At 42.7% G+C, this 139903-nt stretch overlaps 4 protein-coding genes across 6 annotated transcripts in view; 2 read left to right on the forward strand and 2 right to left on the reverse strand.

The window, feature by feature from the left end:
* thumpd1 (THUMP domain containing 1) overlaps positions 1-8961 on the reverse strand; it is a 15970-nt gene extending 7009 nt beyond the window's left edge. The window contains exons 1-3 of the mRNA XM_033040477.1: positions 8772-8961; positions 8434-8639; positions 2520-2685 (exon numbers count right to left, since the gene is read on the reverse strand). Of these exons, the coding sequence (XP_032896368.1) occupies positions 2520-2685; positions 8434-8637 (370 nt within the window). The 5' untranslated portion in view covers positions 8638-8639; positions 8772-8961. The remainder of the gene's footprint in view (positions 1-2519; positions 2686-8433; positions 8640-8771) is intronic.
* A 15595-nt stretch (positions 8962-24556) lies between these two features.
* acsm3 (acyl-CoA synthetase medium chain family member 3) lies at positions 24557-54875 on the forward strand. 2 transcript variants are annotated; one of them, XM_033040478.1, is made up of 13 exons: positions 24557-25043; positions 25647-25857; positions 27409-27616; positions 34819-34962; positions 37429-37585; positions 41494-41573; positions 44085-44208; positions 45078-45158; positions 47249-47350; positions 49128-49255; positions 50079-50178; positions 53657-53776; positions 54710-54875. In XM_033040478.1, the coding sequence occupies exons 1-13, from the start codon at positions 24786-24788 to the stop codon at positions 54806-54808; spliced, it is 1812 nt and encodes a 603-aa protein (XP_032896369.1). In that variant the 5' UTR covers positions 24557-24785; the 3' UTR covers positions 54809-54875. The 2 variants fall into 2 exon arrangements, with proteins under 2 accessions (XP_032896369.1, XP_032896370.1); XM_033040479.1 differs by lacking the exons at positions 50079-50178; positions 54710-54875 and having other exon boundaries at positions 53657-53770.
* Positions 54876-58531: 3656 nt separating this feature from the next.
* eri2 (ERI1 exoribonuclease family member 2) lies at positions 58532-73382 on the reverse strand. 2 transcript variants are annotated; one of them, XM_033040480.1, is made up of 10 exons: positions 73273-73382; positions 72969-73032; positions 69604-69668; positions 68870-68953; positions 68235-68362; positions 67183-67339; positions 64773-64873; positions 63213-63294; positions 61990-62078; positions 58532-60865 (listed from the first exon to the last, which is right to left on the reverse strand). In XM_033040480.1, exons 2-10 carry the CDS (start codon positions 72989-72991, stop codon positions 59489-59491), a joined length of 2106 nt encoding a protein of 701 aa, XP_032896371.1. In that variant the 5' UTR covers positions 72992-73032; positions 73273-73382; the 3' UTR covers positions 58532-59488. The 2 variants fall into 2 exon arrangements, with proteins under 2 accessions (XP_032896371.1, XP_032896372.1); XM_033040481.1 differs by lacking the exons at positions 64773-64873; positions 67183-67339.
* Positions 73383-73965: 583 nt separating this feature from the next.
* Positions 73966-120400, forward strand: rexo5 (RNA exonuclease 5). The gene is made up of 20 exons (XM_033040482.1): positions 73966-74018; positions 76616-76753; positions 77555-77667; positions 78336-78459; positions 79994-80108; positions 81645-81812; positions 83028-83116; positions 86941-87056; positions 90007-90145; positions 92141-92235; positions 95841-95943; positions 99939-100030; positions 103130-103250; positions 104480-104605; positions 109744-109881; positions 110886-110978; positions 113870-114086; positions 116036-116253; positions 117024-117133; positions 119794-120400. Exons 2-20 carry the CDS (start codon positions 76616-76618, stop codon positions 119828-119830), a joined length of 2352 nt encoding a protein of 783 aa, XP_032896373.1. The 5' UTR covers positions 73966-74018; the 3' UTR covers positions 119831-120400.
* Positions 120401-139903: the final 19503 nt, after the last annotated feature.

Genomic DNA, 139903 nt, shown 5'->3' on the forward strand with positions numbered 1-139903 from the left:
CAAATCAGAAGAGCAAAAGTGGCAACAAAGTACCAGAGAAGTTATGAGAATCAAACTTCAGAAGTAAGATTCAATGCTCACATCATTACATAATGTGTTCAGCTGACACAATAAATTACAGATCTCTAACCCATGCAATTTTTTATATCACTGAATTCACCCATTTCCATTTGCAAAGCTAAATACTCTCTGGGATCCTTCTTACCACAGTCCTGAACCCATCTCTCTGTTAAGTTTAAAACAAAGTGCTGGAGGAACTCAGTGGGTTAGACGGTATTGTGGAGGGAAATCGATAGATGACCTTCCAAAACAGTACTGATCACCAAATCCCAGTTCCACTCACCAATCGCATTCCCATGTACACGGGACTAGACTAGACACCAAATCGACTCTCTCTCCTTTACAGTATCCTGGACCCAGGCCCAGTCCTTATGCCCCTGTCCCACTTAGGAACCCTGAACGGAAACCTCTGGAGACTTTGCGCCCCACCCAAGGTTTCCGTGTGGTTCCTGGAGGTTTTTGTCAGTCTCCCTACCTGCTTCCACTACCTGCAACCTCCGGCAACCACCTGCAACCTCCGGGAACCGCACGGAAACCTTGGGTGGGGCACAAAGTCTCCAGAGGTTTCCGTTCAGGTTTCCTAAGTGGGACAGGGGTATTACTTCCCAATTTCCCTTGAGCACTTTTCAATGGTATGGCAAAGGAAAGTATGTAATGTTCATTCACTGGTATCAATTCCTCAGGCACTGCTAAACCTTGCTGCCTAGGCCCATAACGAAAACAACCCTTAGCTCCTCTGACCCCCCTCCAGAGCACCGATGAACTTCTAGTCCGCTGTATTTATACTCATATATTGCATAAGAAGTTTTTATGCTCCACATCAGCCTCTGGCCAATTACTATAATAAGTTCATAAGTTAATTTATTGTCAGACACCTTTTTTTGGTGTAGTGAAATTCACTGGCCAGGTCAGTCATACAATTTAAAAAGCACCAGACTCAAAAAAACACATTTTAACATAAGCATCCATCACAGTGACTCCTACACATTCCTCACTGTGATGGAAGGCGAAAAAAAAGTTCAAATCTCTTCCCTTCTTTGCTCCCCCGCGGTCGGGGGCCTCGAGCCCTCCATTGACGGGCCGATCTTGACTCCCGTAGCCGGCGGTGTTTTGGCCCTCCGCATCGGGGCGATCAGCTCCTGCATCGGGGGGATGTCAGCTCCCCCGCGTCGGGCGATCGAATCCCGCGTCGGGGCTGGTCAAGCCCCTGCATTGTTGGAGCTCCTGACTAGCGTCTCCCGAGACTGCGAGCTCTCGATGTAAAGTCCGCAGGCCGCAGGTGAAGCGATCCCAGGAAAGGGATCGACTCCGATGTTAAGTCCACGCCCCGCGGTGGGGCTCAAAGTCCCTCCGAGGAGGCCTCCAGCTCCATCGATGGTAGGCCGCAGAGCGACCGGAGATGCCACCCGGAAAACAATCCAGCAAGGTAAGAAACTGAAAAGGTTTCCCCGGACCCCCACATAAAACAAACCAGAGAATTTACACAGACATCAAATTCCAATCGCCATCCTGACTAAATAATCTTTCCACATTTCCCCTTTACTTCTTTGACTAATTGCTGTAAATCTATGCCCCATATTTATTGAACACTGTCAATAAGAGACTTGATTCGTAAGTTTGGAGATTACACTAAAATAGGTGGTTTCCTAGATAGTGAAGAGGCTTATCAAAAACTAGATCAGGATCTTGATCAGCTGGGCAAGTGGGTTGAAGATTAATGGAGTTCAATGCTGGCAAGTGTGAGGTGTTGCATTTTGTGAAGTCAAACCAAGACAGAACGATCGCAGCAAATGGTAGAGTCCTGGGAAGTGTTGTAAAACATAAGGATTTAGCAGTACAAGTGCACAGCACCCTGTAAATGCCACCACAGGTAGACAGGGTAGTAAAGAAAAGATTTACGAAGACGTTGCCAGAACTCGAGGACCTGAGCTATAGGGAGAGATTGGGAAACCCTGGACATTTTTCCTTGGCGTGGAGGAGGCTAAGGGGGTGATTTTATAGATGCGTATAAAATTATAAGGGGAATTGATAGAGTGAATGCACAGACTTTTACCCAGGGTAAGGGAATCAAGAACCAGAAGATTTAATGGGGACCTTAAAGTAACGTTTTCAAAGAGGGTGGTTGGTATATGGAAAGAGCTGACAGAGGAAGTAGTTGAGGCAGATAAGAACATTTTTTTACAGACACTTTGACAGATACATGAATAGGACAGGTTTTGAAGTATATGGACCATAGCAAGCAAATGGTAGTAGCTCAGATGGAGGATCGTGGTTCGTATGAACGAGTTGGGCCGAGTGGTCCGTTTCCGTAATGAACTACTTTGGCCATGACTCTGCTACGAGTTGTATTCCCCTTCAGGTTTATTTAGTAGGGAAGGGAAAAAAAGGGAAATTATTACAACATTCCTCTCACAGTTGGGACACAATTCAATCCAGAATTGAAAAGAAAATAACGTCACCGATGTTTTGAGTTCTGATGAAGACAACATTGTTGGCCCCACTGTCCAAAGCCTGGAATCGGCGGAGTTGCTTCTGTGTTGATGCACTGATCTGATTTACTTCCTTCTTCAGAGCAGCTTCGGCATCATCATCTTCCTCATCCTCACTGTTAGATTCCTCTACAAACTATGTAAAAACAAATGTAAAATCTGAATATTTTAAAAAGGTAAACCAAGATACTATGCTTCCTTTGCTACATAACACACTTATCCACAAACCCCCAAGTTCAGTACTCCATTACAGGAAAAAATGCTGTCCTATGCAAATTATATATTATCTGTTCACAACCAGGCCCACCATGAATACAAGTGTCTTACATTTGATAAGCTTTTGCTGTTTCCATTAATTACTTAGTCTACTACTCCCACATAAATAACTGACCAGCCCCTTGAAGAAGTTTTAAACAATAGTTTAAATGTTCCAGAAGGACCCCAAATTCATTGAATGAACATGGAAGTATCCACATGTCATATTGACTGGTTTCTTAACATATTTTTCAAATGAATGATTTCTGTTTTCCCTTCTGGACAGATATTAATTGCATTTTTAGATATTACCAGAATCAAGGGATGGGGGCAAAAGATCAATTGTGATCTTTTTGAATTGTGGAGCAGATATGAGGGACCATAGGTCTACTTTGCTTGCTTTCCATTTCTTGTTCTTAACAAACTTGGAATATAATTCCTATACATCACCAAACTACTTTGTGATAAATATGTTGCACAACGCATTTTAAAATGTATTAAAAGTTATGGGAAAGCATGGTTTATAAAATATTCAGCTCTGACCATCCCTTTTACAAAACATGGATCGCAAATAACCACCTTTGTTCACTCAGAAGTTGTTAAAATGACTGCACAATTGCTTCAATATTGCCAGCAACAAGAGCACCACGTAACACAACTTTTCACATTCAGATATTAGATAGCAGGACAATAGAAAACCAGATAGTCCGCAGTTATTGAAAATCCATTGGTTCGCCAATGGGAATGCATGACAGAGCCTTTTTAACATATTAAAGCCAAGACATACAGTAGGTACAAAATGTCTTAAATGATGTATTCACTGGAATTTGGAAGGATGAGAGGCAAAACATATAAAATTATTAAGGGATTGGACACACGAGATGAAGGAAACATGTTCCCGATATTGGGGGAGTCCAGAACCAGGGGCCACAGTTTAAGAATAGGGGGTAGGCCATTATGAACTGAGATGAGGGAAAACCTTTTCACACAGAGAGTTGTGAATTTGTGGAATTCTCTGCCACAGAAGGCAACGGAGGCAGATTCATTGGATGCATTTAAAAGAGAGTTAGGTAGAGCTCTTAGGGCTATTGGAATCAAGGGATATGGGGAGAAGACAAGAATGGGGTACTGATTGTGGATGATCAGCCATGATCACATTGAATGGTGGTGCTAGCTCGAAGGGCCGAACGGCCCACATTGGAAACCTATTGTCTATGTATCTATGTATTACAACATCAACCAACAGCATTGCTAACATCAAGTATTTAAAATCTAAACCAAGTGACAACATTTGCGATCAGTCGGCGCTTTAGAGTTCAGTTGAAACAATTATGGGAATCTAACAACCTAGTTTCTGTCTTGCTCCTCCCCACTCCATCAAAGCTGCGGTTATAAAGTCCAAACATATAAATATCAACCAATACTAACACAAAATCTCCAGACATATAATTCTTACATTTTCCAGTGCTGGAGTTACTGCTTTGAAAACTGCAACCAATGTGAAAGTATTTTTGGAAATATTTTGATTTTCTTCCAGACTGCTAATTCCAAATAGGAATGAAACAGAAAACAGTATAGGGAAGGTGGTGGTGATGTTATCTGATGGATAATACAGAGGCCTGGAGCCTGGATTTAGAGTTCAGAGACACCAGCTCAAAAGTAAGAATTGGAGAGGAAATCTAAAACGCAGTCAGTTAAATAAACCCAGCTAAAGACTGACCATTAGTTATGGTGAATCTTGAAATTACTGGATCATTGCATCTGGTTCACAAGAATCATAAAAAGTGTATAACACAGAAGCAGACACATTTGCCTCATCCTATAAATGTCAATAATTATAAAGCCTACCCAGCCTAATCTCACTTTCCAGAAATAAATCTTTAGACATCCAAGTACAAATACTGTTAAATGGGATGAGGTTTCCACCTCTTCCAGGCATTGAATTCGAAACTCTAACTATGCTGTAGACAAAAAAATAAGTCCAGTCAACTCTAATCCTTCTACTGATTACCATTGTAAACTCCTCTAGAAGAAATATGCCCTACTTGCTCTTTTAGGCCCTTCATACTTTTAGAAATCTTAATTAAAATTTCCTTTGGCCTTCCTTGTTCAGAAGGATAAAATTCTAGATTATCCAATCTTCCTCATGAATAAAGTTATCTATTCCTGACAATCTCCTTGTAAATCTCCTCTGCACCCCCTTGATGTAATTATATTTTCACTAATATAATGACTGGAACTATAAGCTGCAGCCTTACAAGTACTGTATTTAATTCTAACAAACTACCTCCTCCTGTGCTTCAGTGAAAGGAAAAGACACCATGAGTCTTTAATCATCTTTTGTAACTGTCCTGCCAACTTAGTGGGATACATGCTCCAAAGTTCCTCTGTTCTGCCATATACAGTGCAGTCAGAAAGTATTCAGACTCCTTCACTTTTTCTACATTTTGTTACGTTACAGCCTTATTTTAAAATGGATTAATTCTTTTTTTTAAATCATCAATCTACACACAATACCCCAGAATGAAGAAGCAAAACAGGCTTTTAGAAAATTTTGCAAATTAAAGAGAAATAACTGAAATATCATTTACAGGCCCTTTTGCTGTCCTATGACACTCAAAATTGAGCTTAGGTTCATCCTGTTTCCATTGATTATCCTTGAGATGTTTCTACAACTTGATTGGAGTCCACCAGTGGTAAATTAAATTGATTGGACATGATTTGGAAAGGCACATGCCTGTCTATAAAAGGTCCCACAGTTGACAGTGCATGTCAGAACAAAAACCAAGCCATGAAGACGAAGGAATTGCCCGTAGACCTCCGAGCCAGGATTGTGTCGAGACACAGATCTGGGGAAGGGTATAAAACAATTTCTGCAGCATTGCAGGTCCTGAAGAGCACAGTAGTCTCTGTCATTCTTAAATGGAAGAACTTTGGAACCACCAGGATTCTTCATAGAGCTGGCTGTCTGGCCAAACCGAGCAATCGGGGGGAGAAGGGCCTTGGTCAGGGAGGTCACTCTGACAGAGCTCCAGAGTTCCTCCCAGAGATGGGAGAACCTTCCAGAAACATAACTATATCTGCAGCACTCCACCAATCAGGCCTTTATAGTAGAGTGGCCAGACAGAAGCCACTCCTCAATAAAAGGCACATGAGAGCCTGCTTGAATTTGCCAAAAGGCACTTAAAGGACTCTCAGACCATGAAAAACAAGATTCTTTGGTCTGATAAAACCAAGATTGAACTCTTTGGCCAGAATGCCAAAGTCACGTCACGTCTGGAGGAAACCAGGCACCGCTCATCACCTGGTCAATACCATACCTACGGTGAAGCATGGTGGTGGCAGCGTCATACTGTGGGGATCTTTTTCAGCGGCAGGATTGAGGGAAAGATGAACGGAGCAAAGTACAGAGAGATCTTTGATGAAAACCAACTCCAGAGCGTTCTGGACCGCAGATTGGGGCGGAGGTTCACCTTCCAACAGGACAATGACCCTAAGCACAGAGCCAAGGCAATGCAGGAGTGGCTTTGTGACAAGTCTGTGAATGTCTTTGAATGGCCCAGCCAGAGCCTGAACTTGAACCTTATCGAACATCTCTGGAGGGACCTGAAAATAGCTGTGCATCGACACTCCCCATCCAACCTGACAGAGCTTGAGAGGATCTGCAGAGAAGAATGGAAAAAATTACCCAAATACAGGTGTGCCGAGCTTGGAGCATCATACCCAAGAAGACTTGAGGCTGTGGTCACTGCCAAACGCGCCTCAACAAAGTACTGAGTAAAGGGTCTGAATACTTATGTACATGTGATATTTCAATTATTTCTATTTAATTACTTAGCAAAATTTTCTAAACACCCGTTTTCGCTTTTTTTTATTATGGAGTATTGATGATAAAAAAAAGAATATATTCATTTTAGAATAAGGTTTTAGCGTAACAAAATGTGGAAAAATTCAAGGGGTCTGAATACTTTCTGAATCCGCTGTATCTCGGCATTACTCAATTACTATATATTCCCTTGCCTTGTGCATCCCCGCAAATGTATTAAATGCACTTCTCTCTATGTGCCTTTTATGGAAGGAAATTTGCCATCCAGACCTACTCTGTCCTGCATGTCATTTCACAGGGAGGGGGAGGGGGAGGGAAAACACATGCTGTCAACATTGACTCATCCCTAATTTCCCTTGAAGGGAGATTGGCATCAACTACACTGCCACAAATCACCGTGAGGAAGATATATCCTTCCTTTAAGTTTAATATTTTAGTAAAACAATAGTATAATTCAATGATTACCATTACTGACAATAATTATTCATTTGTTCTTTTTGTGTCTATCTTCAATTATTCATACCAAATATATATTTGATTCAAGTCATACAGCATCGACCCGGCAATTCCATGTGATTTCACCTTGCAAACCAGCCTACAATGAGGGTTCTTGTCAAAAAGGTCCATGTAGACAATGTTGACCACCCTGCCCACTTCAATGGAAACATCAAATCATTTAACTTAAATTGCCGGGTTGTTGTGCTTGGACTCAAACTGATACATCTCTATCATTATTCCAGCAATCTAACCAATCCAATAATTTAGAAACAAGGAATGGCAGATGCTGGTTAATACCCAAAAGGACACAAAGTTTTGGGTCCTGAAGAAGGGCGTCAACTCAAAACGTCACCTATCCATATTCTCCAGAGATGCTGCCTGACCTACTGTGTTACTCCAGCAGTTTGTGTCCTTTTGTACAATCCAATACCCTGTTGTGCTACCATTAGCAGCGACATTCACATACTGCATCTACAGTTCCTTATGTCTACATTTGCCTATATCACAGGCTTTACATGTATTGAATGTTGGGACAGCACATGCAGCATCATGTGTGCACATATCCACACTTTTTAGATGATGGGTGTGAGTAGGGTTGCCAACTTTCTCACTCCCAAATAAGGGACAAAAGGTCAAAATAAAGGACAAAATCCCAACGGCAATTCGTTGACTGACTCGGCCGTGGCTGGGTGAATGGCGAGTTAGCCCAGGTGTTGGACTGCACACAAAGCGCAGCCGACGGGCCAGCTGAAGAGTTTTGGCCCGGGCCGTGCGACATCGTATGCGAAGTCCGCCACCCCATCCAACTCATGAACCGATGATGAGCCATGAGAAGGAGGGGTGGTGGTGTCGGCGGTAAGCGAAGGTCCAACAGCTGGCCGGGCTGCCGACCGACGGGGCCACGGGCGAGGTGCTACTGCTGCACTCCATGGGCTGCACTACGTTGGGACAGGTGAGGCTGGACACGGCGCTCCGACCAGAGTCCCCTCAACCCAAGTAGTACCAGTCAAATACGGCACAAGGGCGGTCCCGTATGGGGCAAACCAATTTAGCCCAATATAGGGGGTGTCCGGCTAATACAGGACAGTTGGCAACCCTAGATGTGAGTGAGGCTTTATCTCAGTTTGCCCCATTTCAGCACCTTATGTATTGTGGCTGCCTCAGGACAATTTAAGGGACAATTAGGCAGAGGCAGTGACATTGTCAATGAATTAATGAACAAAGATAACGGAGTTGGATTTAGAGTTGCCTGTATGCCCACGGTGTCCCAACTCACAGCCACTACACATTCTGGCTGCATCGCACCTTTTCTGGGCCATATAGTTGGTCCGCATACTCATTCAACAAGCTGTACGCTTCTGCTGTGCATTTTCTCTCGTTCATGTTGCAGGTGATAAGCAGACCCTGCATCCCAGCTTCCAGCTCTCGACTCCCGCGGGACTTCTTGGCCGCATGGCGCAAGTATGAGCTCTTGGTTCTCTTCTTCGCTTTTGGATCGGCTGTGGTCATGGCTGTTTAAAACAGACAAAAAAAAAAGGCAGCTCTAATTTCAAGCAACTGCACAAACAAGATATTATAGTGCAAACTAGCTACAAATGCTTCCCTTAAATGCATTGCGCATAACATATGACATCTTATCTTACCGTTTACAATCTGAAGGGCTACTCTGCAGAACTCCTCCCTTTCGCATCATTAAACTGCGACACATCCAGACTAATACTGTACAGGGTCCTAATGCTGCCGGACCTATGGTCTCCTTTTGCCGCCTAGCAGCTACAATTTCGCAAATCACCGAGATTGGCATTTTCTGGATACAATTATAAAAACTGAAAGCAAAATAAAACCTGTCGTAAATGTTAGGTAGACAAAAATGCTGGAGAAACTCAGCGGGTGAGGCAGCATCCAGGGCGCGAAAGAATAGGCGACGTTTCCGGTCGAGACCCTTTTTCAGACTGTCTCCTTTCCCCACGTAAAATCAAGACATTCTGAAGAAGGGTCTCGACCCGAAACGTTACCCATTCCTTCTCTCCAGAGATGCTGCCTGTCCCGCGATACCTCACGACACGTGATAATAATAAACTTTAAACTAATGGAGAGTCTGCATTAAAAAAAATATGTGCATTCATATTCCTGCCTGAATTATGTAATCATTCAGTACATCTATGGTCACTTCAGAGACCATGGAGTCATTTTGGCCCGTCAAATATCTGCTAGTTTCCTTTACAGCAATCCCATTTGTCCTATTGCAAAAAACCCTGCTGGGGGAACTCAGTGGGTCAGGCAGCATCTGTGGAGGAGATGGACAGACAACGTTTTGGTGGAAGAAATGCGTTCACACTAGAGTGGAGGTGGGAGGTACACAAAATTGCTGGGGAAACTCAGCGGGTGCAGCAGCATCAATGGAGCGAAGGAAATAGGCGATGTTTCGGGCCGAAACCCTTCTTCAGACCCTTCTTCAGAGTGGAGGTGGGTACAGGTCCACCACCTATTTTCCGGCAACTGGTGGTCCGGCACCTCCTTTAAACTGGACAAAATTATGAGAGAGCACTTGAAATTCCCCCACCCTGCAGAAAATGTGGTGCCTGTGCCGGGTGAGGTGGCCAATCTCGACCTCATTTGGTCTTCTACGCCAATCAGCTGATCGGCAGATCTGTTCTCTTAGCCGACTTGATTGTGAGTTGATCCAGCTTTGTTCCATGCTAACCAGTCAGCGGTAAGACTGCATGATTATAATCATGATGGATTCTTGATCAGTACGGGTGTCAGAAGTTATGGGGAGAAGGCAGGAGAGTGGGGTTAGGAGGAAGAGATAGATCAGCCATGATTGAATGGGGAAGTTGAACTGGTGCTGAATGGCCTAATTCTGCTCCTATCACTGATGACCTTATGACTTCTGAGGCCGATCAGCAGGTCGAATTTGCCTTCTGCGTCCGGAGTTCTGGAACTCCGGCTCGGCCGGAGCTGGTGGATTCCATGGCCGATTTCCGAGACTGACTTTGCAGGCTGGTATGATGGCTCCTGGGTGGCCTAGGTGGACCATTCTGAGAGGGTTGCACTCCTCTTGGAGGTCGTGACCTCTGTTGGTTCGGCAAAATGGATAATCCCAAAAGGTTCTGGAACCAAGTGTGCCGGAAAATCGGTGGTGAGCCTACTTAACATTGAAGAATTCCATTCATTTCTCTCACATTTCTCCACCGCCCTAATCACTCTACTCCAGCCTCCCCCTCCGGATGTCCATCTCTCAAGTATGTCTCACATTTCCCTTTTATCCACCTCTTCCTGCCCCCTTCCACCCATGTTCCTTATTACATTTCACACCTCTTCTTTCCTTTTCTGACACCTTTTTGTCTCCAGCTCTAGCTTTTGTCACTTACTCCATCCATCAGTTTATCATCCCCCCCTCTCCCCTCTCCATCTATCACTTGCAAGGGTTTGGCCCAGGCCCTCCCCTTCTTTACAGCATTCTTCCCCATACTGCATCGGTTTGAAGAAGGTCCCGACCTACAACATCTTCTGCCTACTCCATCCACTGATCCTGCCTGACCCGCCGATCTCCTTCAACAGTTTATTTTGCTAAAAATTCCATTATCTGCAGCTTCCTGTGTTATAATTAGTCCTGCACCTCCCCCCCACCCCCACCCCATTATTGGAAGCCAAGTTGTTGTAACTGATTTTTGTCTTGCTAAATAGATGTTGCATTTATGATGTACTGTTAATGATCAACAATACTGGAATGGGAAATAGTTCACTCTCCTGGTATAGTTTAAGGGAGCTTTTCTTTAAACTTAACTTCAGTGTTCAAAGTACATAATTATCAGGTTGTACCAACTGTGAACGAACAGTGAAAAAAATGTTCCTCGTGCTTATCCTGATAATTAAATATATTATGGACTATACATCTAATTAAAACATAATGTGTAAAGTACATCCATGCACTTTTTCAACAATAACAACAATTTATTCTGAACTCTTTCATAAAGTGGGTAATTTTTGGTTCATTTTAATTAAAAGAATATTTAAATAAAAACAAGTATATATTTGTTCTATTAATTTCTTATAAATAGAAAATAAAATAAAATTGAACTCATCATATAGTTAAGAATGACAACATTCCAAATCCATGCATAAAAATGTAAACAAACTGGCCTAGATTTCACTGGTAAATAATTACGAATGAAATTGTCAGCAGATGCAAAAGCCAACAAATGTAGGGTTTCCACAGAAGTAGATGAGCATGGAAACTATAGACTTACTTGGTCATAGGTCATAGCTGGCCAGATGCTCTGAGCTGCACAACATAGAACAGCAGTACAGCACATGAACAGGCCTTTTGGCCCACAACATCAGTTCCAGTCATCATGTCAATTTAAAGTAATTCCATCTACTTGTATATGGTCTATTTCCTATCTGTTCATGTTCCTGTGTCCTACTGTAGCTGAACTTCCCAGGAAGTCCAGCCACCACTTTTAAACAAACTGATATCCCCAGAATTTATATATGAAAATCAGCGAGAAAATATGAGGTCCTAATTACAATGTTGGCAGGCCATTTGATTTGCATGCTCAATTATAATGTCTCAACACCTCAACACAAAGATTCTAACCTGAATTGTGTCACTGCAAAAGATTATCATGGATTATCAAGATCATACTCAAGAACATTTCCTAGGACGGCACAGTAGCGCAGCCATAGAGTCGCTGCCTAACAGAGCCCAGGTTCGATCCTGCCTTTGGGTATTATGGAGCTTGCACGTTCTCCCTGTGACAGTGTGGGTTTCTTCCAGGTTCTCCGGTTTCCTCCCACATTCCAAAAACGTGCGGGTTAGTCGGTTAATTATCTTCTGTAAATTGTCCCTAATTTGTAGGGTAGAACTAGTGTATGGGTGATTGTTGGTTGGTGTGGCCTTGGTGGGGGGCCTATTTTCACACTGTACCTCTAAACTATTCCATCTGTGCACCTCAGAACTGGAGCGGAAACACATCATCCAAATGAGAACAAAAACAAATTACTGAGGAAGTCAAAAGATCAAACAGGAGCTGTTGGGGTGGAAGAAGTGGAGTTGGGAGACAGAGTCAGTTGGATACAGGCAAAAAACAAAAAGGCAGATGGAGCCAGGTAAGGGGGATGGGAGGGTTAAGGTGGAGATAGCAGTAGATCGAAACAAGTACAGTGGCGCAGCGGTAGTGTAGGAGCAATTCATGCTTAGGCTAGTTACTGTTAGCATATTATGTTATTTTGTCTAGATATTTCTAGCAGTATTATTTTAAACACTTGGGGGTGGGCATTTGATACGTAGATGGGCGTGACATATATGATAGAGGGAGAGGGACTGACCAGATCAGACCAGTAACGGAATTGGAGAGAAAACAGCTCTTACCAGATAGTAAGAACGGAAAGCTACAATTTGTATAAGAATAAAGAGGATCTGGTATGTTCATTTTTTTGTTTGTAAAACTACTTCAATAAAGAACCACTGGAAATAACGACTGGAAGATCCGTTTTTTTTTTGTCTGCGTAAGATCCGTGTAGTAATGGCAACGGAAAGTTGGACATTGGAAAAGTTTGAAATTGCCATTACAGGTAGAGTTGCCAGACAGCGCCAGACACCAGTTAAAACTCGGTGGGCTCAAAACTAAAATGCCAGTAGGAATGCCAAAGAAAGGAATATGATGATTCCCATTAATAAAGATTAAACCAGATGGGGAGGGGATCTGATGGATGAAATATGTGGAGCCAGGAGAGGAGGGGATGGAAATGGGTGCTGGGGAGACCATGGAAGGGGTAATGGAAAGGTGACAAAAAAGGGAGGACTGGAAATGGATTGGAAGGAATGAGAGGGAAGAACATAGGAAGTAAGTGTTACCTGAAATTGGAAAATTCAATGTTCATACCATTACATGATAACCAGTTTGGTTTTAAAGCTAAACATGGCACTGACGTGCATATATGCCCTAAAGGAGATTGTAAACAAATATAGAGGCATAAACTCTTCAATTCTTATGTGCTTTATTGATGCTTCAAAAGCCTTTGATCGTGTTAATCACAGAAAGCCGTTTGTTAAAATGAGTCAAAGAGGGGTGCCTATATACATTGTGAGAATTTTGGCTTACTGGTATGCCCATCAGACTATGCAAATAAAATGGGGCAATAGGGTCTCAGCCCCATTTGGGCTTAGCAATGGTGTTAGACAAGGGGGAATTTTGGCCCCAGTCCTTTTATATTGATGATCTGTCCAAACAATTTGTAATACTGGGTGCACGATTGGTAATATTTTAGTGAACCATATGTATGCAGATGATCTTGTGGTCGTTAGTCCATCTAGCGCTGGTCTCCAGCGGCTTCTTACTATATGTTCTGTGTATGGTGTGGAACATGATATTAAATATAATGCTTGTAGGAGTGCTGATCTGATCTGTATTACCAATGAGGATAAATGTCTAAAATTTCCTGATTTTAAATTGTCTGACAATAATCTTAGTGTCTGTAATAAGGTAAAATACCTTGGACATTTTATTACAGAGCAAATGACAGATGATGAGGATATTTATAGGCAACGACGTATGCTGTATGTACAGATGAATATTCTCTTGCGTAAGTTTGGTGAGTGTGCAGATGTGGTGAAGCTGTCGCTGTTTAGAGCATATTGCACACCACTCTATACTGCGCACCTGTGGTCGAACTACGGAAAGACAAGTTTGCAGAGACTAAAGGTGGCCTATAATGATGCCATGAGAACACTGCTAAGGAAACCTAGATGGTGTAGTGCTAGTAACATGTTTGTGGCTGCAGGCGTCTGTACTTTAGAAGCTACCCTAAGAAATCATATTTATAAATTCATTTGCAGGATAAATGACTCTAAAAATGTAATTATCGTGGCTTTGTCAAACATAAGGTTTCACACTACACACTACCAGTCCCAGTTGTGGAGACACTGGTATCGCTGTCTCGTTATAGGACATTGGTCATTCTTTTTTATTCTGGATTTTAAATCATGTATTGTGCTTTTTTTTAAATATATAATTTATGATACAAAGATTGTATATGTATTTTATGATGTTTTTATATGCAATGTAATTTTATGTAATGTTGCCCCTTGTCAGGCCGTTGAGTCCGAAATAAAGATTCACCACTCTCTGTGTGAAAAATGTTTTCCTCATCTCGGTCCTAAAAGATTTCCCCCTTATCCTTAAACTGTGACCCCTTGTTCTGGACTTCCCCAACATCGGGAACAATCTTCCTGCATCTAGCCTGTCCAACCCCTTAAGAATTTTGTAAGTTTCTATAAGATCCCCCCTCAATCTTCTAAATTCTAGCGATTACAAGCCGAGTCTATCCAGTCTTTCTTCATATGAAAGTCCTGACATCCCAGGAATCAGTCTGGTGAACCTTCTCTGTACTCCCTCAATGGCAAGAATGTCTTTCCTCAGATTAGGAGACCAAAACTGTACGCAATACTCCAGGTGTGGTCTCACCAAGACCCTGTACAACTGCAGTAGAACCTCCCTGCTCCTATACTCAAATCCTTTTGCTATGAATCTTCTAGTTTGTTCTTCTAGTTTGCATTGGGCAATGGGATGGCTATTGCGGATTGAGTGCAGGTGCTTTGCAAAGCAGTCACTTGGTCTGCGCTTGGTCTTATCGATGCAGAGAACAAGCAAGATGGCGCCTGCCTTGCGGCGACTTTTGCTGAGCTCCGGAATATAAAAGGCTCAACTACAACTTCCAACAACTTACCTGGATCAGAAAAACGACAGAAATCGGTGCTGTTTCGGACAAGCTGCTTGAGCACCTCAAGGCTCTCGCAATTTCGCGATCTCCCGCAGCTGCGGGAACCCCGGACTTTACACTTTCCCACGCTGGCTGTGGAACTCCCGACCCGACTGAGGATCCCAGGTACGGTACCTGGAGACCCCAGGATGACCCCCAGAGCCCCCAGGCTGGATCTCCCAGGAACAACGGAGCTGGAGCTGCCGACTTTGAGGGAACCCCCGTTCGTTACGGAGCTGGAGCTGGAGCTGGAGCTGCCGTCTGTGAGGGAATCCCCGTTCCAGCGCAGGTCCGCAGAAACAGCAGGTACAGCAAGTACAGTACCTGGAAACAAAGGGGAAGCCTCCATTGTGTCCGGAAACGTGGCCGACGGGCAGGACTCCAGGTCAGAATGAAGCGCAGGGGACTTCTGCCCCCTCTCCCTACTATGCTACTGGCTAATGTAGTCCCTTGAAAATAAAGTGGAGGACTTAAGGGCAAGACTGCTTTATCAAAGGGAGCTGAGGGAATGCTCTGTGTTCTGTTTCACAGAGACATGGCTCACCCCCAGCTCCCCAGACTCAGCGGTCAAGCCTGAAGGGTTCTCCATCCAGTATGGACCGTACCCTGGCATCTGGGAAAGGGAGAGGAGGGGGCATCTGCCTCATGGTCAACTCTGCGTGGTGTTCCGACGTGGCAGTCCTGTCCAACTCCTGCTCTCCACACCTCGAACATCTGGCGGTGAAGTGCCGTCCCTTCTACCTCCCAAGAGAATTCACCTCCGTTATCCTGACCGCGGTCTACATCCCACCCCAGGCAGACGTCCGTCTGGCACTGGAGGAACTGCACGCCGTGGTCAACAAACACCAGACGTCTTACCCCAAGGCATTTACCACCATTGCTGGGGACTTCAATAAGGCGAACCTCAAGAAATCACTCCCCAACTTCCACCAACATATCTCCTGCTGCACCAGAGGACCTAACACCCTCGACCACTGCTACACCACCATCAAGAATGCCTATCGTTCTATCCCTCGCCCTCACTTCGGTAAGTCCGACTGTACCGCGGTGCTGCTTCTTCCTGCCTACAGGCAGCAATTGAAGAGCGCACCCCCAGAAGTGAGGACAGCACAGAGCTGGTCGGGGGGGGGCAGAAGAACAACTCCAGGACTGTTTGGAGTCTGTAGACTGGGCAATGTTCAAGGACTCGGCAACGGACTTGAACGAATACGCCACAGTCGTTACAGACTTCATAAAGAAATGTGTGGAGGACTGCATCCCTACAAAAACCTTCCGAGTGTTTCCCAATCAGAAACCTTGGATGAACTTTGAGATCCGCACTCTTCTAAAGTCCAGACACAGGGCATTCATGTCCGATGATACAGTGGCCTACATGAAGTCCAGATACGACCTTGGTAAGGCCATCAAAAAGGCCAAAAGGGACTTCTGCTCCAAACTGGAGGATGAGACAGATGTTCGGCAGCTGTGGCGGGGCCTGAATGCAATCACCTCCTACAAGGCGAAACCAGGAGGCAGCTCGAATGTCGGTGAAACATCACTCCCTGACGAGCTCAATGCGTTTTACGCACGCTTTGACAGGGAGAATACTGATGTGCCTTCCCGATCCCCCATTCGCTGTGATGGCATTTCAGTCTCAGTCACAGAGGCCGACGTCAGGAAATCCTTCAGAGGGGTGAACCCCCGAAAAGCACCTGGTCCTGATGGTATACCCGGTCGTGTTCTAAAAACCTGTGCGGACCAACTGGCGGGAGTTTTTACGGACATTTTCAACCTCTCACTTCTGAGGTCTGAGGTCCCCACCTGCTTTAAAAGGGCATCAATTATACCGGTGCCCAAGAAGAGTAAGGTGACGTGCCTCAATGACTATCGATCAGTGGCACTAACGCCGGTGGTGATGAAGTGCTTTGAGAGGCTGATCATGGAGCAAATCAACTCCTACCTCGACAAAAACCTGGACCCACTGCAGTTCGCTTACCGCCACAACAGATCAACGGTGGATGCGATCTCGCTGGCCCTCCACTCCGCACTGGACCACTTGGACAACAAAAACTCATATGTCAGGCTGTTATTCATCGATTACAGCTCGGCATTCAACACAATCATCCCCTCCAAACTGGTTACCAAACTCGCAGAACTGGGTCTCAGCGCATCCCTCTGCAACTGGATCCTCGACTTCCTCATCCACAGACCACAGTCTGTTCGTATTGGTGAAAATGTGTCAGCCTCGATAACAATCAGCACGGGAGCACCTCAAGGCTGCGTGCTCAGCCCCCTGCTGTACTCACTCTATACCCATGACTGCGTAGCCAACCACAGTGCGAACTCCATCATCAAGTTCGCTGACGACACCACTATTGTGGGGCGTATCACTGATGGGGATGAGTCAGAATATAGAAGGGAGATCGAGCAACTGTCCATATGGTGCCAGCGCAATAACCTGGCCCTCAACACCAGCAAGACCAAGGAACTGATTGTGGACTTTGGAAGGAGTAGGAGGGGGACCCACAGCCCCATTTATATCAACGGGTCGATGGTTGAAAGGGTCAAGAACTTCAAATTCCTGGGCGTGCACATCTCTGAAGATCTTTCCTGGTCCGAGAACACTAACGCAATTATCAAAAAAGCTCATCAGCGCCTCTACTTCCTGAGAAGATTACGGAGAGTCGGTTTGTCTCTCTAACTTCTACAGGTGCATAGTAGAGAGCATGCTGACCGGTTGCATCGTGGCTTGGTTCGGCAATTTGAGCGCCCTGGAGAGGAAAAGACTACAAAAAGTAGTAAACACTGCCCAGTCCATCATCGGCTCTGACCTTCCTTCCATCGAGGGGATTTATCGCAGTCGCTGCCTCAAAAAGGCTGGCAGTATCATCAAAGAACCACACCATCCTGGCCACACACTCATCTCCCTGCTACCTTCAGGTAGAAGGTACAGGGGCCTGAAGACTGCAACAACCAGGTTCAGGAATAGCTACTTCCCCACAGCCATCAGGCTATTAAACCTGGCTCGGACAAAACTCTGATTATTAATAACCACTTTCTGCTATTTGCACTTTATCAGTTTATTTATTCATGTGTGTATATATTTATATCATGGTATATGGACACATTTATCTGTTTTGTAGTAAATGCCTATTATTTTCTGTGTGCTTAAGCAAAGCAAGAATTTCATTGTCCTATACAGGGACACATGACAATAAACTCACTTGAACTTGAACTTGAACATCAGGAGCACCAAATGTAGTTGAAGAAAATGCATGTGAATCTTTGCCTTATTTAGAAGGGTTGTTTAGGTCCCTGAATTGTGGTCAGAGAGGAGCTGTAGGAATAATTGTTGCACCTCCTGCAGTTACAGGAAAAAGTGCCAGGGGTCAAAGCAGGCAGGATTGAGGGGTGGGGGAAAGTGGGTGGACCAGCAGTCACAATGAGATTGCTCCATGGATGCCTTGGGGAGGGAAAGATGTGGTGGGATCCCATTGCATTTGGTAGGTATGTTACAATACTTACCTTCAGCGGCGCTGCAATTCTGCCACTGACGGTGTGCGCGATTTTGGCGCGTTTGAGGGGGGGCGGGGTTAAAACGGGGTTTTTTCCCGACCTGATCCTGAATTTTATTTTGTTGGAGTGCAAGATGTTGCTAAAGAATCATTCCTACGGCCGTTCTGTGTGTTTTTAAAAAAAATTCACCCGACAAGTTAATCGCTGGAATGATTTTAAAATCAGCTTCTGAAGCCGTCAATGCCGACAACGGGGACGGATTTTATGGAGGACCAGGTAAAAGAAAGTAGTTTATTTTTATGTATAAAAGTATTTCTTAAGATGTATTTAATTCACATTTTAAGTTGCGAAACGGTGATTTTTCCCCCCGAAGAACCGGCAGTGTATTTGCTGCCGATATGGGGGACTAAATTCACCGCAACCTGAACGTTCCAAATGGTCCCGTTCCAGAAAATCCCACTCGCAAGCTGATTTAAATGGCCATTAATTTACAGGTATTAAACATTAAATTCCTTCCATTTGGCCTATAAACCCATGACAATGAGATTTAAAAATTATGTTATATTCTGAATTCTTGTGTGAATGTTATTTGGACACTTAGGCTATTTAAAAATGTTAATCTATTCTTAAGAAATGGATAGATGTTTAGATCTAGTAATTGAATTTTGTAATTAGCTACAATTAGGTAACTAACTAATTGTAGCTAATTACAAAATTAAAAACTAATTATATGCTTTAATTTCAAGTCATCTGAGTAAGATTGTTTCATATTTGTTTCAGAATGCTTCAATCTATAATAACTGAACATTTCTTTCAGTTCTCTTAAATTTTAAGAAAGTTATCGGCTTTTAAATGTTCTCGATCACAGCTTTTGTGTTAAGTCAATGAAAAAGCAATAGGGAACAAGATGCCAATTTCCGAGTATGAAAATGGCCATAACTTTTTTAATACTGAAGATATGAAAGTGAATTAGGTGTCAAATTAAACTTCTTGTTATGCTTTATCTGATGGGATAAATTAAAGACTTGATTTTTTAAATCTCATAATTTTGTAACATTGCTAGATCTAGTAATTGAATTTTGGAATTAGCTACAATTGGGTAATAACTAATTATATGCTTTAATTTCAGGTCATCCAAGTAAGATTGTTTAATATTTGTTTCAGAATGCTTCTATCTATAATAACTGAAAATGTATTTCAGTTCTCTTAATTTTTAATAAAGTTATGGCCATTTCACTGTCCTTGATCACAACTTTTGTGTTAAATCGATAGGGAACAAGATGCTAATTTCCGAGTATGAAAATGGCCATAACTTTTTTAATACTGAAGATGTGAAAGTGAATTGGGTGTCAAATTAAACTTATTATGCTTTATCTGATGGGATAAATTGCAGACTTGATTTTTTTAATCTCAAAATGTTGTAACATTGCTACATTTGGCTAAAATGTCAAAGGTTGGTGTGCTGGATGCAGAGGCTGAAAACTTAGTGACCTTTCGCGACAAAAAGAGACTGTACCCCTTTAGTGTTGAACGCGATTTTCCACCACGTTAAATAAAAGAAGCCTTCGAGTGCTTTGGTTATAAATGAAAACCACGGAGGGAGGGGGACTACCTGCGACCTTTGCTCCATTGCCATCGGGGATCGATCGTCCTGAGCTCGAGCAGCCGCGGAGGGGCGACGGTTGCGCTCACAGTGGGGTGAATATCGCACACAGTGGGAAGGCGATCGCGCGTGGGACATGGTCTGGCGGTGATCGCGCGTGGGACATGGTCTGGCGGTGATCGCGCACAGTAAGAGGGGCGGTTACGCGCGCGGGGGTCGCGTGGTGGCAGTTGCGCGCGGGAAAGGGGGTTGGTGGCGCGCGGGGATAGTGGTGCGCGGGAGCAGTTGCGCGCGGGGGTCGCGTGGTGGCAGTTGCGCGCGGGAAAGGGGGTTGGTGGCGCGCGGGGATAGTGGTGCGCAAAGATCTTTGGTGGTGCGCGGGAGGGTGGGGGTTGGTGGCGCGCGGGGGCGTGGCGCGCGGGGATAGTGGTGCGCGGGAGGGTGGGGGTCGGTGGCGCGCGGGGGCAGTTGCGCGCGGGAGGGGGGGAGGTGGCGGTTGAAACCTAAGTCTCAAGTTCATGAGGCTGCTAAAGATATTTAAATTGTTTAAAGAACATTCTTTCATATTTCATTCCTTGCCCATATCTCCACAAAAAATAGCTAGTCATTCACATGATTCATCTTTATTAAATGATCGTGTATAATGTAGATCAACCAGGGTGTCTAATTTTTATACTGTTTTATTTTTTACCAATGCAATGTTTTTGATGCAATTTGTTAGGCTCAGTTTTTTGGATGTAATGTTAAAGTGATTCTTCATCTGCTCTATAGGATTGGTAAAAGGTTTCCCTGAGCCCTATTTCAAAGAAGAGTAGGGACATTATCGTCATTGTCCTGACCAATTGCTAATTCAATATCACCAAAAAAAATCGTTTGATCATTGTGGTGTTGTATTTGGTGGGAGCTTGCATTTTTGGTAAGTATTAGATGATGGGGTAATGGATATGAAAATGGGAATATCCATGGAAGATTGAAGCCAGGATTTGTATGGGAATAAGTTGCTAATGGAACAATTTGAGCATGATGTTTTATAAATGTGTGGATGGGCTAATGCAGAGGACAAAAACCGAGTCAATATAGCAATTTTAGGTAGTTCAACTATAGACAGTTGGAGCATTCATTTCAGGTAGTTATGCTATAACATTTGTTTCCATTAATGAAATGGATATCATTTGAGTGATGAATTAGGGAACACTATTTGCAATACACGGGCCAAATTGGTTACAATGCAATTTCAATCAGGAACTAGAGAACCACTGAAAAGTTAATTTAGAAATTGACAAGCAGACAAAAAAGCTGTCTTAGACTTAAACAGGGGAAAAAAATCTCCATGCAATAATGAGAAACTATTGTCTTTTAAGAATACAGCTGCTTCTTTAACAGTGAGTGGACATTGAAATTGACAAGCGATAACTTTTATTAACACTTATGCAACAATAGCATGTTAAACACTAACAAAGAGCCTTTTGTAATTTAGGTTGCTTAACAAAAATAAACATTTGAAAAAAACCTTTATATCCTGCATGAAACACTTTTCTATTGCAAGTCTAAAATTCTAGCACCTAATCTCCTACGCACCATTGACACAATTGATTTTGTAATGTGCTTTCTATATCACAGGGTTTCTAGGATCACAACTATCGTGTTACAGCAGAACTACCTGTATTGAACTAGCAATATCCATAAAACTACAACATGCCATGAAAGAAGATGAGGTATTGTTCCTCGAGCTTGTGCTAGACCTCGCTCTACAAAGTACGGTGCATTGCGTGGTTGCCAGTCATTAGACTGGATATATTGCAGGGCAAAATAATTTTGTGAGTAATGTGAACACGGCGGAATAATACACTCCCCAAAGAATAACGTAATTAAATAACAGGAGGTACAATTAAAATGTTTACTCCGCTGTAGTGCTGTGAAACCTTTGGTCGATTCGAAATAAATTTGACGCAGAAAATCTCCATTGGTAAACCATTGATTTATTTGTAAAGACAAAGTTTCAATTTAGCAATTTTACTTCTATCTGATGGTAAGTCTTAACAAAAATTTAAATGGCAGAAGCTTTAATAGAAAATGGGCAACTGATTTTCAGTTCCAAGAGAAGATTTGATCTTAGATCAATTTCAAGTAACTCTTATTTACAAAAGCATTGAAGGTGTGCCTTTTATGAATCAATTAAATTATCTGCAGTAATTTATAGTGGATATATAAGTTCAAGTTTATCATAAACCTGAAAGGGTGAAAGCGGATGAGAAGTCATATCTGTTTAATGAAAATAAGAACGTGTAAGAATCAGAATTTACAGTAAACAAATGGAATAAAATATGGTACTTCCAATTATTTAACTCAAAGTTAATTTTAAGACTGACTGCACCAAAATCTGCCAGTGATGTCCGGATATTTGTGTGTTAATCTTTAACAGAGAAGATTTTTAAATTGTGTGTGTTGGTGTTAATATAAATCAGTTTTTGTATTCTGTTACTAGTAAATTTAACAGGGTTTCCACTGCATCTTTGGGGAAATTAACAGTGGTTTTCAAAAACAAAGATATTTGTGAAATTGGTGGAGGAAACTACATTTCTCACTAATATTGGGCAAGGAATTGTTATGGGGCATAACAGAGTGATGGGGGGGGGGGGGGGGTGAGATTGGTTTCTTAATGGAATGTTTGGGACATCATGTGTTTGGTAAGTGCAATAAGCTAGATTGGGGTTTCAATCAGGTGCATATTTTAAAGTTGGGAGTTGGTGAGGGTATGTAGTGAGGGTATGTAGGGATCATGACTGAGCTTGGGAGCTTGATGGAGATGGTCATTTTTAATTTGAAGCCAACTACTTGGGCTTCAGCTACAATCAGAGCATACTTCACGAATCGGACACCGTGAGCGTTGTGTTAATATCATAACAATCGCACAATTATCAGTCATATCTGTTTTGGTTACACTAGGGACTTAGGGTTGTTGTGTTTTTCACTAATATTGGGTCTTTTTATTTATTGAACATACTTTTTGTTTGTTTATTATGTTACCAATGGATAGTGTGTGTTTACAGACCTGTTATCCTGCTGCAAGAAAGAATTTCATTGTTCTTTTTAGGTACATACGACAATTGTCATATGACTCTTGGCTCTTGACATGGAAGGGGAGAATTAGTTAACCACGTCCATTTAAGAATCCTTCTGTTCATCTTGCAATTCCAAAAGGAGACGTACTTGTCATGGAGTACCCTCTATTTGATCTGTTGTAAGAGGTTTCCACCTGACCCCATCCCACCCCCTTCCCCATTCCCCCAAAATGCATGGACAAATAGCTGGAGAATAAAAAAGTTCCAAGTCCAGTTCTAAATTTGTGGCACAAGAGGTTGGAGATGCTGGGGTCATGCATGGAAAAGTTGGGCCGAAGAGCCTGCTTCCATCTTGTATGACTCTATAACATTTAGTTGCAGAATTTAGCTAATCATTGGAAGTGGAAACAGAGAGGCTTAGCTCACTAATCAGACATCATGAATGACGTGCTGATACCATAATAATAGCATAATTATCAGCCATATTAGGTGGAAGGGGAGAATTATGTACTTTAATAACATTTCCATTTAAGAATCTCGTTTCATCTCACCCTTCTAAAAGGGGACGCATTTGTTATGGAGTACTATCTCTTTAGTCCATTGTAATAGCTTGCCCCCAAAGAAATGCATGAACAAATTGCAGGACAATAAAAAGGATATAAGAAGATCCAAGTACCAGATCCAAATTTGAGATACAAGAGATTGCAGATGTAGGAGTCTGATGAAAAAAAACTGCTGGAGGGACTTCAATGGGTCAGGCAGCATATGTGAAGGGAAATGGACATTCACATGTCATGTCAAGACCCTTCTAAATTTATTGCCTTCATTGGTTTTATGAAAACATCAAAAGGTGGATGAAATCAGGAAGGGAATAGATAGGGTGAATGCACAGACTCTTACGCAGGGAAGGGGAATTAAGAACCAGAGGACATGGGTTTAAGGTAGGAGGCAGATTTAATAGGAACATTTAGGGGGAACATTTTCACTCAGGGTGCTGCCAGAGGAGGCAGTTGAAGCTTAAAACCCTCATTTAAGTGGTGGAAAATGTATTTTCACTCTTTATGAAAACATCCCAATTTAAGTGGTGGAAAATGTAATTCAGTAACTTTCTGTTATTGTGTAATTGATACAGCAGTTGTAAACTTCCTTTATTTATGTTGTGCAAGAAATACTGGAATATTTTTCTCATAACAAGGTGTGCCACCAATTGTAATGTTCTTATCAGACTGCCTTAATTGTTTGTTTTCAAAATGTGTATGTATTCATTTGAGTTCAGGTGCAGCAAACAATAATCTCATAATTGCAGTCTTGGTTGGGACAAAGCATAGCTTAGCAAATGTTGGTGATTTGATCCCATGGAACTTCACCCCAACTCCCATGCCTTACCAAGTACACGCTAAGCTTTGAACAGTCTCAAAACATCTATCAAATATGCATTTTTTGGTTATTACAGAGCATACACAAACAAGATGATTTGTACATGTCTTTTTGTGTCATGAAATCTCTGGGATTCCTTTTTTCCATTATTACACAAGTTTGAACCAGGGTACAAATGTCATGCAAGACAAGAATTTGAATTTAAATGTGTAGCACAGTAATGTAAATCATTAGCCCATTTTGATTTAATGGTTAAAGTATTTATAATCTTGTTCAAATTCTGTGTTCTCATTGCTGTATGTATGTCTTTCTAGCTTTAGCGTGTTCTTTCGCTTTCCTATGCCTGGTACAAAATGAATGTCCTAAATATTCCATTTCACTTGCTGAAGCTGCCAGTAAGGAGTGTCAATTCATCTTGCTTGTCAAATTACAATCGTGGAGCTTTTGGAATACTGAAGACACAAGTCAAACCATTCTTCTCAAATAGTAAGAATTGTAGCCCAAAAAACTTCACAGACTATGAATCAATGAAGCAGGAATACAAACTGGAAGTGCCAGAATACTTCAATTTTGCAAGTGATGTCCTTGATAAGTGGAGTGAAATTGAAAAGGTATAGTTCATTATTAGGTGCAAAATACATTGATGTTTGATCTAAAAATTGAATATTCTATGGATTAATCCGAGTTTAAATTTGATTAAATTATTGTTACTTTTTATACGCGTTCAAAGATTTGATGTTTGGTTAAAACATATGATGTGAGAACGAACAGAAAAGACAAAGGTAATTTTCCTGATACACAACAAATTACAAAAAGCACAAATTAATTTAAATTCAGTAAAAGATTATAGGCATTAGATACAAGACACTCTGCTACATTGAATTTGAAATACAATATCCAGAATTATTGCAGTATCAATAACTGGATAGTCTTATTTGCTATATTTAAGAGGGAGTTAGATGTGGCCCTTGTGGCTAAAGGGATCAGGGAGTATGGAGAGAAGGCTGGGATGGGATACTGAGTTGGATGATCAGCCATGATCATATCGAATGGCGGTGCAGGCTCGAAGTGCCGAATGGCCTACTCCTGCACCTATTTTCTATGTTTCTATGTCTTTAACGGATGTTTTTGATAAATTAAATTCATTCAGTTATGAGGTTTTTTGTGGGTAAGAATTGTGATTTTATCTTGTGCATTCTTATTTCTACTGATAGGCTGGAGGAAGAGGCTCAAACCCTGCATTGTGGTGGCTGAGTCGAAGAGGGCAAGAAGTGAAATGGAGCTTCCAGGACCTTGGACACCACTCCAGGAAGGTGGCTAACATCTTGTCTGATGCATGTAATCTGCAAGTATCTGATCGAGTTATTGTTATCCTGCCCGTCATACCAGAATGGTGGCTTCTGAATGTGGCATGCATGAGAACAGGTAAATGCATTCAACTGAACAGTGCAATGAGACAATTGTTAATTTTTTTGTCAATTTTGCTACATTAAAATATAGTCTGAGCATTCATCTGAGCATTTTATAATTATCAGTACATCCCTACTTCTGATCTTATAATGAAAAGAAGGTCATTGATGAAGCAGCTGAAGGCATCTAATTTGTGAACAAAAATAAAGTGTCAGTAAAAATTGCCACTTGAAGTGAGTATCCCCAGATCTGGGAGCAGTGCAAACATTTTTTTTCCATAACCTCACAAAATATGTAGTCTATTCCTCTGACCCTTAGGGCTTTAACTCCCAAGTGTAACAATCACACGTTTACAGTAGCAGCAGTCACGCAACCCACAGTTCAATCTATATATGAGATAGAGAGCGTATCGCACAGACAGTAGAGGTCCATGATTCCATGATTAGGAAGTTTAATTATGGTGCAAAAACTGGCGATGTGGTTGATATTAAGGATGAAAGTTGTAGACAGCAGGAAAGCAGCAATGGGCTGGTTTGGAAGGCATAAAATGGCAAATGTTGAGGGTGGGATGGAGTGACGGGTGATAGAAATAAAGACACAAAGTGCCGGAGTAACTCACAGGTCAGGCAGTATCACTGGTGAACATGGATAGGTGACATTTCGGGATGGGGTTCTTCTTCAGAGGGGTAAAGGTTGGGTTCAGACGGTGAAGAGGAAGAGTTTATCCCACCTCCAGTATGTTCTGATGACCAAACATATTTTCATCCTTTCTCCTTTCTGCTTTGCAAAGAATTGGGACATTATCGTCCTCTCTTCCACTATCTCTAACATTGTATTCCCTCTGCGTGGAACTTTCCCCATGGAAGTATAGGAGATAAAAATCCCTCCATTTTCTACTTCCTTCTTTCCAACTATCTAACGATTATTTACGACTTTCCAGGTCCAATACAAATCAACAATAATTCATAACCCCTGTTCCTATTTTATATTTAGGCATAAAAGAGGGTATTCATTTTGCTGTTGATTAAATTAGTCCAGCCTTGATAGCGGTAGAGTAGTACATTGTCACAGGCATTCCCCTTTATTCGTTTCTAAATCTGCATATGCTTGAAACCCGTCATGTTTATACGTTTTTCAAGTTCTGATAAAAATATAGACTTGAAACATTAAGTCTTCCTTTCTCCAGCAATATTAATATGTATTTCCAGCATTTTCTGTCAGTATTTCAGTTTTCTGACATCTGTAATATTTTGTCTCATGATTACACAATTATAAATCTGTTTCCATTAATCATTTCATATGTGAATGACCGATTTAGGTCCAATTAATTTTAGTTAGTAGCTACAACTATTTAGGCAGCAGAAACATGACACAAAGTGCTAGAGTAACTCAGTAGACGAGGCAGCATTCCTAGAGAACATGGATAAGTGACGTTTCGGGTTGGAACCCTTTTTCAGATTGATCCACTGATTACTCCACCACTTTGTGTCTTTTTTTGTAAACCAGCATTTGCAGTTCCTTGCTTCTGTATTTAGATAGCAATCTTCTTATTTGTTATTTTTCTAGGTGCTGTAGTGATCCCTGGAACAAGCCAGCTAACAGCCACAGATATTTTACACAGGCTACAGGCCTCAAAGGCAAAGTGCATCATAACAAATGAGATGCTGGCAGACTCAGTAGAGTCAGTGATATCCAAGTGCCCTTCTATCAAAGCAAAGGTGATCCTATCAAATAAATACAGAAAAGGATGGATGAATTTTCATGAACTTTACCGGTTAGTACTTGTATGGATCCATGAGTTACGCTGCATGACTTTAGAAGAAATGCATTTCAAATATATGTACAAATATAAATGTGTTAAGAAAGTTAGGTCAATTAGTTTGCAACACAGAATAGAAAACATTCCACTGGTTACACAATATTTGGTTAATGGTCAAGTTGTTCTAATGAATCAGAACAATGGCACAGCAGGTAGCGCTGCTGTCTCACAGCGCCAGAGACCAGAGTTCGATCCTGACTTCGGGTACTGTCTGCGTGGAGTTTGCAGGTTTCGAGGTTAAATGGCTTTGGCAAATTGCCCCAGTGTGTTGGGATTTGATGAGAAAGTGGGATAACATCTACGCAGTGGCGGTGGAAAGCATCTTGTCCGGGAACATTACCATCTGGTTTGGGAATTGCTCTGCCAAGGACAAAAAGGCTCTGCAGAGAGTAGTGCGTTCGGCCGAACGCACTATGGGAACTTCACTCACCCCCCTGCAGGAACTATACATCAGGAGGTGCAACTCCAGAGCCAACAATATCATGAGAGACCCCTTCCACCCCTACAATGGACTGTTCCAGCTGCTACGGTCAGGCAAACGCCTCCGTTGCCATGCGGTGAGAACGGAGAGGTTGAGAAGGAGTTTCTTCCCAGAGGCCATTCGGACTGTAAACGCCTTTCTCACCAGGGACTAACTCTACTGAACGTTTTTCCTTCCATTATTTATTATGTAAAAGAATATGTGTGTTATGATTGTGTTTATAGTTTGTTTGGTTGTTTGTCTTTTTGCACAAAAGTCCGCGAGCATTGCCACTTTCATTTCACATCTCGTATGTGTATGTGACAAATAAACTTGACTTGACTTGACTTGACATACAACTAGTATGAACGGGTAATCGATGGCCGGTGTAGACTCGGTGGGCCAAAGGGCCTGTTTGCATGCTGAACCTCTAAACATTAATATGCATCAATCTCTCTTAAGAGGAGAAAACCATTTGTGGTAAGGATAATATGGACCAATAATTTGCTTTATTTCGCAATACAAATATTTAGGAAGCTAAAAAAATATATTTAAAAATAAATAAAGAGAGGCAGCATGAGTGACTTTTTATCGGCCTAGAAATGCTGGGAACAGCTATAGTCCCCCATTACTGGAATTATGTTGCAAAAAATTGGTAAACATAACTATTACAAAATAATCATATCAAGATTTTTAATGCAAGCCATGTACATTATGTCAGCAAAACCTTTCAGAGCCGTGAAGTCAAAGATCGAGAGGGATATGGGTTGAATACAGGCAAATGGGATGAAAATAGGTGGGCATCTTGGTTTGCATGGCATGGCTAAAATGCCTGTTTTTGTACTGTATGGCTATGATTCTATAATTGTGAGAGTCTAATACTATCTATTCCCAGTGTTTGTGGTGGCTGTACCAATTTTCACAACATAGTCACGTGAGTCTGCAGTAGTTTGTCATGGGTACACAATTAAGAATTAGAAGTTGAAATAAACCATTCAATCCCTTAAGCCTGCGAGGTATAATCATCACAGCTCTTTTCACCGGAAATCCATTGAATATGGCTGGACTACTGAGCATGTATCACCAAGTTGATAGTTTTCTCAGATTCAGATTCAGATTCAAACTTTATTGTCATTGTGCAGTGTACAGTACAGAGACAACAAAATGCAGTTAGCAATTCCCTAGAAGAGCGACATAGAATATGAGCAATAAATAAAATTTATTGACTGTATGCACGTAAATATATTTACGTGCATACAGTCATAGTAGTGCAATTATTTTTTCCTGGTGGAAGGGGTGTCCGCGGGGGGGGGGGGGTGCTTTGGCAATCATCGAGGTACAGTGTTGAGTAATGTAACAGCCGGCAACGGAGAGACCTGTAGCGCCTCCCGGGTGGTAGGAGGGTAAACAGACTGTGGTTGGGGTGAGAGCAGTCCTTGACGATGCTGAGAGCCCTTCGCAGACAACGCTTGCTTTGGACAGACTCAATGGAGGTGAGTGAGGAACCGGTGATGCGTTGGGCAATTTTCACCACCACTCTGCAGTGCTTTCCGGTCGGAGACAGAGCAGTTGCCATACCATACTATGATACAGTTGGTAAGGATGCTCTCGATGGTGCAGTGGTAGAAGTTCACCAGAATCTGAGGAGACAGATGGACCTTCTGTAGTCTCCTCAGGAAGAAGAGACGCTGGTGAGCCTTCTTGACCAGAGTTGAGGTATTGTGGGTCCAAGAGAGGTCATCAGAGATGTTGACCCCCAGGAACCTGAAGCTGGAAACATGTTCCACCTCCGTCTCGTTAATGTGGATGGGGGTGTGCGTGCCGCCCCTAGACTTTCTGAAGTCTATGATGAGCTCCTTGGTCTTCTTGGAGTTAAGGGCCAGGTTTTTGTCAGCGCACCATGCTGCTAGGAGCTGGACCTCCTCCCTATAGACCGACTCATCGTTGTTGCTGATGAGGCCAATTCTGAAGATTGTATTGGGTATTTTTAAAGATGTGATTGATAGATTCTTGATTAGCAAAAGCGTGAAAGGTTACAGGGACAAGGCAGGAGAATTAAGAGGGACAAATTTATCAGAAACTAGACTAAGTGGGACCCGTCGGGTCCCAGCATCACACAGGAGGGCTGGTCATCCAACGCAATATTCCACCTCTCCACCAATTCTAATATTGGTGGCCAGTTGGTGGGGGGGGGGGGATTTCTGGAGCTCTAGTATGGGTGTTGTGGGCTGAAGGGACTGGTTTCCAGAGGGCTAGTATGCTAATTGTGCGCCAAATGGATTCTTGGGCTGGCGTCTCAGTCAATCAAGCCTGTTGTGCTGGCAACTCACTCATGGCTGGTGGGCTGGTAGTTGACTCACGGCTATTTCAAGCAGGGTATAAGGCCACCAAATTCAAGTGCAGTTTCATACCATTTAAAGTAGGGTGCAAAGCCACTAAAGACAGCGAGTCGTGACCTCTCCCTCCTCCATCTTGCAGAGACTGAGCAACACCCACATTTCCGGGTTTTATAACCCCTCCTTTCCCCCCCCCACCGGAAAAGGTGTGGCTTTCATGGAGTGATTGACAGGAGAGAGACTCTCAACATTTTAAAAAAAACTAATAACACTTTTATTTTTCATTGATGGGAAGAATTCTCTGCACCTGCTCAGCGGAAGGGGACTGAGTAAGATGGCCAAAAATCACAGCCGTAAGTGGTAGCGCTTTATCTAAAATCAATATACAGTGCAAACAGGAAGTAAGTGCATTTACAGTAGTGCCTTTTAACTTTAAGCCAAAGCACCCAAGCTGCCATTTGCAGTACGTAGTGCCTTTTAACTTCAAGCTAATGCACCCACGCCACCATTTGCAGTAAGTAGTGGCTTTCAACTTCATGCCACCATTTGCAGTGTGGTGCCTTTCAACTTCAAGCCAATGCACCCACGCCACCATTTGCAGTAAATAGTGGCTTTCAACCTCATGCCACCATTTGCAGTAAGTAATGCCTTTTAACTTCAAGCCATTGCATCCAAGCCACCATTTACAGTAAGTAGTGGCTTTCAACTTCAAACCACACCCAAGCCACCATTAGCAGTAAGAGGTGCCTTTCAACTTCAAGCCAAATCACCCGCACCATTTGCAGTAAGTAGTGCCTTTTCTACTTCAAGCCAAAACTCCCAAGCCACCATTTGCAGTCAGTAGTGCCTTTCAACTTCAAGCCAAAGCACCCAATCCACCATTTGCAGTAAGTAGTGCCTTTCAACTTCAAGCCAATGCTCCCAAGCCACCATTTGCAATAAGTAGTGCCTTTCAACTTCAAGGCAAAGCAACCAAGCCACCATTTGCAGTAATAGTGCCTTTCAACTTCAAGCCAAATCAACCAAGCCACCATTTGCAGTAAGTAGTGCCCTTCAACTTCATGCCACCATTTGCAGTGCCTTTCAACTTAATGCCAAAGCACCCAAGCTACAATTTGCGGTAAGTAGTGCCTTTCAACTTAAAGCCAAAGCACCCAAGTCACCATTTGCAGTAAGTAGTGCCTTTCAACTTCAAGCCACAATTTGCAGTAAGTAGTGCCTTTCAACTTCAAGCCAATGCACCCACGCCCCCATTTGCAGTAAGTAATGCATTTTAACTTCAAGCCATTGCACCCAAGCCACCATCTGCAGTAAGTGGTGTCTTTCAACTTCAAGCCACACCCAAGCCACCATTTGCAGTAAGTAGTGTCTTTCAACTTCAAACCACACCCAAGCCACACCCAAGCCACCATTTGCAGTAAGAGGTGCCTTTCAGCTTCAAGCCAAAGCAACCAAGCCACCATTTGCAGTAATAGTGCCTTTCAACTTCAAGCCAAAGCACCCGCCACCATTTGCAGTAAGCAGTGCCTTTTCTACTTCAAGCCAAAACTCCCAAGCCACCATTTGCAGTAAGTAGTGCCTTTTAACTTCAAGCCAACGCACCCAAACCACAATTTGCAGTAAGTAGTGCTTTTCAACTTCAAGGCAAAGCAACCAAGCCACCATTTGCAGTAAGTAGTGCCTTTCAACTTCAAGCCACAATTTGCAGTAAGTAGTGCCTTTCAACTTCAAGCCAATGCACTCACGCCCCCATTTGCAGTAAGTAATGCATTTTAACTTCAAGCCATTGCACCTAAGCCACCATCTGCAGTAAGTGGTGTCTTTCAACTTCAAGCCACACCCAAGCCACCATTTGCAGTAAGTAGTGTCTTTCAACTTCAAACCACACCCAAGCCACCATTTGCAGTAAGAGGTGCCTTTCAACTTCAAGCCAAAGCAACCAAGCCACCATTTGCAGTAATAGTGCCTTTCAACTTCAAGCCAAAGCACCCAAGCCACCATTTGCAGTAAGTAGTGCCTTTCCTACTTCAAGCCAAAACTCCCAAGCCACCATTTGCAGTAAGTAGTGCCTTTCAACTTCAAGCCAAAGCACCCAAGCCACCATTTGCAGTAAGTAGTGCCTTTCAACTTCAAGCCAATGCTCCCAAGCCACCATTTGCAGTAAGTAGTGCCTTTCAACTTCAAGGCAAAGCAACCAAGCCACCATTTGCAGTAATAGTGCCTTTCAACTTCAAGCCAAAGCAACCAAGCCACCATTTGCAGTAATAGTGCCTTTCAACTTCAAACCAAAGCTCCCAAGCCACCATTTGCAGTAAGTAGTGCTTTCAACTTCAAGCCAAAGCACCCAAGCCACCATTTGCAGTAAGTAGTGCCTTTCAACTTCATGCCACCATTTGCAGTAAGTGACGCCTTTCAACTTCAAGGCATTGCACCCAAGCCACCATTTGCAGTAAGTAGTGCCTTTCAACTTCATGCCACCATTTGCAGTAAGTAGTGCCTTTCAACTTCAAGCCAAAGCAACCAAGCCACCATTTGCAGTAAGTAGTGCCTTTCAACTTCAAGCCAAAGCAACCAAGCCACCATTTGCAGTAATAGTGCCTTTCAACTTCAAGCCAAAGCTCCCAAGCCACCATTTGCAGTAAGTAGTGCCTTTCAACTTCATGCCACCATTTGCAGTAAGTAGTGCCTTTCAATTTCAAGACACACCCAAGCCAACCGGGGGGGGGGGGGGGGTGCTTTCTGGAGCGCTAGTATGAACTATTTTAGAACCAATAGACATTTTTTTTGCAAGGTTTAGAACCAATAGACATTTTTTTTGCAAGCGTTAGAACCAATAGACATTTTTTTGCAAGATTTGGAACCAATAGACACTTTTTTTTGCAAGCTTTAGAACCAATAGACACATTCTGCAAGCATTTTAGAACCACTAAGGGCACTTACATTTGAGTAGACATGTGTTCAGTGTTATTCACAGCTCAGAGAAACGTGACCCTCTGCCTTCCTCCATCTTGAAAAGACTGTGTGGCACATCACTTCCTGGTTTTATAGTCCCTCCCCCCTGCCGCCAGCGGGGGCAGCAGAGAGAATGGGGAATTTTGTAAAAACATTAATATCTCTGTCATTTATAATCAACGGGAAAAATCCTCGGCACACATGCGGCGGAGAGGGGCTCTGAGCGAGGTGGCCAAAAATGACGGCCGTAGGTGGCGGCGTTCTCTCGGAAATCGCAGCACAGATGGTCAAAACCGGTCAAGAACAGACTTTTAGTAATATAGATATCAGACTTTTAGTAATATAGATATATATATATATATATATATATATATATATATATATATATATATATATATATATATATATATATATATATATTAGCTAGAGAATCATCTGGCACGTTTCTCTTCCCATTCTGCATTGTTACATTTTGAATTCCCCAATGAACTATATGCAGCTCTTTTCTTTTTTTTCTCTATTTATATGATATTCCTCTGTGTCATCATTTGAAGGCACAGTATTTGGTTGCACATGCACTCTGGTGACACTCAATTCTTTCCTTTTTGACAGGTCTCTGGATAACTCCAATATTTCACATTTATCACATTGTTATCCATCACCTAACAATCAAAAAGCAGAAATTTTCTATAAATAAAACAAAGACTTAAACTATTCTCATTAGTTCCTGACCAAATCTTGACCATCATTCCCAATTCAAAACATTGTTTGAACTTGAGCTAGATCATTTTCAACCATGGTTATGATACAACTATATGTTTGTCCACATACAGTATCTGCTCATCAACTACAGCTATCTATTCCCAACTCCATAATGTCGTTCAGCTCCATTCTTGCTTCAGCTTGTCTGCTGCTGTTTGTTGTTTGTTTGTCCTTGTGTTTGTTGCCACTGGATTTAACAATTCCAGTGTGCTTATTTCATCTACTACATAAAATAATCTCCATCAATAGTTTTTCTGCACATATTTGGATGCTCAACTAATCTTATACCTATTCTTCTCTGATTCTGGCTTCTTGAGCACTTATGATTTTACTCACTGTACCATTTCAGCTTCAGTGTGTTTCTGGCAACCTCACCCCAAGGCACCCCACCTCTACTAATCGTAGATGCTTCTTCTAGCATCCTTGAACAGATCGTCCAAGACCAGTCCTGCTAGGGATTTGTATGGCCAAGTATCAATTTATGTTTAACTATACATTGTTTCAATGCATTAAGAACATTTGATTACTTTGGAAGTGCTTTATAAAGTAAGCTGTATTTTTTAGAAGCATTGACAGTATCTCATTATACAATTTTTGTTTGAAAAAAAAAGTTGCAAGTTTGATGAGTCTTAATTCTATCTCTTAAGAAATGCATCATCTGATCACACATGTGCAAAGACCAAGAGTTTGCATCCATTGGCCATTTTCTTTACCAGCGGAACCACAGGAGCTCCAAAAATGACTCTTCACACCCATTGCAGCTATGGAATAGGCCTGACAGTGAATGGAAGGTCAGGAAAACATTTTATGCACCATTCATATGGAATATATATATATATTATTTAAACAATTAGTATCAGAAAGTTAAGAGTTACTCTAATAGGAAAAAAAACTAATGATTATTAAAATTTAAACCTAAATTATTAACTTTAAGGGGTTTTTTTGCAGCAAATAATGGCTTTCAAAATTTTTCATACAATAATATTTATTGTACCCCAAATAATATTCTACCACTCACTAAAACATCACTCACATCATGGCGAAAAAACCTTTTATAGGCATGCACAAAAAATCGACATGAGAAAATGCCTAACTGTAACTTTACAACATGTGTCATTATCAGGTTAAACCCCGAGTTCCAAAAAGTACAGTTAGGTTACTCATTGAATGAGAGAGACACTGATTCCTTACATTCCCATTCACTGAGTGGTAAATAGGGGAGTGAAGATTTGCTTTACTTAGCAATGTTCTACACCCCTTGGACAGTTCAAAATTAATCTAACATCATATTACCTTTGAACAACAATCAGGCATCCCAGGCCCTCCAAGTTGATCTCCGAGCCCTCGCATATGTAAACCAAAGCATGACATTTATTTGAGGAAAAAATGTTGAAATTAGGCAGCACTGATCATTGTAAATGATATGGCTGCTCTGCTTTGTTTTCCAACATTTGCTTCCACTGAACTCGTACAATAATTTCTGATATCTCTTGCTTAGAACCAAGAAGAGCAGGAATGCATGTCTTGTTTCTACAGCATTCTCGAGGGATGTTCCTGGCAACTTTAGAGCCACCTATTTTTTGAAATCACCCATCTCTGAGCTACCTGAGAACTTCTGTTTGCAAAGTACATACCCTAAATTATTTATAATGTATGACAACTGCAATTTATTGATAATGTAAATGGCTTTTATTGAAAGATTCAAGGAAGTGACTGTTCGTGGCTATTTAATTATGAAACCCACTACAGTAAAATCTGAGCCTATCCTTACCTGTCAGCCAACTATGCACATTTTGGCAAAGTTTGGGGGATAAGAAAGTGAAACATTTGTTAATTTAACATTAGTTTTGTTTTAATCTTTTTTGCTCACTCTTTTCGCCCTTTCCAATCCACGCAGTGACCACAAAATCCCTAATATTAAAATTGCTACTGCTCAAGAATTGAATCTGAAATCTTCCTGACCTTTATAGTTTAACTTCTGACCGACATCCACTATAAACCCACTGACTCCCATGGCTATCTGGACTACACTTCTTCCCACCCTGCTTCCTGTAAGGACTCCATCCACTACTCCCAATTCCTCTGTCTGCCCCGCATCTGCTCCACGGATGAGGCGTTCCACACCAGGACATCTGAAATGTCATTATTCAGGGAACTGGGGTTCCCCTCCTCCACCATAGATGAGGCTCGCACCAGGGTCTCTTCCATACCCCGCAACACTGCTCTCTCTCCCCATTCCCCCACTCGCAACAAGGGCAGAGTCCCCCTAGTCCTCACCTTTCACCCCACCAGCCGTCACATACAAAAAGTAATCCATTCGTCAGTTTCGCCACCTCCAACGTGACCCCACCACTCGCCACATCTTCCCATCTCCCCCCATATCTGCCTTCCGCAAAGACCGCTCCCTCCATAACTCCCTTGTCAATTCTTCCCTTCCCTCTCGTACCACCCCCCTCCCTGAGCACTTTCCCTTGCAACCGCAAGAGATGCAACACATGTCCCTTTACCTCCCCCCTCGACTCCGTTCAAGGACCCAAGCAGTCGTTCCAGGTGCGACAGAGGTTTACCTGCATCTCCTCCAACCTCATCTATTGCATCCGCTGCTCTAGATGTCAGCAGATCTATATCGGTGAGACCAATCGGAGGTTGGGCGATCGTTTCGCCAAACACCTCCGCTCAGTCCGCAATAACCAAGCTGACCTCCTGGTGGCTCAGCACTTCAACTCCACCTCCCACACCGTCTCCGACCTCTCTGTCCTGGGTCTCCTCCATGGCCACAGCGAGCAGCACCGGAAATTGGAGGAACAGCACCTCATATTCCGCTTGGGGAGTCTGCATCCTGGGGGCATGAACATCGAATTCTCCCAATTTTGTTAGTCCTTGCTATCTCCTCCCCTTCCTCAGTCCCCCTGCTGTCTCCTCCCATCCTCCAGCCTTCGGGCTCCTCCTCCTTTTTCCTTTCTTGTCCCCGCCCCCCCCCACCCCCGATCAGTCTGAAGAAGGGTTTCGGCCCGAAACGTTGCCTATTTCCTTCGCTCCATAGATGCTGCTGCACCCGCTGAGTTTCTCCAGCTTTTTTGTGTACCTTTTATAGTTTAACACTGCCTTTTGGGTACCACACTTCATATATTTTATTTGAAATGAATTTGATGTTGCCTAAACAAAAGGAAATGAATAGCATCATAAGCTGGTGTCCAAAATATTGTTAGTTTCAATCAAATGCACAGTAGGTTAATTATAATAATACCCTCAACCAGGTACTGGTTGGATCTCACTCCTTCAGATGTGATGTGGAACACTTCAGATACTGGCTGGGCTAAGTCTGCATGGAGCAGCATCTTTTCACCATGGATTCAAGGTGCTTGTGTTTTTATCCAAAACATCCGTCGGTTTGATCCCCAACATATATTGGAAGTAAGTAGCTACTATTTTTGTTTTTGATAATCCTACCCAGTTCCTCTGACTTTGGGAAAAGTTTGTGATAGAATACTTATATGTTAAAGTAATCCTCACTAGAGTTGTGGATCATTGTAAGAGTTTATCTGTTTGTCAATCCACAACTGTCAGTTTTCCATTCACTTCCAAAGGATGTGTTCTTTGGTGCACTCTGTATGCAGTGTACATGTTTGGCTGCATTCGTTTTTTTTGGTCAAAGTTACGATATTGTAATAAATTTCAGCCACGCATTACTTCTCATCCCAAAAACACCACATCACCTTTGCTGCTTTAAGTATTATTCTTGTTTTAAACATCATCCATTTTCCACTGTAAAGGATCATAATGCTCCATAAGCTGTAGTTTGTCCAAAGCGGAATAAATGAGAAAGATTCAATATTTATTTATTTATTGTTCTCATCTGTGGACATTTTCTCACTATTTTAGAAATTTCCTGTTTTCACTTTTATCCATTCTGTTGTGCTTATCACTCCTGATAATTGTGCAGCTATTTTTCCATAAACTTCAATGAGGCAGGAGCCTTTATTGGAGTCCCATGATGTTCATTTAATCCTCATTTGATGCAAACATCATTGAGTAGATTAAAAAATAGTTCCCTTTCTATGCATAATTTACACATAAAAGTGATGTAACCCGGGTAGATCACGCTAACAATGATGTTCAGGTTAGATTGGACCTTTAGGGAAATGAACCAGACCACTTCCCTACTCAATACATTTTACATGCCCACATTTAAACTAATGCCATCACTATTTGTGTCAATGCACATTCCTGCCCTTACTGTCATAAATTGGAACCCACAGATGCAACCTACAACCTCCATTGAACAGTCAAAATAAATGAGGAGCACTTTATGCAGAAATTCTTATGAGAAGTGAATTAAATGAGCTCCAGTCTCATCAATGTAATGTTCAAAGCATCCGCTCGACTCATATTGTGGTAGTTATCACCTCCCTGTCATAGTTTGTCAAATTAAATGGTAGGAAGGCCTCTTTTAAGTCTCTATACATGGGCATCTCTATACAAAGCAAAGATATGGTAAAGTGATAGCTTTTGCAACTGTCAAAATTATGCATTGTATTTATTTCACTGTGAAGACCGTCAATTTGTAGTACTTAGTGAACAGAGATATCCTATTGGGGAAGGTACTCCCACAAACTATGGAGAAATCAATTTCAACAGATTTATAATAACCCAATACCAATGATGAAGGAACAGCCATTTACTTTGCAAGTCAAGATGCTACGCAACTTGGAAGGAACCTACAAGTACTGGTGTTCCCCTGCACCTGTTTCTATTTTCCTTCTTGGTGCCAGAAGTAACAAGTTTGGGAGATGTTATTAGAGTATTCTACACCAGTAGCTGTATTATATTCTGCAAATATTTTATACTGCCGGCAAGGTGCCTGTGGTGGAGAATATGTTTAGAATGATGGGTGTAATGCCCTGCATAATAACACTATAACATTGTCAATAATGCAACCGTAGAAGATGCAACACCTGTCGCTATACCTCCTCCCTCGACTCTGTCCAGGGACCCCGACAGACCTTTCAGGTTAGGTAGAGGTTCACTTGCACCTCCTCCAACCTCATCTACTGTATTCGTTGTTCAAGATATGGACTCTTATACATCGGCGAGACCAAACGCAGACTGGGCGATCGTTTCACGGAACACCTATGCTCAGCCCGCCTAAATCTACCTGATCGCCCGGTTGCTGGACACTTTAATTCTCCTTCCCATTCCTATCCAGAGCTTTCTGTCCCAGGTCTCCTCCATTGTCGGAGTGAGGCTAAATGCAATTTGGAGGAACAGCATCTCATATTTCGCTTGGGCAGCTTACAGCCCAATGATATGAATATTGATTTATCTCACTTCAGGTAGCCCCGGCATTCCTTTTCTCTCTATCCCTCCCCAACCCAAGTCGCACGAGTTTCTCATTTTCATCCTACAAACAGCTAACAATGGCCTGTTTCCTTTATCAGCTTTAAGAGCCCTATCTAGCTTTCTCTTGAAAGTATCCAGAGAACTGGCCTCCACCGTCCTCTGAGGCAGAGAATTCCACAGACTCACAACTCTGTGAGAATAAGTGTTTCCTCTTCTCCGTTCTAAATGGCTTACCCCTTATTTCTACTTACACAAGGAGCAAGGGAAGACTGATGGATTATACAATATTTATTTCAATGACATATGCCTGACCGTTAAGACAGATGAACTCAGGGCATGGATATGTAATGGGACTGGGACATAATTTGGCTGAAGGAGGAACAGGTCTGGCTACTCATATTTCTGGGGTACAAATGCTTCAGAAGATATAGAGTGGCGGTAAGAGGAGGGTGCTCCATTTTTTGATTAGGGAAGACATCATGGTGATACTTAAAGGATTATTCCTTGGGGATCTTCTAGTGAGGCTATATTGAGAAATAAGAATGGGGTGGTCACTTTGATGGGATTGTACTATAATCCCCTCAGAGGAGTTAGAGGTACATATATGTAAGGAGATCATGGGAGGTTGCAAGAACGAAAGGGTGAATTGTAGAGGCTTTTAACTTTCCAAATGTTGACTGGCACGGCCATAGTTCTAAGGGCTTTGATGGGATTGAAATTGTGCTCAGGAATATTTTCTCAATCAACATGAAGATTGGCCTATTGGAGAAGGGACAAATTTCGACCTCTTCTTGAAAATTAAGACCGGGCAGATGACTGAACTATTAGTAGGGGAGTAATTTGGGACCAGTGACCATAATTCTATTAGTTATGGAAAATTATAGGACTGATCCACATGTTAAAGTCCTAAAGTGGAGTAGGCCGATTTTGATGGTATTAGACAGGAACATTCAAAAGTTACAGGTAAAGGGATGTCTGGCAAATGGGATGCTTTTAAAAGTAACATAGTAAGAGCTCGGGACTAACATGTAACAGAAGACTGAAGGGGAAGGCTGGACAGAGTAGGATATCGAATGACAAGGGATATAGTGGCACTGATCAAGGAAAAGGCATATGCCAGATATAGGCAGATGGGATCAAGTGAATCCCTTCAGGAGTATAGAGGGTGGAGGAGTACACTTAAGAGGGAAATCAGGAAGGAAAAAAGTGATCATGAGATAGCTAGGGTAAAGGATTTTCCAAGGAGGTTCTACAAGTATATTAAGGGCAAAAGAGTAACTAGGGAGTGAATTGGGCTGCAAAAGATCAGCAAGATTGTCGCTTTATGAGACATTAAACTCAACCATGGTTCAAATTCTATTTTCAAAATTAATTTACTGTCTCTTACAACTGAGATTGAACACAGCTGAATGAGACACATCCTCACTCCAACCAGCTTCACTATATCAAGTAAATATATGCTGTCCTTGTATGATGGCAAAGGCATGGAATTCAGGAACAACGTTTGATTTAGTTTAGAGATACCGTGCGGAAACAGGCCCTTTCGGCCCACCGGGTCCGCGCCGACCAGCGATCCCCTCACATTAACACTCTCCTATACCCACTAGGGGCAGTTTTTTTTTTACATTCACCAAGTAACCTACAAACCTGTACGTCTTTGGAATGTGGGAGGAAACCGAAGATCTTGGAGAAAACCCACGCAGATCACGGGGAGAACGTACAAATTCCGTACAGAGTTCTTTCCAAATTATGTCTGGTATAATGTTGTGAGACTGAAGTAAATTTCATTTGGTATTTCCAAAAATGTAAACAATCTGTTTTTAAAATGTTCACGGGCAGGGATAATGTTACTAGTTATTCGTAATTTCCCCAAAAGTCTTGCCTGAGGCAAACTGTTCCTGGTAGACCGATGTACGGCAAGTGGTTTATTTTTGCTATTGGTTGTGGATGATAATGTTTTGTCTTAATTCTAAATTTCCTAGATTTTATCCAAGTATCCAATAACGACCTTCTGTTCGCCACCTACGGCATATCGTATGCTTGTACAGAGTGATGTCAGCAAGTACCGCAGTTTATTCCAATTTTCTTGCATATTTTCTCTCCTAACATTGGTCCTTTTTTTAACCAATTACTACATTGTTACAAATAGTTTTATTTTCTTTAAAATAAAAATTGACAAATGAGAATTACTGATGTAGTACGATACAGAAATATACGATTTGACTAGATTCCAGTCCGAAGAAAGGTCCCGACCTGAAACGTCAACCATCTTTTTCTCCAGAGATGCTGCCTAATCCATTATCTTTAACACATAAATAAAGTTTTTCACTGCATTCTATATACACGTGAAAATAATTCAGCTATACCTATACCATTTTGCACACAAGTAAATGATTAACCTAAAGTAATGTTGTAAGAAACATTTCTAGCACATTCTTCGAAAAGCAAATTAAAAAACAGCAGATGCTGAAATCAGAAATAGAATTTGTGGGCGACACATTAGCAAAGTGGTAGAGTTGCTATCTTACAGTGTCGGAGACCCAGGTTCGATCCTGACTACGGGTGGTGACTGTACAGGGTTTGCACGTTCTCCCTGTGACTGCGTGGATTTTCTCCGGGTATCCATTTTCCGCCCATTTTCTAAAGGGGCGCAGGTTTGTAGGTTAATTGGCCTGTATAAATTGTCCCTATTGTGAAGGATAGAAGTAGGGGTAATCACTGGTTGACACAGGCTCGGTGTGCTGAAGGGCCTGTTCCACAGTGTGTCTCTAAGATTAAAACTAAATGGAAAATGCTAGAAATTCTGGAGGAGGAGGAGGAGAGAGAAATTTACAAAAAAACATGCTGGAACTATGAGATACATAATCTTCATCCTGAAACATTAGTTTTGTTTCTTTCTGTGTAAATGCTACCTGATATGCTGCATATTTTGAGTATTTTTTGTTTTTATTTCTAGTACATTTTATGCCTACCCCATAGAAAATGATTTAGTAGAAGATATGGGAAAGTATCTGTAAATTAGTAAAGTGCATCTAAAATAAAGCAAAAGCACTAATTTGGCCTCTTTCTATATTATGAATAGGTATTCCAGGTACCAGAATTTTATCCACTGAACTTAGATGCTCACATTTTTATAAAACCTTTAATTGGTATTTCCAAATATCCAAATATAAATAAAATCTAGCAACATAGGGCCGTAAATGTTCATAATATAACAAAAAAAAATGTTAATGCGTAGGAAAGAACTGCAGTTGCTGGTTTAAATCGAAATTAGACACAAAATGCTGGAGTAACTCAGCGGGTCAGGCAGCATCTCTGGAGAGAAGGAATGGGTGACGTTTTGGGTCGAGAAGAACGGTCTCGACCCAAAACATCACCCATTTATTTCCAGAGATGTTGCCTGACCCGCTGAGTTACTCCAGCATTTTGTGCCTAAAAAAAAATTCAAATGTATTTGCATTGCATGATGCATTCAACATTCAATCTACCAGCCAATGAAGCTGATGTTAAAATCTCAGCATCACGTGGCCTGACTTTTTAAAATTTAATCAACATTGAAAGAACTTTGGTATGGTTTGGTTGTTGGTGAGTGCACTAATCCTGAAGTAATGGAGAAATAAAATGAACCGAGGAATCAGAGTGGAGACCAATCTCACCTATTCAGTCTGAACCTGCCTAGACGAATCAAGACATATCATGTAGCATCATCCAGAACCCTTCTTAACATTTATTAAAATCAGGAAAACATCATAATATTATTGATAATGTAATGTGTAATATTAATACAAAATTTGTGATACAAAATACCATGCATTGATAGGGCATTCATGCTTTAACAATCTTACACAGTTTTAATTCCACTGAAATTATAATTTCAGTTCACAAGTATTTTTCTTTAACTCTCACCCTGAACTCAATAGGTCCCATTTAAACAGGCGATCTTCTATCTACACTTTCTTGCAAACTGCAGGATTTTCCCCAACAGACATCTTTTTCCATATTATCTTTGTGATAACTGATGTTATGCCTCCATCATGATAGTACCACTTGTTTAAAAACATCCAGTTTAAGTCCATTCAAGTTGATTCAAGCAGTTCTTATTGGCCATTTTCACAGATAAGTTGTTTTGAGGAAAAAAATTGTTTTTCAGCAACTTGAAAAGTTCTTATTTTAATAAAACTTCATATGTTGAACTTTTATGGATAGTCGCGCCCATGCAAGCAGATGAGTAATTTGAATCCCGAGGTTAGTTTTGTTTGTGTCACCGTACGAATGGCTCCTTTTGCAGCTTCTTCAACTCTGTCAGTTTTTAACATTTGTCAGAAATCCTGTGCATCCTTATTACAGGCAGGGATAAAAACTCTGATCAATTTTTTATCTATGTTTGATAGACAGGCAATAAATGCATTGTTTAGAGGATTATAGCTACCACAATGTTCATAATTTACCAAAAATAAAAAATCATGGATTTATTCTATTTACCTTGCATGGTATATTCAAAACTAATTTAAAGAGGCAATGAGACTGTTAAAAATTCTGCACCACTTGACCCGATGATCTTTTTTAAATTTAGGTACAGATTCCCAAATCTCCAGCACTGTGTGAGTGCTGGTGAACCCATTAACCCAGAGGTGATGGAGAAGTGGAAAGAGCAGACTGGCTTAGACATCTATGAAGGATATGGTCAGACAGAAACTGTACGTGTTTAACTTGAACAATATGGGGTTTTTTAAAGAAGGGGCGAGTTCTATAATCTAGGAAGGCAATAATTTTGTCATAGTAAACAGTGTGTGACGTGATAATTCTGAAGGGCTAATATATTTTACAGCTTCTTAACCATAGCTTTCCATCCTCCCCACTTGCAGCTTCGCCAATGTTTCTTTAAACAGATCTGAGGTTGATGATTGCATTTTCATTAAGGTTGAAATTATCGGTTCATATATCCTACTGTTTTCCCCATTCTCTGACAAACCAAAAATATCCAGATTCCCTTCAATTTCAAATCCATTAATATCTCACTCTTCACCCTTCAATAAAAACCTTTATCTTGTCTGTTATTGTGGTGCATTGTTGTTATCAAAACCCTGTCTATCTTTAACACAATTTCACAATGGATTTTCTCCATTTAAATTTACAAACCTGCCACAGCACTGACATGCTCCAAGTGAAATCTACAAACAAAATGTTGATACTATGGCCATAACACATAATCCTCCCTTGTCTATTTAAACTTCTCAAAAGGCTTCAACGTGGTTAACTCCACAATCCTTCCTCATCTCAAGCTAAAAGCTAAATAAATTAATATTGAAATACATTGGAAGTGACAGTTTGACATCAATAATGGATAGTTCTATTCTGTAGAACCAAGCAGTATATCCCCAAATATAATATTTCTATACAAATCCTGGAGTCTGATTAATGGCACCTCAGCTATTGGTATTTGAAACAATGTAAGCAAATGTATTTTGAGATCAGTGAAAAACCTCCCACTGATAGTTATTGTCACATTTATTTATTCTTATTCATATGTTGGATTCTTAACTGATATTATTTTTATTAATTGTAGGTCTTGATCTGCGGTACTTTCAAAGGAATGAAATTGAAACCTGGTTCAATGGGGAAGCCATCACCGGCATTTAATGTACAGGTAAACAGTGTTTTAAATGTTCCTTCAATCATCACTATAGATTTAAATTCTAAGCTGCAGTGACATTTTTTCATCAAAGTTTAAATGGCATTGAAACAAGATTTTACTGTAGCATGCAAAGTTTAGATATGTTTTATTCATTATTCCTTGCAGAGTATCAGCATGGATAGGGTGGACTTCTGGATCTGGTTATGTGTTGTATTACTCTATGACTTTATTATGTCAGCTTCTTGGAGGAAACTAAAAAGGACATGGATTCACTTCAGCAAGGGGGTGGGAGATTGCAACCTTCACGTGGTCCGCCCTGTTTCGACAAATGCAATCAACCCGGTGTGCACAGTCAAATAAAACAAGTTGTCCTCCAACTTTAGGCTGTGCACGCCATACGCAAGAAGAAGAAGACTTCAGCAAGAAAATAAAAACCATGTCACAATCTGGAAGTGCATTTTGCAATTGCATCGATATGTTAGACTCGACCCATTATAATGTCCAAAGTACCTCTTGCTTCACACATTCTCCCTTTGACTGCCTGGGTCTTCTCCGGGTGCTCCAGTTCCTCTCACATTCCAAAGACGTATAGATTTGTAGGTTAATTGGCTTCTGTTAAATGTCCCCATTGTGCAGGATAGTGTTCTAGTGTAGCAGGATAGATTGTTGGTTGACGTGGGCCAAAGGGCCTCTTTCCACCCTGTATACCTAAAACTAAAACCTGCCTTGACAGGTGAATAGAGTGTACTAGGGGAGGAGAGGATACACCATGTTCCAATGTATTCCAATTTGAACTTACCTCAGTGTGATATGAAGACGATAGTCCACCCCAAACGAATGGGGATCCATTATTCATTATCAGAGCAAAGTACCTTGTTGCCTTTGCAATGCTAATTTAATATGAAATGAGAGAAATCTCATATGTTGCCATATAGAAGCAGAGTTCATTAAAAAAGCCAAGGTAAATTATATTTTTGAAATTTCTGTCCATATTCACTGGACAATAATAGTTAGATCATATCAAAACACAGCAATGCTTTACAGTAATTTGTTCTATTGAAAGATAAAACAAATTATATTTTATTGACTAGAGTCCCCCTAGTCCTGACCTTCTACCTCATCAGCCATCGCATACAACACATAATCCTCCGAAATTTCAGCCACCTCCAATGGGATCCCACCACTAGGCACATTTTTCCCATCTCCACCCCTTTCCGCCTTCTGCAGAGACCGTTCCGTCCGCAACTCCCTGGTCGACTCATCTCTTCCCACCCAAACCACCAGGTACCTTCCCCTGCAACCTCAGAAAATGCCTGTCGCTATACCTCCTCCCTTGACTCTGTTCAGGGACCGTGACAGTCCTTTCAGGTTAGGCAGAGGTTCACTTGCATCTCCTCCAACCTCATCTACTGTATCCATTGTTCAAGATGTGGAATCTTATACATCGGCGAGACCAAACGCAGACTGGGCTATTGTTTTGCGGAACACCTTTCCTCAGCCCGCGTGAACCAACCTGATCTCCCAGTTACTGGACACTTTAATTCTCCTTCCCATTCCTACACAGACCTTTCTGTCCTCTGTCTCCTCCATTGTCAGAGTGAGGCTAAACGCAAATTGGAGGAACAGCATCTCATATTTCGCTTGGGCAGCTTGCAGCCCAGTGGTATGAATATCAATTTATCTCACGTCAGATAGACCCGGCATTCCCCATCTTTCTATCCCTCCCCACCCAAGTCGCACTAGCTTCTCATTTTCACCTTACAAACAGCTTACAATGGCCTGTTTCCTTTATCATCATTACTTTTTAGCACATCTTTCATTCATTGTTCTTTATCTCCCCACATCACCGTTACTTTAAGGGTAATATCTCTCATTACCCTTATCCCTAACCAGTCTGAAGAAGGGCCTCGACCCGAAACGTCACCCATTCCTTCTCTCCAGAGATGCTGATTGTCCCTCTGAGTTACTCCAGCTTGTTGTGTCTATCTCCGGTTTAAACCAGCATCTGCAGTTCCCACTTACATATTTAGTTGTGACTTCTGCTCGTGGCTATTTCTGTTCCAACCACCTTTTTTTTAGAATTTTTATTATTGTTGTTTCAGGTTATAGATGAGAACTGCAATGTGCTTCCTCCTGGAGTGGAGGGTGAAATTGCCATTTCCGTGAAGCCGACCAGACCCCTGAACATTTTCTCTGAATACATTGTACGGTAATCCTTATCCAAGTATTAGTTTAAATATTTCCAAATCGTCCCAATATTGTTATTTACTCTACCATGCCCTTTATTGCTTGATGAATGCAAAATGTTTATATTTAGTGAAGATGCCAAAATAATGGGAAATTATGCAGTGGAACTATGGTGACATTTACTCGACGTACTGAACTTGAAATCCTTGATTACAGGAATGTAGCCCATTCCAGTTTCCATTTTGAAATGACAGATTGAAGGCTATCAACAGACCAACCTATCTTTCTTGACATAGCAATATATAATGTTGTCCATTGTGCCACAGATCAGATAAAAACAAAGATGTGTGTATTTAGCATTTGCCCATGTGACCTCAGGAGAACTTATGCTAACATAGAGTTATCAACCTATAAAAGTGCCACCATAAAGTCAGAGAGCTATCCTTCAACCCAACCCGTTGATGACAATCAAATAACCTAACCAAACTAGTTCCACTTGTCTGTGCTTACCCCACCAAACCTTTCCTATGCATGCGGCTGTCTCTACCATTTCCTCCGGCAGCTCAATCCACCTAAGCACCACCCTCTGCGTGAAAAGGTTGTCCTTCACGTCACTTTTAAATCTTTCCTCTCTCACCTTAAGCATATGCCCTCTTAGTTTTTAATTTTCTCTACCCTGAGGAAAAGACCGTGACTATTCACCTTACCTATGTCCCTCATGATTTTATATGCCACTGTAAAGTCAACCCTCAGCCTCCTGTACTACAGCGAAAAATTACCCAGTATACCCAGCCTCTCCTTATAAATCCTCAAATCTTTTTTGTACCCTTTCTAGTTAAATACATCTTTCCTGTCGCAGGGCGACCAGAATTATACATAGTACTCCAAATGTGACATGTTACAGTTGTAACATGATGTCCCAACTCCTGTACTCAATTCCCTGACCGATTCAGGAAAGCGTGCCAAATGCCTTTCGTATGTGCCTTAATGTGTTTTAAGACCTTCAGCGCCTCCTCTTCTGTAATGTAGTCTCGCTTCAAGACATCACAATTAACTCCCCAATATTTGACCAAAATTGACTCATGAAAGATATATCTTATTCATATAAGTCCGAGTATCTTCAAATCCTACCCCTTGAATAACATCACCACAGGAGGATAAGCCTATTTTTTTACATTCTGTTTGAATGAGAATATCATAAACGATGTTAAAAAGAACATTGCAGTAAATGATAGTTTTGATATAATACCATTGTATATTAATTTTTGTTTAAACTCAAACTTAAATAGTTTTAGTATTTTTAATTTGTTTTCTAGTATCTACTCAGCACTGTCTTATGCATGCATTTTCCCCTTAAAGGGCCTGTCCCATTTAGGCTATTTTTAGGTGACTAGGCTGTCGCCGGGGTGTCGCCTGAATGGTCGCCCAGAGTCGTAGCGTTTTTCTGGTCTCTGCTGGATTTTCAACATGTTGAAAAATTTTCGAATACATTCGGCGACGGTGGGTTTGATGCCAATGAGCGTAGCTTGACTTCTCCTGACTTTGGTGCTGTCGTAGTTGTCACCAGGTTAACGGAGGTTATCGCCGGTTTTTTGGCGACCTGCTACGACTATGACAGTCACCGGCAGTCGCTTAAAAATAGCCTAAGTGGGACTGGCCCTTAAGTTATAATTACCCACTATTTTTTTAATAATAAAATGAAAGGGACTTTTTCCAAAAACAGCCAAAATATTATTTTAATTAATTATTGTATTGCTTTTGAATCTTTGAACTACTTTATTTATATGTTGCTAGGATGAGCCAAAACAAACTGCAGCAACCCTTCGAGGAGACTATTATTTGACTGGAGACCGAGGTCAAGTGGATGAGGATGGATACCTTTGGTTTATGGGAAGAGCAGATGACATAATGTTATCATCTGGGTACAGTTATTTAATTATCTAATCTAATTTACTCGGTTTCACCGTTCAAGATTTAGCAATTGTATTGTACTGTAATTCTTAGCTTTTTACTTTACAAAATATTCTAAAAAGTTCTTAAATGTTTAACTACAAGTTTCACACAAGATTAATCACTGACCAAAGATCTTAATTTCCACATCTGCACACGTCAACCATTTTATAATAGAAAATGTGATTAGCCATGTTTTGTTTAAGTTACTCAGTCAGATCAATGAAATAACTAGTCATATATTTGTGGAAAGGTAGTGAGGAAAAAAAACTGAAAATAGTTTACACTAAGTGGGTTGAGAATATGGGCAATTAAGTTATCATGCATTGGAGAAGCCAAACTGGAGCTAAAGCAAACTGAAACATGGATGTGATTTTCCCCATTATATTCCCATTCGCAAAATATGTAATAAAAACATGTACCATAAAATAAAATCGCTGGAAAGATAATCGGGTGATCATTGGTAGTCAATTTTATAACCAAATTTATAACCAAATTATAAATCAAATTTAGATCAGAAACACGTTGAAGGAATTTTCTTAATTCAATGTGTAATGTTAGAAATTTAATCACCAATAGAATTTATGCAGCTTTCAAGTTTCCTGGAAGAGACCATTACAGCAAAGCAACCAACTACAGGTTCAAGAGAAAATCACCTGTTTATCCTTTTAGTTGGAGAAAGTAAAATAGAATTCCTAGAGAAATCTTTATTCAAAATTAGATACTATATCAATGGTTAGAAAAAAAAACGAATGTGTAATAAATTGTGAAATATTATTTACCTTTAAACTTAAGGTACCGCATCGGACCATTTGAAGTAGAAAATGCTTTAATAGAACATCCAGCAGTGGTAGAGTCGGCTGTGGTTAGCAGTCCTGATCCCATTAGAGGAGAGGTATGTTTTAAAATCTACACACGATTGTTATAAACAATGTGCTGGAGGAACTCAACAGGTCAGATAGCTTCTGAGAAGGGAATGGACAGACAAAGTATGGGTCGGAACCCTTCTTTAGATGGATGTTGAAATTCGTGTGGAATGGACAGACGGTCTAAAACATTGTCCATTACCTCCACACATTCTGTTTGATCCATTGTGTTCTGTCAGCACTGGGTTTTTTTTGCTCAAGATTCCAGCATCTGCAGTCTCTGGTGCTTCTGCTCTTTCATCAACAACATAAATTTAGTAATGCTGAAATCCATTAACAAAGTGATAGCAAGACTATTATAAATGTATAATACAATCAAGTAGAGTTGACGTGGGTATATGTAAAGGAAATAGAAGATGACAAATTTTCTGGAATATTTTTTTCCAAGGATGTAATAAGGAGACAGGGAAACCAGTAGATGCAAGAAGGTTGGTTTCTGTAAGGTGGCACATATAAGTTTATTGTGTAAGATAAGTGTTCAGTGAAGGTAATGACCAGAGGATTAGCTTTGCAACAGAAACTAGAGAGTAAAGGGACAAACAAGTTATTTTCCAATTGCCAAGCTTCAACTGATCGATGTCACAGGGATCAAAGCTGAGGTCAGCTATTTACAATCCATATTATTCACTTAAATGAAGGAACAAAGTATATTGTAGCAACATTTGAAGACAATACAAATATGTGGGAAAGCAAGTTCTGAGTACAGCACTAGGAGACTGGAAAGGGATGTGGAAAGATTGGATCGACATAGATTTGCAAATAATGTGTGGAAATTGATGTTATAGAAAAACTGAATATTGTTTGAAAGGAGAAAAACTAATGCTGCAGAACAGGGATCTGCCTGTACATGTACGTTAGATTAGGAAAGGTTGCAGATCATTAGGAATTTACTGCAAACAAGATGGGGATGAAATGTAGGGAAGTTTTCCGGCAACAGTACAGCACAATGGTGTGACCACACCAGGAGTATTGTGTACTTGCATTGGTGGGTATGCTGCAGCAGGCAAGACTTTCATTGTCCCTGTAACCGCACTGTACATGCCCACATGACAATAAACTCAGCCTGAACACCACAGAGTATGACACTAATGAAGGTAGACAAAAATGCTGGAGTAACTCAGCGAGTGAGGCAGTATCCCGCTGAGTTTCTCCAGCATTTTTGCTGCCTCACCCGCTGACTTTCTCCAGCATTTTTGTCTACCTTCGATGTTGCCTCACCCGTTCAGTTTCTCCAGCATTTTTACCTACCTTCGAGCCCCATAGATGCTGCCTCACCCACTTTTTCTCCAGCATTTGTCTACCTTCAATGCTCCATAGTTGCTGCCTCACCCACTGTTTCTCCAGCATTTTTGTCTACCTTCGATTTTTCCTGCATCTGCACTTCTTTCTTAAACACAACACTAATGAATGTAGAGATGCTGAGAATGTCTGAAGAGTTTTTGCAGTTGTTTTGTATATATTTTGTATTCTGAATAGTTTATTTATAGAAATAAAAATATATATAAATTCAGCATGACAAGATTAATTGGGTCAATTACTAGAATGAAGCAGTTGTGTAAAAAAAGGTAAGGTCGAGCTGGTTGAGCCACTGATTATTTGAGTTTGGACAATGAGCAATGACATTATTGGGACATAAGTTTCCAAGGGGGCTTAACAAGGCAGATGCAGAGATGATATTTCCCATTATGAGAACCTTGAAGTTGAGGGCATGGTTTAAGATAAGTGATCGGGAGGAATTTCTTCTTTGGTTTACCATTTTTTAGCAGTCTGTAACCGAGTCTTCACTAAGGAAGACATAAATAATCTGCCGGAAATAGCAGGGGACTGGGGGTCAAATGAGATGGAGGAACTGAGTGAAATCCAGGTTAGCCGAGAAGTGATGTTAGGTAAATTGAATGGATTAAAGGCCGATAAATCCCCAGGGCCAAATAGGGTGCATCCCATGGGGAGTACTTAAGGAAGTAGATCCAGAAATAGTGGATGCATTAGTGATAATTTTTCAAAGCTCTTTAGATTCTGGAGTAGTTCCTGAGGATTGGAGGGTAGCTAATGTAACCCCACTTTTTAAAAAGGGATGGAGAGAGAAAATGGGGAATTACAGACCAGTTAGTCTAACATCGGTAGTGGGGAAACTGCTAGAGTTAGTTATTAAAGATGGGATAGTAGCACATTTGGAAAGTCGTGAAATCATTGGACAAAGTCAGCATGGATTTACGAACGGTAAATCATGTCTGACGAATCTTATAGAATTTTTCGAGGATGTAACTAGTAGAGTGGATGGGGGAGAACCAGTGGATGTATTATATCTGGACTTTCAGAAGGCTTTCAACAAGGTCCCACATAAGAGATTAGTATACAAACTTAAAGCACACGGTATTGGGGGTTCAGTATTGATGTGGATAGAGAACTGGCTGGCAAACAGGAAGCAAAGAGTAGGAGTAAACGGGTCCTTTTCAGAATGGCAGGCAGTGACTAGTGGGGTACCGCAAGGCTCAGTGCTAGGATCCCAGCTATTTACAATATATATTAATGATTTGGACGAGGGAATTGAATGCAACATCTCCAAGTTTGCGGATGACACTAAGCTGGGGGGCAGTGTTAGCTGTGAGGAGGATGCTAGGAGGCTGCAAGGTGACTTGGATAGGCTGGGTGAGTGGGCAAATGTATGGCAGATGCAGTATAATGTGGATAAATGTGAGGTTATCCACTTTGGTGGCAAAAACAGGAAAACAGGAAGATTGTTCCCGATGTTGGGGAATTCCAGGACAAGGGGGTCACAGCTTAAGGATAGAGGGGAAATCCTTTAAGACCGAGATGAGAAAAACATTTTTCACACAGAGAGTGGTGAATCTCTGGAACTCTCTGCCACAGAAGGTAGTTGAGGCCAGTTCATTGACTATATTTAAGAGGGAGTTAGATGTGGCCCTTGTGGCTAAAGGGATCACGGGGTATGAGAGAAGGCAGGTACGGGATACTGAGTTGGATGATCAGCCATGATCATATTGAATGGCGGTGCAGGCTCAAAGGGCCGAATGGCCTACTCCTGCACCTACTTTCTATGTATCTAAACTATAAAGGCAGAATTAAAGGCAGGAATGTAGCACCAAGGGCCAGATCTTATTGAACAGTGGATTACCAGTGAACTGATGATCATATGGCTTACCTATTTGCAATTTCTTAACAATAAAGCATTAAACATGTAATACAATTTTAACTTGTTTCAGGCATGCAGTTGTGCTTTTTGTTTTATTCTAATTACATTTTTGGGGTAATTAAAATAAACAAGTACTAACTCGCCTTCCATCCGATTTAGCAAATACAACTGATTTACCAGGCATAAAAAAAAACCCGTTTCATTGGTACATCTAGTTATGATTCCAAAAATATACTTGATAAGAGAATTACATTTTTTAATGTTTCTTTTTAAATAACTCCTCTTCTTTTAAGGTTGTGAAGGCATTTGTCATTTTAGCTCCAACTTTCACCTCACAAGATCCTGATAAGTTAATTGAAGAACTACAAGAACATGTTAAGAACATCACAGCACCATATAAGTACCCAAGGAAGGTTGGTATTCTGTCTTTAATGACTCAAGCTTAGCGATAGCAGTCCAAATTATGGCTATTATTCTTATGCTAGTCATTTAGACACCATAATGAATGATCACATTATTGTGGTATTGTGCACTGTTCCTGGAGTTTTGGATGCAACCATTTTCACGTTAAAATGCTTAAATTACGCATGGAATCTACCTCTTGAATCCATCCCCAACAAAAATGCCTGGAGTTCTCTTGGGACATTTCATTTAAACTCTACTTCTATAGATATATGGAGTGAGAATGCATGCATAATACATTAATAATTGTGGAAGTGAATGGAGAAAATTTATTAGTTTGCTTTCTTTAAAACATTACATTTTCAGAATAACCTTAAATGTGTCAGAAGTTCACTTCACTTTGTTTAAAAAGTACGTGTAGTTCTGCTATAGGTGTGTTCTTACGAAATAGTACATGATTGAGAGAAAAACATTGTAAAATACATTTTGTCAATGGAAAAAAGGGCTAGAGAGTGACTCACAACAACTTTTTTTCCCCCCATAAAAGGTCTTTTTACTAACCAAAAGCTTTACTTTTGTTACTGCTAGCGAAAAATACAAAAGACTATGTTACATTGTTTAACAGAGTATCATTAAACATGGGTCAATAGCAGCAATTACTTATCAATTTCATTGGCTACCTGCGGTGAGACTGGATTCTGGAGAAAATGGTGCCTGATTACTGTGGGGAGGTTACATGGAAACAGTTTTTTCCCCCACTAGATTATTTGTTCCAAGACAGGTTTGTGGTTCTCTGGTACCCGACCAAAATCTCATTGTAATAAATTTGGCCCACATAAAACAAAGTTCCCTGATTCAGCATTCACATTATTTCCATTTTGCATAACGGAAATGTGCCATGTAGCAGAAATACATCATTGCCCACTTATTTTTCTTCTTCATAGATTGAATTTGTGAAGGAACTACCCAAGACTGTTAGTGGGAAAATCAGAAGAATTGAGTTACGAAGGAAAGAATGGGAAAAAGCATTAAAATTGAAATAATTGATGTGCAGCATCCTTGAATGGAATCAACTTTACCTTTTATATTAAACTTGATTTCGACACAATTATAAATTGCATGTTTCCTTTTTTTCCTTTGTACAATTACAAGGTGCAACAGGTTTTGTTCAAAAGGGAGGCATTATAAAGTTTTTGATGTCCTTTTACCTGCTGTCGACATTAAGATGAAGAACAAAGCAATATTTACTTATCATCGTGCAAAAGAGCCATTATATACCTATTACAATGTTAGAGATTACACATTTAAGTGAACTGCTTGAGTACCTAAAGTTTAAAATAATAAACTCATGTTGTACTCAGTACAACATTGGCTTTATTCAATTCATTTCAAAGATAGAATCTTTTTATAAATTTAAAGTAAAATTGCAGTCCAGCTTTGATGAATTATGCAAAATGCTGCAAATTATTATAGTTCAGGAGTGAGTAAAGTAGAACTCCAGTCATATTAGTCTGTACATTATTAATTGACCACATGATCTACTAGGATAGCAGAGATCAGATATGATGTAAAGTGCCAACGCAATCACGATTTCCAAGTATTTTAATCTCAAAATAAATGTACATAACATACTCAAAAATAAATGGTATGTAATGCTTAATAGTACCTTACTAGATACCCATACAGTTTATAATCTAAGCTCCACACCCCCCAGCAAATTGTGACATTCATATTTATATCGTAATTTGTGAGCCAGTATTGGGATTGTGGATAACTTACTGTTCGGGATTTGTGGGTTCTGTAGTGGCTATTGTGGTCATACTGGCAACTGCAGATTCTTGCAAGGTAGCTGACACCTGATCCTTCCATAAGTTTTGTGTGGGCACTGATGCATAGCAATGATGTTCCCAATTGCCATAAATATAGGTAATTCATCAATGTCCAGCAAGGCAGCAAACCTACCTTCTGTAACCAATCGAACCAACATTCCAGTTCCATAATGTGGTTGAATCTCATTGCCTTGTAAATGACAATTGCTGCCATGTCTTTAATAAGCAGCACCAAACCAAACATTGTGCAAGAGCCAATTGCACATTATACTTATGGATGGAAGTACCCAGCCAATTTATATAATTCTACATGGAGGTAATCCATGGACAAAGCAAAAAGCTATAGACACTGGCAAACAGTTGAAGCACTGAAGACTAGCAAGCTGTTCTGGTGTAGCTGAGAAACAGAAGAGAAATTATACAAGTATGTGTGCTTGAGAAAGTACCAGGTATCAAAAGTGTTCCTTTTCTCAGTCCTGTTTCACCACCACCAGACAACACAATTGGGAGTCTGCTTTGTAACATTGATAAATGTACAACATAAACTGAACAGTTAACTGCAGATAATCTAAATGTATCTATCAGACCTTTCTCCACAGTAGTTTGCTATTACATAATGATTTTGCTTTTCTTTCTTTTTTGTGGTAGTTTTCTTACATATCAATAAAAGCCTCCCTTATTAGTTGGCATGGAAGTAGCACCACGGCTGGTTGAATAAATAATACAAAAGATATAGAAGCATAAATACAGAAAAAGGATAGAAAATTGGCTTTGTAGTGGCCTTGATGAGCTCAGGAAAAGGCCAGACACCAGGCAGGTTCAGAAGTCGATTTAATGAATCATGGCAAACACACAGAACGCCCGCGAGCAGGACCCGGGAAACCCCGTGGACAGACAATCGTCCCTGTCCCTCAAGAGCCGAGGGGGATGACCCAAGGAGTGGCCTAACCCCCAAGGACCGCCATAGAATTCTCCCCCCAAGACCCAGAGGCACGAAACGGACAGGAGGGGGCACGCAGCGACCAGCCCGGGTGTGCACCATGCCCGGCAATGGAACTGACAACCAACCAACAGGTGCAGGGAACAGAGTAGCCACTGGAGGAGGTACCCTAGACCGAGGGCGCCCTCGCTTACAGGGCCGTGGTACCAGCACCGGCCAATCAATGTCAATATGCGTCGGCTTCAGCCGTGCAACCAAAACAGTTTCATGCCGACCCCCCATGTCCAGTACGAAAGTGGACGAGCCATGTTCCGGGAACCGGAAGAGACCCTCGTAAGGCCACTGGAGGGGTGTCCGATGAGCATCCCTACGTAGGAAGACGAATTGGCAGTCCTCCAGAGCAGAGGGAACGTGCGGACGGAAGGACCCATGACAACACGTGGGCACCGGCACCAGCTTGCCCACCGTCTGCCGAAGACGTTGCAGAGCATCCGAAGGCTGCTCCACCTGGCCCCGTGCCAGTGGGATGAACTCCTCGGGCCCCGTCAACGGGGACCCATACACCAACCCAACGGAGGAGCGGCTCCAGCGTGACGGAGTGCACCAGGTGATGCTGCTTGACATCCACGAGGCGTGAATGGGCTTGAAGGAAGTCGGCGCCTAGGAGTGGCTGGGAAACGTCGGCGATGACAAACTGCGACGAAAAGCAGCTGTGGCCAAAGTTGAGGGAGATGGTGCGAACTCCATAGGGTGCGAATAGCGCTCCCGTTCGCTGTGGTGAGGGGGCCGCGTTTGCCTGCACGGATGTCAGCGATGGAGGGAGGCCACACACTCACCTCTGCCCCGGTATCCACGAGGAACCAACCCCCAGTGCGGATATCCCAGGCGAAGACGCGATGAATATGGCCGGCCTTCGAAGGAATCACTGACGGCCAGCTCCTGCATTTTCCAGGAACGCACAGGGCAGGCGACATTGCCTGGCTACAGCTCCCCAGCGGCGGTGATAGTAGCCCCCTCTGCTGGCATCGGGTGAAAATTGCAGCAGGATCTTGATCGATTAGGCAGGTGGGTTGAGGAATGTTTGATTGATTTAATACAGAGAAATGTGAGGTGTTCCATTTGAGAAGTCTAATATGGGCAGTACCTACACAGTGAATGGCAGGGCTGTAAAGCAGAGGGATCTGGGAGTGCTGGTACATATTTCTTGAAAGTGGTGTCACAGGTATATAGAGTGGTCACAAAGGTTAGAATATTGATTAGAGACATTGGGAGGTCATGTTGCAGTTATACCAGACATTGGTATGGCCACATTTAGTATTGTGTTCAATTTATGCACTATGTTGTAGGAAAGATGTCAAGCTGGAAAGGGTGCAGACAAATTATGGGGATGTGGCCAGGACTTGAGGACCTGGGCTATAGGGATTTGTTGAGCATGCTAAGACTCTTCATTGGAGTGCAAGAGGATGAGGGGTGATGTTATGGAGTTCTACAAAATCATGAGGAATAGATCGGGTAGATGCACAATATCTTGCTCAGAGTACGGGCAATAGAGATCCACAGGACATAGGCTTAAGGTGAATGGGAGGGCGGGGGGGGAGATTTAATAGGAACCCAAGAGGTAACTTTGTTATACACAAAATATGGTGGGTGTATGGAACGAACTGCCAGAGGTAGTTGAAGCATGTGGTAGTTGCAACATTTAAGAAACATTTAGATAGGTACATAGATGGGATAGGTTAAGAGGGACATGGGCCAAATGCAGGCTGGTGGGATTACTATAGATAGGACAGGTCAGTATGGGCGAGTCAGGCTGAAGGGCCTGTTTACACACTGTATGACTATAATAAGACTGCCGTATGCCTGCCTGCGCTTTAAGAGTCTATACATTAAGCAGCAAGCGGTTCTTGTTAAATTCAACAAAGTCTGTATCCCACATATGGGAAGAGTTCTAAAGCTCTTCATTTGTGCAACAAATTAATTTACAGACTTTCAAAAAAAATGATTGAAGTCTTTTATTATAAAAAACATTTAGCATCTTATGCCCCAGCGTCACAAAGTACTTATTTCTGCAGTGCAGTTACTTCATAAAGAACACAAGTATAAAAATAAAATTTAATATTAAAAACATTTATACGTGGTTCAAATGAGACAATCATGGAACTAGACATGTTCTGTTGAATGATACTTTCCTTCCCTCAAAAAAAGTTAGCATTTAGCTAAACAATAATTAAGGACTTGGTTATCAAACTGGAATTTATAAGCTAGTGTTAAAAACCAAATGAAACCAGCATCAAAAGTCCAAATTTAACCTCCATCATAATTGGATTTCCACATAATTTTTGGTTGGCGAAGTCAATTCCTCATTACACCATCAAACAACAGAAAAACACAAGAGAAGTTAAAAATGTTGACATTGACGTTTCTTTTTGTACTGTTTTGTTTTAAAAAAGCACCAGTGGTTCATCATTACAACTAAACTCACTGATTACCAAGATACTGAAAATTGTTGAAAATGAGATGGTGATGGGAAATAAAAGCAAGTAAAGAGATGCGTACACATAGAAACATGCACACACAGGCTAATAGTAGTACATATTAATCAGGAGAATTTGGGGCTTAATTGCAATTCTCATTCTGACCCACACAAATTAGCACTTCCTCATTTAGACATGTAGATGCATAATTAGTACCATGGAATAAATCTCAGGTCAAAGCTTCAGAAAAGAGGTTTGAAATAAAATGGGTGGAACTCTTTTCCAGGGGCAAATATATGAATGTTTAAACATTATGTACATTTAGTTTAAGTACAGAGGTTATAAAATATCTAATAAAGAAAGTTGAGTACTCTAAAATTATTATGGCACACTACTCTACCTCAACCTTTCTGCAGGCCAGAATAATTTGCTGCTCTATAAACTACATTAAATACAATCAATCCAGACAAAATTACATTGTTAATTTTGGAGGGGAAATTGGAGGTCTAGAGGTTTCCTTTGGTAAGGAGGAAAGTCTCCAGGTGAAGCAATACCAAAATTATTTACAAAGGAGGCGGGAGAACTTTTCTCCTTCTTCAATGCCCACTCCCACTTAAAGTACCCACAACCCTTGCGATTGTCTGCATTTATTTTCCCCTTTGTACAAGAATAGAAGACTTTCCCTTGGTTTGGCCCTGCCTTTGACACAGTTAGCCGCTTGGCTCTACGACCACAACCACACAGCGGAGGGGTAATCTTTTCACCATTAAATTTACACTGTGCTAGATATGAATAGTTTGTGGCAGGAACAGGAATAACTCTTGAATCTGCCTTCTTAATTGAGGGTAGAGGTAACAAGTTTTTGTCAGAATATATAGTGAATGGTTGCTTCTTAGAAATGGGTTGTTTGAAGGGACTTGAAAAAGTTTCTTTTCTTTTAACACCAGCAGATAAAGAGTTATTTGATCTCGAGGACAAAACAGAAGGCAATAAAGACTCGGTGCCTGCATTGAAAAAGCTGGACTGGACTTGTGGAATCTTCACCTTTGGTGCTTTGAAGATAGACTGACCTTTTACTTGTTTCATAACTTCAGCTACATCGTATATTGCTCTTTGTATGTTCCTATGTACCACCTCCTGATGCTTTTTGGCTTCTGTCAATTTGTCATCCTTTTTGTTTAGTGGTAAATCTAGAATTGGATAGTCTTCTGTCGTGCATTCTCCTTCAATCCAACTTGATTCTTCAAAGTTTTTCCCTTGTTCTCCATGGTCTGTTGCAAGATCATTACCTGATAGAGGTAGCACTGCAGAATCTTCCCAATATTCCCAGGGAACCTCGGACTCCGAGCAGCTAACATCCAGATTAGAGGTACTGGTGACCGAGTCAATAGTAGTGGACACAAGCAACTTGTTGTTTACAGTTTCATTGGGTTTACTTTTTTCAACACCCACTACAATTTGACTTTTAATATTGTTGCTCACACCGACTTGAGGTTTCTGTGCTTTACTGTGATTAATGGATGTAGTAAGTCCATTGATTAGAGTCCTGGGGGATATTAAACTCTGATAATGAGTATTTACATCGCTGCCATTTCCACAGTCAATAGTCCCCATGTGTTGCCTACCAGTTTTAGTCAAAGTTGGTAAAATTGTATTATGGTGTTTTACTGTGGCTTTACTTCCACAGTGTGTGTTCATCTGCTTGCTTTCCACTGACTCTGTGTTACGAGAACCAATTTCAGAAAACAACCCAGTTCTACACCCATTGTACGGGTTTTCAGAAGAGGGACTTGCTTTGCCACCGGGAAGAGAGTTTACAGTCGGTAATCTTGCAACCATATTTTTCAAGGGAGCAACCTAAAGAAAAAGCCACAAAAATTGGTATTAACACCGGATCAGACAGATTTCTGAACATGTAACCAATCTCATTTAGATAGATAGATATGCCTTTATTGTCATTCAGACCGAAGTCTGAATGAAATTGCAGCAGTCATACATCTAATACAATAAAAACAACAATAAACACATATTAACATCCACCACAGTGAGTCCACCCAGTATCTTCTCACTGTGATGGAGGCAAAAGTCTTAGGTCTGCAGTCTCTTCCCTCCTCTTCTCCCTCTGCGCTGAGGCGATACCCCCCGGGCGATGTTATAAATCAGTCCCGCGGCTCAAACACCACGGCCCGGGGTGGTCGAAGCTGCCGCCCACCAGTCCTGCAGACGCAGCCGCTGGCCCGTGGCCGAACTCCGGACTCAGGCCACCACCGCCAGAACACCGACCCAGCCACCCTCACGTGAGTATCGTGCCGTCTTCAGCCTCGGGCTGGGCCGCCCCCGACATGGGCGCCGAACCTCCCCCGGGCCGGGCCGCCCCGACATGGGCGCCGTACCTCCCACGGGCTGGGCCGCCCCGACATGGGCGTCGCTTCTCCCCCCGGCCGGGCTGCCCCGACTTGGGCGTCGCTTCTCCCCCCGGCCGGGCTGCCCCGACTTGGGCGTCGCTTCTCCCTCGGGCCGGGCTGCCCCGACATGGGCGCCGAACCTCCCTCGGGCTGCGAGCGCCGCACCTCCCCGAGCTCGGCCGCTCTGACAGGAGCCTCGTTCCACCCTTGGGCTGGCCGCCCTCACGGGAGCGAGCTCAGGGCGAGTCCTGACTGGCTCTGCCTCCGGAGCCTCGAGGTCATCAGCTCCATTAGGCCTCAGCGCAGACGGAGACAGAGAAGGGAAATATGACAAAAAAGTCGCATTCCCCCGCAGGGAGAGACTGCAAACCCCGTTTCAACCCCCCACCCCCCCAAAACACAAACTAAAAACCAAAAACTAGACTAACCAAAACAAAATAAACAACACAAAAAACACAAACAAACGGGACTGCCGGTGAGCCGCTGCAGCCAGGGCCGCGCCGCCACTCCATCTCATTTGACATCTCAGATGTAATCACAAAGGTCTGACAGATGAACTCACCAATGGTCACTCACCCTGTCCAGCGATTTGGTGATTCTCATGGTACAGCCATCACAAATCATCTGCCAGGCAAGATGAGCAGTGTTGCGGGCATCATCCAAGCCTTGGAAAGTCACATTTTCAAAGAATTAAGTGAAGTAAAAAACTCAAAACATAACAAACAAGCACAATGTTCTGTTTACTTCTTGGCATACATTTAAGGAATTCTTGCTTGGTATACAAAAGTTGACTCATTTTATAGCTAATAGTCATCTTTAAGGGAAAAATGCTTTGGCTGCACTCACAGAAATCTACACATCCCATTTTCTTTGTTACAGAATTTCAGGCTATTAACATTTATTGGATGGAATTAAATCTTGCTTGATCAAATAGATTTTACACTTATCGTTACATCTGATTTTCCATATGAAACACTACTGCTAAATGCCAACTGCTGCTATACAATATAGCTGAGTTAAGGATTTAGTTACACAAAACAGGCTGCAGCAGGAGAAGAGATACTTGTCCACTATTGTCTTCTAACTCCACTCCTCCCTCTCTTAGCTCCATCTGCCCCTTATGCCTCACCTCTCCTCAATCCACATCACTGACTGACCCCCTCTCCTTTTAAATGGCCACTTTGCCTCTCCACTCAGTCCTGATGCAGGGCCTCGACCTGAAAACGCTGACAAGTCCTTTCCAACCCCAGCCGCCCTATCCACAGACGTTGCTCAACCTGCAGAGTTCTTCCAGCAGTTTGATTTTGCTGTCGTAGAAGCACAAGTTGCCAGATCGCCATTTAGTGATGAAGTGGATGATACAATTGTTGCAGTGATTATATGTTGGATCAGGATAGTAAGAGAGAGAAAAAAAAGTCCCCCTGGTGTTGTGAACAGAGTAATAGGGCACAAATGTAAAATAAGGTCTGAACTGTTCATGAAGTCAGGATGCTCTTCTTCACAGTAAGTGTACAAAAAAACATTTTTGATTTATTGAGGTTGACAATTAATCAAGCATTTCAAACTTGAAAATGCATTATATTTGTTAGGTAAAATATAAAGGTCTAATATTGCCAAAGTTGATAAATCAATTTAGGATACGTATCAGCCAATGGCAGAACCTACTTCAGGTGCAGAACACAACTGTTACTATGTAAAACACAAAGTGCTGGAGTAACTCTGAGTAAATTCAGAGTATACTCCTGCACAGGCTTCAGTATTCCTAGCAAGATATACAATATGTAATGTACGACACATACCAGAGTGTTCATGACCTGAAAAGACCATGCCCAGATCTTGCAAAGCTCCATTTAAACCCTTTGGCTTTCGGTTATAGAACACCTGCCAGACAAATACAAGTCAATTCAAATCATTCCCCACCAAAAACTCAACAAGCACATTAATTGGAGGTATAGAAAATAAATGCATAACTTATTAAAACACATTATGAATTTTTTTTTAATCCACATTAACGGTAGGGAATATGAATATATTATGCTTCTTTTGACAGAAATTTATTTCTAAGAGGCATCTACCTCGTTATGGGGTTTTTGTGGATCGTAAGTAAAAACGTCTCATATTCCCCTATTCTTTCCTGATCCAACACAGATTAAATGTTTTACATTTTCACACTTCCCATTAAGTTTGATGGAACATCGGCTTGAAACTTCAAAATTGAATCTCTTCTTCCACTGTAATAAGAGCCACCTGTGTTGCGGCAAAGGGCAAAGGAGAAAGGTAGGATGTGTTGATGCTCGAAGCGGAAACCAAGCCAAACCAGCACTAATTAGTCCCACCGAGTCTGTAGCGGCCCTTTTGGCTTTATTTTGTGTGTCATAAATTATGGCATTTGCCTTTAAATTTTGCCAGCCTGTAATTATATGGGTGGGATTATTACGTAGTCGGTGCTGTGTTTGCTGCTGGGTTTCTTGCACGGAAGCTGTTAATTTGTTAGTTTAGTTTTGGAACCAACATGATAGGAAGGAATATCCTTCGACCATGTGGAGCTATGCTAAGACATGAGGAGTTTTCTAACGTTTCTAAGTGACATGCTGAAGTTTGACGAAGATTAAAGTGTACGAGTCAAAGAAGAAGGTTGGATGAATATCTTACTGTTTTTCTTCAACAATAAAAAAAACTATTAATCAAAAGACTGTGTCATGAAAATTTATCTTTCGAGAAGCTTGGAAAGTCTCGTGTAGAGCTCACATGCGTAAAATGACATTCTCCTAACACCATGTTTTCTCCTAAGTGGCTAGAAAGATAACGGAGCGATCTCTTGAACGATATAATAATCTGCCACTATAGAGTCCACGCCGACTAGCGATCATCCCATACACTAGCACTATCCTACACACTAGGGACAATTTACAATTTATTTACCAAAGCCAATTAACTTACAAACCTGTACGCCTTTGGAGTGTGGAAGGAAACCGGAGCACCTGGAAAAAACTCACGATCACAGGGAGAACGCACAAATTCCGTCTAGACAGTACCTGACACTGTATGGCAGCAACTCTACCGCTGCGCCACTGTGCCGCTCTAACTTGCCTTTCGCTGAGTTGCTCTGATATTTTCTGTTTGAAGTTCAGTCTAGTAACGTTCAATGTTTAGTATCCCCACATATTATTCTCCTCATCTCAAGAAGGGTCATCTTGATCAGCATGACTCTTTCAGCTTTCAATTTTGATGAAAAGTTGGAACACCTAAAACGATGAGTAACCATGTTTTCGTAGTTGCTGAAAATGCCGTGTATTTCTAGCATTTTCTATTGGAATTTCCAATGATGTCCAAAACCATTTCCCATCTTAAGGACATACCTTGTAAGTTGCTCGGAGATCAATCCAGCTATTCAACACATTTGGTTTGTGGAGTTGCTTCCTTTTACATTCATATTGCAGGCACACTCCAAGATCCCAATCTAATGAGATCAGAACATGTGATTATCGATACAGTTGCAAGTCTAGTTCACACCATAAATTCTAGTAAGCTATCCCAACAAAATAATTATCTAAATTACACGTTTTATACAGTACGAAACTTGAACACATTCAAAGCATTTTATATGTCTGAAGCTCAGCCTACACACAGTAGTGTTAAAAAAATAGCAGAAAGTGAGGAAATACTCAGCAGGCCAGATAGCATCTGTGGACAGAGAAACAGAGTTAAATGTTTCCGATTAAAAACCCAGTATATGCATTTCCTGTTTTTATTTCAGATTTATTGCATTGCAATATTTAGATGTTTCCATTAATAGAAAGAAGCACATAGTAATTTTTTTAATTTTTTTTTTTTTTTTTTAATAAAGTGTGTTCTTCTTAAACCGGAGCTGAACAATGACATTTAAAACGAGGAAATAAAAAGCAAATTAGCAGTTGCATCACTTCTTTCAGGATCCCAGGGTGTCACAAAGTGCCTTGCGTCAAAATATTTGGTAAAAAAATCTCACAAAAGAGATTGGCGCGAAATTAAAGTACATGGGATATTGCGGAAATATAGTGTCAGGGATTGAGAACTGTTGACAGACAGGAAACGTGAAGTAGGAATAAACAGATCTCTTATCCAGTGGCAGGCAGTAACTGGTGTAATGCTGCAGGGATCAACTATTTAAAGGGATAATTCCTTGTCTCTGAAATGGTGCCATGGAATTATTTATGTCCACCTCAGAACACAAGTAAATCCTCAGATTAATATCATGTTGTAATCTTGGTACCCTCCCACATTGCAGCCCTCCCACTTGTATTACACTGGAATGTCAGCCTGGAATTGTGTTCAAGTCTCTGGATTGGAGCTTAAACCTACAACATTTTACTTGAGGCAAGATCTCTACCAATGAACCTATAGCTAAATGCAAATGACTGAACATAAAGTGTTAATGGGGAAGAAATTGCTTTTTAAAAATGACAATAACCAATCAAAAAAAAACAGAATGGAAATTTACTGAAGAAGATTCAATCAGAAATAATAGTTTAGAAATGGCAGTGGAGCAGCTGCTACCTCAGTGCCTGGGGTTCAATGCAGACCTCGGTTGCTGCCTGTGTGGAGTATGGTAAAACTCTTCTTGTGACAGAGTGGGTTTCCTCCAGATGATCTGATTTCCTCCCACTTGCCAAAGATGTGAGGGTTTGTGGGCAAATTGGTCTGTTCATTTTCCCCTAGTGTGTAGGGAGACAATACAAAAGTTGGATAACATAGAACTAGCGTGAACAGGTAAGATGGAATGGTTGGTGTGGCCTTAGTGTACCGAAGGGCCTGTTTCCATGTTGTGCCTCTAAATAGGGTTGCGATCTGTCCCGTATTAGCCGGGCCATCCCGTTTTTTGGGGCTAAATTGATTTGTCCCATACGGGACCGCCCTTGTCCCATATTTAACTGCTACTACTCGGGTCGAGGAGACTGTCGGGTCAGAGCGCTACGCCACGCCCTGCCTCACCCGTCCCGACTTAGTCCAATCCATGGAGTGCACCAGCAGCGCCTCGCCCGTGGCCCCTTCGGTCGGCATCCCGGCCAGCTGTCTGACCTTCGCTTACTGCCAACACCACCCCTCCTTCTCATCGCTGATCATTAGTTCACAAGTTGGATGGGGTGCCGGACTTTTCCACGTAACGTCGCGCACGCCCGGCGCCTGGGCCAAAACTCCTCAGCTGGCCCGCCAGCTAGGCTTTGTGTGCAGTCCAGCACCCGGGCCAACTCATCTATCACCCAGCCAAGGCAGAGTCGGTCAACGAATTTCCGTTGGGAATTTGGCCCATATTTTGACCTTTTGTCCCTTATTTGGGAGTGAGAAAATTGTCAACCCTACCTCGAAACCAGAAACAAGGAACTGCAGATGCTGGTTTACAAAACCATAACACAAAGTGCTGGAGTAACTCAGCGGGTCAGGCAGTATCTCAGGAGAACATAGATAGATGACGTTTTAAGTCGGGCTGGGTGTAGAGAAAGAAAGCTAGAAGAGAAGAGGGGCAGGACAAAGCCTGGCAGAAAATGATTGTAGGGCAGGAGAGCAGCAGGAATCACAGAAGGGGTGCAGTGTGAGAGGGTGTGATCAAACTCCCATCAGACTAGAAATATTATCTATGTTTCTCTCACCATGGATGCTCCCAGGCCTGTATTGTATCTTCAGTCATTTCCTTTTTGGTCTTTATGATTTAGTAGATTAAAATTCTAGTGTCGGTTTCTGTTGTTCAAATGAGCCACAGGACTTAAATTCACCAACAAAACCAGTGCGTACCTGACCAAGTTACAAAAGCACAGGGTCTTGAGCCAGGATCGCACTGCTGATGTCCCTCCTTCACAAAAACAATCTTCTTCTCCTGCTGCTGTTTTTGAATCCACCGGGAAAATTGTGACAGGCATATTGCAAGTGGGATTCCAGCTTCAACCTGCCACTGAAAATGTTAAAAGGCAGCGGTAAATATGTTGATTCCAAAACTAGGCTGAACTTTGCCCAATTCAACAACTGCTCACTAGAGGGAGATATTTAGTACAGTCTAATCCAAAATGAAAAATGTTAAGAAGACACAAAGCACTGGAAAATCTACTTTTAATACTTTGGTTAGGTCAGGATTAAACACTCTTTGTAATACTCCTGTGTAGTACCTAGAGTCTAATTCTACCTTTGGTTATATTCCTGCCATCCTACTTAATGGGCCAAAGAGCCTCATATCATCTGCATTCTTTGAGTGATTCCTTTGAAGACACTACACAGATTACAACTGTTCCTTACACATCATGAAATGGTGCAACCTCTCAAGCTACCAATTGAACCAGCAAGTCAAAATGTGAGTCACCTGATTGATCAACCGAGCAGGTTTAAAAAGAGTTTCAAATTTCCATAAATTAGAATAATTCTCCTTTCTAATCTCTTGCTGGCCTCGGCTACTGAAGTTCGTCACCTTCACTTAATCAGGCTATATTTTTTAAAACGTACACTTTAAAGTAAACTTTTCTGCATCCACTACACACCACAATACTGTGGACACCAAACCATGGTGTGGTCCGTATAGTTCGATCCTGACTATGGGTGCTATCTGTACAGATTTTGTCCATTCTCACTGTGACCGCATGGGTTTTTTTTCTGGGTTCTACGGTTTCTTCCCACACTCTAAAGCCATACAGGTTACAGGTTAATTGGCTGCAAGTTGTCCATAATGTGCAAGATAGTGCTAGTGTACGGGGTGATCACTGGTCAGTGTGGACTCTGTGGACCTGTTTCCACACTGTATCTCTAAAGTTTAAAAGCAGTGAAATACCTCACAGATAATCAAGTATTTTACAGAATACCTGCGTAATGCCAGTTAGTTCCATGCAGAACTCTGATAGGATTGGTTGTTCTTGAGGCTGAACGTACGTGTGAAATTCAACCTCGATCTCTCCGCTGGAAGTGTTGAGCAACACTGCAGGAAATTCAACTAGATCAGAGAAAAATGAAGCCCACAATCAGAGGAAATTGAAGTAAAGACTTCTCTCCACAATTCAAGATTCAACCAATTCAGATACGACAACTTGCATCAGTATAGAACAGAGGCATTTCAAAACAGCATTATTCGTCAAATTTTAACACTAAGGACAATGGCTAAATACTTAGTCAAAAGGAAATATTAAGAAACAATTCAAAACTATGAGAAAGAGATCAGGGGTTAGAGAGGAACGCCAGAGCACAAGACCTTATCAACTGAAGGTCTGCTCAACAATGATGGAGAGAATAAAATTACCAAGGCTTAGAAGTTATGGAAGTACAAGAGAACAATGAGCTCTCCGTTTACTAAAGTACAAAACTTCCCAAATAGGCTGCACTTCTCTGCTTTGAAAAATGTAATAGTTTATCTGAAAGAATTTAGAAACTGTTCAGGGAATTCTCTTCAATGCACAAAACCCCGCAATGAAATACTAAGTCTCTGAAGTTGATTTATACTCACTTATTTCTGGACGATAATGAGACTTGCCATTTTTCCAACAGGTAGACTCAAAATCAATAATAATTAGGTATGAAAAGTACTGATCTATAAAGCAGAAAGGTATAGAATTCTGGATTAGTCTAGAATATTGCATGGCTGATACAGTTGTTTTGCACGATTTTTTTAGGATCAGTTAGATATCAGTAATATTATCTATAAAATGGAACAGTTTTGATCATTGATAGTTCCTTTAGATATTGGGCTCATGTACTTTCAGTGGCAGAAAAGTGGAAATAATCCAATTCTATTATATTCGGAAGCTAATTGTTGAATGTACTTTCTAATAACTGACATCAGCACAGAAGTCTCTCAGCTGTTTGCAAGGACATATATTCAGAAATCAGAAAAACATGCAAAAGATTGGCTTTTTTTCTCTGAATGATTAATTTGTTTCCATTCATTAATAAAAAAAATGTCATTCTAAAATTGCCACCAAGCTGAGGAAGGGGTGATACAAATTCATGCAGGTGGATATAATATCAACTACCAAGTTTATGCCATTTCTAGGATTAATACACACAGGGACTTTTATTAAAATAATAAAAATCAAGCAGACAACATAATTTTAAATGATTATTAAATAATATGTGCTTGTCCAATCCAGTCTCCCTCCCCCTCATGTAACCTGGTTTCAAGATTATGCTTTATCTGGACACTGTATGATGCCTCAATAGAGCACATATCCCCATACTTACTCGGTTTATGTTTTTTGGTGCCTTCAACAGAAACAGAGGATTGTTTTCTTATTAAGCCAAGTTGCCTTGAAATAAAAATAGAAAAAGTTACTGATACAAAGCAACTTTGTAGGGATAGGGATGTGGGAAAGAGGAAACACCAGATTAGTTGATTAATTTCAACAAATTATTCCAAATACTGTTATAGAATATGCAATCATTGCCAAGCCCGCCCATTTATGAACATTTCTGTAAGAAATACAGGTTAATTTTGACAAACTCAAACTGAACAATCCACATGGATAAAGTAGAGCATCTTGTAAGAACTTTCCACAGGTCCGTGGATTGGTACAGAACTAGTTAAATGCAAACTTGGTCAATCAATCTATACTTGTAAGGACTGTTTCTGAACAAAGAATGTAATCTAGCAAAAACAATTCATTTGAGATGATATTAAGAAATTAGATAGAATCATACAGGATGTAAAAAGGCTCTTTGCCGATCTTGCCCACACCAACCAACATGTCCCATCTACACTTGTCCCACCTGCCTGCATTTGACCCATATCGCTCTAAACCTATCCTACCATGTACCTGACTAAATGTTTGTTTAACGTTGCGATTGTCCCTGCCTCAATTACCTCCTCCGGCAGCTCATTCCATACTGCGCAAAACAATATAGAGTGGTACCAAAACAATAAAGTGCAATACAGAATAACCAATTAAGAAACAGCTAAGAGTACATGGAGGCACCTCCAGGAAGGTAACGTGAAAGAGGTGATTAGTTCAGGAATCTGATTGCAGTGGGGAAGAAACTGTTCCTGTATGGAGACTGGGCGTTCGAGATCCTGTGTCTTCTCCCAGAAGGAAGAGGAACACAAAGGGAATGGCAAGGGTGACAGGCATCCTTGAGGATATTTCCAGCCTTCCTGCTTGAATATATGGTGAAGATAGACTGGATGAAAGGAAGTGTGATGGACTGGGCTGCGTTCACCACTCTCTGCGGGTTTAGATGATCAAGACAAGAGCAGTTTCCACGCCAGACGGAGAATATTTTCTAAAGCACATATGTCAACGATCTACAGAATTCTTGTGGATGTGCCAAATCTTCTCAGACAACTAAGAAATCAATACGCTGAGGTGTTTCGTTGATCACTGTAGTGTGAAGGGATCAATTAGGTTGCTGGTGAAATGGATGTCTAGGGTCCAGAGGCTTTCAACCAAATCTACAGCAGCTCTGTTGCTGAGGGCACAGCCATAAACTACTGGTTCAATCCATCAATGGGATTTGGACAGAACACACGAAGAAAATATTAATTACCTATACATTAATTAGAACTTCTGTATTAATTACCTAGACATTAATTACAGTAACTGTATTAATCACTTACGCATTAGTTACAGCTGGACATTAGTTACAGCTGGGCACAAAATGCTGAAGTAACTCAGGTCAGGCAGCATCTCTGGAGAAAAGGAATAGGTGACGTTTCGGGGCGAGACTCTACTTCAGACTGAGAGACAGGGGCGAAGGAAACGAGAGTGATAAAAAGATGTAGAACAAATGAATGAAAGATATGCAAAAAAGTAACGATGATCAAGGAAACAGTCCATTACTAGCTGTGGGCTAGGTGATGAGTTATACAGGCAATGAAACTCACCAGGACGAGAGTGAAACTAGGACCACGGGGCAGGGACAGAGAGAGAAGAGATGCAAAGGTATGCAGGGGTATGGAAGGGTAAGGCGTGAAAACGACAGATCAAAGCAGACCCTGTTCAGGGAATGAGAATGGATCATTGGCAGAGGGGAAGCTGACAACAAGGCATACAGACAGTAAAATTAATTAGGAGGACAGTGAAACTAGTCAGAGATCTAGAGTGGGGGAGCGACGGAGAGCACGGCAAAGCAAGAGTTACTTGAAGTTAGAGAAATCAATATTGATTCCACTGGGTTGTAAAGCTGCCCAAGCGAAATATGAGGTGCATTAATTGCACCTACACTGCTGTAACTTAAGATCACATAGATCCGGCTGGGTCAGGACAACAAACACCATCCCAATACACCCTAATGATCACTTTTAACCAACTTCAGTTTTTGCTCTGGTCTCAGATGGGTGGTGGTGGGCTTTGAAGCCGCCTGTCATGTGATGACTCCATAGAAACATAGACAATAGATGCAGGAGGCCATTCGGCCCTTCGAGCCAGCACCGCATTGTGATCACGGCTGGTCATCCACAATCAGCTTGCCTTCTCCCCATATCCCTTGATTCCAGGCCTTTCTTTTACTCCGTTACTTATACTAGGTATGTTGCAAAGCCTACCTGAAGCGTCGCTGAAAATCTGTCGCTGCGGGTGTGCGCGATTTTGGCGCCGTTTAGAGGGGGGCGGGTTTAAAACGCCATTTTCTCTAGGCTGTTCAAATCGAAGATGTTCAGCCTAGTTAATTATTAACGAAAAATCGCTGGAAGACCCCGTCGCAAAAGCTATTATTAGTTTTAAAGGCCTCGTATAATAGTTATAGTAGTTTAAAAATCAATCTCTAAACCCACGACCACCGGCAGCTGTCAGGGTCTCATAGAGCAAACAACTGAAGGTATGCTGCTTATTTTTACATTAAAAAGGGCTTCTTAAGATCCCTTTATACAAAGTTTAATATTGCGAGTAGCTCATTTTGGGCCCATTATATCCCGCAGTATTTATCTGGGCATTTGAGGCACAAATCTACCGCAATGTGAACGTTCTAAACCAGCGCGTTCACAGGAACCCACTAGAAAGCTGATTTAAAATGGACTTTAATTTACAGCAATTAAACACTAAATTCCTTCCATTTGGCCTATAAATTAATGTAAATGAGATTTAAAAATCATGTTTTATTGTGAATTATTTATGAATATTATTTGGACACTTAGGCTATTTAAAAATGTTAATCATTTATCAAGAAATGGATAGATGTTTAGATCTAGTAATTGAAGTTTGAAATTAGCTACACTTGGGTAACTAACTAATTATATGCTTTAATTTCAGGTCATCCAAGTAAGATTATTTTATATTTGTTTCAGAATGGTTCAATCTACGATAACTGAAAATTTCATTCAGTTCTCTTAATTTTTAAGAAGGTTATGCGCTTTTGACTGTCCACGATCACAGCTTTTTTGTTATATCCATAGAAAATCAATAGGGAACAAGATGCTCATTTCCCAGTATGAAAATGGCCATAACTTTTTAAATACTTGAGATATGAAAGTGAATTATGTGTCAAATTAAACTTCTTTTTATGCTTTATCTGATGGGATAAATTACACACTTGATTTTTTAAATCTCAAAATTTTGTAACATTGCTAATTATACCACTGCCACTCGGGCGCGAGCGTGTGAGGATGCAACACTTACTTCGCCAGCTGCTTCGTTGACATGGTTCAGTTCATCCACAAGCCGGAGGATGCTGGCGATGGATGTTTGATGCTGGCGATGGATGTTTGATGCTGGCGATGGATGTTTGATGCTGGCGATGGATGTTTGATGCTGGCGATGGATGTTTGATGCTGGCGATGGATGTTTGATGCTGGCGATGGATGTTTGATGCTGGCGATGGATGTTTGATGCTGGCGATGGATGTTTGATGCTGGCGATGGATGTTTGATGCTGGCGATGGATGTTTGATGCTGGCGATGGATGTTTGATGCTGGCGATGGATGTTTGGTGCTTCCTCCCGCCGACACGGCCGCTCCAGCACCGGCTGCCGAGCGAGAACACGGCTCTGGTTTAAAGCTGCCGCCGTTGCTACGACGTCACGTCCGCCTCCTTCGTCTGTGTCGTTGCTTCAAGGGGCGGAGCAGTGACGCACGTGAAGGGGCGGAGTAGTGACGCGACCTCACGGGGTGGGGCTACTTGGTAAATCCAAGGGCGGGGCTGGGACACCATGTCAAGGGACAGGGAAATGACGCAAATGAAGGGGCGGGACCATAACGCACGCACACGAAGGGGCGGGACCATAACGCACGCACACGAAGGGGCGGGGCCATAACGCACGCACACGAAGGGGCGGGACCATAACGCACGCACGCGAAGGGGCGGGGCCATGACACGACCTCAAGGGGCTGGGCCCAGGCGGAAGACCAATCAAAGATCAGAGAGCGGAGATCTTTGAGTCCAACGACGAGTTAGTGACGGGCACCACCACGTTGTCCGGCCCCCACCACGTTGTCCGGCCCCCACCACGTTGTCCGGCCCCCACCACGTTGTCCGGCCCCCACCACGTTGTCCGGCCCCCACCACGTTGTCCGGCCCCCACCACGTTGTCCGGCCCCCACCACGTTGTCCGGCCCCCACCACGTTGTCCGGCCCCCACCACGTTGTCCGGCCCCCACCACGTTGTCCGGGCCCCCACCACGTTGTCCGGGCACCACCACGTTGTCCGGGCACCACCCGTCGGTCGCTGAGGTGAGTGTGTGAGGCCTCCTCAATAATGGAGCTTGGCTTGAGGCAGAAACTTGTTGAAGGTGGAAAGAAACAAATGATTAAGGGAGTGGAGCAGCGGTAGAGTTGCTGCCTTACAGCGTCAGAGACCCGGGTTCAATCCTGACTGCGAGTGCTGTCTCTGTACGGAGTTTGTAACGTTCTCCCCGTGACCGCGTGGGTTTTCTCCGGGTGCTCCGGTTTCCTCCCACACTCCAAAGACGTACAGGTTTAAGACCGAGATGAGAAAAACATTTTTCACACAGAGAGTGGTGAATCTCTGGAACTCTCTGCCACAGAGGGTAGTTGAGGCCAGTTCATTGGCTATATTTAAGAGGGCGTTGGATGTGGCCCTTGTCGCTAAAGGGATCAGGGGGTATGGAGAGAAGGCAGGTACAGGATACTGAGTTGGATGATCAGCCATGATCATATTGAATGGCGGTGCAGGCTTGAAGGGCCGAATGGCCTACTCCTGCACCTATTTTCTATCTATGTTTGTAGGTTAATTGGCCTTTGTAAAACTGCCCCCTAGTGTTCAGGACAATTGCTCCTAGTCGAGTTGAATTGGATAAATTTTATTAGCCAAGTATGTATACATACAACGAATTTGCCTTGGTGCTTTGCTCGTAACAATATGATATACAGTAGACGATTAAAAAATAATACATTATAATTTAAATGTGAAGAATGAAATAAAATATCACAATGTGTGAGAAAGGGATTGGTGAGCAATGGACACGATGGGGCGAAGGGCTGTTTCAACCATGCTGTTTCTCCAAACTAAACTGGTTATTGACTGCAACCTTCCCTCCCATCGATGAACTGTATACTGCAAGGGCAAGGAAGCGTGCGGGCAGGGACGGATTTAGATGAAGAGAGACCCTAAGCTATTTCACTTGTGAGACCCCCCCTCCCAATCCCCCACCCCCATGACTAGAGGATCATGACTACCAGACATTGACAGTGTGACACTTTTAGATCCTACTATATGTTGTCATTAAACAGTTGGTTTTAAAATACATATTGGATTCACTGCGGAGCGGGTGATGCTTTACCTGGATTGCCGTTTGAAGCTCTGGAGTGTTGGGACTGCTGCTTCAACATCATGGAGCTGTGGTTTGCAGAGCTCCCAGCCTCGGGCCGTGCTGATTTTAATATCGCGGAGCCCTGGGAACCCTTTGCCGAGGGCTGCCAGCGTGAATCTCCACCCAGCTCAGCCTGTGGACTTCGGGAGCCGCGGTCTCCAGTTGGAAGTGGCAGATTCGAAAGTCCAAGCCGCTGAGAATGTTCTCCCGTTCCGACGTCGGATGGTGACCCCCAAATGTCATTGTACCAATGGCCATGAGGGGGGATCCAAGAGGAGGGGGTCCGTTGGAGACTGGAAAAGGGGAGTTGAACCAAGGGACATTGGGATCCAAGTGCATAGTTCCCTGAAAGTGCTAATACAGGTACGCAGGGTAGAGAAGCTGGCAGATTGCTTGCCTTCATCAGGGCTTTGGGTATAGGAGTTGAAATGGCATGTTACAAGACATTGGTGAGACTGCACAGAGTATTGTGTGCACTTACAGTCGCCACACTGGGAAGGATATGCTTCAACTAAGGAAGTTGTAGAAAAGGTTCACAAAGGTGATTCCGGAATGCAGGGCTTGAGTTATAAGGAGAGACTAGATGGGCCGGGACTCCTCTCCCAGGAGCGATGGAGGCGGAGAGGCGACTGAGAGAAGATCTAAAATCACGAGGGATATCGATAGGCTAGATATACTTTTTCTTGAGGTAAGGGAGTCTAAAAATAGAGGGTATAGGTTCAAGGTGACAGTGGAAAGATTTAAAGGGGATCATTAGAGTTTTAGACTCTACAGATACAGCGTGGAAATACCTTTGGCTCACCAAGTCCGCACCAATCAGCGATCACCCTGTACACCATCCTGCAGACTAGGGACAGTTTACAATTTCACCGGAGTCAAATTAGCTGCAAACCAGAGGACCTGGAGAAAGCCCACGCGGTCACAGGGAGAACGTACAAACTCCGTACAGACAGCACCCGCAGTCAGGATCGAACCTGGGTCTCTGGAGCTTCAAGGCAGCAGCACTGCTGCTATGCCACTATGCTGCCCCCAAGTGGGATCTGAGAAGCAGGTATATCTACACAAATGGTGGTGGTGGTGGTGGTGGCGGCGGCCATGAGAAGTGGTCGAGGCGGGTACAATTACAATGTTGAGGAGACATTTGGACAGGTACACGGATAGGAAAGACTTAGAGGGACACAAGCCAAATACAGGCAAACAAAACTAGCTAGGTTGACATGGATAGGTTGGGCTGTGGGACATGTTTCCAGGTTGCATGCATGTGCTGAGGCACAGAATGTTTTAAATGTATAATTTTATAAACTGGATATGCATTCTGTGAAGTAATGAAGTGATTTGATTCTGCGGCTGAGCTGGTGGAAATTGCTTGGTATAATTTTGATTCTTTATAGTGTCGCAATTTGAAATGCACCTCTTGGCTCAAATATTCACAAATTTAATACAACATTCTCGAGTACATAATACTCATTAATATTTTTCTTTTGCTTGTAACATAAGATGGCGAATAACACTCAGACACTCGGGAAGTGCAAAAGACAGGATAATGAGAATTTAGAGGAATCCAAGCGGAAGCGAATCAAGGTCGAAAATGAGATCACCGAAAGTGACAACCAGCATAATCAAGGAATGCTTAAGGTATGCAAAGTTGGTTACTTTTAAAATTAGTCATTCATTTTTTCTGTACTTTAACATTTACCATAAATGAACCAAAGGATGCAGAGAAGATTTACGAAGATGTTGCCAAGACTCGATGGCCTGATTGATCTATAGTGAGAGGATGAGCAGGCTGGGACACTTTTCCTTGGAGCACAGGAGGATGAGGGGTGATCTTGCAGAAGTGTACAAACTTATGAGAGGAATAGATGGGTAAATGCACAGACTTTCTGGCCCAGAGTTGGGGAATTGAGAACCAGAGCACATAAGTTTAAAGTGAGGGGGGAAATATTTAATAGAAACCTGAGGGTTAATATTTTGACACAAAGGATGGTGGGTGTATGGAACGGGGTGCTGGAGGAGATAGTTGAGGCAGGTACTATACCAACATTTTAAGAAACATTTAGATAGGTACATGGATAGGATAGGATGGGATTAGAAGGATATGGGCCAAATGCAGGTAGGTCAGACCAATGTAGATGGGACATGATTGTCGGTGTGGGCAAGTTTGGCTGAAGGGCCAGTTTCAACGTTGTATGACTCTGGCTGTAGAGGATGCTAAAGGATTTCCTCCTCATCTCCATCCTAAAGATATGTTCTTTTATATTGAGTTTGTGCCCTCTGGCCCTAGATTCCCCCATTAGTGGAAACATCCTCGCACATCCACTCTACCTATGCCTTTTAACGCATTAATGTTCCTCATGTACAATCATTAAACAACTAAAGTACCCTTTGAAAGTAGTTTTGTAAGTCCTCTTTCTGAATAATATTTCTGTTTCCTAGGATGGTTCGATTTTCTCTCTAAATTCCAAGAGTAACCACTGTGCCATTACTTATGACCAACTTCGTGAGCTAATAAATTATGTTGCATCGACAGAGGAGAGAACTCCACCCAGGTAATGTATACTTATTTTTCCCATCAGATATTTAATAGACATACCTCCCTGTGTCCTTAGTGAGAGGCTATTTAATATTATTATTTGACATTAAATAGGTCTCGGATCAATTACTGAGATTACAGCCTGGTAGATGTTACTCTATTCCTATAAGTTTTGGGGGCATGAGGAACAGGGGAACCACAGTTGGATTTAGAGGAGCATGGATAACATTGCCTGGTGAGCAAGATACCAAACCATTGGCATTTCTGGATGGTCAGATAGAGGAAAATGGGTGACCATCCATAACTAAACAAATCATGATCTTTCCTTAACGTGAAGCCTCTTCATCTGTGCATATGCCAAGAGTTGCAAGCTGGAATAAAATAAAAAATTGACACGTGATTTCTATGAGAGTGAATTTTATTCTATATCTCAGAATTTGGGCATCTCATCTAATTTGAATTCCATAAGGATGAATTACCCGCATTTGAGGGGTCATCAATACTGGCGTTTTACTCTAATGTTCATGTATCGTCCTGTTCTTGTGAGTCCAGTGGTAATGTGAGATCACTCCCACAGATGGAAACTAATTTTTCAGTGGGCATCTTTGGAGAATACTCCAGATAAATTGGGAAATATAATTATAATCTTCCGTAATTTCTATAATCTATTATTCTTCCCAACAGTTGGTGCCAGATTCAGGGGCAGAATCAAACTAAAGTAGCAGTCATAGTTCTACATGGTGTAAGTCAGATGCACTTCTACAGATATTATCTTCACTTTAAGCAGCTGAGAAAAAGGTTTAAATGGGTAAGTATTTAGGTTGCTACATTTGATCCAACTATTTTTAACAGATCTCTGAAAACTTCTCTAATTTTTAATTTCAGTCTTATTTGCTTCAAAGACTCCGTGGTTGTATAATGATGCCTGAAGTATTTTCTTTATCTCAATTAGAAAACAAAGCACCTTTTTGTTTAGCTATTTTGCCTGACTTTAACTTGCATTTATCAAAAACTGATTAAACATAGAAACATAGAAAATAGGTGCAGGAGTAGGCCATTCGGCCCTTCGAGCCTGCACCGCCATTCAATATGATCATGGCTGATCATCCAACTCAGTATCCTGTACCTGCCTTCTTTCCATACCCCCTGATCCCTCTAGCCACAAGGGCCACATCTAACTCCCTCTTAAATATAGCCAATGAACTGGCCTCAACTACCTTCTGTGGCAGAGAGTTTCAGAGATTCACCACTCTGCATGAAAAATGTTCTTCTCATCTCGGTTCTAAAGGATTTCCCCTCTATCCTTAAGCTGTGACCCCTTGTCCTGGACTTCCCCAACATCGGGAACAATCTTCCTGCATTTAGCCTGTCCAATCCCTTAAGAATTTTGTAAGTTTCTATAAGATCCCCCCTCAATCTCCTAAATTCTAGCGAGTACAATCCGAGTCTATCAAGTCTTTCTTCATAAGAAAGTCCTGACATCCCAGGAATCGGTCTGGTGAACCTACATCCCAGGAATCAGTCTGGTGAACCTTGTGAATCTAAAATTTTGTGAGATCAATTCAATTTTGACATTTTAGTACCAATTCCATCTCAGGCCTTTACCAAACAATAATTAGCAATCTGAATGTCATAGAGTCTTACAGCATGGAAACAGGCTCTTCAGCCCAACTTGCCCACACCAACCATCATGTCCCATCTACACTATCACCTGTCTGCATTTGGCCCCTCTAAATCTGTTATCCGTGTACCTGCCTAAATGTTTCTTAAATGTTGCGATAGTACCTGCCTCAGCTACCTCCTCCGGCAACTCGTTCCATACACCCACCACCCTTTGTGTAAAAAAGCTAGCCCTTGGTTTCCTATTAAATCTTTCCCCCCTCATCTTAAACCTATGTCCTCTGGATCTCAATTCCCTACTTGGGGCGAGAATGCGTTTATCCGATCTATACCTCATCATTCTGTATATCTCTATAAGATCACTCCAGCGCTCTGAGAAATAGTTCTAAATTGCTTAACCTTTCCCTATAGCTCAGGCCCTCGCGTCTTGGAAACATTTTGTTTTGCTAACGCCTTCACATTGAAGTAGGCACATGGTCAGACTTGCATGTTGCACTCACTACAATAGAACACACATTAAGAATGGTCAATTGACCAAGGAGCCCAAACACTGCAACCACTTATTGAAGTGTACACTAGTTACAGAGAAGGAAATTAATTTGTACCTTACAGAAAGCTATCAGAAAATAGTCACGGTAAAACAAATGTTATTCCCAGTGCACAGTAGATCACTGAGTCATTCATTACTCTTTCGCCACTATCGCTTGCTTCTTTATTTTCAGAGATTCAGCATGCCTCCTCCTCCTGAAGATTTTCTGCGTCATATTTTTGAAATAGAGAACAGTCCGTCATGTGGATGCGATGCAAGTGGTGAAGGAGCTGCTCCTGAATCTTGTGGTACGTGCTTTCAAGTTGTTAGGTCTTCTGCCCAACAGGAGAGGAGAAGAAAGAATGACCAGGGTGGAAAAGATCCTTGATTATGTTGACTGCTTTCCTGAGGCAGCAGGAAGTGTAGATGGAGTCAATGGTGGGGGGCACCCGTCTATGTAATGGACTGGGCAATGTGTACAGAACTCTGACATTTTTTTGCCGTCTTGGGCAGAGCTGTTGCCAAACCAAGCTGTGATGCTTTCTTTACAAATGTACCAGGCGGGTAACAATCTAAGGGGGTGGCGCATTTGCACAGCTGTTAGAGCTGCTGCCTCACGGCGTCAAAGACCCAGGTTCGATCCTGACCTTGGGTGTTGTCTGTGTGGAGTTTGCAAGTTCTACCTGTGACCTTGCAGGTTTCCTCCTGGTGCACCGGTTTCCTCCCACGTCTGATAGACATGCGAGTTTGCATGTTAATTGGCCTCTGTAAATTGGGGCAACTAGAGTGTAAGGAGTGGATGAGAAAGTGGGATAACAAGAAGTAGTGTGAATGGCTGATCTATTGCCAGTGTGGAGTCAGTGGGATGAGGGCCTGTTTCCACGCTGTAATCAACTAACCAGATAGTCTGAAAAAGGGTTCCGACCCAAAACGTCACCTATTCTTTTTCTCCAGAGATGCTGCCTGACCCGCTGAGTAACTGCAGCACGTTGTGTCTAGCTTTGGAGTTAACCAGATAGGTTTTAAGGACAGTGTATAGTTGCTGTTACAATGCATGCTTATTTAGATGAATTTAACCTTTCCACTCCCAGTGAGATTAGAACTCATGCTATCAAATTATTAGACACAAAAAACGGGGTCTGAAGAAGGGTCTTGACCCGAAACGTCACCTAATCCTTTTCTCCAGAGATGCTGTCTGACCCGCTGAGTTACTCCAGCTTTTTGTGCCTATCTTCGGTTTAAACCAGCATCCGCAGTTCCTTCCTACACACTATCAAATTATTATCCAGGTTTCTTAATAACCGGTCCAGTTGTTTAACAACTATTCTAGTATATCACGATAATTGCATAGTTGGATTTTAGGTTATTCAGTATATTCCTGAATGCAAGGCCCCTACTCTACTTTAAGAGTAATGTAAGGTAGACCCAGCTCTTATATCAGTTATACATATATTTATATTCAAATTAAATATAAATATCTCACATGATTATAATGGGGTGAGGGGGTCAATGAGTTGAAAATCAAGCGGGGTTGAAGTAACATCATGTGCAATTTATGTTTATCACTGTTAAGAAAAGTAGAATTTAGAGATTCAGCGTGGAAACAGACCCTTCGGCCCACCAAGTCCGCGCCGACCAGTACACTAGCACTATTCTACACACTAGGGACAGTTTACAATTTACAAAACCCATTTAACCTACAAACCTGTACATCTTTGGGATGCAGGAGGAAACCGGAGCACCCAGAGAAAACCCACGGGGTCACAGCGAGTACGTACAAACTCTGACACAGCGCCTCTACCGTTGTGCCGCTTTATGAAAAGGAAATTTTGTTTTTATTTCAGGCAGTCCTGTTGTGAATGGTCATTCCCTTGCAGCGGAGAGCGAAAGCTGTAGATCTCCTGTTTTTGCAAATCATCCCATCATTATTAAATATGGCAGAAAGAAACAAGGATTGAACAAATACTTGCTGAGTGTAGCAGAGCTGATTCAGAATGGCTTTCCTGTTGTAGGTGAGTATATTTCTAATCTTTTTTGTCTTGCGATGGAGAATGGCTTGCTTCCACTGTGGTCTTGGGGGTTCAGATGTGGCTATGTAGTTAGATGACAGTGCATGCTGGTGGATCAAAAGGAAGCGAAGCTCTGGAGTAACTCAGCAGGTCAGGCAGCATCTCTGAAGTACATGGATTGGTGACCTTTCGGTTTAGGACCTTTCTTCAGAATTCCATGCAGTGATTATAGTGTGGAAACAGGCCTTCCAGCCCAATATGCCCACACCAGCCAACGTCCTAGCTACACTTGTCCCACCTTGTTGCGTTTGGTCCATATCCCACCAAACCTGTCCTGCCCATACCTGTCCAACTGCTTCATAAACGTTGGGAAAGTCCCAGCCTCAACTACCTCCTCTAGCAGCTTGTTCCATACACCCACCAACCTTTGTGTGAAAATCTTACCGCTCGTATTCCTTTTAAATCTTTTCACTTTAAACCTGTATCCTCTGATCCTCGATTCACCTACTCCGGGCAAAGGACTGTGGATCTACCCAATCTATTCCTCTCACTTAGATTGTGTGCTCTTTTCAGCACTCATGTGCGGTGTTCCTGAAGTGATTGAGGTTCTCCGTTCCACACCAAATGCTCATTTTATACTTTGAGCAATCATCTTTAGTGCTGAAATTTTCAGGTGTCAGTGGGAAATTCCAAAGTAACTTTTAAATGGTTGAAGTGAAGTTGCGTTATAACCATTGCGTCCCGCATAATATAGATGGTGTTCTCCAATTCATCAATCGCATTATATCAAATTTCCGTTGTGGAAACAAGTTATAGCAGAACTATTTGTAAGCGGGTCAGGCAGCATTTCTGGAGAACATGGATAAGGTGACGTTTAGGGTTGGGATCTTTGTTACTCCATCACTTTATGTCCTTTTGCCTTTAGTTCTTGTTTTTTTCCCAGTGGTTCCTGGTAGCTAAATAAGTATTTGATAGAGTAACCAAAGCAGCAATCCTGAAATCTTTCAATCAATTGTTTTGACTAGATTTTTATTCTGTGTTCTCATAGTCTCATCCAGTTGACAGATGTTGAATGTTTCAAGTATTCTGTGGTTAATTCTGTTTAACTATGTCGCGCTATATGTGTGATGCAACTGTTAGACTTTTATTTTGCTGTGTAGAATAAGGAAAGCTTTGTACATAATAACTCCTCAACTGTTTTTTTGTTAAATGTTTCAGGCATTCCAGGTTATGAAGGCTTTGTTTGGAGTGGATGCACAGCTGAAGTAACTAATAGCAGTCCGTTATTTGGCCTAGACTGTGAAATGGTAATTTAATTTTCTCGTTAATGTCAGTCATACAGCGTGGAAACAGGCTCATCAGCACATTTTGCTCACACCGGCCAACATGTCCCATCTCCTCTGTTTGGCCCATATCCCTCTAAACCTATCCTGCCCATGTACCTGTCTAAATGTTTCTTGAATGTTGCAATAGTGCCTGCCTCAACTAGCTTGTTCCATATACTCACCACCCTATGTGTGAAAATGTTATCCCAACAGGTTCCTATGAAATCTTTCCACTCTCGCCTTAAACCAATGTCATCTGATTCTCGATTCCCCAACTCTGTGTCTGCCCGATCTATTTCTCTTGTGATTTTGTACAGCTCTATAAGATCACCCCATCATCCGCCTGTGCTCCAAGGAACAGGGTCCTAGCCTGCTCAACCTCCCTATTGCTCAGACTCTCGGGTCCTGGCAACATCCTCGTAAATCTTCTCTGCACCCCTTCTTGCTTGACAACACCCCTCCTACAACATGTTGCCCAAAACTGAATGTGTGGCCTCACCAACATCTTATACAATTGCAACGTGACCACCCAACATCTATACTTAATGCTCGACTGATGAAGGCCAATGTGTCAATTAGATATTGTAAATTGAATCACGAGGAAAAGGGATAATTTGGACCAGGTTTTGAATATGTATTGTCCCATTGTGTAACAAGCAGAGAATCCAGATGTTCTCATCCCTTTGCCGAAAAAATTCAATGATGAAAATACAATGCGGCTTGCATCTTCCCATATTTTACTTGCACATGCAACTTGTGTTTAGTTTAGTTTTAGTTTAGAGATACAGCGCGGAAACAAGCCCTTTGGCCCACTGAGTCCGCTTTCCCCACACATTAACACTGTCTACACTCACTGGGGACAATTTTTACATTTACACCAAGCCAATTAACCTACAAATCTGGACGTCTTTGAAGTGTGGGTGTAAATTGATGATCTCGGAGAAAACCCACGCAGGTTATGTGGTGAACGCACAAACTCCATACTGACAGCACTGGTAGTTGGGATCGAATCCGGGTCTCTGGCGCTGTAATGCAGTCGGTCTACCGCTATGCCACTATGTTGCTCATAGTAAAGTCTGTCTATTGTCACCTTTGTAACTCCATGCACAATGATCAATAAATTAAAAAGAATACAAAAGTGCTGGAGTAACTCAGCAAGTCAAGCAGCATCTCTGAAGAACATAGAGCGCTGATGTGTCCTGTTGAGACCCTTCTTCAGACTGATTGCAGGAGGGGAGAACAAAGCCGGAAAAGGGGAGAGGCAGGCCAAAGCGTGGAACAGTGAGCGAGGGTCTGGCAAAACTGTCGGGGAACTTCTTCAAACTAGGCATGCCTTTCGGAGATTTTGTAGTGGAGCAGTAAAAATGTAGAAACAAAGAACTGCAGATGGTTAATACACCAAAGGACACAAAGTACTGGAGTGACTCAGCCGGTCAGGCAGCATTTCTGGAGAGCCTGGATAGGTGACGATTCGGGTGGAGAACCTTCTTCAGACTGACTAGGGGACAGGCCTTGCCAGTGATGCCCACGTCTTGTGACTGATAAGAGACAACCCCAACAAGGTAGAATGCACCAGTTTTCAAGTTTATTGTCACACACACAAGTATGGTGAGGTACAGATACAGTGAAAAATCGTGTTTGCAGCAGCTTCACGAGCATGTAAACGCAGACAATCGCACAAAAATAAATTATATATAAATTATGCATTAAATTTTTTTTTAAAAGAAAGACTGCAAGAAAACATTACTGCAAAAACATGAGAAGAAAAAATCGTTGTAGGTGGTAGGATTAGGAAAGTAGATTTAGATTAGATTCGTTTATTGTAATTCAGACCTTTCGGTCTGAACGAAATTTCATTTCCCTGCAATCATACATATAATAAAAAATGACAAAACACCCAATCAACACAAATTTAACTGTTCAAACAACAAATAGCTGTTCCTGAACCTGGTGGTCTGCGACTTCAGGCCTCTTTACCTACTGCCCAATGCAGCAGGAAGAGCAGAGCATGAGCCAGATGGTGGGGATGCTTGAGGATAAATGATGCCACCTTGAGGCAGTGCATCATTCAGATGCCTTCGATGGAGGGGCGGACTGTCCCGTGACAGATGCCTCCATCCTGTGCAGCCTCTTGCCAGATGTTAACACCCAGGAAGTTGAACCTGCTAGCCATCTCCACCACCAACCTACCAATAAAGACAGGCATCTTCCCCTTTCTTAAGGCAACAATCGGTTCCTTGGTCTTGTTGACATTAGCAAGGGTATTTTGTTTTGTTGTGGCACCTCTCATCAAAACCAATGATTTGGCCAACCACAGTAGTGTCGTCAGTGAACATGGATGGCATTGGAGCTGTGCTTAGCCACCCCGTCAGGGGTGTAAAGAGAGTAGAGCAGGAGATGAGGTGCTCCTGTGTTGGTGGATAATGAGGAGGAGATGTTACTGATCCTCGTTGCCGGAGGTCTGCAAATGAAGAAAACAAGAATCCAGTTACAAGAGGCCCATGACTTGGAGCTGATGATGTGGTTTGGTGGGGATGATAGTGTTGAATGTCGAGCTGTGGTCGATGAACAGCCTGGCGTATGTGTTCCTGTTATCGACATGGCCCAGAGCAGAATGGAGCCAGTATGATAGTATCTGCCATTGACCTGTTTTATTACTATTAAAAATACGAAATGGTTGAAAAATTTAACACATATAGGAGTATAACGTAGCTGAATAGCATTAAATAATTCTTATTACATTAACAGTGCAACCCTCATTGCTTTAGAAATATTCATGAAATGTTATAGCTGCTACAAGTTTGTGGAGTGTAGAAGAAAATTGTGTAAAGCAAGAGTGCAAAAATCTAAGTGAAAAAAGTAACCGGATAATATAGTGAAGATAATTAATTCTGACTGGTATACCAAGTCAGCCTCTGGTTTATTTCAGTATTTGCCCAGGATTTTATTTTTACTATCCTCCTCATGTGGAAGTCAGCGACTCAATTTGAGGAAGGACATCCTTGTGATTGAGGCAGTGCAGCGTAGGTTATCGAGATTGATCCCTGGGATGGCGGGACTGTCATATGAGGAAAGATTGAAAAGGCTGGGCTTGTATTCACTGGAGTTTACAAGGATGAGGGGGGTCTTATAGAAACATAAAATTATAAAAGGCCTGGACTAAGCTAGATGCAGGAAAAATGTTCCCAATGTTGGGCGAGTCCAGAACCACGGGCCACAGTCTTACAATAAAGGGGAGGCCATTTAAGACAGGTGAGAAGAAACGTTTTCACCCAGAGAGTTGTGATTTTGTGGAATTCCATGCCACAGAGGGCAGTGGAGGCCAAATCACTGGATGGATTTAAGAGAGAGTTAGATAGAGCTCTATGGGTTTGTGGAATCAAGGGATATGGGGAGAAGGCAGGCACGGGTTATTGATTGGGGACAATCAGCCATGATCGCAATGAATGGCGGTGCTGGCTCGAAGGGCCGAATAGCCTCCTCCTCCACCTATTTTCTATGTCTATGTTTTCTAATTTATACCAAAATATCTTCCATAGGGCATCATTGACACAGTACTGTAGTGAAATGTCAGTCTCAATTACTCGAACAGTCTTTGGATTGGAGTTTGTGTTCCTTGTCCATAAACTCAAGATGCAAGTCCTGCCAGCAAGCCTAGGCTGACAGTTTAGGTTGTATGCTTAACCTCAATAGGAAGCCAAATAGCATAATTTTATCATTGTAGTAATGTTCATTCCCCTTATTATATAAAACTATTCTAATGTATTGCTGGTGTTTCACTCTTTTATCTGTTTGGATTATTCCAGTGCCTGACTAGAAACGGAAGGGAATTAACGCGTGTCTCTTTGGTCAATGCAAAAGGATGCTGTTTGATGGATGAGCTGGTGAAGCCAAGCAACCCGATTCTCAACTACCTCACCAAGTAAGAATTAAATCAGAATAATAGCGGATACACAAAAGAGCCCCTTTTCCATTGTTTGCAGATGCATATTTATCTTTAAATATTATCATTGCCACTGTTCAGCCTTTTTAATGTTGTAATGTTTTGCTACAAGAGTATGCAGTGGAATTCCAGTTTGAGGGCGACAGTGATGCAGTGGTAGAGCTGCCGCCTCACAGCACAGGAAACCCAGGTTTGATCATGGCCCTGGGTGCTCTCTGGAGGTTGTACATTCTCGCTGTGACCGCATGAGTTTCCTCCGGGTGCTCTGGTTTCCTCCCACTTCCCAAAGTCCTACAGGTCTGTAGATTAATTGGCTTCTGTAAATTGCCCCTAATATGTATGACATAGAACTAGTGTGAATGGGTCATCGATTGTTGCCATGCACTCTATGAGCTGAAAGGCCTGTTTCCACAATGTATCTCTGAACTAAATTTGACATGACCTAAATTTTATTAATTGCATCCAGCAGTAACCTCTGTACACAGAATCAGAGTTGTTTTATTGGCTAAGGAGATTATCATAGCAGTAATCCAAGAAGACATTACTAAGGGATCGTACAGAGTGCTTTGCGGGTGGAATGAAGGTAGATTAATCTTGCAGTCCCCATCAGGTGTACCCTATGGGATGATAGAGAAGAAATTGTGGGAGACATGACTGATTTACATGAATCAACAAAAGACACGGGTGAGGTGGCAGAAGACTGGAGGGTGGTAATGTTGTGCCTCTATTTAAGAAGGGCTGCAAAGCAGAACTTTGGAACTATAGACCAGTAAACCTAATATCTGGAAAAAAAAGTTACTGGTTAGAAGGATGAGAGGGCATTACATTAAAACCTACTGGATATTGAAAAGGCCTAGAAAGAACAGACGTGAAAAAGGTTGTTTCCACTAATGGGAGAGCCTAGAACAGAGAAGGCACAGCCTCAGAATAAAGGGCTGTACCTTTAGAATGGAGATGAGGAGGAATTTCCTTCGCAGAGGATGGTGAATCTGGAATTAATTGCCACAGAAAGCTGTGGGGGCCAAGTCGGTGGATATTTTTAAAGAGGAGATTTAAAAATTGGAGATTTTAAAGATTAATAATAATAATAATGGATGGGATTTATATAGCGCCTTTCTAATACTCAAGGCGCTTTACATCGCATTATTCATTCACTCCTCAGTCACACTCGGTGGTGGTAAGCTACTTCTGTAGCCACAGCTGCCCTGGGGCAGACTGACGGAAGCGTGGCTGCCAATCTGCGCCTACGGCCCCTCCGACCACCACCAATCACTCACACACAGGCAAAGGTGGGTGAAGTGTCTTGCCCAAGGACACAACGACAGTATGCACTCCAAGCGGGATTCGAACCGGCTACCTTCCGGTCGCCAGCCGAACACTTAGCCCATTGTGCCATCTGTCGTCCCCCTAGATTGATGGGTTCTTAATTAGTAAGGGCATCAAGGGCCACGGGGAGACGCAGGAAAATGGGGTTGAGGAAAAAAAAGATCTGCCTTGATCGAATGCTGGAGCAGAGTCGATGGCAAAATGGCCTAATTCATCTCCTATGTCTAATGCCCCTGTCCCACTTGGGAAACCTGAACGGAAACCTCTGGAGACTTTGCGCCCCACCTAAGGTTTCCGTGTGGTTCCCGGAGGCTGCAGGTAGTGGAAGCAGGCAGGGAGACTGACAAAAACCTCCGGGAACCGCACAGAAACCTTGGGTGGGATGCAAAGTATCCAGAGGTTTCCATTCAGGTTTCCTAAGTGGGACAGGGGCATAAGGGTCAGTAGCATTGCTATCTATTGTGCTTTATGGAACTGAAAAAAAATCAGTGATCTGTGCAATAGTCAGCCTTTGTGATCTGATGTTTTAATGTACAACTAGAATAGTAATGGACCACAGATCAACAGGGACATAGCCTGTGTGACAGGATGTTATTGGAGTTTGATATGTAACATAAATAAAATCACATGAAGTCACCTCAATCGTTTTAATGCAACCTAATGTTGTCCGAGTTAGATTCTATATGACCTTATTAATCTGTTATTTAATATTAAACAAATCACTCTGAAAGTTTCCTATTTTGTTAGGTTATTTTTATTAACGGCATAAAATTGGAATAATGTATTCTTTTATTCTTCCTATTGTTTGCTTATATAAAACCAAAGTCAATCTCATCTAAATTTTACCTGCAGCGCATCCCCATATTGTGTTTTTTTTTTAAACGCACGAAAGTGCTGGTGTAACTCAGCGAGTCAGGCAGCATCTCTGGAGAACGTAGACAGGCAATGCTTTGGGTAGGGACCCTTCTTCAGTCTGATTGTAGTAGAGGAGAGAAAGCTGGAAGAATATTCAATTATATCTTTAAGATAACCACTGAGGGATCACCTTGGCCAATGCCTCTAAACATAGAAGTGTGGATTATCCAAGGTTAATTAATCTCTGCATTATCTAAATGTCTGTATCTATTTTACCATCTCTACTATCTTATTGTACCGGGCAGCATGTGGACGCAGCCTTACAGCACAAGAGACCTAGGTTCGATCCTGATTGTATGGAGTTGGTACGTTCTCCCCTGTTTTCTCAGCGAACTCTGGTTTCCTCCCACACTCCAAAGAGTACAGGTTTGTAGGCTAATTGGATTGATAAAATTGTAAATTGTCCCTAGTGTGTGTAGGATAGTGATCGCTGGTTGGCGTGGACTTGGTGGGCCGAAACAGCCTGTTTAAGCGCTGTATCTCTAAACCAAACTACTTTCTTGAGGAGAATTGTAAGACAGTTAAAAGGCTGGTGTGCATAATCATGATAATTGCCTTCACTGCACAAAATATTTTGTCTAAATTCTTTGCAAAAAATTAAATTTATAAGCTTTTGCTTTTATACTGTTGTGATTATCGAAAATTCCATGATATTGGTGGAATTCAGCAATGTCACATTGTAATTCAGGTTCTCTGGCATTACGTGGGAAATGCTTGCACCTGTGAAAACAAAACTGAAGGATATTCAGATCCGGGTTAAGAAGATCTTGCCCCCTGATGCTGTCCTCGTGGGGCATTCCTTAAACAATGATTTGAAAGCACTGCAAGTAAGTAATGCATATATCTTTGTCATTGTCTGCACACAATTCCCATGTATTTAAGACAAATTTCAGACGTACCGTGAGAAATAAAAAGATGAGATCAGATTTGTACGCAGTATTCCAAATAAGTTGTGTCGAAAGTGCTGGAGTAACTCAGCGGGTCAGGCATCTTTCTCATCTCATTTATCTAAACTAGAGTGATTACCGACAACGTTTACCCACATTTTTCTCAGTGAACACCCCCTTATCTGTGCTACACTGAGCCAAGGCAGGTATAAACTCCTTTAAGTATCAAGTTCAGATTTGCACCAAGTAAGTCTGAAAACTCTTAGCCAATCTTTTCATCACTTTGCTTTTGAGTTAACTGCCTTGTCATGTACTCAACATGCTACTTCCTAATTAATTGTTCCAACATATTTATAAAGCAGGGCAGCACAGTGCGCAGCGGTAGAGTTGCTGCCTTACGGCGCCAAAGACCCAGGTTCGACCCAGGCTGCCGTCTATACGGAGTTTGTACATTCTCCCTGTGATGACATGGATTTTATCAAGGTGCTCCACTTTCCTCCCATATTCCAAAGACATGTAGGTTTGTAGGTTAATTGGCTTCCATAAATTGTTTCTCGTGTGTAGGATAGATCTGGTGTACGGGTGATCGCTAGTGATCACAGAGTCGATGGGCCGAAGGGCCTGTTTCCATGCTGTATTTCTAAACCGTTCTCTTCTATGTTACTTGAAGCGGCACAATAAGTTTTCTCTGAACATTAATGTTTATTAATTTCCCATTATAAGCATGTATACAGCACCTTATCCTTGACTGATTGATGCTGGTGCTCATTGCTCAGTGTTACTTATTCTATTACTTAAATCTGAAGACGTGTCCCAACCTGAAACATACCTATCCATGTCCTCCAGGGATGTTGCTAGATCCACTAAGTTACTGCAGCACTTTGTGTCTTTCTTTGTAAATCAGCATCTGCAGTTCCTTGTTTCTACCTTCTATTAGTCTTAGAGACATAAAGTGTGGAAACAGGCCCTTCGGCCCAACTTGCCCAAACGGACTAACATGTATGTTACCAAACCGACTAACATATATGTTACCATACCGACTAACATGTATGTTACCATGCCGACTAACATGTATGTTACCATACCGACTAACATATATGTTACCATACTGACTAACATGTATGTTACCATACCGACTAACATGTATGTTACCATACCGACTACATTAAACCTACCTGCTGCTGTTTGGTCCATATCCCTCGAAACCTGTCCTATCCATGTATCTGTCTATCCATGTACCTGTACCGGCAGCTAGTTCCATACACCCACCGCCCTTTGAATGAAAAGGTTACCCTTTAGATTCCTATTAAATCTTTTGCCCTTCACCTTAATCCTCCGTCCTCCGATTCTAGGCAATAGACTCTGCATCTATGCAATCTATTCCTATCATGATTTTATACAGAGGTAGACAAAAGTGCTGGAGAAACTCAGCGGGTGCGGCAGCATCTATGGAGCGAAGGAAATAGGCAACGTTTCGGGCCGAAACACTTCTTCAGACTTATTTTATACACTTGTATAAGATCATTCCTCATCCTCCTGTGCTCCAAGGAATAGAGTCCCAACCTGGCTAACCTCTCACAGTAGCTCAAACCCTCAAGTCCTGCCAACAGGTTATTATTTAACTTTCTCTGCAGGTGTATTGAAAAGCTGAAGTACACATCAAGAAACAATTGATTTATTTTTACTGTGTTTCATTGGTTCTGTTGGAATTTTTTCCACGTGGATTTTTTATGGAAAATAGTATTCATTGTGTAGCATTCATGTTCACTTCACAATCCATGCGGTCTTAAGCGGTTCCTGTAGCCCAGGCAATCTTCTGCAACTATAGCAAGTATTGCTTCACGAACATTTCTCATCACTATATACTGATTTTGTTTGACATTTTATATTTTGCATGGTAATTCAAGTAATAAGTGCAATTAATTTATCTTACAGATGATTCATCCATATGTACTTGACACATCACTCCTTTTTGTCGGAGATTCGGGTCGAAAGTTTAAATTGAAGATCTTAGTAAAAAATATACTGGGGTAAGGTCATGAAATTCATTTTAAAGATTAAGTGGGTCGCATATCGTGATTGTGATGGATGGGATAGTAAATACAAAATCATTATAACAAAATACATATTTTAAATCATGATTTCAAATTTATAAATTCATTGCATCTTTTTAATTCAAGATTTTATAGATATTATTATTGATTTTGTCTTTGCCATGTCTGAAGTATCTGATCATTATATTCTATTATATTACATTATATCATATTATATAGGTACTTGTACAGAGGATTGGGGTTGCCCTCTCTCCATGAAAATATAATATACTACTGTTCCCATGTTTTTTAAACTAATTCCAACTTCCTTGATCCTTTCCCTAGACCCTCCCCCCTCCTCAAATCCTAGAAAAGAATATCAGACTTCTCTTCCAGAAGTGAGAGGGTAATGATTTAATAGGAACCTATGGAGCAACCTTTCATAAAGAGGGGGTGGGTATATGGAACGAGCTGCCCGAGGAGGTAGTTGAGCGAGGTACTATAACAACATTGAAGAAACATTTGGACTGGTGCATGGATACGAAAGGTTTAGAGGGACATGGGCCAAACACGGGCAGATGGTACCAGCAAAGATGGGGAATCTTGGTCTGCATGGGCGTTGGGCCGAAGGGCCTGTTTCCGTGCTGTATGACTCAATGTAGGTTGTAGGTTATGCCCCCCATGACTGCTGATCCAAGTACTTTCTAAATGTGAATCTTTCTGTCTCTATCCTTTCAGTCAGTGAATTCTTAACTCCCACCATTCTCTTGGGAAAATTATTCCTCAATTCATAACCTAATCTTATTTTAATCTACTTCCCCAAATTATTAGAATGAAGATAGACACAAAATGGGTGACTTTTTGGGTTGAGACCCTTCTTCAGACTAGCTTCAGGCTAATTATTAGCCTGTCTGCCAGGGGAAATGTTTTTTGTGTTCATTTTATTTTTACTCAAAATGTTACCTCATTAACATCCTCCATTAGCTGCCTTTATTGTTTAATAAATTCTGAAGTAATCATGCCTCATCATTAAACAAACAATATCATAAATGCTCCCTCCAGCAATATTATATCCTCCATATAATGTGATAATCAAAATTGTACATAGACTCCAGCCCTAGCCCAACTTGGGTTTTAAACCATTTTAGTGTGGCCTACCTGCTCTATTCAATGCTTTTCCTTATGTCACAAGTGATAGGGGCAGAATTAAGCCATTCCGCCCATCAGGTCTACTCCGCCATTCAATCGCTCCCTCCTAACCCTATTCTCCTGACATCTTTCCCCCCCCCCCCATAAAGGATAGTTACCATACAGTGCCCTAACCATGTTATATACAATCCTGTTATCTCGGCAACCTGTGAACATTTCCTACCATTTACCATGTATTGTTTTGTCTAACGTTCCCAAATGCATTATCTGAGACCTAATTTATTTTCAAACTTTTCCACCTGCCTTGGCTCTAAAAGATTTGTCCTCTCTATCAGCCAGGTGATCAATTTTTGTATGATCTGCAAATTTTTAATCACACTGCCCATATTCAAATGTAAATTGCTGATATACGCCATGAAAAGCTAGCTACTAGTCATGTGGTATCACATTGCAAGCTGTTTTCAATCTACTAAAAATACCACGTGACTTTTACCTTGTGTACCACTCATTCGATTCTGGATTAGCTTTACTATTTCCTCCTGGATCCCAAGGCCTTTTGCTTATCTGATCAATCTGTCAGGCAGAGTTTTGTCAAAACAGCTTGCCGAAATCCTTGTAGACTGCTTCAAATACATTGCCGTCATTGATTGCCCATGTTCCTCTCCAAATTCAATCGCATTATTCAGAGATGACCTTCCCTTAGCAACTCCATGTTGTACTTGATTAATTCTTCATGATCAGCAACTGAGGAAAATCAAAGGGGAATGGAATTTTGCCATTGACAACTAGAAGAGTACAGTGCCGGGCGATGCATTTAAACTCCCTTGGGACACTGCTGCTGGGCTGACAAATTCTCTGCACTAATAGATATTACATCTATTAATAAGCCAACACGTTTTAATTCAAAAGGACACAAAGTGTCCTTCTCGGCCTACGTGACCACTGAGGACGAGGACAAGCCCGGCGGCTAAATGACCGCTGAGAACAAAGACAAAAGGTGGCAAAGTGAGAATAAGGGACAAGCACAGGCCTGGTGACCAATGACAACCAAGACCCAGCGGCCGACGAGAACGAAGACACAACAGCCACGTGTGGGGGAAGCATGGGAGACCCGAAGAACGGAGAGTTGAGGAGGGAGCAGCTGGCGGCGATGGACGCAAGGAGTGGGCCATTAGGAAGGGCACCATGGTGTTACCTCAAGCGCCGTCAAGGTCAGCTGCAGGAGGTGCCCCCTGGACACACAGGCGGTCGGCAGAGGAGAGGGACATCAGGTGGGGCTTACCTAGGCTTATCTAGATCAATGGCACTCCAGGACTTCCAACACATGGACTGGACTTTGCACTTTGAACTGTTTGGGTTTTTTTGCATTTGCGATTATGCAAAAGAGTTTCACTGTACTCTGCATATGTGTCAATAATGAAACATTGAAAGTGCTGGAGTAACTCAGCAGGTCGGAGAGCATCTAATGCTGCCTGACCCGCTGAGCTATTTTTTGTAAACCAGCAGCTGCAGTTCCTCGTTTGTTCATTTTTAATTCACCTTTTTAAAAGAAGTGTAACACGGGGGTAGAATATTTTTTCCAATGAACCAGGTTACCTTAAAGGGAGTGTGAGAAACAGGGTGCCAGTGAGTTTAAAGGGTGTGAGGGAGTAAGACGCTGGTGAGTTTAAAGTGAATGTAGGAAATGGAACCAAAATGTCGAATCATCTGGACATCTGAAAAATTGGATAATAGTTTATTGGTGTTTTACAGTGGAAATTATTCTAGCACATTACAGATTCCTGGAATGCAGATTGCACCTGGCTCCCACACCAAGGGAAGGATCTCTCGACCATGTGGGTTTGCCAAAATGACATCTGGCCTCCAAGAGATGTTAGACAAACGAAGGCTCAATGTAACAGAAAATCAATGGATTATTTGACTGATATTTATAGGATATTAAAGGAACGGCTTGGTTAGCCACAAACTTTTTCTGCTTGTTAGGAAATCTTTAATTAGGGAGAATAATTTTAAACTATTACCCAATTCTCCCTTCTGCAAGCAGCAATTGATGGGCAGTCATTTATCTGTTTTTATTCAGAGACTTGCTGGTATTCTGTTAACCAGAAATATCAGTGATAAAGCAGTCAAAGCATATCTGTGCAATTAAATCAGATATCTGCCCTGTTGTATGACAGATCGAGGTTCATTGATTGAAATAAATGTATTAAAACAAATTTTAGGCAAGTCTTTCCTAAAAAAATGTTGTAACCCATTAGAGCAAGTTACAAATCATGAGAGTTTTGGAGCTGATCTGGTAACTTTAAATTTCACTAAATTAATCATTGTTCCTTCAAACTTTAAGACTTCTCTACACTGGAAAATATAGTTTGCGTTCTACACAAACATACTGCATGTGTTTTATTTTTGTGGGGTAACCCATCTTACATTAGATATTATTTTTCCCCAAACAGAAGGGAAATTCAGTCAAAGGAAATGAGTGGCCATGATCCATCAGAAGATGCAGAAGGAGCTTTGCAGTTGGCTCAATATTTCATTAGCCAGGGACCTGAGAAGGTAAGTTCATAAATCATTAAGTAAAGAACTTAGGAGTTTGCCTTAGCCTGATATGTCTTCATATTACAGAATTTATATTTTTCCTGTGAACGACATGTTCATACAGTGTACATATGTCAAAAACACAGTAATCCAAAATTTACTGGACTTGCATTATACGGTCTGGTCTTGCTTTATAACTGGTTTACTGTTCCATCGGGTGGCTGCCTTGCCAGCAGCTGTTAGTCTTTTCACCCTTTTTGTTATTTTTAGTGTGTCTAAATGTATGTTTTAAATGTTTCTTAGTATGTCTTATGTGGGGGGGGGAATAGGGGGAAACCATTTCTCAGTCACTTACCTGGAAAGATGTGCGTCTTTTCTCCGTGTCGCATCTTCGCCCCCCCCACTACCAACTGGGTCCTGCTGTAGAACCGGCCAGAGTTTCAGCAGCGGGCGCAGCGCTGAATTATCATCGCGGAGCGGGTGTTGGATCACCGGAGTGTTGGGCCCGCTGACTTTAACATCGTGGAGCTGTGGTTTGCGGAGCTTCTAGCTGTGGGCGGCGCTGACTTTAACATTGCGGTGGCCGATTTTCCAGTGATCTTTTGCCGGGGCTCGCCAGTGTTGGAGCTCCGCCCAGCTCGGCCTGTGGACTTCAGAAGCCGCGGTCTCCGGTAGGAAGTGGCCGATTCGGAAACTCCAAGCCGCGAGTGTTGTCCGATCCGTTCCGACACCGGAGTTTCGATTATCCCGGTGAGAGGGCCTCTATATCGGGCTGTCCGTAGCGATGACTGCGGAAGGTTCAAAGGCCCTGACCACGGGTGAACAAAGAGAAAGATGACTGAACTTCATTGCCTTCCATCACAGTGGGAAACGTTGATCCCGCTGTGGTGGATGTTTATGTTAAACTCTATCATGTATTGGGTTCTTTTAATTCGTATGGTAACTCGTATTTCACTGTACCAATTGGTGCATGTGACAATAAATGTGAACCTGAACTTGAGCTCATGTGATAGGAGCAGAATTAGACACACCTAGTCTATTCCGCCATTCAATCATGGCTGATCTATCTCTCCCTCCTAAACCCATTCTCCTGCCTTCTCCCCATAACCTTTGATGCCCGGCCACTGGTTTTATGTTCCACTGTAACAGGTCCTCTGTTAAAATTGTCTCCCTTTGTCAGTATATACCCACTCCAGATGCAGATGCCATGTTAAATACTGCTCCAAAGCACCCAACATCAGCAGTATAGTCTTTTTTTTTTTTTAAAGAACACTGTGTGCTGGAGTAATTCTGGACAACATGAATCGGTTTCAGGTCGAGACCCTTCTATCTACCAGTTTCTGCCTGACATGACCTGCTGAATTACTCTAGTACTTTGTGTCCTTTTGCGCATTGACCAGCATCTGCATTTCCGTGTTTCTACATTTTGACGTCTTTTCAAAGACGGGTCGTCCATGTTTGCATTGAGTGGCTCTGAAAATGCTTCTGTAAGCTTTGATATCAATACCATCAACTTTGCTAAATGTCAAAGTGCTGTGCCTTTAAATATCTCTGACCTTCAGACAATTAAATATGATTGAGGAATGGGGTACTGATTGTGGATGATCAGCCATGATCACATTGAATAGCGGTGCTGGCTTGAAGGGCCGAATGGCCTACTCCTGCATCTATTGTCTATTGATTAAAATAGAAGTGAATTGCTGAAAATTAAATGAAACTTCAGAATAATCGTTGGTAATTAAAAAATTAGATTACACCAAAATAATTTGGGGAAATAAATTTAGTCTCCTCTTTACCTCCTGAATTGCGGCTGAACAATTTTGATCAAAATCAATAGGGTCTCAGTTGTTCCCCACGTATAATCCGACAGACTCGATAACAACAGATTTTACTCGTCTTAAATGCAATGGACTAGATTGGGCTACTTGGAGCTCAGTGGTAGATTTGCAGTTCTGTATTGAGTGTTTAATTGTTATATGTACCAGGAGCATAACAAAACTTCTATTTGAGTCGGAAAGAACTGCAGAGACTGGTTTAAATCGAAGGTAGACACAAAATGCTGGAGGCAGGGCAGGGCAGGCAACATCCCTGGAGAGAAGGAATGGGTGACGTTTCGGGTCGAGACCCTTCTTCAGAACCTTCCAAACTTTTTTTGGATGCAGCCTTACAGGAACAATAACACAACACAACAAATAAATACATAAAAATACAATACAATAAATTGCCAGTAATACTAGGTATCTCGATCATAATATTACAAATGTAAGTACATGGTGCAACCTCAACTAAATCCATAGTAGTTTGTTGGTAAGGTTTGGCTGTGGTTAGGATTGTGCAGAGTAGTTCAAGATTCCAATGATTCTCAGGCTCCTTCCTGTACCTTGTTCCTAATGGTAGCAGTGAGATGAGAGCATGAACAGGGTGGTGTACGTCTTTGATATCAGCTGCCTTTTTGAGACAGCGCTTCCTGTAGATCCCCTTGAAGGTATGGAGGTCAATACATGTGATGGACTGGACCGTGTCCACCACATTCTGCAGCCTCCTTCATTCCTGGGAATTCAAATTCTGAAACAGGCCATGATGCAACGAGTCAGTTTGCTCTCTATAATACACCTGTAAAAAATTGATATAGAGTATTCAGTGGCATGGAGAATCATCTTAATCTTCTGAGAAAGTAGTCGTTTTGATGAACTTGCTTTGTGATGGTATCAATGTCCTGGGCCTAGGACAGATTTCAAAGATATGCACGCCCAGGAACTTAAAGATGTTGACTCACTCCGATGATGAACACAGATTCATGGATCTTCTCCCTTCCTTAACAATCAGCTCTTTTGTCATGCTAGATTTGAGAGCAAAATTGGTGTGGCACCGTTCAACTTCCCTCCTGTACTCTGACTTATTGTGACGTATTCTTCATCAATGCTGGTCTCATAATCAAATTTAAACATGGTGTTGGAGCTGTGTTTGGCTACACAGTCTGAGTAGAGATCTGATAGCATGCAAAACAAAGTTTTGTATTGTAACTTTGTACAAGTGACAGTAATAGACCTCAGATTCCTGGATTACCACGTGTACCAAGGTTCAGTGAGATTATTTTGTTACGTACAGATTAGTAAGATTATTGCCATACATTATTACAATCCTGTTAACTACATAATGCATAGAAACAGCTCACTGAGTCTATATGCAAGAGTCACCAGGTTTTGGAGCCATTTCATCGCCCCAACTAAAGCTGGCCATAAAGGGCTGTTACAATCTAAACCTAAGGTGAGCGCACAGCCTTGAGGTGGCCCTGTGCTAATGGTCATCGAGTAGAAAGTGTTGGTTCCTGAAAAAAATGGAAGCATTGGGTAACTGGAAAACTCTCTCCACCAGAATTGTTGTCTGTACGGAGTTTGTACGTACTCCCTGGGGCCGTGTGGGTTTTCTCCGGGTGCTCCAGTTTCCTCCCACACTTCAATGATGTATAAGTTTGTAGGCTAATTAGCTGCAGTAAAATTGTGAATTGTCCCTAGTGTGTGTAGGATAATGTTAGTATTGCTGGTCGGCGCGGAATCAGTGGACCAAAAGGGCATGTTTCCGTGTTGTATCTCTAAAACTAAACTGTGATTGGCGACTTACAATAACTTGGATGACCCCAGCATTTCTCAGTTTGGTGTCTTCTTTGTCATTGTGTTTCACAGAGAGTTCCTGCTGACAGCTACATGCTTTGTACCATAAAATGTCTAATGATGACACTGCTCTCCCAATATCTCCCGACGTAGCTGCTTTAAAAATGTCACATTTCTGCTGAGCTCTTTGTTGCCATTTGGCAGGAGATGGCCAAGTCTGATAGCTTTGTTGAATGTATTTTAGTGAAAATAGTGGATTTGATAAGCTCCGGTTTCAAAAAACGACTCCACTGAATAAACAGATGGAGGATTTTTTTCTTTGTATATCTTTATTTTCAGAGCCCAGTTTGTTTGTTGCCCGGGCAGCACATAAGGGATATTCAGCAAATGCTTTGTTTACAGATAGCGGTGATGAGTCTGGAGAATTTCGAGCCTCAGCAGCCATTGGAAGATGTTATCACCCCACAGCCTGAAGCCAGAAGTCAGAGGAAATGGTAATCAAATGATCTGAGCGCAAGCTGCAGGATAGATGGATTTCAAGGCAGGGCTTGCTTATACTGTGGCAAGTTAGTTCATGACATTTATCAATTATAAATTTTTTAAATCATACTTCTTCCTTTCCACTGAAAACCTGATGCGCTTTTCTGGACACAATACATACAAACCATGTGTAGGAAAGATCTGCAGATGCTGGTTTATACCGAAGATAGACACAAAATGCTGGAGTAACTCAGCGGGATAGGCAGCATCTCTGGAGAGAAAGAATGGGTGACGTTTTGGGTCAAGACCTTCTTACTGAGAGTCAGGGGAGAGGGAGTCTCGAGATATGGAGGGTATGGTGAAAACGACAGATCAAAGTAGACGATGATAAAGAAATGTCGAATTGGTAATTGTTAGCAGAGGGGAAGATGACGATGAGGCATACATTCAGTAAAATTAATCAGAAGGACAGTGAAACTAGTTGGAGAACTAGGGTGGGGTAGGGACGGAGAGAGGGAAAGCGAGGGTCACTTGAAGTTGGAGAAATCAATACTCACAGCTGGATTGTAAGCTGCCCAAGCGAAATATGAGGTGCCATTCCTCCAATTTGTGTCGAGCCTCACTCTGACATTGGAGGAGGTCCAGGACGGAAAGGTCAGTGTGGGAATGGGAGGGGGAGTTTAAGTGACATACAAACCATAGTACAATATCAAATAGATTTCCTTTTTTGAAGAAGGGTTCCAACCCAAAACGTCACCTGTTCCTTGTCTCCAGAAATGTTACCTGACCCGTTGAGTTGCTCTAACTCTTTCCGTCAATTTTTAAAAAAAATTCTACTACCTCTGCTTCAGTGTAACACTTTGATAATGGGCAAATAATGGTCTGAATGTGTTAGTTCAGAGAGGAGGATTTTTGTTCCTGCTAAAAACATGTGCTGGTAACCTACACAAGTGTTTTATGTTGCTTCCAAATAAATATTCCGATCATTTTATACAGGGTGAAAGGAAGAGCAAATTCCTCAATACTTACTACACAGTGGTTAGTTCTCAGAAATGGACCCTTCATTTGTTTTGGGTAGCTGGCTGTAGTGACATTGTTATTTTTTTTAAACATCGTCTTTAAGATTCTCTGAGCAACAATGCAATGTTTTGCTTGGCTGTGCACTCTCAATCAACGGATAAACTAAGGTACAAAAGTGCTGGAGTGACTCAGCAGAAGGTTCCAAGCTGAAGAGAGCTGACGAAATCTAGGGACCTAGTTTCAGGATGAGGGTGTCACTAAAAACTGATACAAGGAGAAATTTAGAAACAAGAAATTGGAGATGCTGGTTGACAAAAGAAGACACGTTGTACGGGAGTAGCTCAGCGGTTCAGACAGCATCTGCAGCTCCTTGCCTCTCCATCGATAAACTAGATTGTGCAGAATTACTATTAGAGTTTAACCAACTAAAACTGTGCAGTTTCTATTGATTTATTTTAACCAGAACCACATTAAGATATGAATGCTATGCTATCTGGAGCTTAATGCAAAGAAACCCAACCACAGAGACCGAATATTTATCATCAGCCACTTATTTGGCAGCAATCCTGACTCCAAAATTATCCTGCTTATTCTTACCTCTATCTTCCCCCAGTGTAATGGATATATTGTAATCTTTTCCTTTAATAACTAAGACAGATTTCACATAAATGTGCTCGGTTAATAATAAATGCTGACAATCTGCAATTCGTTTTGATCCTTGGAACATAATGATTAAAGATGTTAGTATCAATCAGTATACACCTAATGGTGACAGTGGCGCGAAGGGTGGCCCAGTGGCACAGCTGATAAAGCCACAGTTTACAACGCCAGAGGATTGAATCCTGACCTCGACTGCTGTCTGTGTGGAGTTTGTATGTTCTCCCTGTGCCCACGTGGGTTTCCTCCTTGTGTACCAGTTTCCTCTCACATCCCAAAGACGTGCAGGTTTGTAGATTAATTGGTCTCTGAAAATTGCCCCTAATGTGTGGAGAGTCGATGCAAAAGTGGGATACCATTGAACTAGTGTGAACAGGTGATTGTGGACTCAGTGGGCTAAAGGGCCTGTTTCCATGCTATATCTCTAGGTACTAAGAACCATTTAAAATCTGATGATTTTTGGGATGTGGGGGGAAATGTATCAGGGATACCACTTTATGCTCTAAAAATATATAAATATAATTAATGATTTAGTATTTCAATTCAGTATTTTCAAAATATCTGCTCAGAATTATATTTATTAGTCTTTTCATGTGATTTTTGTCCAATCAATACCACAAATTAATGTTTATGGGAGGAAGTATACTGTATAACCCAATATTTACATTATACTTTGTAAAAGATCCAAATCACCTTAATAGCTGCCTGCTGTTTCTAATTAATTGATACTTGTGATGTAACTGATATTAACCATATAACCATATAACAATTACAGCACGGAAACAGGCCATCTCGGCCCTACAAGTCCGTGCCGAACAACTTTTTTCCCTTAGTCCCACCTGCCTGCACTCATACCATAACCCTCCATTCCCTTCTCATCCATATGCCTATCCAATTTATTTTTAAATGATACCATCGAACCTGCCTCCACCACTTCCACTGGAAGCTCATTCCACACCGCTACCACTCTCTGAGTAAAGAAGTTCCCCCTCATGTTACCCCTAAACTTCTGTCCCTTAATTCTGAAGTCATGTCCTCTTGTTTGAATCTTCCCTATTCTCAAATAATAAATATTGTTGATAGACAACACGTAGAATACAAGAACAATGGCATCTGAGAAGAATATTTCACAGTATCCATTGTGGATACTATATGGTCAGTTTGAAGAAGGGTCCCAACCTGAAACATCGCCCATCCTTTTTCTTTAGATGTGCTGCCTAATCCATTGAGTTACTCTAGTACCTTGTGTCTATATTTGGTATAAACCAGCATCTGCAGCTCCTTGGTTCTCCATAGAGACACTTTTATTGTGACATAAACCTAGACTTTAATTATGAAGTTTGTATGAAGTTCAATAGAAATCCTTGTGTACTTATGTAACATAAGAAAATGGCTGCATTTATGTGAAATCTGTCTTTTTTTAAATTGTTTTCTAGTTTGCCAAAACAAATGTGTACAGGTGATGGAAAAGCTGTGCTATTAGGCACAAAGAAAGCAATGGAGTTGATGACACACCAAGAAGCCTGGCATAAAATTGAATGCGAAACAGACAAAGAGGTAAGGAATGTGAAGTTAGTATTTGTTTGATTTCTGCAAACAGAGAAATCTTATTTTGTTTATAACTCTATAAATGCCCAAGATATATTGTCCCTCTATACAGAACAAAGCAACTGATAAAACAATGGAGAATTACTTTAAACTCTTTTTCTCTGTGAGCCCAGCACTATTAACATTCAGTTAGAGCAGGCAGTATAACTTATATTAGCATTTTATTAGTCATATTCATACATTAAAAGATTTGTTATTAAAAATAAGTTTTACATAAATTTTTCATGGCATTGCATAGCAGTCTTCTCCAAGAATTGTACTGCGGACAGATAAATAGACCAAGGAAAATACTGGAATTAGATGCCGAGTACGGAGAAAATGGGCGAGGTGTGGATCAGAGAACATGGGATTGCAGTAAGAGAGAACAGGGACCATGAGACTCAAATAGCAGTGCTGCTAATTAATTGGGATACGGGCTAGGGTTGGGAAAGTGGGAGGACAACACTAAACCATCCCAGTGTTGGAACTGGATGCAGTCAACATTTGGAGAGCAAAATAGCAATCCATAAACTAAAATACTTTCTGTGGGATGAGGTAAACATGTATCATTTACCCAGCTAGTAATCTAAAAGGGTTCCAAGCAACCACCCCCACCTAGAGGGCAGGCACAATACATTCAGGATCTTGATATCTCACAAGTCTTAAGGTCTGAGTTTCTTTGAGTGGATGTATACTGAATTTCCATTCCAATACATATGTTAGTGGATTGAATGCTGCATTTTGCCTACAATTGGCAATGTTTAAGAAGCATTTGGACATGTACATGGATAGGATAGGTTTAGAGGGATATGGGCCAAACGCAGGCAGGTGGTACTAATATAGATGGGGCATGTTGGACGGTGTGGGCAAGTTGGGCTGAAGTGCCTGTTTCCACACTGTATGGCTCCATGATTCTATTTCCTAATCCTGTCAAGCCCTGCACAGCGTGCCTTCAAATTGTGCTGTTATTGCATATAAACATCCTTTAGAAGTTATGGCAACTGAATCTTTAGTGACAGATTGCCTTTTTGAATAGATTTGTACATTAATATAGATAGACAATGAAGTTCATGCCAAGCATTGAGATAGATTGCGATCATCCATTGGGAGATTTTGTTTTGTGTTAAATTCCTTCCCCATTGAAGATTTAAAGCACTAATACTTTGTCACTCAACAAATTTGGCATTTGTTTTCTTCAGGTTGTTCAGTGTACTCGGATCAATACTACAGCTGCTATCCTAAGTTTAATTCACTTTACCTCTTATGCTGACTACACTGAAAGTGATCTACATATGGAAATCAATGTAGGACGACAACATGAAAAGGTATGACAGAAAACAAAGACTGGGATTGCAGTACAGTATTTAATTAGTATCACAGTACAGGTGCTCACCGATTTACGATGCTTCGACTTGCGATATTTCGACTTTACGATCGGCAAACGCTCGACAACGGCAGAGTGCCGCATGTCACTTCCGATCACGTGATCGCAATATATCGCAATGCATTTTCAGCGCGATATTTTCGGTTTACGATGGATTTATCAGAACATAACCCCATCGTAGGTCGAGGAGCAGCTGTAGAATAATTTCTGTGAAATTCCTTTGTATGAAAATACTAATTTGAAATACTGGGAAATAATGCATATTCAATAATTAACAGGTGTGACTTTCTTATGTTACACATTTTATATTATATTTTAATTATAAGACTTCAAGAATCAAATATGAAGAGCCATGTTGTCTTATCCAGCTATGACCAGCAATATGTCTTCACAATGTACTTTGGTAGTTCAGCATTAGAATTGATGCCTTACAGCGACAGAGACCCAGGTTCGATCTGACTAAGAGTACTGTTTGTACGGAGTTTGTACATCCACCCCGTGACCTGTGTGGGTTTTCTTCTGGTGCTCTGGTTTCTTCCCATATTCCAAAGACTTGCAGGTTTGTAGGCTAATTGGCTTGGTTAAATTGTCCCTAGTGTTTGTAGGATAATGTTAGTGTGCAATGATTGCAGGTCATCATGGACTCGGTGGTCCGAAGGGCCAGTTTCTGCACTGTATCACTAAACTAAACTAAACATGGAGACAAAAAGAACTGCAGATGCTGGTTTACAAAGAAGAACACAAAGTGCTGGAGTAACTCAGCAGGTCAGGCAACTTCTCTGGAGAATGTGGATAGGTGACGTTTCGGGTCAGGGCAATTTTCAAACCTGAAACATCAGGAGGTCACACAAAGTTGTGATAGAAGTGTATAAAATTATGAGAGGCATAGATAGTGTTAGGTATGTGATAATTAGCATATGTAATTAGTGCCTTGTGATATCTTGTGCAAGTACGCATGTGCAAGGGGAGACTCAAGGTGGCGTCCTGCAGTAAAGAAGCTTGTAAGATTACTCCCGTGTCCGAGCCTTATTCAAGTCAGTTCCAAGTAACCAAATACACAACAATTGGCGACGAGGATAAAAGAACGAAGATAAGAACAAGGCCAGCAAGAAGAATCGAAAACAAGTTTTAAAATAGTAGTATTTGGAAACAAAGTGGAACAGCACCAAGCCAAATGGTTTTGAATTGGGGCCAAAAAGAAAAAAAAGTACGGAACGGGAAGCAATAGCTCGGGGAAGAGCTAGGAAATCAAGCAGGGGCAGTAAGGGTCACCGAGCACGGTGTCAGCTTACCTGGAATGTATCCAGGGCTGTGCAGCCCACAGCCAAGCCCAAGCAGAAGCCACAGACGTCGGGTGGGGGCCTAGTACCGTGAAGGCCACGGACAGGTCCAGAGAGCCACCGACAAAAAGAGGACCGTGTAGCCCACGGCCAGTCCCAGTAGCAGCCACAAACGTTGGGTGAGGGCCTTGTGCCGTGTAGGCCACGGACAGGTCCAGAGAGCCATCGACAGAGACTGAGTCTTCAGCCCAGCTGGGAACAGTCAGCCCGGTCGGGGAAGAAAGCGGAGAAAGCCCGGTTGCGGGAGACAGCCGAGAGTGGAGAAAGCCGATCACGAGTGCGGCACAGTCCCGACGTTTGGAGCACCGGGGACCAGCAGCAGAAATAAACTGCAACAGCTAGCCCGGGAAACCAGCAAAAGCCAGCCTGGGAGGCCAGCCCGTGGAGTCAGCGAGAGCCAGCGGAGGCAACAGCAACAGCTGAGCCAGCAGCAGCATCGGAGGTCCGGAGTGGCCAGCGGTGTTTAAGGGTAACAGTGAAGCCCGGGGGGGAGCCAGCTAAAGCAGCAGTGAATGTCAAGGATGCACCAGAGTCCACGGGCCGCAAGCTGGAGCAGTGAAATCCTTCATAATAAAATCTCTCGGTGAATGTAATGCATTGTCACAGTAAAAACAGGACTGTTGGATGTGTAATGCATTGGACTGTTATCAATAATTTAAGTAAATCTATGTGCATAGGAAGAATATGTTTTAAATGTTCTAGGTGCTATTAACAGAAAATGTTGGTTAATAGTATAAATCTGTTATTATAAGATCAAGTAAGTGACAGTGATTGTTGCTAAAGCTAATTAATACAGAACTGTTATCCAGGGCAGAAGCCAGTGTTTTGGCTCTACAGGAGATATGTGTTTTCTTATCTGGAGGTAAGTAGTGTTTTGTCTGTACAAGAGCACCAGAATAGGGCACCTGATTAGCAACAGGTAGCATGGCTATTCAATGGATAGGAAAGTTGTCCCTGTTAGATTCTGGGTGTAATTTTGAGAAATGGACTGAAGTCTTGGAGGCTTCGTTCATTTACAGTGATATCACTGCAGAGGAGAAGAAGAGAGATTGGTTCATAGTAGGCTTAGGAAGAGAGGGTTATCACACCTTATGTACGTTACTGCTGCCAGCAAAGCCCACAGAGAAAACGTACGAGGAGTGTAAGGAGGTATTAATGGCTCATTTCTCGCCAAAACCTCCAAGGGCATCCAGAGGCAAGGAGCCTGAATTAAAGAGGGCAGGGAGTCCCTCAAAGGACAAAGGTCAAGTGCAAAAGGACAAAGGTCAAGTGCAAAGGGACACAAGTCAAGTGCAAAATGACAAAAGTCAAGTGCCAAGTGACGAAGGTCAAGTGCAGAGGGAAAAGGCCAAAGGGAAAAGGAAAAGGAAAAAAAAGTCAAAGGCAAAGGAAAATTGCCATCCAAAGAGCAACCCTAGCTATTCAAGCTGCATTCAGGGGTATGAAGGTACGGAGAGAGATCCGGAACAAACAGAAGGCAGCAACGGTAATACAAGCAGCATTTAGAATGCACAGTATACCGTCAATACAAGGCAATGAGATTAGCAGCTATAATAGTGCAAACCCATTATAGGGCACACCTTCCAATGGTAAGTGATCGCAAAACTTACATGAAGGTACGCAGCAGTGTTGTACTGCTTCAGGTTGCCTACCAAGGAATGCTTGTTCGAAAGCAAATCTGCCACGGTCATACAGACTTAGTATCAGATGCATAAACAGCGTCTGTATTTTAAGAAACTACGCTGGTCTGCCATTGCGGTACAGCAACGATACAGAGCTTGCCAGATAAGAAATGTCCAAGTGAGACAGTATAATAGTTTGAGAAAAGCAGTGGTATGTATTCAGGCCTTATACCGTGGGATCAAAGCCAGAGTATTGGTAGAGAAAATCAAGGCAGCACGCCGTATTAAGTCATTCATACGAATGTGCATTACAAGAAAGCATTTCTTGATGCAAAAGGCGGCTGTAGTCACTCTGCAAGCAGCATACCGTGGTTACCAATTAATAGCACGCTACAAAGCTGTGCGTCAAGCAGTCATTTCGATCCAGAGATGGTACAAAGCATGCAAAATGGGGCATTCCCAGTTTGTGCAACATCAGTCAATGAGGGATGCAACTATTACCATTCAGATTACCTACAAGAGTATGGTGGTTAGGCAGTGGGTTAAGCAAAAGGGAGCTACTGTAAAAGTGCAGTCAGTACTCCGTAGGAGTTGGTATAGGAAAGGCTTAAAAAGACAAATAAAGGCACAACAGAAAAGGCTGAAACGATACAAAAGGCTTAAACGATATAGGAAAGACTTCCTCAAACAGAAAGATACAACAATTGTAGTGCAGTCTCACTACCGTGCTTATGAAGCAAGAAAACTAAGCAGAGCACAAATCAAAGTCAGTGTGGTAGTGAAAAGACAATATAGATCTTACTTGATGAAGAACCAGAGATGTGACTTAAGTGGACAAATAGATAAACAACAGAAAAGGCTTAAACTATACAAAAGGCTTAAACGATATGGGAAAGCCAGTGTTGTATTGCAACGACAATATAGATCCTACTTCTTGGTAAAGTGACTTAAAAAGACGAGTAGATGAACAACAGAAAAGGCTTTAACGATGCAAGGAAAGGTTGAATAAATATGTGACAATGAGTAGAAAGATGCTAATAGAAAAGTCTAAAGAAGAGAGGCTGGTCGGTCAAGACAAAAGTAGGCAGGACCGATTGCAATTAGGACACTTCAGTATAGTCCAGCATGGAGCCTCCTTCACTGAGCAATGGACAAATGGTTATGCATTGCAGAATCTCATGAAACAACAATAAGTTAACAACAGAATCTCATGAAACAACAATAAGATAAATAAGCAGAGAAGGGAAATTGAACAGCAGAGGAAGCTGCTAGAAAACGAAAACTTGCAGCTATGGGTCAAATCCCACCTACAAAGAGGAAAACAAAACAAATACATGAACCAGAAAATGATAACTCATAAAGCAAGGGGTAGTGTATTTGGTTTAAGTATAATACGATTGTGCAACAGTGTATTATTCAATGATAGGTAGGAAAACAGCATATACCGTACAGATGAAATGGAGTTAAAAGGGTAGGAGTGCGGTGTATGTGATAGAAATGGTATTACCTGCCTCCAAGTTAAAGGGGAAGGAGTGTTATGTATGTAATATAAATGGTATTACCTGCCTCCAAGTTAAAGGGGGAGGAGTGTTATGTATGTGATAATTAGCATATGTAATTAGTGTCTTGTGATATCTTGTGCAAGTACGCATGTGCAAGGGGAGACTCAAGGTGGCGTCCTGCAATAAAGAAGCTTGTAAGATTACTCCCGTGTCCGAGCCTTATTCAAGTCGGTTCCAAGCAACCAAATACACAACAGATAGGGTACACGGTCAGAATCTAATTCCCAGGATAGAAATATCAAGTACTAGAAGGCATAGCTTTAAAGTGAGAGGGGCGATGATCAAATAAGATGTGCAGGGCATGTTAGTTTACACAGAGGGGGATGTGTGCCTGGTACATGCTGCCGGAGATTGTGGTGCAGATACGATTGTGGCATTTTAGAGACTTTGGCATAAGCACATGGCTATGCACAGAATGGGGGGATATGGATTATGTACAAGCAAATGTTGGCATAAGCATTGTGGGCTGAAGGGTCTGATTCTGTGCGGGACTGTTCTACATCGTTTCTCAGTCTTATTGACTTGTCTTAACTTTTTTTTCAAATTTCTCTGCAGATGAAACAAATGTTATCGGAGATGTGTACGGTGTATGCCGGGCCAGTTTGTAAGGATTTCTGTTTAAAATCTGTTAAAAGAGCGTTCAGAAGGTGTGGTTCCATCCGTTCCTTCAGCGTTACCACGGAAACATACCAGGTACATACAGTAATTAAAGCAAAAGTATTTTCTTGTACTTTAGTAATTCTTGTAGTAGTTTTAGCCAATATGTTAAACCAGAGAATAACATAATTGCTTGAAATAATTTGGGATTAAAGTTAGGGTGGCACGATGGTGCAGCGGGAGAGCTGCTGCATTACAGCGCCAGAGACCAGGTTCGATCCTGACTACGGGTGCTGTCTGTGTAGAGTTAGTACTTTCTCCCTGTGACCGCATAGATTTTCCCCGGGAGTTCCGATTTCCTCCCACACTCCAGAAATATGGAAGTTTGTAGGTTAATTGGCTTTGGTAATGATTGTAAATTGTCCTTGGTATGTAAGATAGTGCTAGTGTACGGGAATTACTGACTGAAGATGGGTCTCGACCCGAAACGTCACCCATTCCTTCTCTCCAAAGATGCTGCCTTACTTTAGCATTTTGTGTCTGTCTTTGGTGTAAACCAGCATTTGCCGTTCCTACACATTTCACTGGAAAATTATTCATCAAATTTCCATACACAGATCAAATCCATTTAACCTGATCTGTGTATGGAAACAAGCTGTTCTCTATATTTAAACTTGATGTTTCTCATTTGCTAAACAGCATGGAACCTACTAAAATCATAATGAGCTTTGTAAATAACTTCCCAAGCACAAGAGCACCATCTTATTAACCAAGAACAAGCAAACTAAAATTACAAGGAAGTGATTTAAAAGGACTTCAAGCAGTTCTGTTATAGTCATACAGTGTGGAAACAAGCCCTTCGACCCAACTTGGCCACACCAACCAACATGTCCCATCTGCACTAGCCCCACCTAGAGGGCCAATAGCCCTCAAAAGCTGTCCTTTTCCAGTACCTGTTCAAATATTTCTTAAACGCTGCCTCAACTGCCTCCTCCAGCAGCTCGTTACAAATACCTACCACCCTTTGTGCATTTAAAAAAAAGGTCACCCCTTGGGTTCCTATTTGTATTGTTACTTTTGTATTCTCATTCCCTCTGTAGCCTTATGTGCGGATTCAGTATGAGGTGCCTGAGAGTGCACTGGTTGCTGTGGAAACATTGAATGGAAGCATTGTGGCTGAGCGCCCCATTAAGGTAACAACATTCAATTCCCTTGTGAGCAACAATTGCAATGTGGTCTAGCTTCTTGTACTGAACACACCAATGTTGTACTTTTTTTAAATTCAATCAGTTCTCTGTAAAATTTGAACTGAGTTTCCAAATTAATTCTAATTTAAAGATACAGTGCGGAAACAGGCCCTTCGGTTTACCAGTCCGCACTGACCAGCGATCCCCGCACATTAACACTACGCTACACACTCTAGGCACAATTTTACATTTCTACCAAGCCAATTAACCACCAAACCTGTACATGTTTGGAGTGTGGGAGGAAACTAAAGATCTTGGAGAAATCCCATGCTGGTCACGTGGAGAATGTACAAGCAGCAGAGGTTGGGTGAGGCAATGGGTAGAACGAAGAGAATGTCCATATTAACACAAATCCATGTAGCCACAAGAAACTGCAGATACTGGAATCTAATGCAGAAAACTAACTGCTTTGGGAACTTTGTGGGTCGAGCAGCAATTGCAGAGGCAAAGGGAAAATCGACGTTTTGAGTTGAGCCCCTGCATCAGGACCATGTTGGGCTAAATAGCTTGTAAATAGGGATGTGGATTGTGCTAATGCGATGACAGGGAACCCCAGACAAAGCCTAAAAGTAGAGACATGGAACTCCGTTTCAGGAACTTAATTGATTACGTTATAGCGTGCACCCATCGCTGTAACAGAAAATTGTATCTACTGTCAATAAAGTTAGACCTGTGGATAATCATTTTACTCTGTTCGTTACCTACTTAAGTCTTTCTGTAAGCTCCATTCTGTAATCAAGACCTCGTTTTACTGTTAATCAAGTTTCTGTAATCTTGTCGTCTGAGAATATAAAAACTGTACCAAAGTCGCACCCAGTAGGTCAGCCCTGACTGGTCTCCTGGTACGCACCAGTTTTAATACATCGCCCGTTACTTCGAACACCAGCCTTTCCACCATGGCCTTTCCATTTTACTCCAACAATTCCTTTTTATCAATTACAATATTAGGTGAGTGCTCTGAATCTACATCTGGAAACTGTCCCATTTGACAATCAGGGATATGAGGATGGTTGATGGAAAGTTATGCACACTCTATGTCCATATTTAATAGGAAAAAATCCACATCTTATGCCAATAAACTGTGTCATTCTATTGAAATTGGCCATAAATAGTAACAGAAACTGGTGATTGAAAAGTTCCGTTTTTATTTTATTTTTTTAGGATTATATATTCAGTCGTTTAACCAGATCTAGTCGACTTTATAAACCTTTCTGAAATGTATCAGGATTTCCCGGAAGGAAATGGGTCCTAGCTTAGTACTCTATGCGCTCGAAGTATATCTCTGGAAATTGAGGATGGGACAGATGAAAGCAGGCAGCAATTTCTGGTACCTCTCCCGATCCGTCAGCATAACTTTGAAAACAGTTCAGCTGAAGTTCCAAAAAATAGGATTTATTTTAAAGGTGCAGCAATGGAGCAGGCCTGAAGTAAATTACCATTAAAGCATCTTCCCATTTGTAGACTTCCCCCATCATAGAGCTAAAGTTTAACGTGGGGAATTTAGACGAAGGGGGGAGCACCGTAGTTTGAGAGGCTATGGAATGGACAATTCACAGTTGGTTAAAGCTGAGGCCATTTACTATTGAAGACTGTGTAAGATGTGTGATCAAAAAGGGTAAAAGAATAGCTAAACAGGGCAAAAAAATAGTACAGCTAATATGAGGATAAGACACCAACACAGAACATCTGGCACACTCAGCTGCTCTGTAATTTCTGTGTAAGTCCAATGATGCTCTTGTCACCTCACCCCTTAGCTTGATCATTATTTTTAACTGGATTCTATATGTGAACTTCCAAAGGTTCCAGGCTCTTAGCACAAACATATAAAGCAAAGGGGGCGGCATGGTGACGCAGAGGTGGAGTTGCTGCTTCAGTGCCAGAGACCCGTGTTCGATCCTGACTGCAGGTGCTGTCCGTATGGAATTTGTACATTCTCCCCGTTACTGCGTGGGTTTTCCCAGAGTGCACTAGTTTCCTCCCACACCCAAAGACGTACAGGTTTATAGGTTAATTTGTTTCAGTAAAAATAGTAAATTGTCCCAAGTGTGTAGGATGGTGCTAGTGTACGGGGATCGCTGGTTGACGCGGACTTGGTGGGCCAAAGTGGCTGATTCTGCGCTCTATCTCTAAACTGAACTGAAAAAAACAAAACATAGTTCTCCATGCTTCTTCCCACATCAACCATCCTCATACAACTGGTCAAGTTGGATGGGGCGGTTTTCAGCTGTAGTAATGGAAAATTCAACAAATAATTTACTAGTATGTCCAGACTCTCAATATTTTCCTAACCGTCTGTGTAAACTTTGATTCTGATTAAGGGCACACCCCTCTCTTCAAACCATAGTTCCTAATGATCTCGTTTGACTCCTCCCATTTCCTCCTAATACAAGACGTAGCTATGGGCACGCGCAAGGGCCCCAGCTACGACTGCCTCTTTGTCGGGTACGTCGAACACTCCTTGTTCGAGGCGTACCAGGGCCCCATCCCCGACGTCTACCTCCGCTACATCGACGATTGCTTTGGTGCTACCTCCTGAACCCACACACAACTGACTGACTTCATCTGCTTCACCACTAACTTCCATCCGGCACTCAAATACACCTGGACCATTTCCGACACTTCCCTACCATTCCTTGACTTCACTATCTCCATCGCAGGTGATAAAATAACGAAAAGGCAGTCTGAAGTAGGGTTTCGGCCCGAAACGTTGCCTATTTCCTTCGCTCCATAGATGCTGCTGCACCCGTTGAGTTTCTCCAGCACTTTTATCTACCTCCTAATGATACTAATGTTCTAAACAATTGATAATGAAGATAGATGTTTTTCTACCATTTCAGGTTCAAAGGCCTATGGGGGAAAAATCCCTCGATTGTGACACAATCTTAAAGAAACTGGAGAGAGACGTCACAAATCAAGCTGTTATTTATGTGGCTGGAATTCGACAAAGCCTATCAATGGAAGACCTGACTGCAAAATTAAGTGAATTTGGACACATTGAAGCTGTAATCTCAGTGGTTAATAAAACCAATGCGAAGAATAAGGATTGTTTTATCAGTGAGTAGATCAATAGTTTCCAGATGGATAAATCCTAAAAATCCATCATAAATTAATTAAATTAAGCCATATATTTGGGAATCACAGACAGATATTTACGTGTGTGTGTTTATGTGTTTATATCGAAGGTTTCCTTAAATACTAAAGGACCCATAAAAGTTTATTTGTTAGATTATCACCAAAGTGTATTCATACCATTACACAAACCGACCTCCCTTCCATTGACACTTCATGCTGTTTCAGGAAGGCCACCAGCATAGTCAAGGACCAGTCTGACCGCGGTCACTCCCTCTTCTCTCCTCCCCCATCAGGCACGAGTAAGAGAAGTGTGAAAATGCATATTTCCAGATTCAAGAACAGTTTCTTCCCAGCTGTTATCAGGCAACTGAACCTTATCACCACCAGCCAGAGAGTGGTCCTGACCTCCAATCTACCTCATTGGCGTCCCTCGGACTATCTTTAATCGGACTTTACCGGATTTTATCTTGCACAAATCGTTATTCCCTTTATCCTGTCTGTACTCTGTAGATGGCTCGATTGTAATCATGTATAGCTTTCCCGCTGACTGGTTAGCAAGCTACAGATGCTTTTCAGTGTACCAGGGTACATGTGACATCCATACTACTCAATAATACAATGGTGGCTCTTCAGATATTGGTTCAGATTCGGTATTCTCCAAATGGCAAATTTCTTATCCTTTTCAATGCCAAAAGCAACAAAAAAAGAAGTGCAGATTTGAGTTGGCCTATTTCCTCCATCTGTCCTAATTGCTGCTTCACTGTTGGCAGAGACTTGGCTCAAATGCTGTGGAAAAACTGGAAAACTGTATGTAATGGAGAAAACTTTAAACAAGAACAGCTTGCTGTTTAGTTTATAAAATAAATCCTTGTATGAATGGCTGCCTTACATGGAAGCATGGGAATTACAGAGATTTGGGCCAGAGCTAAATGCAAATCAATTCATTGTATCAGCAGCAGGTAAAAAGAAAGTCTGTTTAGGTATTTTCAAGCCTTGCTTTGTCACATTCCCTGGTTGAATTAGATAACTAAGATCCACATTTGTATCTTGGAACTGACAAGATGTTTTTTATGCTGGACATTTTTGAGGAGCTATAATAGTCTTACAAAAGTTATATTTCCTCGTATTTTTGACTGATGGATGTAATTAAGAAGTTGTTTAATGAATGCATCTGGCAGTTGTAGAAGGATGCCTCACAGCGCCAGAGATTGGGTTCAGTCCGGACCTCTGGTGCTGCCTCTATGGAGTTTGCACCTTCTCCCTATGACCGCATGGGTTTCCTCCGGGTGCTCCAGTTTCCTCCTGCATTCCAAAGACGTTGCAAGATTGTAGATTGAGCCAGTCAATAAAATCTGTAAAATTGCCCCTAATGAGTGAGGAGTGGATGAGAAAGTGGGATAACGTAGAACTATTGTGAATGGAGGATCAATAGTCGGTGTGGACTTGGTGGGCCGACGGGCCTGTATCCATACTGTATTTCGAAAAACTAAGACACCTTGCTGAGCAATCTCTGTCCCTTGCTATTGGATGAAGCAGAGTAGAAGGGGACTTATACAGATTATAAGCATGACACAATGGCCTGATTTTTAGACTTGATATAAAATGTGGAAACAGGCCCTTCGGCCCACTGATTCCACGTCGACCAGTAATCACCCCCTACACCAGTACTATCCTACACACTTGGGACTATTTGCAGAGGCCAATTAACCTACAAACATGTAGGTCTTTGGAGTGTAGGAGGAAAACTGAGCACGTGGAGAAAACCCGGTCACAGGGAGAACGTACGAACTCCGTACAGACAGCACCTGTAGTCTGGATTGAACCTGGGTCTCTGGCACGGTAAGGAAGCAACTCTACTGCTACACCATTGTGTCTCGTTGGATTTTTGTAAAGCAAATTCTATGTAATTGCTGAATACATTTATCTTCCAGAATATGGAAACCCTGAGAGTGCCCTGAAGGCCCAAGCAACCATGAATGGAACAGAAATGAAGGAAAGTAAATTAAACGTTCAAAGAGCACTCACTCCTTACCATCTTCAGACCTGGGCTGCTCAGGGATCTTACCTTGCTGTGAGCCCCAGCGGTGCTGATACTCTGCAACTGAGCAGTCAGTCTTCTGAGAGCACAACAGAGGAACTTTCTCAATGTGTGAGTTTTGGCCGTGCTAATTATGGAATCTTAGGCTTGGGAGGAAGGAGTGGGGGAAAAAAGTTAATTTTGTAAAGCTGGGGGCGGCACAGTGGTAGAGTTGCTGCCCAACAGTGCCAGAGACTGGGTTCAATCCTGTCTACGAAGCGTGGTGTCCACAGAGTTTGTACATTCCCCCTGTGACCACATGGGTTTGCTCTGGTTTCCTCCCACACCCCAGAGACAGACAGGTTTGTAGGTTAATTGACCGCTAAAATTATCCCTAGTAGTGTTAGTGCACATGGATCGCTGATCGGCACGGTGGGCCAAAGGGCCTGTTTCCGCACTGTATATCTGAAGTAGAGAAAAAATAAAAGCTTCCATTGTGACAATCTGCAGACGAGCTGATTTTGCTTAATATGCGTCTTTTATGCTAGAAAGCTTGGAAGTAGAGGAACATTTTGTATCCCTACTTTTGGTACAGGAAATGTATAATGGTAGTAATCGTAACAATGTGATTCAAAACACAGGATGGGGTGGAACTAGTTATTAAAGCGTATGTGGAAAGGTTGCAGGATAGTACTAATAACTTGACTACAAAATACATGTCATATTTTCTTGCTGTTGTATTTAACATTTCGAGTTGAGCTCCAGAGAAATATTACAGGTTAAACCCTTAAAGCTGGCATTTTCTACTGCCGCTGCTTTGTGGACTGACGCAGAGTGTGGGCAACAGGGGAACAACAGGTAGAAGGTGATGCCCCAGCTAACAAACTACTTTGTGTTGATAGGAGCAAGAAGTGAAAAACGTGCTACGAACTCTAGATCGACGTGTGGGACGACTCGTCAGAGGAATATCCAGTGACACACTTTGCATCATCCTACTGCCTGGAATAAATAGGTAAAACCATCAATTAAGGTTTCACAATTCTGAATCATGTACAATGCCACTAGTTGTAATTTTCATATAAAGGGGGTCCCCGACTCGCATAAGTATTACGTTTCCGTAAACCCTAACGTAGGTCAGATTTTACATCAGTTGGAATCACCAGTCACCATCTCCTGCCTGAAATAACTCCATGTCTGAAGGAGGGTTTCGTCCTGAAATATCGCCCGTCCATGTTCTCCAGAGATGCTGTCTGGCCCGCTGAGTGCTCCAGCACTTTGTGTCTTTTAGCCTGAGATTCAAACGAAACATGTAAATGTTATCAATTCTCCACTCCTTCCATTACTTGTGAATTGTTTCTTAAACGTTGTTTAATCTTCTCCATTAATAGCTGGACTGCTTTACTGGGTTAACATTAAGCTTTCAATCTACTGCTGTAAGCCCAGATTTATGCACTGCTCCACTTCCAGTTGAAGGGAGGGAAACCTTTGACAGTATTTATTCCAGCCTTCTATCTTTTGGTAATTTTGATTATTTTATTCTAGCAGTCCTTGTTTGCAAAGTAGTTTATCCATTTTGTGCTAAGTCCATCAGCGCATGCTTTATCAATCTTGGAATGCAATGGTTAGCCGGTATATTGTGTCATGTAACGTGAGTTTAGAAGGATGAGGGGAGACCTCATTGAAACTTACCGAACAGTGAAAGGCACGGATAGAGTGGATGTGGAGAGGATGTTTCCACTCATGGGAGAGTCTAGGACCAGAGGGCACAGCCTCACGATAAAAGGATGTACCTTTGGAAAGGTCTCGAGGAGGAATTTCTTTAGTCAAAGGGTGGTGAATCTGTGAAAATCATTGCCACAGATGGTTGTGGGGGCAAAATCATTGGGTATGTTTAAAGCGGAGATTGGCAAATTCTTGATTAGTAAAGATGTCAAAGGTTATGGGGTAAAGCAGGAGAATGGGGTTGTGAGAGAAAGATAAATTAGCCATGACTGAATGGAGGAGCAGACTCAATGGGCAGAATGGTCTAATTCTTCTCCTATGACTTATGAACTTGGAGGATCTGAGCACACACTTGAATGCCCTCTAGTGTCCATTTCGGGAGCCTGATGCCAGATGTGTAAACAGCCTGGCCTGTCCAGTGGAGCTAATAGGGTGTAACTACTGCAAAACGCAGTGCTGGAGGAACTCAGTGGATCAGGCAACATCTGGGGAGGGAATGGAGAGCCGACGTTTCTGGTCGGGACGCTTCTTCAGAGAGTGTAACTACACCTCAGTGCTGGAGATAATCGCTTAGGAATGGGCACTGACATTGGTTTGCTTCTCTCACTTTGGAGGCAATTGCTGTTAGAGTCATGCAAGTAACCCTTGCATCCCCCCCCCGCCATCCATCCCCCACCCAAGTCGTACTAGCTTCAAAGTCTTCTTGTTCAGTCTCATTGTCTGCAACTCGTTTTCACCTAACCTACAGCTAACAATGGCCTGTTTCCTTTACCATCATTACTTTTTTGCACATCTTTCATTCATTTGCTCTATAACTTCCGCAAAGACCGCTCCCTCCGCAACTCCCTCGTCAATTCTTCCCTTCCCTCCCGCACCACCCCCTCCCCGGGCACTTTCCGTTGCAACCGCAAGAAATGCAACACCTGTCCCTTCACCTCCCCCCTCGACTCCATTCAAGGTCCCAAGCAGTCGTTCCAGGTGCGACAAAGGTTCACCTGTATCTCCTCCAACCTCATCTACTGCATCCGCTGCTCTAGATGTCAGCTAATTTACATCGGTGAGACCAAGCGTAGGTTGGGCGACCGTTTCGCCGAACACCTCCGCTCAGTCCGCCTTAACCTACCTGACCTCCCGGTGGCTCAGCACTTCAACTCCCCCTCCCATTCCCAATCCGACCTCTCTGTCCTGGGTCTCCTCCATTGCCAGAGTGAGCAACAGCGGAAATTGGAGGAACAGCACCTCATATTCCGTCTGGGGTCCTTGCGCCCTTATGGCATCAACATTGAATTCCCCCAATTTGGCTAGCCTGTGCTGTCCCCTCCCCTTCCTTCACCCTCTAGCTGTCTCCTCCCACCCTCCCATCCGCCCGCCCTCGGGCTCCTCCTCCTCCCTTTTTCCTTCTTTCTTTCCCCACCCCCCATCAGTCTGAAGAAGGGTTTCGGCCCGAAACGTCGCCTATTTCCTTCGTTCCATAGATGCTGCTGCACCCGCTGAGTTCCTCCAGCAATTTTGTGTACCTGCTCTATAACTCTACCTTGACTCTCAATCTGAAAAAGGGTCTCGATCCGAAACGTCACTTATTCCTTTTATCCAGAGAAGCTGTCTGACCCACTGAGTTACTCCAGCATTTTGTGTTTAACTTTGGTTTAAACCAGCATCTGCAGTTCCTACCTACATATTCACCTTTCTTATTTGGCTTCTCAGATGTTTGTGTCTACAACCTATTGTAATGCTGATCACATAATTGTAAATGACTGAGTTTCAAACGAAGCATATAAATGGTAATCGCAGTTGCAGAGAACTTACTAGTCAAAACGGAAAAGGTCCATGAATTGTATTAATAAAGGATCTTTTAAGGAAGTTAGTGATATTATAGAATATCACATTTTTTTTAAATGGGTGCTTGTTTAATTTTATTCTAACTTTATTATTTTTGTTTGTTTAATATAGTGATCACTGTTCAGTGCCTGGACTCTGCCTCTTTTAAATAAAGCAAAATTCTTAAAAATCACGTGTTCAAAGTGGATTCAGATGCTGCTGTTTTGATGCCACCGGACTGACTATTCCTGGACCACGTTCCTTCCATGAATGCTGTTGAATTCTGTCAACAGTTATGACTGAGCCAAGAAAACTGCTTGGAAGTTTTTTCTTTCTTGGGAATCAAAGTTTTTTTATAAAGAAATATTTCAAGCGTGAAAATAATCCAAGTGCATTTGGGTTGAGTTATGAAAACCGAGTTTTCTTGGTCATGAAGTTCCAATGGTCCCAAGTCCAAGTCTTGCCAATGTTAGGTTACATTGTGCAGAAACTATTCCAACCTGTGCCAATTTTGACTGTGAGCAGCCGTCAATGGAGCCCACTTCTCCCACCGCGGACTGCTATGTTTCATGCCTGTTGCAACATGTATGCAGCATTTCCACGGACACTTGTAGTTTACACCAAGCATCTCCTAAATCTCACCTTATTTTGTCAGTCGGTATTTTGTGTTGATATTGTATTTGAATGCGCAATCTACCATTGTAATTTCTAAAAAAAAATATAAGAGAATGAGCAATCGTGTGACGTTGTTCAGCCAATTACGCACTGCTAATGTCAATGTAAATCCTGAATCGACGCAGTAAGATTGTTCTGTAATGGTAAAATGGTTGGCCAGGTGGACTGGATTAAAGAGCATGAAATGGCTGCTGACCAGACTTGCTGAAACTGGGGCTGCAGGTTTCAGGAAGTTGTGGTCAGGGAATGCACAATGTCTTGCAGTTACTGCATAGTCGTGAACAAAGATCCTATAGCAGAGCAAGATGGCCTACTCTCACGCAAACGCGTAGTACGGTCATGGGCAGATTCATGGGTGATTATAGGACCCATTTTAGCAACCAGCCTCCGCCATCTTTCTTCCGGCCAAAGATCGGATCTTTGCTTCCGCCTCCGCTCCCGTATCTTAGCTTTGGTCTTTGGCGGGGTGAGGGGGGTGCGCGGCCCGGGGCAGCGGGGAGAAGGGGTGCGCGGCCCGGGGTGAGGGGGGATGGAGGTGCGCGGCTCGGGGCAGCGGGGAGAGGGGCATAGGAGGGGGGGAGACATTGTAGTGTGGGGGGAGGCGAGGGAGTGCTGGGGGGGGGGGGGGGAGGCGAGGGAGTGCTGGGGGGGGGAAGAAGAAGAGTTGAGGGGTGGGATAGGGCCTGGTGTGTGTGAAGTTGCGGGGAGGTTTACAATGTTTATTATTTAATGTCCCTTGTCTAGTCTGAAATAAAGTTCATCATAGGATATAAAAATCAGAAGAAATATAATTGTGTGTGTTATATGATTATATACATCTATATCACATTCATGTATGTGTGTTCTTTCCAGCACAATCTAGTCAGTTGTATGCTCATGGAATAAAACCATCCTTAAGTTATACATCTTTTGTAAATCTTGCTCAAAACAAAGTTAATTTTGTGAAATTCTTCAATTAGATAACCCCACAGGCAGATCTCATTCCACTCTATGGCTATTGGGAAGACCAGACCCCTTTTTATTTGTGGAGAAACAACTCCATAGAAAATAAGCACAAAAATATTAAGTAGCATTCCAGGGCCAGAGCAACTGGAATCTTCATATTGCTATTATTTTCCCAAATACTGCAGATGTGAACAGTGATTACATTAATGTGATTAGATGAATGAATTACAGAGTGCAAGTGTAATACAAAATCAATTCAAACACAGCATATGAACCATTTAAAAAGAAATGATTTAAAAAACATTAAAAAAGACAATTACCAGAGTCAAATTTTATTCTTGACAAGAATTAACAGAAGTGTGAACTAACAGAATTACACCAAAGATCCTATAGCTCTGCTATAAGATCTTTGGATTACACTGCGAGTCGGGTCGGGTAGGTTCCGGTTACTAAAATGGGCGGGGGAAATGCCCAGGATCCCCTCCGTAGCGTACTACACGTCAGCCCATTGCATTTTGCAGGAGTAGCCCATCTTGCTCCGCTATAGGATCTTTGGTCGTGAATAGGGGATTACCCGCCCCCGTCTGACAAGGTTGAGGAATATACAATCCCCCTCGCCGAGAAGACTAAGGAATGTACCGGTCTGAGCTCTAGTGTGGTTCCTCTAACTAACATCTCCTTATATGTACATACCTGTTGTCCTGTCTATTGCGTACGTGTCGGTTCCTTGATTGGAGAATGTGGGAGGTGCTAAACAGTAGCATTAAAATATAAAAGGCATTGCGATTAAGGGCAGAGATCAAAGATCTTATAGCAGAGCAAGATGGCCTACTCCTACGCAAAACACGTAGTACGGTCATGGGCAGATTCATGGGTGATTATAGGACCCATTTTAGCAACCAGCCTCCGCCATCTTGCTTCCGGCCAAAGATCGGATCTTTGCTTTTGCCTCCGCTCCCGTATCTTCGCTTTGGTCTTTGACTTGGGCGGGGAGAATGGGTGCGCAGCCCGGGGCAGTGGGGAGGCCTGAGGACTTGGCGGGGTGAGGGAGGTGCGCGGCCCGGGGCAGCGGGGAGAGGGAGATGCGCGGCCCGGGACAGCGGGGAGAGGGAGGTGCGCGGCCTGGGGCCTAGGCGGGGAGAGGGAGTGCGCGGCCCGGGGAGAGGAAGGGAGTAGTGCAAGTGGGGTAGTGGTGGCGCAGGAGGGTTGGGTAGGGCCGGGGGAGGGAGAGAGCAAAGATCTTATAGCGGAGCTCCGCTATAAGATCTTTGGGAGAGAGGTGGGGAAGTGGCGGCGCTGTTGAACGGCTGCGGCTCGCCTGTAGTCCGTCTGTTTTTACTTTTTTGTGTTGTTTTTTTTGTCTTGTTTAGTTACATTTTTGGTTATTAGGTTGTGTTATGTGTTAGGGGGGGGGCTGAAACGGCTTTTTGTCTCCCTTCGGGGGAATGCGACTTTTTCTTGTCGTATCCCCCTTCTCTGCCTCCGTCTGCGCTGAGGCCTAATGCCGGAGCTGGAGGCCTCCAACCTGCGACCGACCTCGAGGCTCTGGAGGTGGAGCCAGCCAGGACTCACCAACTGTGCCGTCTTAGAGCTGTGGCGGCGTTCGGGCAGCAGCATGACTCGGCGCTCTGGTGAGGGCGGCCCGGCGCGGGGCTGAGACGCTCTGGTGGCAGCGGCATGACTCGAAGGCTGGGACGGCGCTCCCGTGAGGGCGGCCCGGCTCGGGGCTGGAACGGCGCTCCCGTGAGGGCGGCCCGGCTCAGGGCTGGAATGGCGCTCCCATGAGGGCGGCCCAGCTCGGGCCTGGAACGGCGTTCCGGTGGCTGTGGCGGCCCGGCTCGGGGCTGGAATGGTGCTCCCGTGAGGCAGCCCGGCTCGGGGCTGGAATGGAGCTCCCGTGAGGGCGGCCCAGCGCGGGGCTGAGACTGCGCTCCCGTGAGGGCAGCCCGGCGCGGGGCGGAGACGGTGCCCCGGTGGCTGAGGCGGCGTTCTGGCAGCGGCGACCTGAATCCGGGGCTCGACCGCGGGCCAGTAGGCGACATCGTCGGAGCTCGCAGGTCACAGGCTGGTGCCTGTTTTCCGGAGCTCCCGCGGTAACAGCTGCGTCCGCTGGACTGGAGGGCGGCAGCTTCGACCATCCCGGGCCGCGGAGCTTGAACCAGCCCGTTCGCGGAGCTCGGTGAGCCGCGGGACTAACTTACCATCGCCCGGTGGGGTATCACCTCAGCGCAGAGGGAGAAGAGGAGGGAAGAGACAGTAACCCTAAGATTTTTGCCTCCATCACAGTGAGGAGGTGCCTGGTGAACTCACTGTGGTGGATGTTAATTTGTGTTTATTGTGTGTTTTTGTTGTTTATTATTACATGTATGGCTGCAGGCAACGACATTTCGTTCAGACCGAAAGGTCTGAATGACAAATAAAGGATCTAAGTCTAAGGTAGGGGCCGGGGTGCAGAGAGCATGGGGAGAGATGTGGGGGTTGGGGCTGGTGGGTTAAGGGAATACAGCATAGGAGAGGGGGAGACATTGTAGTGTGGGGGGAGGCAAGGGAGTGCCGGGGTGTGGGGTGGGGGGGCGGGGGGGAGAGTTGAGGGGTGGGATAGGGCCTAGTGTGTGTGAAGTTGCGGGGAGGTTTACAATGTTTATTATTTAATGTCCCTTGTCTAGTCTGAAATAAAGTTCATCATTGGATATAAAAATCAGAAGAAATATAATTGTGTGTGTTATATGATTATCTACATCTATATCACATTCATGTATGTGTGTTCTTTCCAGCACAATCTAGTCAGTTGGAATAAAACCATCCTTAAGTTATACATCTTTTGTAAATCTTGCTCAAAACAAAGTTAATTTTGTGAAATTCTTCAATTAGATAACCCCACAGGCAGATCTCATTCCACTCTCTGGCTATTGGGAAGACCAGACCCCTTTTTAATTGTGGAGAAACAACTCCATAGAAAATAGAAATTAAGCACAAAAACATTGTAACATTCCAGGGCCAGAGCAACTGGAATCTTCATATTGCTATTATTTCCCCAAATACTACAGATGTGAACAGTGTGATTACATTAATGTGATTAGATGAATGAATTACAGAGTGCAAGTGTAATACAAAATCAACTCAAACACAGCATATGAGCCATTTAAAAAGAGATGATTTTAAAAACATTAAAAAGAAAATTACCAGAGGCAACATTTATAAACATTTTATTCTTTAACAAGAATTAACAGATTTATGAACTAACAGAATTATGAATCTAACCCTATATCACACACAAAAGCTGTCCCCCCGCAACGTTGATTACCCTGCGAGTCGAGTCGGGCCGGGTAGGTTCCGGTTAATACAAAATCAACTCAAACACAGCCTATGAACCATTTAAAAAGAAATGATTTAAAAAACATTAAAAAAAGACAATTACCAGAGTCAAATTTTATTATTGACAAGAATTAACAGAAGTGTGAACTAACAGAATTATACCAAAGATCCTATAGCTCTGCTATAAGATCTTTGGATTACACTACGAGTCGGGTCGGGTCGGGTAGGTTCCGGTTTCTAAAATGGTCGGGGAAAAATGCCCAGGATCCCCTCCGTAGCGTACTACACGTCAGCCCATTGCATTTCGCAGGAGTAGCCCATCTTGCTATAGGATCTTTGGCAGAGAGCTTGACTCTTTGCTAGGTTGTTAACCTGTGTGAAGACTCAGTGCTGAATAAACGTACGTTTAAAGCAACCCCGGTGTCTGGTCGATTATTGTCGAAACAACCGATGTAAGAGAAAAACGTGAATCAACACTTGGTGTCAGAAGTGGGATGTCAACAAGCGACTGATCGAGCCGGCGAGTGAATCCACTGGGCGATGGGATCGAGGTGAAGGGGGTACCGCCAAGTGAGTAGATTTAGTTAAATCACCTCTTGGTCCTTCCTCGTATCCCGGCGCAGCAGGGTAATTCGCTGACTTGCGTCAGTCGGTGGGATGACATCTGAACGTTCCGGTTGTGGGTACGGGGATAGGGCCGTCTCGAGGATTGTCCTAGTCTGATCGAGCGGATAAAACACCCCGTAGAGGGGGACCGTAGACGGTATATAAGAGGAGTGCACTGGGGGGTAGGATGGAAATGTAATTGTTATTGAATCGTCGGATTAATAGTATTGAGACGTTAACCGAGACCAAGGTACCCCCGTATCTCACAGAAAGTCTGCCTTAGACTGGTTGTTAATAGAGGAAATCCTCCACACGAAGGTCAGGAATTGAAGTGACAGAGTGAGATACGGCGGAACCAAGGACTCACGGTTAACCCTGAAATATTGTTGTGTAACAGTATATGTATAAAAATGGGTAATGGTATGGACGCCAGTTGTCACCCGGACCGGCAATTACATCAGCTATGTTTCTTGCATCCAGAAATGGAGGAGACCTTCAAGCGTATGTCGGGAGGACTCATTCATAAACTGGGGAAGGATGAATGGCCTGAAGGGGATTCCAAGGATATGGGTGTGTTATCAAGGGCCCAGAGTGTAATATGGAAAAAGGATAAAAAAAAGAAATTATAAAAAGGCCATTCAGTTGTGGATCGATCATTGTAACGGGGAAAAGGCACGGTCTTTCATGGCCAGTTAGCAGAGTAATGCCTTGAAACTAGGAATACCCCTGACCGAGGGGGGTCAGGAGAAGTTGGTGACCGTATTAAAACAGGAATGTAGGCATGCTAAGGAGAGTAAGGATCGCCAGGAGAGCGAGAGAGACAAAATAAGGCCGAGGTAGATAAAGACTTACGTAAGTCGGTGGCTGGCATAGATTTGGGAGGTGACGAGGAGGAGGAGGTAGAGGATTATCATTGGGGAGTCCGTGGAGCATCCCCGCTGAACCAGCCTGCCCCCGTTGCCAGTCCCTCTGCCCCCGTTGCCAGTCCCGTGACCGCTCCTCCAATTCCCACTACCCGATCCAAGATTAAAACTCGCCCTTCACAGATACCAGTTTCCAAATCTCCCGTACCCTCGCTGAACCCCAGAAGAAGACGGTCCCATTCAGGGAGGACCACAGGGAAGACAGTTGCCCCTAGTGCCCCTCCAGCAGACCGACCCCCTCCGTATTCTTCCGCTGCCCCACAATTTACCGACTCCGTGGGAGGTAGAACTAAGCTGAACCCCCGGACCAAAACCAGAAAGAATATGGCACAGCGGCAAACTCAAGCCCTCTCCCATGGCCAGATTGCCACAGGGCTTTGTAAACTCGCCGACCTTATTTTCTCGTTGTCTGCAACAGCAATTACAAAGCCTGCAGTTACCTGAGGGGTCTGCATTGATCCAGTACGTCGATGACCCTTTTAGTGGCCAGTGAAACGGAGGAGCAGAATAGGGAGGCTATAAATTTGTTGTTGAACTTTGTAAAGGCATTGGGGTAAGTTGTGTCCCCCTCCAAAGTACATGTCGGACAAAAGGAGGTGAAATTCCTCGGAGTCATAATCTCAGCAGATGGCCGTCGGATGGACGAGAGCCGCACAGACCCCATTTACAGGACAGCACCCCCCCCCCCACGACAGCCAGGGGAACGTGACAGTGGTTGGGAATGATCAACTACTGCCGTTAGTGGATTCCGAATGTGGCCCTGGACTTAAAGCACCTGACCCCTTACACCAGCCAGGAAGGTACCTTTGTAGTGTCAGATGAAGCCTTGACCACCTTCAATAATCAACGAGAGGCCCTGCAGAAGGCTCCTGCGCTGGGGCGACCACTGTATGATAGACCTTTTCAGCTCTATTGTACCGTCCTGGGAGAATGTGCCACTGCGGTTTTGACCCAGCTGCATGGGGATAAGCACCGACCAGTGGCGTATTATTCATCCAAGTTAGACCCTGTGGCACTGGGGTATCCCCATTGTACACAGATTCTGACAGCGGTATACAATAGTCTTCAGTCGGCAGCCAACCTGACTCTCCAGCAGGACATTACCGTATATTCCTCCCACTCTGTGACCGCCCTACTGGGACAGCTCCAGACCCAGCATTTGACTTCAGCCAGACAAAATAAGTATGAGATCTACCTGTTGAATAATCCCAAGCTACAGTTCCGGTACTGCGCTACTATTAACCCTGCTGCGTTTCTCTCCTCTCCTCCTGATCTCCTCGCTCCATGCGACCATAATTGCTTTAAGGCTATTCTCGCGGATACCAGACCGCGCCCTGACCTTAGCGATCAACCTCTAGCCTCTCCAGATTTGATCCTCTATACCGATGGAAGTTCGTCCATCGATGAGCAGGGACGCCGTCTGTCAGGCTTTGCGGTAGTTAAGCAAGATGGAACCTTGCTGGATTGTGGCAGTTTTGACCCACCGTTTTCAGCTCAGCAGGCTGAGTTGTTTGCCCTCACCCGAGCCTGTGTCCTCGCGGAGGGGCGCTCCGTCCATATTTACACCGACTCCCGATACGCATTTGGAGTCGTTCACGATTTCGGACAATTATGGAAAAATAGGGGATTCCTCACCTCGACGGGCCATAAGATTGCCAATCAGATCCTGGTCTCTGACCTGTTGAATGCTATCCTTCTGCCCTCTGCGGTAGCCATAATCAAATGTGCGACCCACACGACAGGAGATTCCCCGGTCCAAATCGGTAACAGGTTGGCTGACGAAGCGGCTAAGTGTGCTTCACGCGGTAGATTTAAAGTGGTGGGTAGTATGATGAGGCAAGTGAAAAGCCTTTATATGGGCTGGTCTGAATCTGAGAAACCTATGCCAACCATGAATGATGTATTGCACTTACAGGGGGACGCCTCTGTTGATGTTATAATGGAATGGGAGCAGCTGGGCTGTTGGAAGGCTGACTCTGGACTGTGGCTCACGCCGGCCGGACAGACCTGTATGACAGACCAATTAGCGACCTGGGTCGTTGATTGCCTACATGTAGCCACTCACTGTGGGGCCACCTTGCTAGTAGACGCTCTCTTACAGGCATGGTGGCATCCTCGACTTAAGGTTTTGGCAGCCCAAACTAGTGCACGGTGCCTCACCTGTGCTACACACAACCCTGGTAAAGGAGTTGTCTGCCAGACGGGTCGTACTCCATTACCTACTGCTCCGTTTGAAACCTTACAGATGGATTTAATTGATTTGCCTAAGTGTCAGTGTTATAAACATGTGCTTGTTATTGTTGATGTGTTTTCTAGGTGGATTGAAGCCTTTCCTACTACTGACTGCACTGCTTCTACGGTGGTGTCTATTTTATTACGGCAGTTTGTTCCTCACTTTGGGGTTCCAAATACCATCAGTTCGGATAACGGCCCTCACTTTATTGCCGCTATCAATAAAGAATTGTACCGACAGCTGGGCGTAACCCAGCGGCTGCATTGTGCTTATCGCCCACAGGCTGCAGGAATGGTGGAACGCTTGAAGCAGACCCTGAAGACCAAGCTTGCCAAGCTGGTGGACCAATCGGGCTCCACCTGGGTTAAAATGTTGCCTGTTGCTTTGTTTCAGATCAAAGTCCTTCCAGCAGGGAAGACAGGGTTGCCTCCTGCAGAGATCATCTATGGCCGACCTCTGCGCACCCACTGCATGGACATTATCCCGGCCACAACGACATTGCATCATATGATGGAGGAGATGGTCTCTTGCGTCCTTGCCCTTACAATGGCCCTGCATGAGATTCACGGGGAGGTCAAGGCCGCTTATGTGGGCGACATAGATTTTCCCGTTGATGGACGGATCACCCCGGGTTCTTATGTGTTGATTAAGAATTGGGTTCGTAAGGACACCCTTTCCCCTCGATGGTTGGGCCCCTTCCAGGATCTCCTCACCACCCCCACCGCGGTAAAGGTAGAAGGACGATCGGCATGGGTGCATTTGCACCATTGTAAAGTGCTTGGTGACACCAAGCAAAGGGGGGAGGTCGAGGTCAGGGAGGGGGATCCGGTCCACGGAAAGCAGGGCACGAATTAATTTTGCTATGAAATTGCACGTTCTTTTCTTTTACCCTCCCTTGTGTTCGCAGATATGAAATAAATCGCTAAGATGAGGGTCTTTGTGGCATTAATATGTGTGTCGACCACTGCAGGGTTAATCGGTTTCGGTTGGAAATGGACAAAGCCTGAATACGGACGGAACAAACGAGGAAAGAAAGGGGAACGAGAAAACTCCAATCTATTTATCCAGGCACACAACGAGCTATTCGGGAAGGGGCAGGTGGTTTGTTATCCACGAATGACATCAGTTACCTCCCTGTTTACTTCATCCCCTGCATGGGGCAGAACTGAACGACTGGTGAAGTGCCAGGACAAAGCACCGGTCCCTGTCAAGCCCGTTAGCATCGGCTATGATAGGCTTCTCGTTCCACCGGCCAACTGCTTACCGCTCCCTAAGAACAGTAACCACTCCTATGACATTTGTTATAATGGATCTAGGACGGCGTCACAAGCACCGGCTAGGCCATGTAACTTCACCACCAATAATGACAACAGGCAATATGAAAATTGTTTTAGTAACCAAGGACACGGGTGTATTGTCATTAAAAATAACCTCACTTGCGCTCTGCAAGGGCCCATTCACGGCTCCACATGTAACCTTACCTATAAAGGAGTCCAATGTAAGGTGTCTAAGGACTGTATCCCTGTAAATGCTGGATTTCAGCTGTTGTGTGGATGGGCTAACGGGACCCATCTGACAGTAGGATCCCATCACCTGCCAATCCCCAGTTATAGGGTGATTTCACGAAAGGTCACTGGAGCGTAGATCCGCACCCACGTGACCGAAAATATTAACTGGGGGACAAGCGTCACTTCCGGTACATGTTAGTGAATGGGAAAACATGCACTTTCACACCCGTTAAAAACATCGCAAACGGCCAGGTTTTGAGCTGCAATTTACTCAGCCAGTCGGGGTGACCGTGAGGCACAGCTACCTAAATTTACAGTAAAAAAAAAGATAGAAAGTAAGGTAAATACAAGAGGGAGCTGAAGGGGCAAAATAAGCGGAAGTTGATAGCGGATATTTTTCGTGGAGATTTAAAGATCCAAAATATCAGGACAAAATCAGGACATTTTATTATTAGCCAAAAAATGTCCTGATTTTGTCAAATGAACAGCTGACAATTATCCCATTCCTTAGCTTGCATCTGAGTAAAATTTATTTCAAGACGCATTTATGATTCACGGATATTTAAATGGTGAATGTAGCTTCAGAAGCGTGTTCATTTTGCATGTTAAAACCCACCTGAGAACAATGGGCGATTTTGCAATTTTACTGAAGGATTTCTAACTTTTAATACTTTTCATCTAACAAATGAATAAAGATAACAAAGCCAATAATGCCTTACTTTTGATGAAATGCAGCGAGCAAACGCGATAATTCCCGATATTTTGGATCTTTAAATTTCCACGAAAAATGTCCGCTATCAACTACTGCTTATTTTGCCCCTTCAGCTCCCTCTTGTATTTACCTTACTTTCTATCTTTTTTTTTTACTGTAAATTTAGGTAGCTGTGCCTCACGGTCACCCCGACTGGCTGAGTAAATTGCAGCTCAAAACCTGGCCGTTTTCGATGTTTTTAACGGGTGTGAAAGTGCGTGTTTTCCCATTCACTAACATGTACCGGAAGTGACGCTTGTCCCCCAGTTAAATTTTTCGGTCACGTGGGTGCGGATCTACGCTCCAGTGACCTTTCGTGAAATCACCCTATAGCAATGGGATCAGTGAAGTGCGGAGGGACTGGTCTGGAGGGGGAGAAGTCATTAATACCCGAAGGGGCTGTAATGGATCATTATATACGGTGGAAGGATATTACTTCTTCTTTGATGGGAAAGGAACCAATGTCCTAAAACCCCCTTTCCCCAAGACCGTGGCAGTTGGAGCATTGGTGCCAACCACGGTACCTTGTCCCGAGCAATGGACTAAACCCATGGCTCGGGTTCATCGAAGGATGGTGTCGGCCGAGTTTTGCGCGCAATGGAGAAATCCAGGGGTCAGGGGAGCTACCCACGGACATGCCATCGGATGGGGATTATTAAGCATGCTAACCATGGGAGGAGTGGGTGGAGGTGAAGCAGCCAAAAAACGAAATTACCTTGTTTGCGGCCTGACAATTCTGGGCAATGCAACAACTGGAGCCTTGGAGGCAGTAAAAACGCAGATGGCCGAAATGAGGATGTTTTCCCTACAAAATAGATATGCGCTCGATTACTTATTGGCTAGAGAAGGGGGGACCTGTACCGTCATTAAAGGGAAATGTATGATGGGGGTTCCAGACAGGACTAGCAACATCACCCATCACCAGAAAGAGATTACCACCTTTTTGGATGGAATAAATGAAAACCAGGGATGGGGGAAATGGGGATTTGGGGGATTATATAACTGGATCATCAGCATGGCCATCTATGCTGCTATAGTAGTTACTTGCTTATTTGTGGGGATTGCCATTGTGAAATGTATCATAGCCCGATTAATGGTGGCCTTATTGGGTTTGGGGACCACCCCCGAGGAAGCTAAAAATTCTGTAAGAATGATGATCTTACAGCGTGAGCAGGAGAGACTGTTACCATTCCCCAACGACAGCGAAAAGATGAAGTGAGTGAGGAAGGAGAATTGGAGGACAAGGGTCGGACGGTCCAAGAAGCCTTGGCCAGGGAACTAGAAGGTTATGAGATTCGGCGAATGGGACTTTTAAATGGACTATGAGTGTTGCCATAAGAATGGCAAAAGGGGGGATTGTGAATGTAAATCCTGAATCAACGCTGTAAGATTGTTCTGTAAAGGTAAAATGGTTGGCCAGGTGGACTGGATTAAAGAGCATGAAATGGCTGCTGACCAGACTTGCTGAAACTGGGGCTGCAGGTTTCAGGAAGTTGTGGTCAGGGAATACACAATGTCTTCCAGTTACTGCATAGTCGTGAATAGGGGATTACCCGCCCCCTCCCCCCCCCCCCCCCCCCCCCCCCCCCCCCCCCCCCCCCGTCTGACAAGGTTGAGGAATATACAATCCCCCTCGCCGGGAAGACTAAGGAATGTCTGAGCTCTAGTGTGGTTCCTCTAACTAACATCTCCTTATATGTACATACCTGTTGTCCTGTCTATTGCGTACGTGTCAGTTCCTTGATTGGGGAATGTGGGAGGTGCTAAACAGTAGCATTAAAATATAAAAGGCATTGCGATTAAGGGCAGAGAGCTTGACTCTTTGCTAGGTTGTTAACCTGTGTGAAGACTCAGTGCTGAATAAACGTACGTTTAAAGCAACCCCGGTGTCTGGTCGATTATTGTCGAAACAACCGATGTAAGAGAAAAACGTGAATCAACACTAACATGAACAGTTAATGGTTTGAGAAGAGGATACTCAACTTCTATCCAATCTAAGTGAACTTAAATTTTAGAATTGGTGGTTTGTTCACAGTTAATCTGTTCATGGATCTAAATACTTGCAAAATCTTCTGAATACTAATCTGATTTGTTCAAAATGCTCATGTTCAAAGTAGGTTTAAGTTTAAAAACAAGGAAAGGCAAATGTAGGTCTAGAAACATAGAAAGTAGCTACAGGAGTAGACCATTCAGCCCTTCGAACCAGCACTGCCATTTAATATGATCATGACTGATCATTCAGAATCAGTACCCTTTTCCTGCTTTTTTCCCCATATCCCTTGATCCCGTTAGCCCTAAGAGCTATATCTAACTCTCTCTTGAATACATCCAGTGAATTGGCCTCCACTGCCTTCTGTAGCAGAGAATTCCACCGATTCACAACTCTCTGGGTGAAAAAGTTTTTCCTCATCTCAGTCATAAATGGCCTACCCCTTATTCTTAAACTGTGACCCCTGGTTCTGGATTCCCCCAACATCGGAAACATTTTCCTGCATCTAGCCTGTCCAATCCCTTAGGAATTTTATATGTTTCTATAAGATATCCTCTCATCCTTCTCAATTCCAGTGTATATAAGCCCAGTAGATCCATTCTTTCATCATATGTCAGTCTTGCCATCCCGGGAATTAACTTGCTGAACCTACGCTGCACTCCCTCAATAGCAAGAATGTCCTTTCTCAAATTAGGACACCAAAACTGCCCACAATACTCCAGGTTCAGTCTCACCAAGGCTCTGTACAACTGCAGTAGGACCTGGCTGAAGAAGGTTCTCGGCCCAAAATGTCGCCAATTCCTTCTCTCCAGAGATGCTGCCTGTCCCGCTGAGTTACTCCAGCATTTTGTGTCTACCTGCAGTAGGTCCTCCTTGCTCCTATACTCAAATTCTCCCACTATGAAGGCCAACATGCTATTTGCTTTCTTCACTGCCTGCTGTACGTGCATGCTTATTTTCAGTGACTGATGTACAAGGACACCTAGATCTTGTTGCACCTCCCCTTTTCCTAATCTGACACCATCCAGATAATATACTGCATCTGCCCACTCACCCAACCTATCCAAATCACACTGCAGCCTCATAGCATCCTGCTCGCAGCTCACACTGCCACCCAGCTTTGTGTCATCTGCAAACTTGGAGATGTTACATTTAATTCCTTTGTCTAAATCATTAATATATTAATAAATAACTGGGGTCCACTGAGCCTTGCGGCATCCTACTAGTCACTGCCTGCCATTCTGAAAAGGACCCGTTAATTCCTACTCTTTGCTTCCTATCTGCCAACTAGTTCTCTATCCATGTCAATACCCTACTCCCAATACCATATGCTCCAATTTTGCACATTAATCTCTTGTGTGTGACCTTTAGAAAGGCTTTTTGATACTCCAGATACACCACATTCACTGGCTCTCCCTTATCCATTCTACTTGTTACATCCTCAAAAAAAATCCAGAAGATTAGTCAAAAATGATTTCCCCTCCATAATCCATGCTGACTTTGATCGATCCTGTCACTGTCGGTCCCAACAGTTTACTCAACACCATTTCCTGACTAATGTGAATTTCCTTGAGTTCCTCCCTCACGTTAGATCCACGGTCCCCTAGTATTTCTGGGAGTGTGTCTTCTTTAGTGAAGACAGAACAAAAGTACTTGTTTAACTGGTCTGCCATTTCCTTGGTTCCCATTATAAATCCACCTGTTTCTGTCTATGGGACCTACATTTGTCTTCACTAATCTTTTCCTCTTCACATATATAAAGAGGCTTTTACCGTCAGTTTTTATATTCCTTGCTAGCTTTCTTTCATGCTCTATTTTTCCCCTCTTAATTAACCCCTTTGTCCTCGGTTGAATTTTAAATTTCTAGTGTGTAGGATAGAACTAGTGTATGGGGTGATCGATGGTCCGCACAGACTCGGTGGGCCGAGTAAATTGAACTGAACTAAAGCTGTCAGTTGCAGGGAAATATGGAAGTGGTTTGGAACAAAACAGATTGAAACAAAGATACATACTCATCAATAACGAAAGGAAGGTGGGTGAAGTTGCAGTGTTCAGTTCTCATGAAGGGTCCTTAAACCCTGAAATGTCAATTTGATTTCTCTTCGCACTAATGCAGCTTGACTAATTTCCACCATTTTTGGATTTCCAGCGCCCGTTATTTATGCTTTATATTGAATGTCCAGTATGGCAGGAATGGAGAAGTCGGAGATGTGTTGTGCCATGGCATTAAATGTGGTGCTGAATTAAAGTTCCAGTGCTATTGATAGCCTGCGGCAACTCATGGATGCTCACTTTTGACCTGTAAGATGTATTTTGGAGTCTATCCAATATCACAGGGCCTTAGTGCTGCATGAAGTAATAAGATAATGAACAGTTGTTGTGGTTCATGTTGGAACCAAAAGTAGAAGGGGTTCAAGGAATTAAATGGCTTAGTCCTCCTCTTATATTCCTAATTGCACTATTCTTAACTAAATTACTTCCTGGCATGCATCTAGATAGCTAATCCAGTTGTTAATCAAGAATGTTTTATTCTCATATTCTCCCAAACACAACAATGAAATGCTTACTTGCAGCAGCACAACAGAATATTTAAACTTAGTGTAAGAAGGACATGCATAGTACTCCGCAAACAATAAAGGGGAAACTCTGTGTGTGTGTGTGTGTGTGTGTGTGCGTGTGTGTGCGTGTGTGTGCGCGTGCGTGCGTGCGTGTGTGCGTGCGTGCGTGCGTGCGTGCGTGTGTGTGTGTGTGCGCTGTATAATGTTCTCAAGTCTGTGCACTGTAGTTCTGAGCTTATTTGGAAGTTGTAATGTTTATAGCCTGATGGCTGTAGAGAAGAAGCTGTTCCTGGACGTTACAGCCGACCTTCCCAATGGCAGGAGTGAAATGAGTAGCCAGGCTGGTGTGGGTCTCTGATGATGCTGGCTGCCTTTTAAAGGCAGTGACTCCTGTAAATCCCTTTGATGGTGGGGTGGTCAGAACCCTTGATGGACTGGGCAGTGTTCACCACTTTTTGCAGTCTTCTACTCTCCTGGGCATTCAAGTTGCTGAACCAGGCCATGATGCAACCAGTCTAAATGCTCTCTACTGTACACCTGTAGAAATTCAAGAGAGTCCCCTCTGACATACTCCTTATGGCGAGTTCTCACGGTGCGACCTGAAGCAAGATGTCACCCGAGTGAAGTGGTCGTGGTCCAGCACGAGTTCCGCACGATAAAGTGTTCCCACGATAAAGAGTTCCCACGGTACTCGGCAATTCTGTCATTTGTGCGACTGACTTGTCCGTCTCCCGATCTTTCCCGTTAATCGTGAATGAACATCGTGGACTGTAGTATAGTTAATCACGTGGCACAAATGATGTCACTTTTTTTTCACACGCTATATAAATATCCTCCGTTCGTAGAATTGTCTCATTTGCAGACATGCCTATACAAAGTTGGTTCGAGTACAGGCTGGTTGTTATTTTCATTGACGTGCTGTATGCATTAGCGCAACATGTGCATCGAAAACGCTTGCGTGAAGGCAGAAGGGTGAGATTAATTAAAAAGATAATTAAGAGGAAGTCTCACTGGGTTAAGCCCATGTTTCAACGGAGACCTCAATTAGGACAATATGAGCAACTGCTTAATGTGCTGTGCGAAGAGGATAAAAATGCATTCAAAAACTTTGTCAGAATTTCACCCGAGCTCTTTAATGAGTTAAAGAATAATTTGGGACCTCTGCTGAAGAAGACTGACACTGTAATGAGAAAGGCACTGGAACCAGGGTTGCGCATAGCAATCACCCTCCGCTACTTGGCCTCAGGCGATTCTTATAAAAGTCTGTCTTACAACTTTCTTGTCGCCACCAACAGCATCTGTGGTATTGTCAGAGAAACCTGTGAGGCGATCATCCAATTTTATTCAGCTGAAGTGATGGAATGCCCCAGTACACCAGATGCGTGGAAGAAAGTTGCACTGGGGTTTGAAAACAGGTGGAACTTTGCTCACACATGTGGGGCTTTGGATGGCAAGCATGTGGTAATTCGTAAACCACCCGGAGGTGGCTCAAATTATTTCAATTACAAGAAATTCCACTCAATTGTACTCATGGCGGTGGTTGATTATAACTACAACTTCCTGTATGTGGATGTGGGCACACCTGGAAGTGTTGGTGATGGCCGGATTTGGAAAGAAACCTGGCTTGGAAATAAAATGGAAGGTGGAACAGCAGGCATGCCTGATCCAGAACAACTGTCAGGAGAAGACAGCCCGGACATCCCATATGCGATGGTTGCTGACGAAGCCTTTGCATTACGGCCCTGGATTATGAAGCCATATCCACAGAGGAATCTAACTAGGGAACAGAGGATCTTCAATTACAGGCTGTCAAGGGCCAGGAGGGTAGTAGAAAATTATTTTGGCATCTTGGCAAACAGATTTAGATGCTTGCTCAAGACAATGGAGCAGAAGCCCAAGAATGTGGAGAGTATAGTATATGCAGCATGTGTTCTGCACAACCTGATCCGAATGAGAGGTGCAGCTGCTGGATCAGCAACATCCATCCAGGACGGTGACCTAGTGGACAGTGACACAGGGGAAGTAACACTAGGTGCTTGGAGAAGTGGTGCGAACAAGTTGAAAATGGTCTCACTGCAGCGTTTGAAAGGTAACTCGGGCATATCCTGTGTGAAAGAGCAAAGAAACCATCTCTGCGCTTACTACAATTCACAATTGGGGAGTGTGCCGTGGCAGGACAGCATTATTGATGGGTAGCCGACCATGGGAACACTACTGCATGTTATAAGCTGACTTCCTAGTGTTGTCCTCTGAAAAGTGCTTCCTCTAAGATGTCCGTCCGCAAAACCTGCCGTTTAGAACATTGCATTGTCCCTTTAAATGCCTGAGTTGACGCTTGTAGCGGAGGTTGATGGATATAATGTGTTTTAAATAATCTGGCGTGCCTCATTTGTTGTATTTCGTGTTTGCGAGGCCCTTTTACAGACAAATGTATTGTGTGATGCATCTCCTCTCAATATGTGACAGAAGTCGTCTTCTTATATTTTCAAATAGGAATAAAGACTTTGTATCACATTTACCGTGCTGATTGTCTTATTTTATTTTCTACCAAGAGGTGAAGAACACGTTTAAAAAGCTGGACATTTCAGTGTCCTGCACACTCAGAAATGTTAATGTCAAAATGTGAGAATATCACCTCCATTAAGGTCTTTTGTGTTTCAGCATGAGAGGGATTATAACATTAGAGACATTCGTCTTGTAGTGATGTATTAATGACGATTTGCAGACATCAAGCTGATAGTAAAAGATAAGTTTATTTTAAACAAGCAATGGCAATGACAATCAAAATGCAGAGGTAAAAGCTTTATCACACTTCAGGATATAATAAAATGTGTAGCCACCAACAAAAAGAAAATGCACAAGAGTAAAGGACACATAAATTAACATACAGACATTTACAAAGGACTACAGATGTAACACCAAATGGTGAGTGGCCAACAAATTAAATAAACGAAAACTTTCCGACTTTCCGACTTTCTTTGACCCCTTTCTTTGCGATTTTCTGAGAGGCATCTCTGCAAGTCTTACTGTGAAAAAGATTCTCAAACAATGACAATTAGGTGGGACGTCCTCGATGGACACATGGTCCATTGGCGATATTGAGACCACCTCTTTTACTCACCTTATGTCCCTTCTGTCAAGCTTCCGGGTTTACCGTTCGCAGGAGTTCCCACGGTATTCGCAAGTGTCATTACGGATATCGCACGGATATCGCACTGGCATCTGCGTCCATACAATGTTGCAACGCTGCTCAAGACACTCTTGGAGAAATTCCAAAATGTTTGAATTTTCTCCCGACCTTACCAAGTCACACGACTACCTGCCGTTAGCGCCACGGAGGTCCTCGGTGGTCCACGAATGCCGTACTGCTATCGCAGAAGGTTCCCACGATGTTAAATCTTGTTAGGTCTTGCTTCAGGTCGCACAATGAGAAAGCCCTTTTACTGTCTCACTGCCTGAAGACTGAAAATACATCCTTGAACACTATAATGAGGGAGCTGTATTTGTTTATTGAACATTGTTTTATTTTTGGAATAGGTGAAAGATATATATTTGAGTGTGCATTGTATTGTGTCAGGTGAAGATTTAAACGGAACTGAACATAGAACAGCACACGAACAGGCCCCATCGACCCGCATTGAGAGCTTCTCTCACCATCTCCAGAAAACAAGTCCAAATGAACTGCCTGAAATAGAAAGATAGAATTGCAGATGCTGGTTTATACCAAAGGTAGACACAAAGTGCTGGAGTGCGGGTCGGGCAGCATCTCCGGAGAAAAGGGATAGATGACGTTTTGTGTCAGGACCCTTCTTCAGACTAAAAATAGGCGATGGTGGGAGGTGAAGAGCTGGAGGTGAGAAAAGACTAGAATCAATCAGGGCCAGCCACATATGATCTCAGTCAGGGTGATTCCCTGGTGGACCCATTGTTGGTTGGGGAAGGCATTAACTACAGAGAGATATAATATGGAGAGATGAGGAATTGGTTAAAGGACAAGGGGGGAGAGGAGTGTGGGTAGAAGTTACTTAAAACTAGAGAATTCAATGTTCATGCTGCCTGATCTGTTGACCAAAGTAGTTCCTTCAGTAAAGCAATTTTGTTGAATATTCCAGATTTATTATTGTGTTCATTTTACACAGGACATACCTTCATGAAGCTAAAAGTGTCCAATATAATCCAATAGCTTGTATTTATTTTTTAAATTGAAGTTTGAACTCGTGATGGCTTCTCAAAAAAGAAATAACAGTTATATGATCTTGCGATTCCAAAAGTCTGGCATGTTTTGAGTCTGGGACCATTAGTTCGCAGGGTAGCTAACAGGACGGCAGTCCCCTACAACTCTCACCAACTTCTACAGATGCACCATAGAAAGCATTTTATCAGGATGCATCACAACTTCGTTTGGGGACAGCTCCATCCAAAACCGCAAGAAATTGCAGAGAATAGGAGACGCAGCCCAGACCATAACACAAACCTAACTCGTTTCCATTTACTCCATTTATACCTCACGTTGCCTCGGCAAGACCAGCAACATAATCAAGGACAAGTCGAATCCCGGCCGCTCCCTCTTCTCCCCTCTCCCATCAGGCAAAAGTTATAGAAGTGTGAAAATACGCTTCTCCAGATTCAGGGACAGTTTCTTCCCAGCTGTTATCAGGCAACCAAAGCATCGTACCACAAACAGAGAGGGTCCTGAACTACTATCTACCTCTTTGGTGACCAGGCTAACCTTGCACTA

Source organism: Amblyraja radiata, chromosome 22 (genome assembly GCF_010909765.2).
Source record: "Amblyraja radiata isolate CabotCenter1 chromosome 22, sAmbRad1.1.pri, whole genome shotgun sequence".
NCBI lineage: Eukaryota > Metazoa > Chordata > Chondrichthyes > Rajiformes > Rajidae > Amblyraja > Amblyraja radiata.

Bases quoted from the DNA above. Each gene is read 5' to 3' on its own strand.
- acsm3 (XM_033040478.1), top strand. From the start codon at position 24,786: ATGAATGTCCTAAATATTCCATTTCACTTGCTGAAGCTGCCAGTAAGG. The intron at 25,858-27,408 runs GTAAATGCATTC...TTATTTTTCTAG, and splicing joins TGTGGCATGCATGAGAACAG to GTGCTGTAGTGATCCCTGGA. The intron at 34,963-37,428 runs GTCAGGAAAACA...ACCCTCAACCAG, and splicing joins GGCCTGACAGTGAATGGAAG to GTACTGGTTGGATCTCACTC.
- rexo5 (XM_033040482.1), top strand. From the start codon at position 76,616: ATGGCGAATAACACTCAGACACTCGGGAAGTGCAAAAGACAGGATAAT. The intron at 76,754-77,554 runs GTATGCAAAGTT...TCTGTTTCCTAG, and splicing joins ATAATCAAGGAATGCTTAAG to GATGGTTCGATTTTCTCTCT. The intron at 92,236-95,840 runs GTAAGGTCATGA...TTCCCCAAACAG, and splicing joins TTAGTAAAAAATATACTGGG to AAGGGAAATTCAGTCAAAGG.
- eri2 (XM_033040480.1), bottom strand. From the start codon at position 72,991: ATGTCAACGAAGCAGCTGGCGAA. The intron at 68,954-69,603 runs GTAAGTATGGGG...TCTGCTTTATAG, and splicing joins CACCAAAAAACATAAACCGA to ATCAGTACTTTTCATACCTA. The intron at 64,874-67,182 runs GTACGCACTGGT...TGATCTCATTAG, and splicing joins TGCTTTTGTAACTTGGTCAG to ATTGGGATCTTGGAGTGTGC.